The 136,758-nt window shown below is 42.8% G+C and overlaps 19 protein-coding genes and 3 long non-coding RNA genes across 24 annotated transcripts in view; 15 read left to right on the plus strand and 7 right to left on the minus strand.

Moving 5' to 3' along the window:
• Positions 1 to 2,707: 2,707 nt before the first annotated feature.
• LOC4346008 (protein CUP-SHAPED COTYLEDON 3) lies at positions 2,708 to 5,104 on the minus strand. Its single transcript, XM_015793342.3, has 2 exons — positions 4,408 to 5,104; positions 2,708 to 3,556 (listed from the first exon to the last, which is right to left on the minus strand). Exons 1-2 carry the CDS (start codon positions 4,927 to 4,929, stop codon positions 3,035 to 3,037), a joined length of 1,044 nt encoding a protein of 347 aa, XP_015648828.1. The 5' UTR covers positions 4,930 to 5,104; the 3' UTR covers positions 2,708 to 3,034.
• Positions 5,105 to 17,520: 12,416 nt separating this feature from the next.
• Positions 17,521 to 18,505, minus strand: LOC4346009 (uncharacterized). Its single transcript, XM_026027353.2, has one exon. It carries the CDS (start codon positions 18,379 to 18,381, stop codon positions 17,860 to 17,862), a length of 522 nt encoding a protein of 173 aa, XP_025883138.1. The 5' UTR covers positions 18,382 to 18,505; the 3' UTR covers positions 17,521 to 17,859.
• A 2,723-nt stretch (positions 18,506 to 21,228) lies between these two features.
• On the plus strand, positions 21,229 to 25,337 carry LOC9267215 (uncharacterized). 2 transcript variants are annotated; one of them, XR_001547908.3, is made up of 6 exons: positions 21,229 to 21,893; positions 21,987 to 22,068; positions 22,170 to 22,221; positions 23,114 to 23,158; positions 24,012 to 24,174; positions 24,835 to 25,337. It is a non-coding gene; the product is annotated as an uncharacterized lncRNA (long non-coding RNA). The 2 variants fall into 2 exon arrangements; XR_010734566.1 differs by having other exon boundaries at positions 24,919 to 25,337.
• A 574-nt stretch (positions 25,338 to 25,911) lies between these two features.
• On the minus strand, positions 25,912 to 26,563 carry LOC107278459 (uncharacterized). Its single transcript, XM_015794150.3, has one exon. It carries the CDS (start codon positions 26,430 to 26,432, stop codon positions 26,061 to 26,063), a length of 372 nt encoding a protein of 123 aa, XP_015649636.1. The 5' UTR covers positions 26,433 to 26,563; the 3' UTR covers positions 25,912 to 26,060.
• Positions 26,564 to 28,831: 2,268 nt separating this feature from the next.
• Positions 28,832 to 32,623, minus strand: LOC4346010 (plant intracellular Ras-group-related LRR protein 4-like). Its single transcript, NM_001422629.1, has 4 exons — positions 31,073 to 32,623; positions 29,870 to 30,783; positions 29,631 to 29,785; positions 28,832 to 29,212 (listed from the first exon to the last, which is right to left on the minus strand). Exons 1-3 carry the CDS (start codon positions 31,746 to 31,748, stop codon positions 29,645 to 29,647), a joined length of 1,731 nt encoding a protein of 576 aa, NP_001409558.1. The 5' UTR covers positions 31,749 to 32,623; the 3' UTR covers positions 28,832 to 29,212; positions 29,631 to 29,644.
• Positions 32,624 to 36,517: 3,894 nt separating this feature from the next.
• Positions 36,518 to 38,431, minus strand: LOC4346011 (uncharacterized). The gene is made up of 2 exons (XM_015793369.3): positions 38,145 to 38,431; positions 36,518 to 37,016 (listed from the first exon to the last, which is right to left on the minus strand). The coding sequence occupies exons 1-2, from the start codon at positions 38,322 to 38,324 to the stop codon at positions 36,843 to 36,845; spliced, it is 354 nt and encodes a 117-aa protein (XP_015648855.1). The 5' UTR covers positions 38,325 to 38,431; the 3' UTR covers positions 36,518 to 36,842.
• A 1,113-nt stretch (positions 38,432 to 39,544) lies between these two features.
• LOC4346012 (uncharacterized) lies at positions 39,545 to 43,482 on the minus strand. Its single transcript, XM_015795224.3, has 5 exons — positions 43,016 to 43,482; positions 41,795 to 42,247; positions 40,968 to 41,105; positions 40,220 to 40,459; positions 39,545 to 39,973 (listed from the first exon to the last, which is right to left on the minus strand). The coding sequence occupies exons 1-5, from the start codon at positions 43,442 to 43,444 to the stop codon at positions 39,860 to 39,862; spliced, it is 1,374 nt and encodes a 457-aa protein (XP_015650710.1). The 5' UTR covers positions 43,445 to 43,482; the 3' UTR covers positions 39,545 to 39,859.
• Positions 43,483 to 46,404: 2,922 nt separating this feature from the next.
• On the plus strand, positions 46,405 to 49,069 carry LOC107277027 (uncharacterized). Its single transcript, XM_015793281.3, has 2 exons — positions 46,405 to 46,949; positions 48,476 to 49,069. Exons 1-2 carry the CDS (start codon positions 46,495 to 46,497, stop codon positions 48,786 to 48,788), a joined length of 768 nt encoding a protein of 255 aa, XP_015648767.1. The 5' UTR covers positions 46,405 to 46,494; the 3' UTR covers positions 48,789 to 49,069.
• A 1,215-nt stretch (positions 49,070 to 50,284) lies between these two features.
• On the plus strand, positions 50,285 to 51,874 carry LOC107277274 (heavy metal-associated isoprenylated plant protein 28). Its single transcript, XM_015794149.3, has 3 exons — positions 50,285 to 50,426; positions 51,009 to 51,081; positions 51,370 to 51,874. The coding sequence occupies exons 1-3, from the start codon at positions 50,421 to 50,423 to the stop codon at positions 51,564 to 51,566; spliced, it is 276 nt and encodes a 91-aa protein (XP_015649635.1). The 5' UTR covers positions 50,285 to 50,420; the 3' UTR covers positions 51,567 to 51,874.
• A 479-nt stretch (positions 51,875 to 52,353) lies between these two features.
• LOC4346013 (geranylgeranyl transferase type-2 subunit beta 1) lies at positions 52,354 to 55,798 on the plus strand. The gene is made up of 9 exons (XM_015792927.3): positions 52,354 to 52,566; positions 52,641 to 52,794; positions 52,946 to 53,062; positions 53,939 to 54,005; positions 54,099 to 54,247; positions 54,725 to 54,858; positions 54,950 to 55,048; positions 55,178 to 55,253; positions 55,362 to 55,798. The coding sequence occupies exons 1-9, from the start codon at positions 52,504 to 52,506 to the stop codon at positions 55,460 to 55,462; spliced, it is 960 nt and encodes a 319-aa protein (XP_015648413.1). The 5' UTR covers positions 52,354 to 52,503; the 3' UTR covers positions 55,463 to 55,798.
• Positions 55,799 to 56,156: 358 nt separating this feature from the next.
• LOC4346014 (AT-hook motif nuclear-localized protein 10) lies at positions 56,157 to 60,200 on the minus strand. The gene is made up of 6 exons (XM_015795189.3): positions 59,999 to 60,200; positions 58,863 to 59,456; positions 58,307 to 58,359; positions 57,417 to 57,548; positions 57,027 to 57,188; positions 56,157 to 56,700 (listed from the first exon to the last, which is right to left on the minus strand). Exons 2-6 carry the CDS (start codon positions 59,338 to 59,340, stop codon positions 56,461 to 56,463), a joined length of 1,065 nt encoding a protein of 354 aa, XP_015650675.1. The 5' UTR covers positions 59,341 to 59,456; positions 59,999 to 60,200; the 3' UTR covers positions 56,157 to 56,460.
• A 575-nt stretch (positions 60,201 to 60,775) lies between these two features.
• Positions 60,776 to 62,857, plus strand: LOC136351292 (uncharacterized). Its single transcript, XR_010734272.1, has 3 exons — positions 60,776 to 61,034; positions 61,226 to 61,367; positions 62,577 to 62,857. It is a non-coding gene; the product is annotated as an uncharacterized lncRNA (long non-coding RNA).
• A 4,482-nt stretch (positions 62,858 to 67,339) lies between these two features.
• On the plus strand, positions 67,340 to 69,951 carry LOC4346015 (psbP domain-containing protein 3, chloroplastic). The gene is made up of 9 exons (NM_001422630.1): positions 67,340 to 67,524; positions 67,634 to 67,731; positions 67,842 to 67,907; positions 68,314 to 68,394; positions 68,523 to 68,605; positions 68,765 to 68,840; positions 68,976 to 69,094; positions 69,377 to 69,427; positions 69,534 to 69,951. Exons 1-9 carry the CDS (start codon positions 67,397 to 67,399, stop codon positions 69,558 to 69,560), a joined length of 729 nt encoding a protein of 242 aa, NP_001409559.1. The 5' UTR covers positions 67,340 to 67,396; the 3' UTR covers positions 69,561 to 69,951.
• Positions 69,952 to 71,042: 1,091 nt separating this feature from the next.
• LOC4346016 (cyclin-dependent kinase B2-1-like) lies at positions 71,043 to 72,985 on the plus strand. Its single transcript, NM_001422631.1, has 6 exons — positions 71,043 to 71,502; positions 71,652 to 71,825; positions 71,938 to 72,031; positions 72,121 to 72,190; positions 72,297 to 72,435; positions 72,598 to 72,985. Exons 1-6 carry the CDS (start codon positions 71,092 to 71,094, stop codon positions 72,688 to 72,690), a joined length of 981 nt encoding a protein of 326 aa, NP_001409560.1. The 5' UTR covers positions 71,043 to 71,091; the 3' UTR covers positions 72,691 to 72,985.
• Positions 72,986 to 77,809: 4,824 nt separating this feature from the next.
• Positions 77,810 to 82,658, plus strand: LOC4346017 (3-hydroxy-3-methylglutaryl-coenzyme A reductase 3-like). Its single transcript, NM_001422632.1, has 4 exons — positions 77,810 to 78,847; positions 79,499 to 79,680; positions 80,598 to 80,944; positions 81,728 to 82,658. Exons 1-4 carry the CDS (start codon positions 77,934 to 77,936, stop codon positions 81,968 to 81,970), a joined length of 1,686 nt encoding a protein of 561 aa, NP_001409561.1. The 5' UTR covers positions 77,810 to 77,933; the 3' UTR covers positions 81,971 to 82,658.
• Positions 82,659 to 85,556: 2,898 nt separating this feature from the next.
• Positions 85,557 to 87,446, plus strand: LOC4346018 (uncharacterized). Its single transcript, XM_015793285.3, has 3 exons — positions 85,557 to 85,816; positions 86,818 to 86,892; positions 86,995 to 87,446. The coding sequence occupies exons 1-3, from the start codon at positions 85,643 to 85,645 to the stop codon at positions 87,046 to 87,048; spliced, it is 303 nt and encodes a 100-aa protein (XP_015648771.1). The 5' UTR covers positions 85,557 to 85,642; the 3' UTR covers positions 87,049 to 87,446.
• An 812-nt stretch (positions 87,447 to 88,258) lies between these two features.
• Positions 88,259 to 91,968, plus strand: LOC107278396 (serine/threonine-protein phosphatase 7). 2 transcript variants are annotated; one of them, XR_010734595.1, is made up of 5 exons: positions 88,259 to 88,792; positions 89,285 to 89,788; positions 91,068 to 91,203; positions 91,399 to 91,506; positions 91,642 to 91,968. XR_010734595.1 is itself a non-coding variant. In XM_015795410.3 (5 exons), the coding sequence occupies exons 1-5, from the start codon at positions 88,355 to 88,357 to the stop codon at positions 91,729 to 91,731; spliced, it is 1,287 nt and encodes a 428-aa protein (XP_015650896.1). In that variant the 5' UTR covers positions 88,259 to 88,354; the 3' UTR covers positions 91,732 to 91,968. The 2 variants fall into 2 exon arrangements, 1 of the variants encoding a protein (XP_015650896.1); XM_015795410.3 differs by having other exon boundaries at positions 91,057 to 91,203.
• Positions 91,969 to 95,702: 3,734 nt separating this feature from the next.
• On the plus strand, positions 95,703 to 101,220 carry LOC4346021 (uncharacterized). The gene is made up of 4 exons (XM_015795313.3): positions 95,703 to 95,902; positions 96,383 to 96,781; positions 99,598 to 100,015; positions 100,753 to 101,220. The coding sequence occupies exons 1-4, from the start codon at positions 95,740 to 95,742 to the stop codon at positions 100,940 to 100,942; spliced, it is 1,170 nt and encodes a 389-aa protein (XP_015650799.1). The 5' UTR covers positions 95,703 to 95,739; the 3' UTR covers positions 100,943 to 101,220.
• A 900-nt stretch (positions 101,221 to 102,120) lies between these two features.
• Positions 102,121 to 102,546, plus strand: LOC9268681 (calvin cycle protein CP12-3, chloroplastic). The gene has a single exon (XM_015793530.3). The coding sequence runs from the start codon at positions 102,121 to 102,123 to the stop codon at positions 102,544 to 102,546; it is 426 nt and encodes a 141-aa protein (XP_015649016.1).
• Positions 102,547 to 112,458: 9,912 nt separating this feature from the next.
• Positions 112,459 to 119,276, plus strand: LOC4346022 (uncharacterized). The gene is made up of 9 exons (XM_015794553.3): positions 112,459 to 112,650; positions 112,748 to 115,201; positions 115,291 to 115,577; positions 115,658 to 115,816; positions 115,961 to 116,140; positions 116,223 to 116,417; positions 117,459 to 117,557; positions 117,908 to 118,537; positions 118,650 to 119,276. Exons 2-9 carry the CDS (start codon positions 112,771 to 112,773, stop codon positions 118,989 to 118,991), a joined length of 4,323 nt encoding a protein of 1,440 aa, XP_015650039.1. The 5' UTR covers positions 112,459 to 112,650; positions 112,748 to 112,770; the 3' UTR covers positions 118,992 to 119,276.
• Positions 119,277 to 119,618: 342 nt separating this feature from the next.
• On the plus strand, positions 119,619 to 120,802 carry LOC136351366 (uncharacterized). The gene is made up of 3 exons (XR_010734417.1): positions 119,619 to 119,763; positions 119,850 to 119,975; positions 120,247 to 120,802. It is a non-coding gene; the product is annotated as an uncharacterized lncRNA (long non-coding RNA).
• Positions 120,803 to 133,162: 12,360 nt separating this feature from the next.
• LOC4346023 (squamosa promoter-binding-like protein 15) overlaps positions 133,163 to 136,758 on the plus strand; it is a 5,541-nt gene continuing 1,945 nt past the window's right edge. Inside the window, exons 1-9 of the mRNA NM_001422634.1 lie at positions 133,163 to 133,439; positions 133,553 to 134,316; positions 134,527 to 134,720; positions 134,807 to 135,702; positions 135,816 to 135,890; positions 135,982 to 136,089; positions 136,180 to 136,297; positions 136,407 to 136,542; positions 136,628 to 136,758. The exon at positions 136,628 to 136,758 is cut by the window's right edge and continues 14 nt beyond it. Coding sequence (NP_001409563.1) covers positions 133,619 to 134,316; positions 134,527 to 134,720; positions 134,807 to 135,702; positions 135,816 to 135,890; positions 135,982 to 136,089; positions 136,180 to 136,297; positions 136,407 to 136,542; positions 136,628 to 136,758 — 2,356 coding nt within the window. The 5' untranslated portion in view covers positions 133,163 to 133,439; positions 133,553 to 133,618. The remainder of the gene's footprint in view (positions 133,440 to 133,552; positions 134,317 to 134,526; positions 134,721 to 134,806; positions 135,703 to 135,815; positions 135,891 to 135,981; positions 136,090 to 136,179; positions 136,298 to 136,406; positions 136,543 to 136,627) is intronic.

Consider the following 136,758-nt stretch of genomic DNA (forward strand, 5'->3'; position numbering starts at 1 on the left):
CCTCACCGCCAGATCCAAGGGTATCGAGCACAACACCGTGCCTCCTTTCTCAACTCCCTCCTTATCGCCAGATCTCCTCCTCCTTATCTGTTCTTCTCAACAACCAGGTTTGGGGTGTTGAGCTCGCCGTCGGATGCATCCACTAAGTGGGAGTGACGATGGTGGCAGCATGAGGAGGACAACAAGGAGGAGAGGGACAAGGGAGTGCGTGTAGATGGAGAGGTGAAGAGCGAGAGAAATGGACTTAGTGCGTCGGGCTAGTCAAAATTCCTACTCCACACAACCATGTTGTTTCACTATCGGTTCACTAGAAAACCGGTAGTGAAAGTATCATTATCGGTTCACTAGAAAACCGACAATCAAAGTATCACTAACTGTTTATGATGTGAACCATTACCAATTTTATCATTGTTCGTTTTTCTCTCAAACTGATAGCGAAAATTTTGCTATCTTGTTGTGGTTCAAGGTGAACTAGCGGTGAGATTGACTGTGTTGGGGTCGAGTGACAGACCGAATCTGTTGGGGTCTATTTGGTTCGCTACCCTGAGTTTATTACGATTTTTGCTTGATCAAGCATCCTAAGCATGCATATATGTGTTTTGTTTGGTGCCTTGTGCTCGAGCATACATTCTTACTATGCTAGTACTCGTCTTGGTACGAGATGGGACGTGAAGGCCACCGATAAGAGATGGCATCGATGGCGGCCACTATCTTGTCACTTAGCCCAAAGTCTGTCGATGGCTATGGTTGCAACGAACAGGCAATCCCGGCCTGAGCCGACTTCAAGGTGCGCCATGAAGCGGAGGTATCAAACATGTTCAGAGCTTCCACCATCGTTGTCCTTGCGGGTGGTTGAAGCTCAATGTTCTGGATTGACAACTAGTTAGACAACCAATCAATTGAGTTGATCGTGCGGGTTGGGAGGAACACCACGGTGGCTACTGGGATCACATGCAATGTGTGGGTGACATCACCAGCATGCTCATTGTCCTAGTCCTATCCCAATTCTTGCAGGATTGGAGTCGAGTCCACAGAACCTCGCTTTGGGCCTTCGAAGATGAGTTTGTTTGGCGATGGATCGATGGACCATACTTGGCTTAATCCGCATACAGAACCTTCTTCCTTAGCCTCAATTCCTTCCCTTGCACCAAACACCTTTGCCGTGGCAGCGGGCCGACCAAATGTAAGATTTTTCTTTGATTGGATTTGCAACGATGTCGTTGGACAGCCGACCGAATGCTTGATCGAGGAATTGACCACCACTCCATGTGCCTCTTCTGTGTGCAAGAGAAAACGTCAACCAAATTCTCATTGACTGCGTTTTCGCAAGATAAGTCTGGTGCAAGCTGTTAGCCTCGGCTGGACCCAGTAACCTCTCGCCGAGCCACCGATCGATGCTTCAAGGTTAGTAGCAAACCTCGTGGTTTCGCCTAGGCAAGCAACACAAGAAGGGTTTCGACTCTCTTGTCCTCCTGGTTGTCTGCCACTTGTGGAAAGAAAGGAACGCCCGTGTCTTCGACGGTGTTCTGTCACAGGTTATCAATGATGGTGGAGCGGATTGTGCAAGAAGAGCAACAGTGGTTTGAGGCAATGGTAAATCATGTTAGGAGGTTGTTCGTTTTGCTTCTCCCACTTTTCTCTTAATTAGGAGTCACACTCGTTTTAGTATGCTCCTCAGTGTCTAACCGCCTAGACGTGTTACCAATATACTCCCTCCATCCCAAAATGTAAGCATTTTTGTCCAGATTCATAGTCAAAAGTTGCTATATTTTGAGACGGAGGTAGTATGTTATTCTCCTTCTAATATATTGACAAAAGTTTTATGCCTTCGTGAAAAAGAACTCATCTTGGTTCGGAAGTGCAAGAGCCAAGGCTTGACTTTGGTGGCAAAGCTGGATGAGGTAGCTAGCCGGCGAGACCCAGCGGCGCTAGAGCTTTAGTACAGCGGATCTAGTAGACGATGGATCAGAGCGCCGAGAGAAAGCGAGACGATGATGGCTGGCTCTGCAACAAAGCTATAGCATCACGTCGCGTCGCGGCATCCCGTCCCATCGATGGCCCTCTGATTCTGATGAGAAGAACACAACCACGACGTCGTCATGATGCACGCAGCGAACCGCCAAGCAAAGCAAAGCAAAGCAAAGGATTGCGATGAAACACGTTGCAGAAATTGAACTGCAGAGAGAGAACCCCATGCCCATCTCTCCATTACTGTAACCCGTCAACTCTCGCATCTCTGCTTGTTGCAACGCATGTGTGCATGAATCCCTGACCTAAAATCACATCCATCCATCTCCCTCCATCCATCCATACATATATATATATATTTATGATATATCCGTCGTCAATCCATCACTGATCGGATGATACTTTTTAAAAGCTTGTTTCCTTCTTTAGTTCATGTTTACTCTTCAGGCTTTTCAAGCTAGGAGTACTAGCTACGACATGCACATGTGTCTCTACTCTAGTGTAATTCATATATCCATTCATGCATGCAGCTAGATGCGTTATGTGTGCATATATGCTCTCTTCATCAGATCGCATGACAGTGAGAAAAATCCTCACTACTACTGCAATACTGCTAGTAGTACAAACCAGTAGTTTTAATTTGATCATGAGATGAATGATGCATGCTAGTAGCACGTAACAAAAACATCATAGCATTGGGAATTTAGAACTGAATATAATCCATTGTTCACTTATCATAACATCTAACAAAACAGACTAGCTGATTATATATGTAGCCATTACATTGCATGTGAATACATGCACGCATGGATTCACAGACAAAGTAATACTAGTAGTAATTAAGCAAGTAGTTACTAGTAGTAATACTCAACCCAGTGCACCAATGCTTGCAGCTCATGCATGCAAGCTAGGTACACACCTGAGTGCATGAAAATAACCAAATGATGACTAATTAATTAACAACCACTAGTAATTTCAAAGCAGCTAAACAAGTGCTTGTCTAAATACCACACTTGCAAACTAAAGGATATCCAGATCGTAGCCCTAAAGAAACCAACGGCCCAGATCATGCGCCCCTGGGCACTGCAGGTGGGCCCATCTCATAAATGAATCCACTGTGCTGCAGGTAAGCGTCCATCCAGGTAGGTGGCGGTGGCTCCTGTTGACCGGCGTTGACTCCGAGCTGCGCCGGTGGGCCCCCCTTGCCAGTGACAGTACTAGCACAGCTGAAGGAAGGAAAAGCAGCAGCAGCAGCAGCAGCCATGGCGCCATTGCAAGAAATGTGGTTATCGCTGCTGTTTGTGGTGTTTGGCTCATTGGGGAAGACGAAGCCGCCATTGTTGCTGCTGCTGTTCTTGCTGTTCGCATGGCTGTGCTGCAGCAATGGAGGATGGAAGCTTGTGGGGAGATCATGGTGGAAGGGGACGAGGCTAGGGTTTGGGAATGGGACCGGAGGAAGGTCATGGAAGATGCTGCTGGGGTGGTGGTGGCTCACTGGGAGGTAGTAGCTGGCTGGGCTCTTCATCATCATCAGCTTGCTGTACTGATCTCCTACCTTGTGAAAGATCCTGCAGATCACCCATTCCTCCTGCATGATAGTAGTATCAAAAACAACCAATGTCTACATGTCAGTTCAGTTTATGATGAAGTGTTCATAAGATCAAATTAATAGTATTCATTTCTACGGATTGTGATCTTGTTGGACAGAAATATAGCATAGAGTATATTAAGATATATATTTATATATTTAGCTCTGAACTTCTGCAGAGATTTCTTTCTTTGTTTCTTCTTCCTTTTCTTTTGGCCCTATAGATGTGCATAGCATGCATCAGCATGAGGCATGGATTACTAGCTGTATATTGATGCAATGCTGCAACGAATAGTTTATCTATTTGACACATTTTTTACGATCTGCACAAGAAAGATTGGAGACGAGGTATGTCAATGGTTGGAGATATGTAAAGTACAGCCACCCTGAAGGGAACAAAACACAGGAGGGAGGGAATCACACTAGCTTGGATCTTGTGTCAGTGCAAAGGAGATTTTGAGCAGAAATAAACTACTACTCCTACTAGTAGTCTAGTACTCCACACACACTGCTGAGACTGTACTACCACCACTGCAGGATGTACCAATGTATAGCAAGCAGCACACATTACAGTATTTTACACCATTGAATGCACAAAAGTGCATAGAGCATAGTAGTAGCATACCACAGCATCAATCTGTGCATGCATATGTCATCTTATGTGTTCTTGCACGCATGCATGCATGCTACATTGAATGCACCAAATCACCAATATCTACTCTGAACTCTGAAGAACTAGTTGCAGCAGCTATCTTCTTCAGAAGTTCAGAACAGTGACATGAAACTGATTTTTTTTTTCAGAAAGACAAAGATGCAATGGCAATGACAATGGCAATGCAGGTGGGTGTTACCTTGGTGGAGCGGCGAGCGGCGGCGAAGTCGCCGTCGAGGCGGTACTCGTGGAGGACCCACTTGGTCTTCTCGCCGCGCGGGGCGCGGCCCTTGTAGAAGACGAGCGTCTTCTTCATGCCGATGAGCGCGCCGCCGGCGGCGGCGGCGGCGACCACCTCCCTGTCCTTGCCGGTGGCCTTCCAGTAGCCGGCGCCGGTGGCGCGGTTGGTGCGCAGCCCCGTCGGGTACTTGCGGTCGCGGAGGCTGAAGAAGTACCACTCCTTCTCCCCCATCCTCGCCGCCTCCGGCAGCTCCCACGGCTCGCACCGGTTCAGGTCCACCTCCGCGATGTCCACGCCGCCGCAGCACGCGCCGTTGAACACCTTGGCGGCGAGGTAGAAGGTGACGAGCTCCTCGTCGGTGGGGTGGAACCTGAACCCCGGCGGCAGCCCGTGCTCGCCGGCCGCCGCCGCCGCCGCCGCCATCTCCTCCCCCAGCATCTCCCACAGCGCGTCCCCCATGGTGGCCGAGTGATGATGCATCTCTGAATCTGATGTCCCTCTCACACTGTCACACAATCACTGATCAAGAACCCTAGCTCACTCGATCTCTGCACTGCAAGATGCAAGCTAAGATCGATGAAGCGATTAAACCTAGCTGGTGAGAAGCTGAGCTAATGGAAGTGATGTGTTCTTGGCTATGGTGTGGTGTGGTGTTGAGGAAGAAGCCAATGGCGGTCTATATAGCGGAGCACTGAAACCGTAGAAAAGGCCTCTCGTGTTTAGGCCGGCCAAGCAACTACACGGTACACAGTGCAACAGTACACACACTCTTTCTTTCTTTTTCAACCTATCCGGCTATCCCTCTGTCTACTGTATCTTTCTCTCTTTGTACGTTTCTACTGAGGGCCCGTTTAGTTGACAAAAAAAAATTTCACCTACATATCACATCGGATATACGGACACATATTTAAAGTATTAAATATAATCTAATAACAAAATAAATTATAAATTCCGTTAGGAAATTGCGAGATGAATTTATTAAACATAATTAATCCGTCATTAGCAAATGTTTACTGTAGCACCACATTGTCAAATCATGGCGTAATTAGACTTTAAAGATTCGTTTCGCAACTTCCTGGTGAACTGTGTAATTGGTTTTTTTTCTACATTTAATACTCCATGTGTCCACGCATTCGATGTGACAACGCGAAAAATTTTGCTTGGAAACTAAACAGGCCCGGAAGATAAAGATAAAGTTATTAGGGTATGAAAAAAATATTGATAGTTTTAATTATTACAAACTCAAAAATAGATTTACCAGTATATGATATTTTTTGTACAAAATATATCATTTAATAGTTTAAAGAACATGCTAACGAAAATCAAGATAAAATTTGTATATCAGAAAAAAAAGAACCTGAAAATGGTGAGATTAAAGGATGGTGACAGGCAAGATGTCACCTTGAAACTTGAATGGCCCGAAAGAGGCCGGAAACCTGATGGAGCTTAAGGAGAACCTGAATTCAAGCTTGCAAAGATGTGCACAGTACAGTGCACTGCTACTATTCACAAGCTGATGCATGTAAAGCCCCAGCTAAAGCTTGCAGACTGCAAGGAAAAAAAAAAGCACTATACAGTATATATACACACAAGAACATGTACACATCAATTAATTAAGTTGGTTTTTCCCCCACTATCTAGTTAAGTATACATTGGAATGTAGATAGTGTTTTCAGAGAAATTATGCAGAAGAAGGATTTTGGAACAGATCGAGCTACCAGAAACCATTTTTTCCCTGCATGCATGCATGCTCGATTGCCGGCTGGTTCCTGCTTTTCTCAAATGCAGCACTTCGTGGCTTCGTGCGATTGTCAGCAATGTCCCGACACAGCTGCATAAACAATCAAACACTTGCACAGTGCGTGCGTGTAAGTACGACGTCCGTTTTTCTTTTATCACCACATGCAATTCTTTTAGTACTCTCGTGCATCTACCATTGTCAATCCCAGCGATCAATCAACCCTAGCAAAAAAACACACATAGGGTTAAGTTTTTACTGTGTTTTTTATATGAAGAATAGAAAGTTTATTTGTTCTTACTCCAAGCAGAAACGAACAGTAGTACTACTGTGGAAGAAATAAGAGAGATCTAGGCCTGTTTGGGGAGCTTTAGATTATGAGAAGCAGCTGTTTGATAGCCAGCTTCTGAGAATCTGAAAAAGCTCTAAAACCCAGCTTCTCTAGCTTCTGGCTTCTTAGTTCATTTTTCAGAATCTGTAACTACAGATTCTCAGAAGCTGTGGACTGTTTAGGCAGCTTTTAGCAGAAGTAGTTTTTGAGAAAAGCTGCAGCTGGAACAAGCTCCCCCAAACAGGACCCTAGTGAGGGAGTGTGTGTCTTTGTGCACTTGTTTGGTTGTGCATTTATTTTGACTACCAGAGGAAGGTAGCAGGGCCTGCAATGGCAGCATTGGGGTTTGGAATGGAGTTTGCACGAGTTGGGCAGTGAAATTCACTCGTCGTCGTACCTGGACCCCAGAGCCCCAGTACTTGTTTTTCCACTTTGATCAGCTACCTTAACTTGCCACAATTGCCCTTGCAGGGTTGTCATTTCTACTACCCATGCCTCGGTCCTAAAATACAATGGCTTTTGAAGATACTAAATTAAATCGATTGAGATGAGAAAATAATAAAGAGGTAAATTAAATAAGAAATGCTTGTTGATCAACTTGTTACTCTAGCCCAACAAGAACTACACCCACCATAGTTCCCTCGCCTCGCATGTCAGTTTCGTCGAGGTGGTAGGAGAGTAGGTGGATGCGGACAACCCATCTGTTACCATGGCCATGAACCAAAGGCTGGAGCCCAGAGCGGGGAGAAGCCAATACCAATGTCGAGTGTAGAGTGGAAATTGAGGAAGCAATGAAGTAACATGATATTTGCACCATTTTACAGTCCTTCAAGGGGAGAAATCTAGGTGTTGACAACACGCCATCGCCAGGTGACAGCGAATCGACACAATGTGAAGATCGACGACCATCACCTCTTTGAGGCCCCTTGATGGCGGGCAGCCTCCAATCCACTTGACGGTTATCGTTTTTAACCTTGTTGACAGCCAAATCCGCACCACTACCCTTCCTCCTCGCCGTCCTAGTTTGATGACCAACGCCTACCGCTTCAACTTGAGCACCTACACCATGCTGCCATCGTCATCTCCAAGCAAAGCCAATGGGCTAGGGATGTGCCACCGTCGCCACATCCAAGTAGCGCTATGTATATTGTTGTTTCTTCATACTAATTGTTGTTCCCGATGGTTAATTATGGATATGATGTGTTTGTTGTGATCATACACTTGAGTTTGGCTAATTGTCTTACTAATGGTTTGCTGGTGTTGTTTTCTTGTTATTAGCTTGTGGATACTATCGGGCGTGGGGACATATCAGGTGCCCAACACCCGTTACAAGGGGACGGGAAAACCAGCCACCATGTGCTGGGATGGGGATGGGGATGGTCGATTTCTTCTGGTGTGGCCTATGCGGATGGGTATATGTGAAGGCAAGAGATGAGAGAGGTGACGTAACTATATTAGCAATTGATCGAATGGATACTATACAAACAAATATGTCTAGATTTATATATATAATTTGATTTATTTTATAACAGAATGAGTACTTTAAAACAAGTTTCATTCGGTTCAAAAGTTGCAGTAGTATCAACAATATATGCATGTGTAACACAACGGTAAATAGGATGTGAGCATCAACTGCTATACTAGCTAGTGGCAGTCTACTGCAAAGGTGGCGTCCCCGAGGAGGGAGAGAAGGAGAAAAGGTTGGGTGAAAAGGAGGGAGAGAAGAAAAGGTGATCGATCAGGTCGATGTGATCACAATTCTTTGGCTCCATCGATCCAAGCTACTGCTACTCCAGCTATCCATCGATGGAAACGATAATCCCGATAAGATAACGGCGACAACGCACATCGATTAGGGCTAGGGTTTGTTGAGAAAAACAAATGGTATCCTCCTCCTAGCTAGGGTAAATAATTAATTTGCTTAGGCTGCACCAATGATTGCCATATGAATGCTTGATCACAAACTCATCAGCTATATCTACTGCTCCCCTACGAGGAAACTCGGCTTTTGTTGAGATAAAAAAAAAAGGGGGAAAACTCAGCTTCTGGTTTAATGACTGGCCATCTACTACTCCATGCTAATCAAAACAACCTCTTTGATTTGTGTTTAATTTGATACTCTTGATTGGAATATACTCGGTACATTTCAAAATAAATCAACCTAAAATATGACATGATATTCTATCCAGATTCGTTCCGCTTTCTTCGTTACTTGTATCCCAATTCTTCTCGTCCCGCTCTCTTCGTGTTAAGGCATCCACAATATGACGTGACACCCTAAATAAACCAACCTAAAATATCATGCTAAATATGACGTGATATTCTATCTAAGGTATATTATCACGTCATACTATGGAAGCCCTAACACAAAGAAAGCGAAATGAGAAGAATTGGGATACAAGTAACTAATGGGGTGTTTGGACGTGACTAAAACTAGTTTTATAGTCCATGTCACATCGGATGTTTGACACTAATTAGAACTATTAAACGTAAACTAATGACAAAACCCATTCTATAACCCTGGACTAATTCGCGAGAAGAATCTATTGAGCTTAATTAATACATGATTAGGCTATATGATGCTACAGTAAACATTATCTAATTATAGATTAATTATGTTTAAAAAATTTATCTCGCGAATTAGCTCTCATTTATGTAATTAGTTTTGTAAGTAGCCTATGTTCAATACTCCAAATTAGTGCCAAACATCCGATGTGGCACGGACTAAAGTTTAGTTCTGGATCCAAACACCACCTAAGTAGTCTTGACACCGTTTGACAGTTAACGGGCAACGTTTGTACTACTACAGTATAGAACACGAAGAAATCCGTGGGACAGATCACAGATGGGTGAGCAAAGGCAAACGCGCGTACGTAGGTGCAGTGAAAATCTGGCTGGCAGCACTGTTGCATGCCACTGTACATTCTCACACTCCTCCTATACACATTTCGATCCTGATCCACGGCCGCGCAGCGCAGCGCAGCGCGGCGAGACAACGATCGAGTTTGTTGCGCCCGCGCGGCCGCGCGCGACGAGGTGCGCAGCGCAGGGCTTCATTAATGGGGCGCAGGAGCCAAAGCTAGCCCAGGGTGAAGCCGAAGCCGAAGCTGCTGGTGCTAGCCGGCCATGGCAGACAGCTTCAGAAATCAGAATCTCAGAGAGAGAGAGAGAGAGAGAGAGAGAGGGAGGGAGGCACGGCCACGTGCGAGAGCGGCGGGACGGAGGTGACGAGTCGGGCCGGGGGGGGGGGGGGGGGGTGGCGCTCGTGCGCATCCACACGCGATCGTCCAATCTACTCTACCGGATGAGCAGCAGCAGCAGCTTTCTTCTCACCTGCGCCCATGCCACGCATGCGTACCATACCTCTGTCCATTTCGCATCCAAATTTTCATGAAAATTGCTATGCATGCTACTACTTCCGTTCTAAAATATAGTAATTTTTAGTTATAAATCTAGATACACAGATGTCTAGATTCATAGCTAAAAGTTGTTATATTTTAAGACGGAGGGAGTATTACTTAACTATCTGTCGCAAAGTATAAAAGCCTAGCTAATACTGGATAGGATACATCCTAATATAAACACTAGTATGAATAAACTATCTGTCCAGATTCATAGTAATAGAATGTGTCCCATCCAGTACTAGACTTACGTACGATTGAATTTGATCAACGGCCGTAAACGGTTGCGGTGCATATATATGGACATGCTTTGTTTTGATTGATATGTGGTTACATGTCTCTAGTTGTAAATGAGTTGTACATAGCTGGTACCGGTTCCAAACCTCTTATATATGTCGGTTTTCTAAACCGGCACCAATATAACATAACTAATAAGAATAGTCGTTGTTGTCAGATTTAGAATCAGCACCAATAATACTTTTATTCTATTTTTATTCTGCCAAAAAACTCATTAAAAAACATTTTATAGGTGTTGGTTTTAAGTAAAACCGGCACCAACAAAACCGATGTCTGTGTGGTGTTCTGTACTCTCTCTCTCTCTCTCTCTAGCTATAGGACGGCAAGGAAAAAAAAATTCAGGTGTGTGCTATTATTATATGCATCGATGAAACTGAAGCTACAGTTGTGTCCCATTCGTCGTGGTACGTGGGACTGGGAGTACGCTGCACGGGCGCCTGGCCCCGGCCGCCCAACGCAGTCCATCTGAAACAAGTCACCGACGATCGATATATTTGCTCCTCTCGAATCTCGATCGATGGCCATCTGACAAATGTCACGAATTGAAGCTTCAATCTTTCTTTTCTCCATGCACGCACACGTACTACTCTCGACACTATTGCCATCGATCGTGAGATCTATCGGAACTCAATAGAAATACAAAGAGATGGATCGACGTATCTTCGGAATTAAGAATCTTGACGACTATTCTGAACTTCCAAAAGATCGATTCTCTTAGCTTCAGTAGTAATATTATTGATGCTATTGCGTCCAAGATTTTACCTTCCATAATAAACAGTTAATAATAGTATTATATTTCTCCCAGATTGCTGCATGGAATTGCGAGCGAATTGGAACAGCTAGTGCAGCCTGCAAACTGCAAAGGATGGGCGAACAGCTCAATCAATGCACACGAGAGGCAACAAGCGAAGAACAGCCAGATGCTGCATGCTGCAGAGCTACTAGTAGCTTTATTTGCTTTGCACCTGCACTCACGTTCTGGCGCATTTAAAGGGCAACGTCGTCGCAAGCAGAGGCTTTGGAATCGGCGACAGCAGCAGATGCAGATCGAGAGCTTGGTGGTGCCCGGCCATGGCGGCCAGGTAGGATGGATGGATGCTGGATGTGCAAGGGGAGGAGATCGAGGGAGACCTGGTGGTTGTCCAGCTGCTTGGCTCTCTGCAGGTTTCAGAGACTGCAAGTTTCTGCTTGCATGCATGCATTCATCAGGCAAAACATGCATTCATCTTCTTTTTCCTCTCTTTTTAGTTTCCTGCTAATTGCCATTTGTTCCACACCATTTGTTCTGCACTGCAGGCGCTTCTAGAAGATGAAAAGTTCAGCTTCTCTGGGCCCAACACATTGTACATTGTAGGAAGAGTGTACTACTATATTTTATTTCAAGCTTGAAATTTGTTTTTTTTTTGAATTAATCACCAGGGGGAGAGATCTCCCACCTGAAATATATTGAAAAAAAAAGGAAGAAGGGGTACAACCAGAAGCATTACAGCATTAGTCATAGCGAATAGAAGAAGAAAGAAGACTTTTCCAGTTGGTCACAACCGGCCTATCTTCTCTACTGAGGTGCTCAGCCCACAAAGTAGCGTCCTCAATACATTTAGCCACTAACCTTGTCCGGGAGTTAGGGAGCCCCCGGAAAACAACGTCGTGTCTATGGTTCCAAAGTCCCCAGAAACAAAGTAAGAAAAAAACTTGGAAGTGCTTGACAGGCAAGTGGCAGGGAGCAACGAGGTCAGCAAGATCTTGAACATTCGAAACAACAGATGTACGCAAGGCTCTCCAGAATTCCTGAGCGAATTGGCATTGGAGAAAGAGATGAGTTGCAGTTTCGTCAGCACAGTTGCAGACGATGCACCCGGCTGTTGGAACAATGTTCTTCTTGTGCAGATTAGCCTTGGTAGGGAGCCGATCCTTAGCTAGAAGCCAGGCGAAGAATTGTACTCTCGGCGGAGCTCGATTGTCCCAGATGAAGCGCCAGTTCTTGCACAGAGGTAGGCCCATATGAGTAGAAGAATAGATAAACTTTGTGCGAAGGATCCCGGGAGCATCACGCGACGGACATAGATCAGTAGAGTTACTGAGGTAGAAGTTTTGTAGCATCTCTCTCAATCTCGCTAATTGAGTTTCAGCAGTGGATGACAGCCTGGGGGCGAACTGATCTTCAATTGGCTTCGAGAGGAACACCGCAACTGTTGCTTCCCTGTTGAGAGCATGAGAGAACAGGGGAGCAAATCGATCTTTGAAAGTACTCGAACCATACCAACAGTCATGCCAGAACGAAGTGCGTGTGCCATCCCCAACTTGAACGCGCGTTAGGCGCTGGAGAATCGGTAGGAGAGTGGATAGGGAGTCCCAGTGGGGACCCAATTGATTGTCACAAAAGAGAGCAGAGCCAGAATGTTCTTGCCAGATCCACCGTCCCCAAGAGGAGTCTGTCGAATGAAGATGATGAAGTCTTTTTACAAGCAAGGCACAGTTTTGATCATGCATGTTTTTAATCCCTAGACCTCCCACTTCTCTGGCAGTGCACACTTTATCCCAAGCAACAAGGCAGCTAGAGCCACTACAAGAATCATCTCCAGACCAAAGGAAAGCCCTCCGTTTTTTATCAAAAGCTTCAATTGTTCCTTTGGGAAGCAGAAGCGCCGACATTGCATAGACCGGGAGGCTATCAAGAACCGCGTTGATAAGCACAATTCTCTCTGAATAGTTGAGGAGTTTGGCTTGCCAAGAGGAGAGGTAGAAATCAGCTTTAGCTATCATGGGCCGGAGTCCAGAGATCAGCAATGTGGAGTTTGCTATGAGAGAGAGGTAGTCCGAGGTAGGAGAGGGGGAAACTACCAGTCTTGCATTGTAGGATGTTGGCAAGGGCGGTTGTTACCTCATCCGGCACATGCATCGTGACGAGGGTGCTTTTAGAGAAGTTGATATGCAAACCGGTGGCTGCTGCAAAGTGATTTAGACAGGTTTTAAGCGCCGCCAAATCTTGCTCAGTCGCTCTGCAGATGATGATTGTGTCGTCCGCATATTGGAGGGTTGCACAAGGTTGATCCGGATATATAGGATGTTTAATTTCGCCCGAATGTCGGATGAGTTTCTGTAGCACATCAGCGACAAGGATGAACAGATATGGCGACATTGGGTCACCCTGTCGAACTCCTCTTTTGCAGTTGATCCAGTTCCCAGGAACGCCATTGATCATAATTGCTGACTTAGAAGTTTGTAGCAGTCTATTCGTCCAAGATCTCCAGAGGAATGGGAATCCGCGAGCTTGAAGGATTCTGTCCAAGCTATCCCATGCAACTGAATCAAAAGCTTTCGTGAAATCCAACTTTATGACTGCAGCTGCGCATTTTCGTTTGAAACAACATTGCAGAAGCTCACTTGCATAAATGAAGTTCTCCGAGATGCTTCTCCCTCTTAAGGAAACCTGACTGATCCAAGTCGATGAGGGGTGGGAGTTGCCTTTGCATTCTATTCGCCATGACTTTGGCTATTATTTTAACAGAGCAATTTTGGAGGGAGATTGGCCGGTAACCGTCAGGAGTATTTGTTTTGCCCGGTTTTGGGATAAGAACGATGAATGCCCTGTTTATTCTTTCCATGTCCGCAGTTTCGTCATAAAAGCTCTGTAATAGATGAAGAATATCTGGTTTGATCATTGCCCACGCTGCTTGGAAGAAACCTGGTCCAAATCCATCAGGACCAGGGGCACTGTTCTTATCCATATGTTTGATAGCCTGGAAGATCTCTTGTTCAGAGAAAGGTTGAACTAATTCATCAGCATTCGCCATTGCACATCCATGGTAAATAGTATGCAGGTCAAAAGACCATGAAGTCTCAGTGGACGCACCCAAGATGCTATTGTAATAACTGAACATGGTGGTGGCCTTATCAGAGTGTTCAGAGACTTCCATGTCTGTTAATTTGATAGAGCGAATAAAAGTTCTTCGATGGTTCTGAGTAGCATGAGCCTTGAAGAAATGCGTGTTGTCAATACCCAATCTAATTTTCTTTACCTTCCCCCTTTGCTTCCAATACGATGCTTGCATGAGTTTGTACTGAGTGAATTTGTCTTGGACCATTTGCCGCAGCAGACGTTCAGGAGCTGAGAGCTCTCTTAGTTCCTCAAGGAAATCAAACAAATCAATCACGAACTTGCAATCATTGTCGAGAAATCTGCAGGAAGTTCTATTTTTAGTCCAGTTCTTGATCTGTGATCTGGCTTGTTTGAGTTTCCCAGCTAAGTTTGCAGCCCCGTCCGTTGAAATTTGGTCTGCAGACCAACTTGCAAGCGCTGTGGGAAGAAATTGATTGTCTAGAAGATTGGAGTTTTCAAACCGAAAGACCGAAGGCCGAGGAACTCGAGTGGCCGCGGTAATGACCAGAGGAACGTGATCAGAAGTAGTCCTAGTAATGGAATTTAGATGAGAGCTAGGGAAAACGCGGTCCCAGAGCTTGAAATTTGTGACTGCTATTTCATGGGAATACTTGTAATAATGAATAGTTGAGTGCATGGCTTATGCAGAGGATGGAATTGATATATTCCTTTATCTAAAAGTACATTGTAGGAAGAGTGGCTATACAAAGGAAAATATGCAGTGATACATAACATTCTGAAGCTAAGGTTAACGTAGTAAATATCAAAAGGACTAATAATATATATATGCACTTCAGATTCTTTACCTGATGGGAATTCTGAAGCTATCCCTTTTCCATGAGATTTAATTTGGCTGACCACACTATAATGTTGCAGAATCTCTGTTGTGGGCATTCTGATGATAATGGGCTTGGACACTAAAATGTGAAGCCCAAACAGTAACCGGCCCTGCCCTATTTTCGATTCTTCTAGACAGCACAAAGCCCTTTATTGAAAAAAGTACACGGAAGGTCCCTTAACTTGTCATCGGGATATAAAAACGTCCTCAAACCGCAAAACCATATACTACGAGTCCCTTATCTATACAAAACTGGTCACAATAGGTCCCTCGGTTGTTTTGATCCCGGTTTAGTCCTACGTGTCTGCTGAGTCAGCGTGGGACCCACGTGGACCCCACATGTCAGGATGCCACCAACACCTTTCTCTTTCCCCTCTTCTCTCTCACACTTCTCTGCACACTTGCACAGGCTAGCGACGGGAGGGGAGGAGGTCGGTGGGGCACGGTCCCACGCCGCCGGCCGCCGCTTGCTCCGCGAAGTGGGCCGCGACGGCCGCGCCGTCTCCGCCCAGTTCGCCACCGCTGGCGCGGACCTGTCCTCTGGCGCCGCGGCGGCGTCGGCGGCGGGGAGGCGGGTGCACGTGAGGAGGCCGGTGGGCGAGGCGGGACCGCCACCGCTGCAAGCAAACCGATTAGTTATCATGTTGAAGTGTTGAACACCCAGAAGCGAGGTTCTCAGGCTCAGCATTGATCCTGTTGTTCAATGGAGGAAGCCAACATTGGCGAGGACGAGCATAGCTTAGCTTAATTAACTAAAGATATATAGCTCGAGCTAGCTAGCCTATATATACACATGGCATTGGCTGGCTCTTGCATCTCCACACACACATTCAATTCACATATAAGAACTAAGCTAGCTAAGCTAAGCGAGATTATCACAGCAGCTAGCTGCTAGCTGAATTAGTATATATGGGATTCACGGTGACGAGGACGAGCAGGTCGCTGGTGCCTGGTGGCGCCGTCGTCGCCGACGCCGGCGGAGACGCTGCCGCTGTCGGTGATCGACCGAGTGGCGGGGCTGCGCCACCTGGTGCGGTCGCTGCACGTGTTCGAGGCCGGCGGCGGCGGTGGCGAGCCGGCGAGGGTGGTGAGGGAGGCGCTGGGGAAGGCGCTTGTGGAGTACCACCCGTTCGCCGGGAGATTCGTGGAGGTGGTGGGGGTCAACGGCGGCGGCGAGGTGGCGGTGGTCGGACGGTGGCTTGCCGGCTGCAATGATGTGGTGCCTTGCCCCACCGGCCTCCTGCAAGTGTGCAGAGAATGAGAGAAGGGTGAGAGAGAAGGGAGAGGAGGGGAAAGAGAAAGGTGTTCACGTGGCATCCAGACATGTGGGGTCTACGTGGGTCCCACGCTAACTCAGCAGCCACGTAGAACTAAACTGGGATCAAAACCACCAAGAGATCTATTATGACCGGTTTTATATAATTAAGGGACCCGCGGCATCTGGTTTTGTGGTTCGAGGATGTTTTTTATCCCGATGATAAGTTGAGGGACCTTTTGTGTACTTTTTCCCCCTTTTTTTCCATAGCTCAAGTTACCAGTTCAGCCCATTTTTCACTACCATAATGGGCCTAACTAGGCCCATATTGAAGCATCTGACCACTCGCCACTCATCTCATAACAAGAAAAATTCAGAGGACCAGAGTTTCAGACACCTGTTTTCTTTTGCTTTTTTTTTTCCCGATTACACGGCAGAGTGCAGACGCAGTCGCGCACACACTACTACAAGCGCAACACTACACTCAACGTCCACGAATGCACTCCCTAACACACGCTCAAAAGAGACGAAAACCAGCAACACATCCTTGAGCACAATAAATTCCTGTCGAAAGCCCACTTACATATACATAATATATTCATAAACACCAAGATTTTAACACTGGTGATTGAAGTCATGCACCCACAACTTGACTAACACACCGCTAGTGCTTCCCCCATACACCAGTGTTTCATTTCCTGTTATTAGCAGATATATCATTCCTAGTTGAGAAAAAAAATTACTCTGTTCATTGCAATTTCTGCAGTAAGAAAATAAGGTGATATGTAAAACTGCCATAACATGCACTGTTGAGTAGAACAAAGTTTTCTGAAAAAAAAAAACAATGACAAGCCATCACAGATCTCAGCTTCTGCTTTGCTGGGGTAACACTTCTACCACTAGTAGTAGCAGAGTAGAGTAGAGAGTACAGTAGAGAGCAAGCTTGGATTCCCATCGCAACAACCTCCACATGCCGGTGGCCATGTCTGCGTCGCGTAAACCTCATGGTAGCTTCACCTCATCATTCCATTGGCCCCAAGATCCATTTCTTTTTTTTTTCTGAAGAAAAAAAAAACAAACAAACCTCAGTTGGGCGCCCAGTTGCTATCCCTGATGACTCGAGAAATCAATTCGTACGAACCGGAAACAGCTCGATCAGGGAGAAGATGAGATGAGAAGAAGAATTTGGGGGCAGGATGACAGTGAGCAGTAGCAGTAGTAGCTCAGCTGTAGCTGCCATGGTCACACAGCTGGAGAGGAAAGAGACCCGGAAACAGAAGCAGAGACAGATCTGAATCTTTTTGTTTTTGTTTTCTGAAACAATCTGAATCTGATGACAAGAAACCCTTTCTTAATTCTCCACTGATGATCATCTGTTCGTTCGTCTGATTACAAGACATTTACATTTCCAAGAATCAAAGAGAGAAAGAGAAAGAGACAGCAGCGGCAAGAACGCAAAAATGGAGGAATTAATGATATACACTACAGCTTTAAGTTCATGATCCGATCTTGATTTGCTTGGCCATTTGCGACATGTTCATCATCAGTTCATCACACACAAATATATATGTACTATATATATGTATATATATACCTGACCACCATCACCAGATCGGCTGCTTATTGAGGGAGCTGTACGTTAGCTTCGGTTTTTCGCCGGCGAGATCGGATCAGGGCTCCGGCCTGGCGGCGGCGGCGGCGTCGCCATTGTCGAAGTTGTGGGCGTAGCTGACGGAGTCGTAGCGGAAGTCGTGGGCGGAGAGCGGGAGGCCGTCGCGGCCGAGGAGGCGGCGCGCGCCGGCGCGGAGCCTGTAGAAGACGTGGCGCCACGTGCCGCGGCAGTGGCAGCCGAGGGCGGCGGCCTCGTCGTCGTTCATCTCGAGGTCGCGCGCGAACGCCGGCCTCCGGTTCATCACCCACCCGAGACCCCACCCCCACCACCGCCGCACCGCGCCCGCCTGCGCCGCCAGCGCCTTCACCGACGGCATCGACGTCGCCCGCCTGAACGCGCCCCCGGCCCCCGCCGACGACATCAGCGGCTGGATGCGCACCGAGAACGACGACATCCGCCGCCGCAGCCCGATGAGGTGGTCGCCGCCTCTGCCCTTGCCGGTGGCGTTCGTCACGGGGAGGTTCTCCCGCTCCGCGCTCCGCCGCGGCTTGATCGTCTCGAGGATCGCGTCGGTCGCCATTGCGGTCGAGAGGTGGAGATCTCGGGGGGGTTTTCTTGGCGTTTGGTTGGGTTGGGTTGGTAGCGAGAGGAAGGAGAAGGGGGTTAATTCTTGGGGATTTCTTGGATTTCTTTTGCAGCGGCAAAGGGAGGGAATATTTGTGCATGGCAGGGGTCTGGTGGGACCCACCTGCAGGTAGGCTGCACGCCTACTGGCTGTTACACCAAACTATGTGTGTGTTAGTGTGTACCCCTTTCAGTTTCAGCTACTCAGACACTCAGTTACTGTACCACTGGACATATTTAGGGTATGTTTAGTTCGCGAAAAGAAAATTTTTGGGTGCCTCATCGGATATTTGACAGGATGTCGGAAGGGGTTTCGGACACGAATAAAAAAATTAATTGCATAACTCGCCTGAAAACCGCAAGATGAGTTTATTAAGCCTAATTAATTCGTCATTAGCATACGTAGGTTACTGTAGCACTTATAACTAATCATGGACTAATTAGGCTCAAAAGATCCGTCTCGCGATTTTCATGCAAACTGTGCAATTTTAATCTATATTTCATGCTCCATGCATATGTCTAAAAATTCGATGTGACGTTTTTGAGCATTTTTTTAAAAAACTAAACAAGGCCATAGATTAGGATTTACTCTCTTCATTAAAAAACATAAGAAACTTTTATAAGATGTTTTGGAGCGGAGGGAGTAAAGTAGAAGATAGAATAGTAATTCTACATCTACACCAAAATCGAGTATTAATGGCAACATGATGGTAGACTACTGGTGGTTGGATTATGGATGGATATTTATAGATTACTAGTTATAGGATCTTGTATTGACATTGTAGTATGGCTTTTTATTCCAGTATGGTAAAAGTATTTGGGGAGAGTGGGTTAATTGGTTTTATATCACGATCGATTTTTTTAATATTGGTTTTTATAGGAGGGAAGCGGTTTTTAGAAGAGAGTGAGAGAGGAGAGAAAGAGAATAACTCTTTCTTTTAAGTAGTAGATATATTAAGGATACACGCAACACCATAATCTCATATTCATGCAAGTTCTTATTATACACATACCGAGGGTTGAAGGGAAAATAGTAGTATTCTATTGATACTTGTTTAAATGATGGTATTTTAGTGAATCTACTCTTTTACGATGGTGGATATGCGTGTAATTTTTATCAGTATGCTGCGTGTAGGTAGCAAGGAGTAAGTTGCATGCACGTCCGAGTCTATAGCATCAGCTGATGCATTCTAGTGATATGCTACATGCCTATGAGAGCTTGAGATTTTGATTATAGCTGGTCAAAATCTAAAAAAGTTAAGTTTTTCAACATATTGTTTTTAAGTTTATTTTCTAAATTATATAACTACATACTTTATAAAATAGTTGTTTAAATGATGCTAGAGAAGTTGTAGCTGTTACGGGCTCATCTTTTCGCTTATACATATATTTATAAGTCAAAATTTGAATTTTTCACCTTAAATTTTAGAGTTTTTTCATCGTAGTTTATTTTTCAGCATTTGCTTTTAGATTGCTAAGAATATGTATGTAAAAAATTTTATTCACAAATTATTTCTTATTTGTAAATATGTTGTTTGCTGAATAAGTTCTCGGTTGATATGCTTGCGCTACAATATAATTGCCTTCTACGAGTATAGTTCTATGCAAGAACGCACGCCGCTCACGCGATTGATCTGGTGTTTGGTGAGGCAGAATGCCGTGCACGTGCGTACATGGCCACTACCATCCAGGCCTAAACTATACAATACTTGTTAACAACTACTCATGTTATCACTTAGCTATTTGTTAATCCAGATATCTCTACTTACTCGATCAGACATTATTAATCTCTAGAGTGATGCTGGTTAGGTACTAGCTTGGTAGTGTGCAGCGTGTGTATGAATAGCATACTCCAGTTTGCTCTGCTAATTGCCCTGACCTAAGGTCTGTTTTTTGACGCATGATTATTTCCCAAAATGTTGCATAAACTGAACTAGTTTCAGTGAATATCATGTAAAATTATTATGAAGTTCTTCGATGGTGAAACCTGTAGGCTATAATCAGAAAGTCAATGCTAGTAAACTGGAAAAAAAAACTTGTCAAAACTAACTTTTAAATTAAGTTTTAAAATTTAAATTTTGGTTACGGCTGATAAGCTAACAAGTAGACGATATAGTTCCGTGACCGTTAAAGTAATTAATATATGTTAATATATATAAATTACTAGTACTATCTTAACTATTTTAAAACCATAATCATTCTTCTCTCTCCATGAAAAAAACCCCTTCTCTCTTTCTCTCCAAAAACTGAATAATATTTCTATCTCTCCATCACGATCCATTTGAAACGTTCTCCCTCCGTCTAAAATACAATAACTTCTGTCTACGTATCCGAACCTAGTGTATATCTAGATTTTTAGTCAGAAGATTTTTTTTTAACGGATGATGGGCATGTACTACAGTACCCAATAAAAATGCAGGTGAGAGGACTGGGCTTTCATTTGGACCAGCAGCAGTCGTTAATTATAATTAGGGCAAGAGTGTCGGTCCATTCCACTCCGATCGAGGCATCGAGGTAAGAGAACTTTTACTGTACAATATACTACCAAATATACTACCAGTATATACTGTCAGCGTATATACTATATCATAAACGTGCTAGATTCGCCGCGAGCTCAGCCGATCCACGCCATCGAATTTTGCCGAAAACCCCTCGTCGTTTCGGTATTTCGGATTAGGTTCAGCTGATCAGAGCCGTTCTTTCCCACGCGTGTACGAGATCTAGCCGTTCATTCCCTATGTACGGCCTTGCCTGGTCGTGGAATCGGTGGGCGGTGCGCTCCCCACGCCGCCTCCTCGATCCCCTCTCTCCCCCGTCTCCCCGATCCCCTTTCTCTCTCCCTTCTCCGGCGCCGCTTTCCTCGCCGCCATCCCCTTCCGGTGCGCCGCTCCCCCTCCCCTGCATCCCGAACTCCACCTCCACCGCCCTGCCGCCTCCTCGGCGAAGGAGCACAGACCCTAGCGACCTTCCAATTCGTCGCCGCCGCCCGACCCGCCGCGTCTCCACGCCGACATCGAGGTAAGAGCTCCCCCCTTCTTCGGCGAGACGTGTCTTCTATGATTCTCCCCCCATTGTCGTCGCCGATTGGCCGGCGATGGATTACTGGCTCGGCTTCTTCCGGGGCGCTGGGGACAACATCTTCGACGCCATCGCCGTCGCGGCGTCCGACCACCCCGCCGCGCTCAGGTCGAGGCGGGACGCCTTCGCCCAGCGCCTCTACATGGTGTACCGTCGGCGGTGCCTCCCACGGGGGGCACCGCCACCGAGGCGCCGCTGCCGCAGCTGCTCCACCCCGAGGGCGCCGCCAGCATACCTAGCATCTGTAGCTCCGACCGCGCCGATGTCATCGCCGACGACGGCGGCGTCCCTTGCCGCGAGGACCCCGTCGCCGCTGAGACCGAGCGCATCAAGGACGTCCTCCTCAACGACCAAGAAAGGCAGTCGCTGCCGCTGCCGGACACCTTGACAGTGAGGCGACCGCTGCCGCATCCATTGATCCATTCGTCCATGCCAAACCAGCTCATGTGTTGACTAGGTGTTCATGCTGATTCGTCTTGCAAGTTACTGAGTTTGGGAAAGTGGTGAGCAGCTACCAGAAGCACAACTCCAAGCAGATTCGTCACCTTGTTCAATTGCTCATCGAGTATGGCCATGTGTTCCATCTACTATTGGATTGTTTATATTCAAATCAAATTTGTTTTCTTAGCCAGTTGCATTACTTGACATGTTTGTTGTGAATCGCAGAGGTTGGAAGTGCATACTCGATGAGTGGATGAGCAGCTTGACGCCATTGTAGGTAGGAAGCAAGCAAGAACACTTAATCGTTTCAACTTTCAACCTCTGTATCATGATTTAGTAGAGAATTAAGCATTCTCCAATGATATGATCTACAGATCATACTCCTCAGTCCATGCATCCCTTCGGCTTGGAGCAGCCGCACATGCACTAATTGAATTGTTATTATTTCCAATAGAGAGCAATCTTCTATTGGGCATAACTTCTTGCTTGCGTTCCTGCATGAGTGAAGCTAAAATGAACTCTTGCATTGATGCAAATATTATCTTTAGCTGACCTTCATTTTCCATCAGTTTTGAATGCAATCTTTAGCTGACCTTTCATGTTCCATCAGTTTCCAGTTGTGTTATCGTGCTATGTCAACCATTTCCATCTATTTATTTCTTCTTTTCGGACATACAAGTATGAAGCATTTTCTGTGTAAACATAGTCATATTTCGTACATACGTCTTACTGAAATGTGAATGTACTAGATTATATGTGAAATTATAGGTTATGGTGGTTGACAACAACCAAAGAATTGGTTGTTGCCCTTACATCCTAATGAAATAACAAGCTACCAAAGTTACAGTATGTTTGAGGTTGGTAAGTCCAAACAACTAACAGTATTGATCTTTCGAAAGGATAGCTACACAACTATCTAGATAGTCTGAACATGGAATGGAATTGTTTCAGTGCAGGATGCCAGCAATGATGTGGCTGTAGACTAGTGATGTACTATCTGTTTAGACGGATATGCTTAGTTCAATGGTGGCATTTTGTTTTTATTTTTTTATTTTTGGGTTGACCTCCAGTCACCGATGAGCTGTGGTAGATTCAATTTAATCGCCATGACTTGTTTCCTTATCTTTTCTCTTTTAAGAACTTTAATCTTACACATTCTTGTGGTGCAGTGCATTGGATGGAATTGTTACTTTGTGGCAAGTGCAACCAAAAGGGTAGGCCTCATATTACTCTGATTTCTTATCATACTGTATTTTAAGTTGCTATTGACTAATTTTGCTGCGAATAGGAGCTCTAGGCAATGTTTTTACTCCATGGTTATATTGACATGAGGCCTGAAAGTTCATTCATGTGATTGGTATTGGAAATGTGGACTTAATCTTTGTCTATGAAGCACATATTGTGAAAGCATTCTTAAAACCCCGCCTTAGCACTTATGTATTCTTTTTATGTCGCAAAAAAGCCAAGTTAATTGGTCAATCCTTTCACTTTTCCTTTTTTTCATTGCCTCGTGAACCACATATTGTGAAAGCATAATTAAAAACCCATCTTAGCACCTATGTATTTTTGTTACCTCACAAAAGCCAAGTTAATTGGTAAATCCTCTCACTTTACCTTTTTTGCATTGCTTCGCCTGATGCAACTTCACAATGCTGAGATATTAAACCCAACAACTTACGCAACATAAGTGGCTGTAAAAGAATATGCCAACGCTTTCTACCAAGTGACATTTTTAACACTGATACGACCAAATCCCCCAAACAGCTCTTCCAAATGTGTCAATGAACAGTTGGCTTATGAATCTAAATAAATTGTAATCCCTAACTTAAACATAGTATGGCGTATGGACATTGAAGTCATGACTTCATACACTACTGTTGACACTAAATGACTTCTTTCTTCCTGAATCTCATAGGACATTTAACAAAAAATATCTTATGTGAAAATATAAAAATAGTAATTCATGTAGCCGTAAGAAACTATAAAGTGTACAATCTTACCACAACCGCATCTTTTTGTCCATTGATTTTAAGCATGATTTTACAATCACATATATTTTACTTGCAGACCAGCCATCTCCTTGCTTAGCACAACAAATTGCTTTTCTCCTAAGCATAGGTGGCCTGAAGATGTAGCTTGGCATCCAGGTGGTGAATTAATTTTTGCTATGTACAGTGCTGATAACGGCGACTCTCAAGTTTCAGTGATGAATCGTAGCATATCAGGACAAGTAAGAACTCTGCTAGAAGTAGCACACTTCTTCACATCCATTGCAAGGTTTTCTCCATGTGTCGAGAATGCTCATTAGTTGTTATAATCCAATTAAATTGGTTCCATCAATAGTATAGTTGCATGAAGTACTATCAGCTTAGCTTAACTTGACTGTGCAAATTGATCAAGAAAATATAACGACACCTGAATGTTTTTTCCTGGTGACATTCTATCTGCAAATTTAATTCTAGATATCTAATCATCTTAAATATGGCTACCACATGATAGAAACAAGAGATGTAGTCTTTTAAGTTATTCATGTAATCATGCTCAGAGCTTCACCTCTTAGCATGTAACTTATTGCCAGCTAATTTGTACTGTTTTTTGTGCTTGATCCTATCACGATTGACTGCTGATACTGTCTTAATTGAATTAACAGCCACATCACAGTAAATCTTTCTAAATGATCACACAAAAGTCATAAATTATTTAACTTTCTTGTGCTATTTTCCCCTGGGAAAGGATGCATCAAGGGCTACTGTAATGTGTTCATTTCATTTGAAATGCTGAGGAATCCATCCTAATTTTTTTTATGGTACCATTTTCTTAACAGTAACATATGACTGTCTGTATTGGATCATTACTAAAAGGTGTTTCTTTAACTAATCCTCTGAAACAGAAGAAAGTTAGTTTTCTACCAGTGAAGCCTCATAGCAACGAAATTATTAACAACATTAATTTCATGCTTTGTGACTGGTGGAAGTGACCATGCTGTCAACAAAAAGATGATTCATGGAACCACACGAAAGTGCACAAGGATTTGCATTCTTCTGCTGTCATGGGTGTTGCTGGATTACAGCAAAAAAAATGCAATATTATCAGTTGGCAGTGACAAGAGGATTATACCATTTGATCTGGCAGCTGGAAGGGCAGGGTCCAAGATTGTATTACAAATCCATTCGATTTCAACTTGTTATGATTGTAGTCTTATAAGATTGTTTTCCTTCTTTGTCCCATACCTACTCTGCTAAAAAAAGAAGGCTAGCATGACGGTCGCATCCTAATAGTCGACGGCTTAGTTTTCTGTAGAGGACGCGGCAAAACGCATCTGGCCATCTGATGTGGCTAATGGCTCGCTATTCATAACCTAAATAAACGATTCTCTGATCTTGCGTTTGCCTATTTCCTGTGAGTTGGTGGCCGCGCGCTACGTAGCGCGCATAATCATTATAGTAAAACTAATGGCGCACCGACACTGGGAGACGTCAACCTTCACAGCACACAGTATACACAAATAAAGAAACACAGGGGAACATGCAGTTGAACAGTTTCAGTAAGCACAACTGTTTGGATGCCACGACGACTAGTTCACCGACAGATGCAGAATGCAACAGATGAAGGGAATTAATTTAATTACTACTACTCCTCCGGTAAACGAGCGTCATCTTACTTAATTACATTCATAATACGGTTACTAATCTACAGCAAAATGGTGCTTAGTATAAGCAAGGCGGTTGACAAAGCTCATGGGTCCCTTGATGGGCCGCGGCCCACATTGCCCCTATTTATGTGGGCCGTTCCCCCTCTTGCTTTAGTTAGGAGAAGAACCTAAAAAAGTTGGGCAACTAGACTAATCAGCATTAACTACATGAAGATTCAGAGTGACAGTACAAAGTTAATCTAGATTTGAGACGTGGGATTTTGTAATCTTAATCAGATTATTCATGCTGCATTTGCCTTTGCCAATTTAGAAAAGGGGAAAAAAAGGAGCAGATGGATGCATCCAAAATTCAATTCGAAACCAGTGAACCACCCCAGATAGCATTCAGAGCTAATCAGGAATTAACCGATTCTGCAAGCTGGGATCGATGAAATTTACAATCCGAGGATGAATATAATGAAAAATCATCTCGAATTCGAGCTCGATTTACCATTCGCGCCGGCGAACCGGGCGGCGCCGGCGCAGCCCTCCTCCGCCTTCCACACCCCGTCGTCGAAGTTGCGGGCGTAGCTCGCCGGATCATACGACCCCGCCGCCGACGAGATCCTCCTCGCCGGCGCGGCCACCGCCACGCCCCTCCCGACGCAGAGCCCCGCCCACGTCAGCCTCCTCGCGCCGCCACAGCCGACGCCGACGCACCGCCTCCTCGCCGCGCGCTGCAGCCGCGCCGCCACCCCCGCCGCCGCCCGCCGCAGCAGCGCCACCCACGCCCGGGCGGCGCCTCCGCCACGACGGCTCGCCGGCGAAAGCTTCCGGTACGCCACGACGACCCCCATCGCCGCCGCGGCGCGATCTCGCCGGCCGCGCGAGGCGTCGTGATGCCGTGAAGTAGACCCTACTACAAGTCTACAACTGCTCGCTGTAACGGGCGCCCTTGTGCGCGCGTGACCAGGGGCAGTTTCGGTATTTCAAGCCGATCCGTTGGTGGATTGGATCGCAAAAGTTCGCAACCGCGCGATGGTGTTGGGCCGGCCGGGTGGGAGATGGGCCCATTTGCAGATCCTTTTCTGTGGTGTCCAGCTGCGCGCTGGGGCCCACCGGCCGCTCCGGTGCACTGACCCCTGTACGATTATTGCATCTTCCAAATGAGTTATTTCTACATATCAAAAAAAGAAACTGGATTTTTAAATGATTTATTATTTCTATTGTTTTGTTTTTTTGGGGCAAAATGAGTTGTTGCTATCTGTAGAGAGAAAAAGAAAGAAGACGAGGAGGAAGCTAGTCACTGCTTCTAAAGTTGATATCTATAGTTCAAACTTTATCCTAAAGTAAGTTGATATGTGCATTACTGCATGAGTTTCAGAGAAATTAGTTCAATTGCTACAAAATCCCAGTGAAATTCCATTTGCTCCAAAGGAGTCTGATCATATAAAACTATGCAAGTTAATGGTACTAAAATAATCAAGCCACTACTCAGATTCAGATCAGGCAATAATTCTCAAACCTCTGATTAGAACCTCTCTACTACACAGATGCATGCTACTCCTAGCTATTGTCTGTTGGAGTTGATGAATCTAGCTGGTTTTATTAGGATGAACAGGGATAAGAGATCTTGCTTGTATTATAAGTTTGGCACCGCACAATGAGAGGGCCCCAATGCCAGCCAAAGCACAATGGGAAGCATGGGGATTGGAATTGAGCTGGGGACAGCCTGAACTCTGAATCTCCGATTGTCTGAACCTGATTATGCGTAGAGAAAGGAGAAGACAGAGAAGCAATGATGCCCCTGAATTATGCATAACTTCCCATCTCTTTTTCATTGAAACAGAGCTTTCATTGATCACTGGACAGTAGCTGGTGTTTCCTTCAGAGAAAGCAGGATCAGGTGACCAGTTTGCCGGTTGCATGTTCAGATAGAAACGTCTCACTGCTAGCCAATGTGACAAATTCTTGCTTGGATGTAACATAGATCAAACTGACTATGACTAACCATGTCACATGTACTAGCATATATTGTGATCTTGTTTCATCCACAAAAAAATGTTTGTATAAATTTGGTAATACACCTATTCATTTAAGCCACATCTAAAAAAAATCAGTGCTAAATAGACACAATGATATGTGTTGAGGAGTGACCCTCTCTAGCGGGAGGACGTGAGACCCTCCTTTGTGAGTTCGGCCAGAGGATTAAGCACGATGATCAAGAGTGTAATCTCGCCGGGGTTAAGCTTGCAAGGTGGATGGCGATCGAGGTGAAGACGAGAGATTATCCAGGTTCGGGCCGCTGGACCGCGTAACACCCTACTCCTGTGTGTGGATTTATCTTCGAATTGTTACAAGGAATCCAAAACCTAAGAGAGTCAACTAGGGCTTGGCTAGCTTTCTCCTAGAATTCGAACTCCCAAGAGTCGTCCCCTTGCTCGCCGGGCAATGTCCTCCTTTTATAGTTCAAGGGGATACCACATGCACCGTCTCTACGCTCCCCTCTTTGGAGAGGGGCCCACATGGGCCTGGATTGAACAGCTGCCCATGCCTTGGGCCGAAGGCGAAGTACACGCCTGTCCTCAAGTGGTCCCCAGCGAAGTCCTTCACCTGACATGGGGGACATCCCCTGTCATTCCCTCATAAATTCTTGGAGACTTCGTGGGTTCATGCGCGTGGGGCGCACCGACCCGCATGTCGATCCCCTGCTGCTGACGGGACAGCGCATACCTGCCCCCACGCCACCTAACACAGGGTAGGGCGTGGGTGCGCTGCCGCCTGTCCCATCCCTCTGTCACCGGTCGCAGACCGGTCAATGCTGCCTGGCGCACGTCATTCGTCGGGCGGCGCACGATCAGCCACGCTGCATTAAATGCAATGGGGGCGGTTGGGGTGCCGCCCATAAATGCGCTTGGCAGCGCCCCCGTCTCTGCCCACTTGATTCCTCACGTGGCTGCCACGTGGCGGTCGAGTGAGAGCCTCGGGGCAACGCAGCCCCTCGGGTCCGAGGGGTACGACAGGATACCCCGAGCCCCCTGGGGAGACACGGGCGCCCCTTGGCTATTCGTTATCCGCGCGTCCGTGGGGGGTTCGGGCCGCGCGGCCACGTGGCTGGGGGGAAAGGACTCCTTCCCCTCAGCATAGGTACCCTCGGTCCCATATCACCAACAATATGTTTTTTCCTTGTTTCAGAAAGTCCAATTAAATTGCAATTGGCATAGAGTAATATTGTTGGCAAAGAAGTATGAAAAGAGGCACATGAAATCTTTTTCCTTTCTACAGTATCTCTTTATTAAAGGAGAACACACGCTTGCATAGTTGCATTGCTCAATTAGCCACAGGAGTCTTTGAATTCTCCATTCTGCCTTTCAATAAAGACAATACACCATTTCTACAAGAAAAAATCATATAGAAACGAAACAACATAAGCAAAGTGCCGTGCTTTCTAATTGCACCCGCCAAGATGGTACACTCAAATACAAGTTGCAAAAACCAAAATCCAGAATGCACATAACAGTAAGAATTCAAAAAGAGTACGCGCTAACAGAGCTAAACCACCATATTCTGAAGGCTGACTGTACTGAAGAAGCCCCAAGTCATGAGCAGAAGGTTAAGCTATGCGACATCTTGTATCCTGAAGAAGAATTTAACAGATACAGTTGAATATATTGATCTCCAAAAGAATCAATCAGCAAATCAAAACAGGAAAGGACAGCAATCTTGATTATGGTTGTATTAACACTTTTCTTATGGATAGCCTGGATAGGTTGCAGATAGGCCTATGGGATTCAACAGTATAGTATAACCTTCTGTTCACCTAGCCAGAATCATAAGAAATTACACAGCTTGCTGATTCTTTGGTCTAAGGTTATTCAAAGCTGAAATATCATAGTAGAAAGGAGAGCAAATAAGCCTGATTTGATCTAAGCATATCTCTGTTCTACAACAGAAACCTGCTGCCCCATCACCAAAGAGCAGGCTCTGGGCAAATCATATAACCGGTACTGATGACAGTAAGCAACTGAAGAGGAGAACAATTGTTCACTGCTCACCTAGCCTCCATATATCATGTTGCATTGTCTATCCGGTCATGCTTTCTTTTGTTAGGCCTGGAGAAAAAGCAAAAGTGGACCCAGGTCTTCTTTGGCTTCATTGGCTCTGACTTTGTAGTTCTCTTGGAAGCATCAGACATGTATTGAACGACAGCCTACACAACATAAAAAAAGAAGTCACTAAACTACATAAAGAATGATGACCAATATATAACTCAAGGAAAATTAGTGAGAAATACCTGAGCTCCCTTTAAAGCTATATCCCTTGGTGGCACTTGTAAAGGGTTCTCTTCTGCACGGAGCACACGGAGATGCTTTAGGTTTCCAAAAGAATCCGGAAGAACCCTAATCTGATTGTTGCTCATATCCAACTCTTCCAGCATCTCAAGGTTGCCAATAGAGCGAGGCAGATATTGTAGGTCAGCAAAATTGTTCCCAACGTTCAGTTTAATGAGAGAGGTAGCAAAGCAGAAGTTCTCAGGGATTGACTCGAGCTCGTTGAAGCTCACATCGACCTCCTTCAGTTTAGTGAGAGAGGCCATTGTAGTTGGAAGGCTCCTGAGATTGTTATATCTCACGGAGAGGATCTCTAGAGGCTCTAGCTTTCCAACCGCCTCAGGAAGAGCCTTTAGGTGATTATAACCTGCCTGCAGTTCAACCAGTGAAACACAGTGACCAATGGTGTAAGGCAACTCATCAAGGTCGTTTGTCTCGACAATTAGCTTCTTCAGTCGTGTAAGGCTTCCTATTGAATCAGGGAGTGACGAAAGCCCGTTGGAACCCACATCAAGCTCCTCAAGATTTAACAGCCTGCCAATGCTAGAAGGCAATGACGAGAGCTGATTACCTCTCATGTTGAGGTAAATCAAGCTGCGGAGATCCCCAATTGATTCAGGGAGCTGACTGATTCGATTAGCATGAATATCAAGCTTGGCCAAAGAAAAGAGCTTCCCGATTGCGTCTGGCAAAGCCAGCAGCCGGTTTTCCGAAATATCAAGGGTAACTAGCCCAGTGAGCTTTCCAATTGAATCAGGTAGCCACTCAATCTGCGCCATGAGTTTGCCTTGAAGGTTAAGATCCCGAGCACCTTTCTTCGCAGATACCTCAATCATGCTAGCTAGCTTAATAAGGCTCAATTTCTCATTATCATCCCCTACAATTCCAATCATCAACCAATGAATCAGTCCATACACAAACAATTCCAACTCTAATATTTAACATGTTCAATTAATTATCCAATTAACAAACATTGTCTAGTTTGATAGCTAAGAAACATTCAATTTTGTAGGCATAGAGTGTATAAACAATCGCCGCACATGCTTCCAACGTATGACTTTTCACTCATAAAACATCTAATAATTCCCAAGAAAGTACACCAAACCAATTCATTTCACCACAATTCTGGCAAACAGAAGCAATTCAAAAGCAGAAAGTGCTCTCACCATAATTGCCATCCGCTCGTACCGCGACGGAATTCGCTTCGACGGGTCCTCGCGGCAGATGGGAATTCGTCGCCGCAGCTCCACCATCCCACATTGCTGCCTTCGCCTTCCTGACATAGCTGTCGTCCATGGAGACGCGCCCCGTGCTCGTGCTCGTCCCCGCCACCCTGCTCGCCGTGAACCCATTGGTGCCCGACGAGGCGTGGCGCTCGGCGTTGCCCACGGCGGACGACGACGACGAGCCGGCGGCAGCGGTGCTGGTGGTGGTGGTGGCGGCAGCGGGTGCGGCGATGCGCGGCGCGGCGCGGGTGGAGGTGGAGGGGAGGCACTGGGAGGCGCGCTGGATGAGGTCGTCGAAGAGGGTGTGGAGCGCCTCGAGCTCGAGGAGGCGCGCGGCGTCGCGCTTCTGCTCGCGGCACTGGAACCCGGCGAGCGCGCGGTGCATCTCCTGGGCGACGCAGAGGAGCTCGTCGGGCACGGCGGGGGACCTGCGCAGCCGCGCCACGGCGTCGGCGCGCGCCCGCTCCTCCCGGTCGGCCGCCGCCGCCAGCGCCTCCGCCGCCTCCACCTCCTCCACCGCCGGCCGCGCCGGCAGCGACCGGTGCAGCCGCATCACCTCCCCGACCAACCCATCCACCGTGTCGAACACCCCGGCCTCCACCCCCACGGCGCCCATTTCCTCAACTCAGCAAAGCGGAATCCGATCTCCTTCCTCACCGCGGCGACGAACACCCGCAAGGGGATCTCCCTCTCCCCCTCTTTATGCTCGAATCCGCCTCTCGCCGCTGCTCTTTCTCGCCATCGCCAACTGCTCGTCACGTGTCGCCCGTGGTCACCTCGGATGCCTTGAGGATAAGAACCACAGGTGTGTGACGCAGATCAAAGCTTTTGGACCCCAGAAAAAAGAAGAAGAAGAAGAAGAAGAAAGCGAGCAACAACTTTTTCTGCAACACCAGTAACTCTAGATCGATCCAAGAACGAAAGAATTGCCTCCCCAAATGCGAATCTACCAACCTCAAGAACTCACTCACAAACACTCCCCCAACCAAGAATCACCAAAAAAGGAGAACAAAACACACACAAATGACAAGATCCTGTCGAATTGGAGCAAAATTTGCCCCTCTCTCTCTCTCTCTCTCTCTCTCTCTCTCTCTCTCTCTCTCTTTCTCCGAGCTTTGTGCCGTGGGTTGTTCTTGCTGTTCTTGGGATGGGGAAATTGGAAAAAAAAAAAGAAAAACCAGAAGCACAAAGCTCCAATCTTCTTCCACGTTAGAACAACGCAACGGATAGGAATGGAGGATGCAGCAGCAGCTTGCCTTGGGATGAGAGAGAGAGAGAGAGATGGAAGGATGGATGGACAGTGCTGTCCTGTCCTATCTCATCATCTCCTTATTATACCACTCGGTTTGGTTGTTTTGGTTGGTTGATTGATTCATTTTTTGGTTGCTGGTTTTCTTGGGAGAAAGATTGGTGAGCAGAAATGTAAAAAGTGACCAGCTTTTTTCTTTTGATCCCTCCTTGAACCGGAAGGAGGTGTGTAGGGTAGATTTGGTTGGTGGTATCTGTGTGGGTTTCAGATGCTAAAACATTGTTCAAATCCTACGTTAACCATGTTGATGTTCCTATATCCTACATTAACATTGTTCAGGAGTGTGTGCATGACGTTTTCAACCACAGTAGTACAGTGCCCAACAGGTTAGTAGTACTGAATATCTCCAAATTTGTGTTGAGTATTTACGTTGTCGACGAATTCAGGCACGGTAAAAAGAAACTCGAGAGGAGCACGAGCGTCGTAGAATAGTAATCCTTGAAAGAGAAATCTAAGATCAAGACAATAAAAAAAAAAGCCTTTTCTGCATATTTACGGTGACATGTTTTGATAGTGCAGTGACAAATGGTCTGTGGTTACAACTCTAAGGTCTCGTGTTTAATCCTTAACACGCATACAATTTCTTCTTAGAAAATATATTGATTTTATTTTTTAAAAGAACAGATATAGCGGCTTAGATTAAAATGTATCCATTTAAATTGCACCTTTAATTATTAGTAGTATTGATTTCTAATCATATTATAATTTTGGGTTAAAAAAGGGCCGGTTACAACTTAACTACGAATTTTAAAACTAAAGTAATAATGTAGTACTAAATTAAGAGTCCAAAATAGATACGGTTTTATATGTATTAATTCCGAATTACGAAAGTAATATATTGATATTCTCAACTGTTTGTTTTATTTAACACAGGCTCTTAATACGGTATACAATTATGATTATACGATCCATCTGATTAATAGGTAGCAGATCTTTTTTATTAATGCGAAAAATTTCTTGGAGCATCCAATTGATATATAGATATATAGATACATTGAGACGATTTACCTCTCTATCTTATTTACTTCATTTATTGGTGACGTTCTTCATCCATGGGAACGTGTTATCCTCATAATAAATCGAGAATTGGGGAATAATCCCTCGGAAACCCCACATTCTCTACGTAAGCTTCACCAAAAGAAAGCCACGTTATAGGCCTTTTTGACAAAGTTTCGGATCATGGATTTAAAGTTTGTGTATTAAATTATAATAGTTTAGAATTTGCAATTCATCTAAAATAAGATCAAAATGATTCATCGAATAACGAGAGACCTTATCTTTTTCTCCTTGTACTCCGTCTAAAAACTCAATTCTAACTACAAACCTGAATAAGTGTTTATTAATTCTAACTATGAATCTAAAATAAGTGTTTGTTTAGACTTATAGGATGCCATCGTTTGACATGTTGGTGGAATAAGCCAAACAACATATTTGCAAACGAAAAGTAATTTGTGAATAAAACTTTTATATATGTGTTCTTAGTGATCTAAAAGCAAAGGCTAAAAAATAAAATTCGATAAGAAACCTCAAAATCAACTTTAAATTTAACGTTGAAAATTCAAATTTTGGCTGATAAGCATATGAATATGCCAAACGATGGGGAACATAGATAGGATTTGAATTATTTTAGGACAAAGGTTGGCATGGCTGGGGATACTGAGCTTGTTGCCACCTTGGCCACCACAACATATTTTTTTGGAGGTTAAGCGGTTGCACTTGCACACATGCTGCTGCGTGCTGGCCCTGCCTACGGATAACGCCATCCTGCCAGCCACTTCTGAGCTTTGTGCAGCTGGGGCTATAGATCAACTTGTTGCACGAGCTCATGGCCTCCCTTGGGGCTGTCACTGGCATGTGGGGCCAGCTAGGCGCATGGCCCACATGGCAGTCTCTCTGTTCCGAGCTGAAGCATTGGGCTTAGCCGATCGGTGAATGATAGATGGTGAGATGCAGTTTGCAGATGAACAGATGCTTCTCTTTGGCGATCCTAGCTGGTCCCTGTTTCTCTCTCTCTTTTATCTTTTCTTTTGTTCCCCTTGGTAGTACTGAGCAGCACATGCAGGGAGATGAGAGGAGAGGAGATGAGATCTCTAGGCTGTATTCTGAAGAAACAGCCTAGGTTGCATAGTGTCTCCACTCTCTTAACAGGTGTCAAAATGGCTGACTAGATTTGCTTGATGTAGATCCCAATATACTCTCTCCGTTTTAAAAATGTTTGACACCGTTGACTTTCTAGTACGTGTTTGACCATTCATCCTATTCAAAAAATTTAAATAACTATTTATTATTTTCATATCATTTGATTCATTGTTAAATATACTTTCATGTACACATATAGTTTTACATATTTCACAAACTTTTATGAATAAGACGAACGGTTAAACATGTGTTAAAAAGTCAACGGTGTTAAACATTTTGAAATGGAGGGAGCATGTGCTGTGCTGCAGCTGCAGGAGACTGACACGATCTGTAGACAGGTTGCTATCGTTGGGAGTATGTGCAATACTCCCAATAAGTTCATTTTTAGTCTTCCCATTTGTTTTAAAATATTTTTTTAAATAATTATTGTATCTAAGTTTGTAATAATAAAGAGTAAATGCATTGCTAGTACTAGTAGATAAAAGGAGAAATAATTGTATTAGGATTTGATATAGTAGGGGTATTCTAGTTTTTTATTTTTTTTTCTATTGGTATGTGTGAAATAAGTAAAAAATAAAGTTATTTTGGGACAAGAGGAATCCTGCATTTACAGCTTATTCGTCTATCAACGGCAACCAAAATATGAATTTAAAATCTTAGGTGGTGTTCTTTTCTCCTGAAAATGAAGATGAAGATTAAGTTTTTTACGCAAAAATAATGTGGTATTAACGTATGATTGATTGAGTTTTAATTAAAATAAACTTAAAGAATAGATTAATATAATATTTTAGAGCAACTTTCATATAGAAAGTTTTCACACGAAACGCATCGTTTAGCATTTGAAAAGCGTGCTACGAAAATCTTAATTTTTATCCAACTCTTGTTAGAGAAAAGAACGGGACCAAGGTTGATTTTGATGGGTTTCTTTACATTGGCCTCTACTCCTAAGTTGCTAAAATAGACATAAAAGTTTTATCCACAAATTATTTTTAACCGTTAAAAACCATTAATGCTTATAATCAGCTGTACTCCCTCCGTTCAAAAAAATTAACATACCCCTCTTAGGACTATGAATCTGGACTACTCTTTGTCTAGATTCATTGTTCTAGAAGGGGTCCTAGGGAGATTTTTTTTTTGGACTCGGACTACTTTTTGTCCAGATTTATTGTCCTAGGAGGAGGGGGTCCTAGGTTAAGTTTTTTTTAAGGACGGAGGAAGTACGTGGCATTTTTTTAATGTGCTTCAACCATATTTTTTCTTGATGTTTCTATCTTGGAGAGGTTGAAAACTTGGAAGTACTGCTACCGCCCAGTTCAGCAGTTTAATTCTGCAGAAATTGCAGGTGAACGGATTGGCAGGGAATACGGTTGAGGAGAGCAAATCACGCTCTTTAATGAACATCTGCTGGACAACCTCTGGCTTTTCCGGTAACGGTCGTTGTCAGGTTCAGGTGGGTACTCATCACACATGTCTGAAGTACTGGCCACTAGGAGGTGAAGTTAGGTCTTCATTTTGACACTCAACTTGGCGTGCGTTTTTACGCCAAAATTATAACTTTGGTTGAAATAAAAACGATGTGATGGAAAAGTTAGAAGTTTGTGTGTTGAAAAAATTTTGATGTGATGGAAAAGTTGAAACTTTGAAGAAAAATTTTGAAACTAAACTCGGCCTTCGAAACTTACCTTCTGAACCCAACAGCTAACACAGAGTTTATACAATTTTGAGAACTTCCTTTTCTGAACCCAATAGCTAACCGGAAAAAATGGTCAAGGCCGTGATTAGTTTCAAAGTTTTTCTTCAAACTTCCAACTTTTCCATCACATCAAAACTTTTCTACACACACAAACTTCCAACTTTTTCGTCACATCGTTCCAATTTCAAATAAACTTCCAATTTTAGTGTGAATTAAACACAGCCCAAGACAGAAGAGGTGTCTCTGATACTGAAGAAGTTGCCATGAAGCCATTTGTGGCATAAGCTAGATCTAATATAAGTCCATGTTACTACATGCCAAGACACGCAAATGGCAGGCTCAGATCACCTTTGATGCTCAATGATTCGATTAAGAGGAATCAGATGGCTGCAGAGACTACACTGCCTGGTAGCTACCTTACACCATAAAAAGAGAGGAGTATCTTTCCTCATTTTTGGACACTGCAGGATTTCATGAAGCACCCAAGCTTGAATCACATCTAAGGCTAAAAAATGCTACTATTGGTGTACCATCCACGATTATTCTTGTCAACTTCTGTAGCCCATATCTCACTTCTTTGCCTTGGAGAAGCGAAGGCACCTGTATTTCTCACCACTGACTGTGATTTCCAGGGCCCCGTCTTGGTTATCCTGGCTTGAAGCAGTTCCCATGAGGACACTCTTTTCTTTCTCCAAGTTCTCCCTTTCAATTTTCAGCCTTGCTTCTTGTCGCGCAATTTCTGCCTGCAAAAGACCAAGTATGTAATGCCATATTCAGTAGTGTCACCATGCAAAAAACAGCAGTCGAAGCAAAACATCAGGACTGAAAAATGGATCACTCAATTATGTATGGACACTCTCTAGGCACTCGACTAGTAGATCTTTAGTTGAATAATTAACTTTGTTAGTCTGCGAGTGACCAAAACTATGTGCAGATTCACAAGCAAATTATATTGTACAACTGTTAGGGGTGCATGGACTATGAAAATGTTTACAGAATCAGGACCGCTTGTAGTCCACATCTACCCCTTTCAAATCATGTTACTCTCTCTTCCAGATGCGCTATTAGTCTGCTAGTATTGGCATTCCGAGTCATTTGTTTCCTCGGAAGATTCTATCCTCTCCCAAAAGAAACCACATCAATCAAATAGCTATATAGTTCCTAAGACAATGTGCCAATTTTTTTCTCTGCTGGAAACATCAATATCAGGTCATAACTTTAAATAATAAAAAGGCCACAGAAATTCTAATTCTGTGTATGAGCCACACCATACAACTAAAAAGGCATGGACATTCCTGCTTATGAACTCAAAGGAGACTAGAACGATACGTTCTTTTCTGCTCGCTTGATGACTACTAGATGAAACAGTGCTCCTTAAATAGTATTAATCATATTAATACTATGATTAATATGCTTCCTACTTATTAGGCATTTCTTGCATCCTTATCTCCGCTTTTCGCTTTTGGATGGTCGTCTATATTCTCTACGTAAACTCAAGGAGGCCAGCTTTATTCCTTTTGCTGCCCTAGTGACTACAGTGCAAGGTAAGGAATAATCTCTTACAATGTACTTGTTCATCCTAGCAAGGAACTGAAGGGCATTGACAATTTTTTTGACACAGTGACACCAATTCATCAAAGAAACAACCAACTTTGGTATCAACTACTATCATCTTCATCTCAATCACATTTCAAGCCATAATTGTAAGGAACTAACAAGAACAATTAAAGCAACAACATACAATTGGGGAAAAAATACCTTGCAACTGCATCAAGATAGAACACTATGAACAGATAATGCAGGGAATAACTGGAACCAAAAAAGGAGAAAAAGAATTGAGCCGAGAGTCATCGATTGGGGGATTGGTTTACCTCGCGGCGGGATAGCTCGGCCTTCCACGCGGCCTCCCGCTCGGCGACCTCGCGCTCGCGCTCCTCGATGTAGCTCTGCATCTCCCGCTCCTTCATGATGCGGTCCTGGATGTCCGCGTCCAGCGCCTCCTTCAGCTCCTTCACGAACCTGTCCACCACCGCCTTTATCCTCACCGACATCTCTCTCCCCACCACCGCCGGCACCGCCTCGCCCTCGCCGGTCACTGTCGCCGGCGGCCTCCACCGACCATGGCTAGGCTAGGGCTTCTTGGCCTTTGCTCTGTTTCGGCGTTGGCGTGGATGAGATGGTGGAGAAGGGGAGGTAGGCTGTCTCAGACTCTCCAATTCTCAGCCCAGTGGGCCTTTTTCCTTTTCTACGTCCCCTATTTGAGTATTTGCATGGCACATTGTCCAGGAAACTGTTTTGATCTCTCGAGTAGATGTCCTTCTTAATTATTTGTTTGAAACCATTTAGACGGTTTTTCAAAATTTAATGACACTCATACAACATATATATCACTCCACAAAATTTTTGGTTCGGACTTAATCCACGCATTGAGATATATAAAAAGAAGATAAATTCGAAGTATGAATAGTAGCGTACGGTTCACACATAAATTTGGGAAATTGCTATGCACACGTATGAATTTGATCAACGGTTGTAAACGGATGCAGTGCATCTGAACATGTTCTCCTTTGATTGATCTATGGTTGCATGTCTCTAGTTGTACATAAGTTGTACAACTGAATCGTACGTATAGCAATACTCATAAATTTGTCTTGATCGAATCTGAACTTGAATTTGATGAACTAATAGATGTCACTATACACTACATTATTAAATTTTGGTAGAATTTTTCGTAACTATTTGTATTGAATTTGAAAGGAAAAGATACACGTGGGGACATCCTCTTGAGAGAGTAAGAATCCGTTCCCTCCCGTCTTGTCCTTTCTGTTTCTCATCTCCTTTTGTTGCCTTCTTCTTTGTACTTTTGTTCTTCATCTTTTTGACCGGATTAGCTCTTTCTTTCTTGCACTCCTCTTTCACTGAAACCTAGTGGTGTGGTTCAGCATCAGTTGCAAAGAGAAGAAATGCTGCTAAATGCTGGTGTGAAAAGAGTGATGTGTGCTACCATGTTGTCCGTTGCTGCGTAGTGACATGAATATGTAAGACTGCAATTCTGTATCCATCCACCGGCGTATGGACAGGAAATTTTCAGCTGCCATTTTCATGAGCAGAGCTTTGTCGCAGTCACCAGTTTACAAAGCCGACGCGATCCGATCGGTTTTCGTGGTTTTTCGACGTTCCGACGCGGCTCCAAATTAATTTTCGGTTGGAATTTCAGCGAGTTCCATGCGAATTTCAACACATTCCACAGGAGCAAAAGCAACTCCAGGCATAAACAAGTGCATTCTGACACAGCATGCATTGCATTGCGTGGGTTTACTTTTCTTATTCTTTTTACAGCAGTGAGCCAATGATGCATCAAGCAGCACCAGCAGTTGCGAAAAGCATACAGGTTAACTGCAAATGCAGGATCAATTTATTCTAAAATCTAAACAGGTTTCAATGAAAATTTACAACGATCGTGTTCGAAGTTTCGATTCCACCCTAGGAGCAGTAAGAAAACACAGTTGATTTGCCGAAACATGTTTCTGTGCTCCATCTGATTGCAAGAATTATGGCAGTATCAGGTTTTGCCTAAACATTTTCTTCATAGCTCTGCCCTGGATTCGTAGTCGACATTGCTGTCCTTAAGAGTGGCCAATGTCCTGATGATAGACTCGTATATCCCAATCCCTTTGAGGTACTCATCTTTGCTCAGAAACTGCAACATAATAAGTTATAGAGTCAACAATGTTGGTATTGGTATTTTTCTTGTTATCGTTGTGATTTCAATTGTGGAGTTGCCATTTGCCCACTAGATATCCATGTTTGTAAACATGATATTGTAAAGGGCAAAAGATAAATATCACTCTGTTAACAAACAATATCCATCCATCTTTCAGCTCGAGAATTTCACGGGATAGAGATATGGTATAAGAAATACAAAATGAAGATAAGTGATTCTAACCTCATTGTGATCATGGAGCAATATCGGTGTGTTTGTCATTGGAGAAAAACCAAATGCTGGTATCCCAAGCACCCGAAAGTAACGAGCATCAGTAGAGGCCGGGAATATTTCCGGCTTACCAAGTTTGCCACCGGCTCTCTTCACAGCCTCTTCAAATAGAGCCCACCATACATTTGAGCTATCAGCAGGGGTGACGGCTGGCTTGCCAAAGTTGTCAAGTACAGAGGTCTTTTGTTTGAACTGTCAAACAGACATCCAGAATATATATGATTATAGGCTTATCTAAGATACACTAAATTAAGAGCATGCCGTACATTTAGCAGATTGCATCATTAAAAAGAATAACAAATAAAGACTGCATGATGATAGGCTCCATTGTTTGGTCATCACAATGTAATGCTTGAACTTTAATTCACCCAAGCAAAGACACCCAAGTCGAAATCGTTAAAATAGTACACTGTCAAAAGAACAACAGTCCAATGAATTCTATGAAACAAAAACTGCATGAATGATCTTATTGTTTTACAATTATTCTGAAAAGTGTGTTGCCTAAATCCTTTGCTAATTGCAAGTCCATAAAAAATCAAATTAATATATGGATTTAAGTCCCAAAAAAGAATGTAAAGTGAAATATATTTCAGGTAGCATATCCCATTTATTCCCCAATGACAACAAACAAGAAGTAACAAACATCACACGTTTAAGCATGCATTAGTTCCAAATCTTAGGCCTACCAAGAACATCATACCTCAAATGTCAAGTTGCGTGAAGAAGGTGCCCATTCTTCAGCAAGACGCTTCTCTAGAGCCTCAGTATGAACACTAGGAGGGAGTCGGATGTCTAGACCTATCTCTGCTTCAGATGGTTGTAGATTCATGACAAAACCCTGAAAAAGAGAAGTCAAGGAAAACTCATCAACTACAACCACTAAAACCCATAACATAAGCTAATAATTATAATGGATGAATCATACATAAAAGCATAAAATGGAAATGAACAATTCTACAACTCCAAGAATGGCTGGATACAAAAGTCTAAGATTCAGAAGACGAGTGTGACTACAAACTCAATTTGTATTTCTGTTTTTACAGTCCTTATAGAACTGATACTGACTCAACCAACTAGCAACGAAACAAGGTAGTTGGATTAGATTAATGCTGGTGCAAAATTAAAAGAGCAGCTAGTCACAAGCATGTTGAACTCTTTTTTTAGCAGGTGGATTATTATTCCTTTATTGTATTTTTCTCATCTATAGGAGAGACAGAACCTGCAATACACAATAGATTCTTAATATCAATAACAAAAAAAAACAATACAAACAACAGTAGAAAATATACAATCAGTAGTCAAGAAAAATACCAAATAAACAATTTATGGAATATGCCGTCTGGAAATGAGAGGTCATGAATATGATAGGATACATCACACTAGGAAGTGAGGACGAGGTCAGTTATTCAAGATATTGATGTTTTGGACTGTTAATGGTGTATGGTAAAATATCAGGTTACACCTCACTTCCTAAAGGTAAAAACTACAACTTAGCGCATGAGTGGAAGGAAAAATGGAACAACTAACCGTTGGTGTCGGTGTGCCAGCCTTCAAGTATGCAAAATTCACTGATACAACATCCCCTTCAGCCTTTGCTCCGGACTTGACCAAATCAAACTGTGATGTTCTGAACCTCCTAATTGCTTCCACACTCTTCATCAAATTCTCCATTGCGCTACCATCATACAGCTTTGCACCATGCCCTGGGGCTCCTTTAGCTTTAATAGTAAGCCACCAAGGACTACGCTCCCCATAGAACACGCGGTACTCCTCCCCAGGTGATGCAAGCCCTTCATCGAGAACCAAACCTACATTCATGTCTTTGAACTCCTTTGATGCAACAAATGCTTCTATACCCTCATGCCCACCAATTTCTTCATCTGGAACAAATGTAAGATAGATATTCCGATCTGGGATAAAGCCTGCACTACGAAGACGGCGGATGGCTTCAAGGTACTGCATCCCCACGCACTTCATGTCCTGCAATAACCACCGAAAACATTAAAAGATATCTTAGATAAAATAAATAACCATGCCTTGTAGCAGCTTTCTGCACAGTCTAAGAGCTGGAATGAGAAATTTCACAGCAAAAATGCTCCGAATGTTACCTAATAGGATCATGCATGTCAAACCACTCAATCATTTCGATCAACTGAATGAAGCAAAATGGATTAATGGAATACAAGACAAAAACAACTAAATTTTAAGATGCTTTATTTTCTGAAAAATACCTGTCGGGAAAGTCCACATGGATATGCATATAGAACCATAAGTAGTGGCTTTCAGACACCATATTGAAGGTTGTATCTTTAGTAAACTAGGTTCACAAAGTTGTATGCCCTTCACACTTCCACTTTAACTGGAGGTTACTAGGACACACGGAGTATGGATATCAAGAACTTTAAACCGAAACTAGTGACTACAGCACCTATAAGAAATTCGAGCAACAAAAATCATCTGTGGGAAAAATCACTGGCAAAAGAATCACCTCTTGCTGATGACAGGCCAAGAATAACACACACCTACAGATGCATAGTTTGCTGTCTTTCGCAGGATACTGATGTATGGGGATAATTCCAGCCAAATAGCCCTAACTTAAATACGGATCAAACGAACTTATTGATGGAAAAACTAAAATCGCATAGCTCAAATGATTACAAGGAACATGCTGACAACATAGCTAGAGTTCACCAAACAACCAAAAATAGAGATTTTAAGCAATCTTGGAGACAAGAAATCGAATCTTGCCTGGGAGCCACGCGCGTAGATGCGGCCGGATGCCTCGTCGAGGGCGGCGGAGAAGGGCGGGTGGTCCCACTTGTGCGGCTCCGACGGCACGACGTCGGTGTGGGAGTTGAGGAGCAGCGAAGGGAGCGACGGGCGCCGCCCGGGCCACCGGAGCAGCAGCAGGGGCTTGCCGGCGACGAGCTCGAGCGTGCGCGCCTCGAGCCCCGCGGCGCCGGCCTGCCCCCGGAGGAACGCCACCGCCGCGGCGTAGTCCGGCGCCGGCTGCGCCGTGTCGATGCGGAGGTACTCCCGGAACCGGGAGACCACCGCCTCCTCCGCGTCCGACGACGAGACGGCTGGCACGGGGAGGACGAGGAGGAGACCGAGGAGAAGGCTGGCGGCGGCGGCGGCCATGGGAGACGCCTGCGTCGAGCTCTTCTTGCTCGCCATTGCGAGCAGGTGAGATGAGAAGCGAGAGCCGTGGGCTCGTGGCGGCGGCCGCGGAGGGAGGGGCTTTGCAGCTCGTGGCGGGGCCCGAGAGGCCGATGCCCATACAATTGTTTTTCTTTTTTTCTCTTTTCTTTAGGAGGACACTCCAAATCAAACATCCGATTGCTTAAAATCGAATGGTCCTGTGTTCCGGATGATCACCGGTGAAACATTGAGTTCTACGTAGTGGAAAAATCGGTCACTAAAACATTTAAAATTTTTTGGAACATAGTAGAAACACGTTGAAACATTGAGTGTTAATGGATTGAGGGCCCATCGTTTGGCTTTTTTCGTCGGCTTATTAGATAATAAAGATGAATTTGTAGGTAAAACTTTTATGTATGTGTACTCGGTGACTTAAAAGCCAATGCTGAAAAAAAACTACGTTGAAAATATCTCAAAATCAATGTTAAAATTAAGTTTGAAATTTCAAATTTGGTTTTTTTTCTTTGACTGAATAGGCCATCCGATGAGAGCCTGAAATATTTGTTATAGTTTCATCGGAATATAATCACGTGATATCTTTTTTTAATTTAATTATAATGAATACAACAGTGTGATTGGATCATAAATTGGATAAGTAGTTTAGGAAAAATATTCGTTTTGAAGATCGATAAATGCATGCATAGAGAATATTGTTCGTAGGTGCACTTAGTTGCGTGATTTTTGTGAGACACGTTGAAACATATCACTATCGTGTATGAAAAATTAAGTTTTAACGGTTTAAAACACATGTTTTTTTATCAAAATATAATCATATGATATCTTGTTATAAAGATTTAATTACAACTAATATAACAATGTGATCGGGTCATAGAACAGATAAGTGGTTTAGGAGGAAAAAAATATTTAAATAAAGAAAAAAAAAGAAGAAACTAGTAGCTACTCCCTCTATGCCACAAAGGCTCCATTTTTCAGTTTTTGATACAACGTCTACTCTTCATCTTATTTAAAAATATTTTATTATTGTGTGTGGCTAAATTTTTTAAATTTGTTCATAATTTTTTAAATAAAACGGATGATCAAGCGTTTTCAAAAATAAAATATTAGTGGGACGAAGGGAATAGCTGTGTAGTCTACTGCGTCAGGGGCTCAGGACGTCTGGTTTTTATCCTGTGCCGATCGCAAGTATTCTCTTTTTCTTTTTCACTTTTGAAGATTTGGTATGATTGTACACTTCCCAGATGATTAAAACTGCAGTCCTGAGTTCAAGCCAATGATTTTTTCGTGCGAAATTCAAGTGAAAAAACTGAATTTGATTTTAAAGATCGAAGCATGAACGTGACCCTGACCCATGTCCATTGCTTGTCGACACGATAATCTGCAAGCCAAAACATGTACCAAAAGAGCTCGAGACCTGGCCGCCTTTGCCCGTCCTCTCGGGATTCGGCGCCGCCACGCCACGCACGCTGATGCCGCGGCCACTGCACACCGCGCCCGGTCTCGTCCCGTCTCACCAGCAGCGGCATCACGCGCACTCGGCGAGACGCGGGGCCGCCCACGGCGGCGACAACCGCAGCGCGAGCCGCAAGCGCAGGCCAAAGAAACGCACGCGCGCGCGCGGTAGGCAGCGGCAGCGGCAACGCGCCGTGCGCGCGCGCGTGCGTGCGGCGTTGCGGGAGGAGGCGTCAGCGGCTGCCTGCTCGGGCGGCGTCGCATCGCATGCCAGCGTCGCAGTTGGTTGATGCGATGCTCACGCACGCCCACGCCAACGCCAACGCCACCGCCACCGAGTTGGCCGCTCTTGCGTCGACGCCGCGGCTACGGCCACGCGAGCGCCGCCGACTTCCTACTTCCCGGGCCCGTTTCACTGACAGGTGGGGCATCTCATTAAAAGGATGGTTTTAAAGAATTTGTGGCCAAGATAGGAGGTTTTGGGATATCCTAATATCCTATACATGGTTTGTTTTTAAGGTGATTTATTATGGTAGATTTGAATATCTACAAGATATTGTTATTAAGGTGATTCTAAATATGTACCAGATTTGCTTTAAGACAGTTATTGTAGGAGATAATATTGGAGTTATGAAAAATTTGGATACATATGAATTCCACACGGTTGCTAACGTGGTATTTATCTTGGTGGCTTACATATCACTACTCTGTATGCCAATGTCTATTTTATTCACAAAAGGACACTAGCATAAATTTATTGAATTTATTTTTCCACACAATATTTATTGAATTATTGCTTTTATGTATAACGATGACGTTTTCATATCAATGAATGCATGCAGAAGATATATTTCATTAAACATCTAGCTCATACAGGGGTCTGTTCCACCGTGCGTCACCGTGGAACGGCTTCTCTCTGATGATGATCGAGAATCGTATATTGACTAGATACGCACCGTTTGTTTCGTAGGACGGCAACATACGACACATTGAATTGCATTGTTTGGATAAGAAAAATCTTCCTAATTCAATATAACCACACAAAGCGACTACTTCACGCGACTCTATTTTATACGCAAAACTTAACGGTTGCTACTTATGGCGGCTAGACAACGTGCATTGAATTTCTATATTCACACAAGGAAACTCTTTCCGTTTTAGCATGTCGGCGTAAAGCGTACATAGCTCATTGAATTCACATCTCAAACTCGACCACTATTATCCACTATTGCGCGGGAATTCACAATTCAAACTTACCACTTTGTATACAAATAAATAGTCGTAGCCCCACATGTCAGTGTCACCATTAGAGAAAGTTTTACACCTCCTCTTCCAATTTCCGGGTGCAGAGAGCGTTTATCACGGCCCTGAACCCTCCAAAAATATTTGCCGAGCAGAGAGAATCCCAATGCATCTCCCTATCTCATCTCTCACGACGCCCACCTTTCGCTGCTCCCTCTCCTAATTTAATTTTTTTCCCCCAAAATCTTCTCTTTTTAATTTTTTTTGATTCAAATAATCTCAAGAGAAGTCTTCATCGCGAACATAAATAAAACGCGAGGTGTGGGTGACGCGTCCATCCACCGAGATAAACCCCAAGAGAAACCTCTCCTCCCATGGCGGCGATGGGCGGCGGCGCGGGAGGAGGAGGAAGGGGGCCACGGGACATGAGGCTGACGATGCAGGAGGCTGCCAAGAAGCTGTCCCTGTGGGACTCGGCCACGTTCCGCCCAATCCTCACCCACGTCGAGCTCGAGCCCATCCTCGCCGCCGCCGGGTTCGTCGCGCTGCCCACGCCGCCGCCGCCGACGACGACGCAGGGCGGCGGCGCGGCGGGCGCGGGGCAGCCGGTGGCGTGGAGGGAGTACGCGTTCGTCGGGGTCGCGGCGGCGGGGCGGCGGCGGCGGAGCGGCAATGCGGCGGTGGCGGCCGGCGTGGGGTGGCTCGGCCCGCGGCCGCGGCTGCCGTGCCCGCGCGTCGACGCGCTCCACCTCCGCACGTACCAGGCGTTCCTCGGCGCCGTCGAGTTCTACCTCGGCGCCCTCCGCGTGGCCAGCCTCTTCCACGTCAGGTCAATCCCCTCCTCCTCCCCCCGCCATGGCCGGATTCTTCTCCTCTTTTTTTTGTTTCTTTCTTGTTTTTTTCTACCAACTTTTTAGCCTGTTGCTGTTGCACGCTTGTTGCATCGTCCACGCAGACATTGTCATCTCAATCCCATCCAATTCAACTCAAAATACAAAAGGAAACTAATATTATATGAACTTTTTTATGAAATTTTCTTCGTCGAGAATTTAAAAAGAAACTAATATTATATGAATCTTCTTTATGTAATTTTCTCTCCGTTGAGAATTTAAAAATAAACTAATATTATATGAACCTTTTTGATGAAATTTTCTCCGTTGAGAATTTCCTGCTGTAATGAATCGGATGGAATGTTTAGCGTGTGATTAGTGATATTGATATTAGGATGGGAAAGGTTGATTAGGTGAACGCTAATCTCGTGTTAGGTGTGTCTCTGACGCTTTTTGGTGTGGTTTCGCTAGAAAATCGATTGGTGTATACATCGTGATCGCTTTCTTGAACTTCAGCTATTATTAGCGTGTGATTTTTTTTGTGTGATTTTGATGACGGCTTTGGTTTGTCACATCGAAGCTGATCCTGCTATTAATCTCGCTAGTGTGGATAATTAATTATCCAGGATATGATGATAGATACTGCTGCATAAAAAGGCTGAGAAGCTAACTCGTTTTTCAGATGAAGGAAACGTTAATTCATGCTTTGGTTAAAGCCTTGTAGCCTTTTTAATTTGGTGCCTTGTGTTATTGAAAAAGTCGTGATAAATTTCTGTTCGTCATGCGAAAGAGAGAGATATCATGAGCAAGTACAAGTACAGCTGGTAAAAAATCGTTCCAAAAATCTTCACTTGCAAAAAAATATTCGGAAAAAAAGGTAAAAGAGGGAGATATCATAACCAAGTACAAGTACAGCTGGTAAAAAATCGTTCCAAAAATCTTCGCTTGCAAAAAATATTCGGAAAAAAAAAGGTAAAGAAGGCATTAGATGTGGTGAGGTAGTTGGGCTTTTTTCTTGAGAGGCCCAGCCACATTCAACGATAAAAAGGCCAGCCCAAATACTGACTAGCCTAAACATCGGGTCCAATCATAATGAGCAACTGATTGTTAGTGTTAGGATGAAAACGGTTAGAAACGATATCATTTTTTTATTTTTTTTAAATGATTGAAAAATTTTATACTTACTAATTTGTTTATTTAGTTTCAACTTCAATGCGACGCTGATAGAAATTAGAAAAACTAAATTTTAGAAACGGTAATAGTCGGTAAAGATATCATTCTTAGATTAGTTTTGCAAAAAGGAAACGATACGATCGGGAAATTTCCATACTGTTTTCACCCCTTGATTGATTGTACCTGTAATTGTTAGATCAAATCCTTGAAAACCAATTCAGTGAACTTTTGACACGATTTATGATTCGTCTTTGGAGATAAGAAACGATTTGATATTGATGAATCCCTCCATTTAATTGATTTCTTGATCCTTCTTTCCTTCTTCTTCTCTTCTTGATCATCGTGAAATCAGGTGCATGCCGGTGACGACGGCGCAGGACAGGGTGTTCGACAAGGTGTTCCGGGTGATGCGAAGCCACGGCGTGGAGGACGACGGCCTCATCGTCTACCGCGACGGCACCCTCGACGACGCCACCTACGCCGTCTGCAGCGAGCACAGCCCGGTGCAGGACGTCGGCTACCACGTCATCCCGGGGAACACCTGCGTCGAGCTCGGCTACCTCAAGTCCGGCAGGATCGCCGGCAACTGCGACGAGGAGACCTGCTGCAGAGGCGGCGCCGCCGCCGCCGACATCGCTCGTGCCAGGAAGCTAGAGCCGCAGTAGCTGCGCCAGCTGCTTTAATTTGATGCAGAGATCAGGAAGGTGCTTAGTCAGTGATGACTTTGGTTAATCAGTGAGCTAGACTTCAGGTGATATTGTGGTGGTGGTAGCAGTTGATTTATTCGTGATTTCTCGAGGTTTTGCATGTACAATCGATCTGTTGCATGTGGTGGATGCATGGGCAGTAAGTTTTGCCAGGATAAGTTGGAGTAAATGTTTGTAGCTGGAATTTTGGATTAATAATGCCAGAAATTAATATAGAAAGATAGTTTATATATCATAAATATTGAGTTTTCCTTTCGTCCTCTCTTATAGGTTTTACAAGATATATACGCTGGTAGTGTGATACTACCAGTAGAGATCGCCATAACACCATTCGCTTGTTCATATTGTTAATCGGGTCTCATGATTAACATTACAAATAAATGTCTATATACCTGGTAAATACTCCCTCCGTTTCATATTGTAAGACTTTCTAGCATTTTTTATATTTATATAGATGTTCTCTAGATTCATTAACATCTATATAAATATGGACAATGCTAAAAAGTTTTACATTATGAAACGAAGAAAGTACCTCCTTAGAACAAAATATACACAATTGTAATTACTGTAGGTGGCAATCATCACAAGACTTTTTTTTTTTCATTCATTATTGAGTTAGGATCCATCAGTAGTTGTTTGCTGTCTCTAGAATCAACTGCGAGAAAAAGAAACATGTAGAATAATGCATGTGAGATGGATACGTGGTGAAGCCAAGCCAAGAATACCAAACTTGCACCATGGTCCATTTGCTGTCTTAGCTCCATGATGCTCTTTTCTTCTTCTCCTCATGCATTTCGTCTTTAACCTTTTGCGCTTTTGCTCTTTTTGTAACCATTTGGTCCTGTAGATCTCCAGACATTCCAAACTGTATTCCTTGCCTCCTCACACAGCTCCTACCCGGCCCCACCAGTCAGATACTCAGAGTAGTAGTAGGAGTACACCTCCAAAAGCAAGCTTGGACTCGTCAATGGAGGTACGTCCATGTCACCATGGACAATGCAGGATCCTCTACGACCAATCGCAGCAGTAGCTCAGCAACTTTGTCTGAAGACTGAAGTGTATTCTTGTAGCATATGACACTGAAACTCTGAAGAAAGAGAGAGAGAGATGCATGTGTGGCAGCATGTCTCCTGCATGCAGTCGATCGAGTCTCTGAAATCAACCTCTCATTGCGTGCCCATGAGCTAGCCATGCATTCGCCATTGAGAAGTGAGCTTGAGGACGAAGAAGAAGAAGTAAACTACTCTACGGTTCACTCATCTCCATGTAGACCTAGATCACCTTTGGAAAAGTAGAGAGAGATCGCCACCATTTCATAGGTAGGCCATAGATTAGCTCCAAGCACCAGGAATCTCTTGAAACACCGTCTTTAACCTTTCCCATTCATCACATCCTGCCGGTGCCTCTTTTGTGCCTTTGTTGCTACGCCTTATAGCTTCTTCTCGTGGGTCTTTCTCTCTTCTGCTATAAGAGCCCTGCGCCGTCCTCATCATCATTCTCCCTCTAATTCGATCTTCTTCTTCTTCTTCTTCCTCCGCACCGTCGCGCCGATCGAGGAACCGACAATTGTGTAAGATCGATTGTTCATCCATGGAGGTTAGTTTTTGCTTGTTGAAAATCCATCCATGCATGGTCTGAATGTGTGTTATTTGTTTGAGAATGCTTTAATGTTTAGTTGATAATTCAGTCAGGTTCATAGCCTTATCATAGCTAGCTAGGTACGGTTGTTGTCTCTCTTGAGAATGATGCATGCCATCATATAGTGAGCTTCTGCTTGTCGATCTGCATGATGAAATGATATGAAATCTCGTGTGCATCTGCATGTACCTTTTAATCATCATCTGTCCTTGTACTGTACATTGCAGAAATCAGAAACATTTCAGACAGAAAAGTAGAATAGCAGCATGTAGAACTGTACATTGCACTCAAATGATCAGAACCATATTTAATCTGTTACTGTATCTATCCTACCCCATCTTACAGTAACAATACACAGTATACACATGAAAAAGACAACTACAACTTCTCTGATCTGTTTCAATAATATCTCCTACATGCAAAAATAAATAAAAAAAGAATGTGAATTAATACTTGGATATTACTGCCTCTTGCATGATCAATGGATGTGATGCAAACTTAATTATACTGATGATTAATTAGTTTTTGCCATGCGTGCAGAGCACCGAGCTGAAAGTGGAGATGGTGGCACTGCATGAGAAGAGGGTACGAAAATGCCTGTCCAAAGTGAAAGGTAAAAAAACCAGAAGAGAAAAAAAAAACTAAAGACCAGCATCCAGCAGCCAGATGTAGCTAGCTAGCAAGGCTAGCCCCCCCAGAAACCTCATCTTTGTCTCTGCATTTCGCTGTAGCCATGTCGCAGATCTCTTCCTCTCTCTTTCTCCCTTTCTTTCTTTCCCAAAGCCATGAATGAATGAATGAATAAATATGAATGGTCTTAACCTAGCTCGATCATTGCCTGTGGCTGCAATGATGGGAATGTCTGAACTCTGAAGAATGCATGTCTGAACAATGTGTGCAGGGGTGGAGAGGGTGGAGGTGGAGGGGAGCCTGCAGAAGGTGGTGGTGACCGGGTACGCGAACCGGAGCAAGATCCTCAAGGCGCTCAGGAGGGTGGGGCTCAGGGCGGAGCCATGGTCGCCGAGGAACGAGCTGCTCAGCGCCTACGCCGCCGGCAGCCTCATGGCGGCCAACAACTACTACCACACCTTCTTCTGAGCTACTGATATCCAAAGCCACCGGCGGCGAGTCGGCGACTGAACCTAGCTTGCCTGACTGTGCTGGGATAATGCTGCGTAGTTTACCTTAGATATGTGGTGATCTCCACTTCGATCTTCTTCCATTGGTGTACATGATCTCGATCGCAGTTGCTAGCTTTTTGTTTTTCTCCTTTGGTTTGGGGAGGTGAAATGGTGAGGCATGCAGATGTAAAATGTTCTGCAGGCAAAAAGATTTGTTAAGTTTGTGGCATCAAGGGAAACAAATTAATGCTTCATCTATAAAAAAAACAACCAAATGCTTGATTTGATTTGTTGTTAAGAACCTGAAAAACACGTGAGACTTTAAATGCACCGAATTTTAGCCATCTACTCCATCTGATTATTTTTAATGTATGATGTTGTTGAATTTTAGACATAATTTTGATTGTTTAAATCATTCTTTTTCAAATTTAGAAATATAGGAGTATTAGTCATGTTCAAAGTATCTTTAATGATAAAACAAACCAGAACAAAATGAATGATAATTATGTAAGAAAAATATAATACAAATAATCAAACGTAAACCAAAAGGTTAAAAATTTCATACATTAAGAAGAAACGGAAGAGTCAGAAAGTTAGAATGATGATCAGATTAATTTTGCATAGAGTTTATTAAACTATAGAGAAAAAAATAATTTTCTATTAATTGGGAAAAAATATTCTCATATGTTCCAAACAAGGTGCTCTCCTTATCAAGCAGTTGGGCCTCGGGCGCAGATAGCACGGAAAAGTTGAGGCCCATTTCCGGCCCATCTTATCCCACCATTTCGCTTACTTTTCCGCGGCCCAACCAATCACCCACCGGCCGCCGCCGCCGTCGTTCGCGACACCGCTCTCCTCGCCGTCGCCGCCTCCGCCGCCGCCCTCGCGAAGCTTCTGGTCCAACCGGCGCAGCCATGGGGGATGGAGGGGAGCTGGCGGCGGAGAAGCACGTCCGCTACATCGTCACCGTGGAGAAGGTAGGCCGCCTCTCGCTCTGCTCGATGCAGCGGCTGATTCTGATTGGATGGTCTTCGCTGCTGCTGTGATGCAGAGGAAGGACTCGTTCGAGTCGCTGGTGATGGAGCACATCCGGCTCAACGGCGCGTACTGGGGCCTCACCACGCTCGACCTCCTCCACAAGCTCCGCGCCGTGGAAGCCGACGAGGTCATCGAGTGGATCATGTCCTGCTACCACCCGGAATCCGGTACCACGAGAAGGAGGGGGTGGAATTGATTGATTGATTGATTGATTGATTGATTGTTGTTGGTGGTGGTGGTCTTTGGATCCTTGAGAGGAGATGTGTGTTCTTGACTTGATCTGTGCGTTTGGTTCATCTTCGGATTTGGGTGTTGCAGGTGGATTCGGGGGAAACGTTGGGCATGACGCGCATGTCCTCTACACGCTCAGCGCCGTGCAGGTCCTGTGCCTCTTTGATCGGCTTGACGCTCTCGATGTCGATAAGGTTGCTGATTGTATCCTTCACTACTAGATCTTGAGTGAGGTTCATCATGCTTGTGCAAACATTAGGTTATCAATGTCCAAATGAATCTAGTCAATCCTGCAACTTTACTTTGAGGCTGACTGTTTTGCATGAATTCGCAAGTTTGGATAGTACGAAAGGTGTAGCTTAAGGATGCTATGCATTCAGTTTTCTTAATAATGGGAAAATTCATCCCTCATTCAGTGACAATAGATTTTGCTTAAGAGAAGTGTACGCTCGCGTCACAGAAGTATTTATTGTCCTCTAGATCCTCACTAACCAGTAAGTACAGGATAGCAAGTTTGTAGACTGCACTAGTACTAACGTGCTGCAGTATGTGTGAATATTCTACTTAGAGGATAATAGATGATATGGCACGATTAAATTGGATTGTGTTAACTCGCTTTACTGCCTGAACCAAGATCCATGAGACTGATCCAAAAAACGAAATCAGAATGCGAAAGACCAAGATATCGTGATGTAAGCGGAAATATATCTCCTTGCATCATGCTTTTGTGGTTTTGCCTATAAATCTGTCACTAAGTTATCAATCTATTTTTGTTTCTCATAAGAAACAGTGTATTTCAGCTGCTAACCTGTTGATCCTGAAATCAGCTTACTGTCAGACTTGATGAGAGTATCAGCTATACTTCAAAGTAAAATACAGTGTATAGCCTAGTTCCCTCTGTCTTGGATATTTCATTCCTGCATCGACTTACTTGTTCCCTTACCACATACAATGAATTGTGGCATGTTATCCAATATGAAATTGAGGATTGCACAGTCCTGTAGTTTGTTATGTAAATTGGACTACTGCATCCTCAGCTTGAGATCTGGTTCCCTTTTTTTCCTATTTAAATCATGTCAGACATTGCTGGGCTTCAAAATGAAGATGGATCATTTTCTGGTGATATTTGGGGTGAAGTGGACACTAGGTAAAATCCTTTTGATATCCCATCTCTGTGCTCTGAACTTTCAACACAACTTTTGTATGATCTACTAATGCAAGCCTAACCTATTGTTTGTAGATTCTCATACATTGCAATATGCACCCTCTCTTTGCTGCATCGGCTGGAAAAAATTAATGTGCAAAAAGCTGTTGATTATATTGTAAGCTGTAAGAACTTGGATGGTGGATTTGGAGCTATGCCAGGAGGTGAATCACACGCTGGGCAGAGTATGTCTTTTCTTGTTTGCTATATGTCCTGTTTTTTATGGTACCTAAGTAGAACTAGAAGTTAATTGATGCTTTAGGATGATTATATAATATCAAGAAAGATCATCTATATTCCCACCAATATTATAAAAGAACAGCAAGAATGGTATTGCTAATTCTGGAATGCACGGTCTATGAAATATTTCTGGGTTTCAGTTAGCACTAAAATTAAGTTATCACAAATGTATATTACTATAAGCAGTTCGTTCAGAAAAATATGAAGTTTACTGTTATAACTTGTTAACTTGCTAATCCTATATTTTTTTTGTGAAATTTCAATTGACATGCCATAACATTGTCTTAAATTTAGTTATTCCTATAATGATCTGAAATTTGCATTTCCTGACAAGGTTGCCCTAAACCCATTTTATTTTATGAGTGCTATCACTTCATAGTTGTCAGACAACCTGAATGTCATGGATATATATTTTCATGCAGTATTTTGTTGTGTTGGCGCTCTCGCAATCACTGGCTCGTTGCATCACATTGATAGAGATCTCCTTGGATGGTGGCTTTGTGAGCGTCAGTGCAAAGAGGGAGGGCTCAATGGACGGCCTGAGAAACTTGCTGATGTGAGATTGACTGCCCGTTTTTCAGAGTGTGCCTGTCTTTATTCCTCATTATATCATGGCACTATAGATTTGACTGAACTGCTACCTCTAGGTGTGCTACTCCTGGTGGGTGCTCTCAAGCTTGATAATGATTGATAGAGTGCACTGGATTGACAAGGACAAACTTGCAAAATTCATACTAAATTGCCAGGTAAATGCTTGAAATCTTGCATCTGATTTTTGTGTAACCATGTGTCCATTAATCAAATAAAAATATCTGTCTCCTGTTCCCAGTCTTTCCATTTACATTTTTTAAATATATAATCTTGTTCATTGGTAGGACAAGGAAAATGGTGGAATTTCAGATAGACCAGATAATGCGGTAGATATCTACCACACATACTTTGGAGTTGCAGGTGTTTATATTTCTAACCGCAGTTCTTATCATAGCGATATATTATAGTGCGTGAATAAATTGAAACTATAGTCCCTTAGCGGATTCAGTTGGCCCTTTTTGCAAGCAGGGCTTTCACTGATGGAGTACCCTGGAGTGAAACCCATGGACCCTGCCTACGCGCTGCCGCTGGATGTTGTCAACCGGATTTTCTTGAGAAAAGAACATTAGCATCTGCACGCTCCACAGATCATGCTGTGTAACATGGACAGGAACACGTGGTTTACTTGAAAAATCTGAAAATCATCCCCATGGAAGAACGAATGCAGCATCAAATTCAAGTGGTAACTAGAATATGTTGTCAGGATATCGCGACCAAGCTTTCTTGAGAGTTGAGAGTCAACACCGACTTCACACTCAACAGCATGCTTGTACTAACTGAAGTTGTACTGTTCTACGCAACGGCAAGCAATATTTTTTTTGTTTATTAATTTTGAGACCGCGCGGTAAACAATTCTCTTGTAGTTGTATATTTCAATAAAATGTTTTTGCTGGAGCATTACCCAATTGATGTACTAATCCGGATTAATTAACCCCTTTTTTAAGAAAAAAAAATCAAGCACAGGTTTCATTTTGCTAGTTGATGAGATTCTTGAGATGCTTCCGGTCCGGGCATTGCATTGATTGCACAAATAGCAAATTAGATCATTGAGCTATGTGCTTTGTTGAAACCGAAATATACTGTCAATAGGTAAATGTTAACGTTTGGTGCCACTCAGAAGCGACTTCTACATGATAATCTCGATGCAGCTGCCTCTTGCTAATTGTGCAATTCATTCTAGGCAAGCCTTTTTCTATTTCTTTTTTTTTCATCCATTGAAATGCATGAACCCATGAGAAAATTTGATGTAACTAGAGGCCATAATAATAACAATAATCTTTGATAACATTGCATATAGGACATTAGGATAACATGATCATATGTCTCTCAAGATACCACTACCTACCTAATACATAATAAATCCAGGGTGAAACCTACACGACAGCTACACTTACCAGCTACAAATTCTCCCCTAATTAAACTTCAGATTTACACTACATCATAGGAGCTAGTTAGAGAAAACGTGTGGCAACGGTTGCTACTACTTTCTGGCAGAAGATGCAGTTCATCGACAAAGTCTATCAGAGATTCAGAGTCCAGGTTTGGTGAAGGATGAAAAGGTCTCATTTCATTTCCATGGCATGCTAGACAAGAATGGCGGCTGGCTGTTGCTGCTGGGAGGAGCAATGCCTGGATGCAATGGGCTTCCAGCTCCACCTGAGGATTCACTCAATGTGCCTCTTGAAGGTGGGCTGTTGGGTCCCATCCCGGCCGTCGGCACGGCTTTCGATGGCGCGGATGCGGGTTCTGAATGAGCATGCTGCTTTGGCTCCTTTTTCCCTTCAGAATTGAAGCTTCCAACCACAATCTACAGATTGTAGGAGTAATAGTGATAATCAGAATATTAGTCTAGTAAAATTCAGTTAAGCAAACAACGAAGGAGCAAATCATGGTTGGAGCATATCATTATGTGCTTTTTTTAAAAAAAAAAATTGAGGTAAAAGCTGCAGTGATGTAAAACTACTTGCAGGACAGTGAATCTAGTTCAGGGAAAAAAAACATTTTTGATAACTGGGAGAAGATGGGGGAAAATGCAGCTGATTTCAAGAATATCAAGCAGATGTTGTACAGCAAGATATACATACAGAATCCAATAAATAAGGTTGGGGGCCATTGCAGGGGATAAAACCATACCTGGACTGGAGTAGCTGCTATGAGAAGTCCGGCAACACCGCCTCCCAACAGACGACCATCAGGACCAGCCAGTGAAACACTGAGTCCCCCAGTTCGACTACGCTGGCCTCCATGGTCGGTTAGAAGGAAAGAGCCAGACAGCGATAGTATCTCGAATCGGCCCTGTTGTGAGAAATCAAGGAGGTATCACAATCAACATTCGTGATCAGCATATTGTACATTGCTAATAAACAGCATATCTGCAACTTGGCTGTAAATTTATGCGCCTTATGCATAATTTTTCATCTAAAATCACATGAATGGTGATAGCACCAGCTAACAGTATGGTATCTGTTTGCAGAGAGGATTGCCTTTATACCGTGTTAATTTCTACTGGATAATAGTACAAACCTCATATGTTACTGTTCCACCTGAAGTAGCAGTTTGGCGAAGTGTTACATTTGATATGGCACCATTTGCTGAAAGAACACAAACCGCACGATTTCCATGCTGAGCAAACGACATAATCTTTGCAGACACATCCTGAAAGAAGGGATCATGATTTTTTTTTTCATTAGTTCTGTATAAACCTTGTCAACATATTTTACTCACCAAGACAAAATGGCACTGTAGCATCACTATTCGCTAAGTTATCCATAGAATGAAAGAATTTACTCAGAGCAAAAACAGCATCATAAGGAACCATAAAAAAAAACATGGATTATGTTCAAACTATAATATTTCTAAAGAAGCACATCAAAACATAACCAAGATTACATCGATTTGATTTTCAGACAGGACTTTGTGTCCAATGAAATAGGTAATGGTAAATGGTAATTTGATATAGTTTATCTAAGACGATGAAGATTGAATAAGATTCAAAGGCCCGAAATGTGAGGATGATAAAACTAAAAATACAGGATTGAACATAATCTCAATGTACCAAAGTAGTCAATACATGATTTTGTGCCAAAGTACCCTACACTCACATTATCACAATGTGATGCTTAACATCAATTTATTGCAGATTTGCAGTATCTTTCCTACTAAAAACAATCATTGACACTACCCTTAGCACAAAATCGTTACAAGCTTGAGCTTCCAAAATATTAGAACCAAACTTCAGAGAGAAAAACAGAAACACCACCATCAAAGTGAAACTGGAAATTCCAAAGGTAAATTAGGGGCATGCAAACAGAGCCCAGAAAAGAAAATCTGAATACTTTTATGCAAATAAAAAAAAATCTGAATACACATTCCAAGAGCAACCAAAAGACCAAGTGTAAGATAGCATACTATACCTCTCCAGCTAGAACTGTAATAACGTGTGGTGTAAATCCAACTCCCGCCGATCCTACAAGAGAACTCCAAATTAGGATTAATTATGCGAAAGATAGAAACTTCAACAAAGATGAAGTCAACACACATCGATTTCACATTAATAGGTCAAAAGGATGGATACAATACAACTTTAGAATAGAATAAAGCAGATGCTCAATAATTTGACAGAAAAACAACTCCACATTAAACTGCGTCGACTAGACATAAACACTAGAATCACTCAATGAATGGAAGATAAACTTGTCAAAAGAATATTTTAGTTTGGCCCTATGAACTAGTAGTACATTCTTCAAACTATGCAGTGGATCTAAACTCTAAGCGGTGCCAATATGCCACATTGAGCCCTGTTTGTAAACAAGTATATTCTCAATGATTTCTAGAACAATTATTCGCAAAGCAAAAAAAGTCATTTTCCCCCTCAATTTCTTATCAACAAAAACCTACTCGACCATAGCAAGGTGCAAAACCTAATTAACTTTGAGCATATGGAGATGTTAATGGGGATGGAGATTTTACCGACGGCGTCGATGCGCGGCTTGTTGGTAGAACCCTTGGGCCGGCCACGCTTCTTCACCCCGTCCGGCCACCCCGACGACAAGAAGCTCGCCGGCGGCTTCGGCTGCGTCGGCGAGAACGGCCCTGGGACGCCCTGCGCCACCGGCGTCGACGCGGCGGCCGTCGGCGAGGTCACCAACCCCAGCGACATGGACCCGTCGGGGCCGTACTTCCTCGGCCGCCCGCGCTTCTTCTTGGCCACGGGCTCCCCGCCGGAGTCCGCCAGCGCCGCCGCGCCATTGCCACCGGCGGCGCCACCCGGCTGGTAACCCGGCGGCGCCGAGACCGCGGCGCTCACCGGGGCGAACACCGGGGTGCCGTCCGAGGTGTACGCCATGCGCACGCTCTGCGGCGGCGCCGCGGCCGCCGCCGGCGGGCTCTTCGGCATGCCGAACAGATCCCTCCCCGCCATTAGCCCTTGCTCCGACCTCACCTCCATGGCCAAGAACACGTTTCTTGTATCACCAAAAACTCTAACACAAAGCCGCGGAAATTCGTATCCACCGATGAGAGCTCACGAGCACGTGAGGAGATTAGGGCTAGGGATTTGGGAACCTGCAAAATCCCATAAAACCCTAGCTGCTCAGAGCTGAAAGAGAGAAGAGAAAGAGATCTTCCTCGCAAGAAACCCAGAGATTTTTACAGAAGAAAGAGCGAGGTAGAAGAGAAGAAGGAAACGAAATGGAAAACAAAACACAAATAAAAGAAAAATTATCCGAAGGAAGAAGATGAAATTGGAGATGGGAAATGGTGAAAAGCTCAAGAAAGGGGGATGGAGTTAAAAAAAAACTAGGCTTTTGGCTTAGGATTTATCAAAAACGGAGCACCGGAATTGCAGATCTCATTCTTTTCGCCGGATTTTGCAGGCGACAAAACGCAATAAATTGCCACAGTTTCAGACCTAACAGTTGCAGAGAGAGAGAGAGAAAAAAAATCTCAAGAGGGAAAAAAATTATTTCCACAAAATGAAAAGAAAACAAAGAAGCACACTTTCACACTCCTCCAAAAAATATGAAGCTCAGGAGCAGGAAAACATGTCACAAACTCACTCCAGTAGAACACACATGAGAAAGAACAGGTTCAGAGATTTTGGTTACCTACTAGCCTCTCACAAATTCTTGCTTATATCTCAACTATCCTTCATCAATATATATCTCCTTTTTTTCCCCCTATTTTTTTCCAACCTCTCCTACTCCTGACTTCACATGCACTCTTTCTTTTCCCTAATTAACAAAAATAAAGATGGTTTTTTTTTTCAAGGAAAGAGAAGAAAAAACAGGCAGCTGGTAAGTAAAGCACGCCGAAATTGCCTTGGGGGAGAAAAATATATAATTGCTGTAGCAGATAAGAAGAAGGAGATGGATCATGGATGCAGATTGCAGGGGGGTCTACCTCATTTGACCCCAGCACCCCAGCACTTGTGATATTTGCTTTCAGATCCCCCCCTTTCTCAGCTTTTGGCCTTACTTGCCTCTGCTCTTCTTTTTTTGTTTTTTGGTTAATTTTTTTCTCTCACTGTGGTTCCCACTGGTGGCCACTGTGCCCATTGGCCTAAACCACAGCTATTGTCCCAGTAATCACCACCCCCAACAAGATGAACAACTGGCAAGCATTACCACCCCATGATAATAGCACGTTTTTGTTTGACCAGATTGGCCAAAAAAAAAGGGGTCTGAATATTCCGCTTTGAAAATTGATGGTAGGGAGCTTTTTGTCCATTACATTTCCGATTTATAAGCAAGGAAGTTGTTATACACGGTTATAATAACGGATGGAGTGCTATTTATATACAACTAATAATTTTAGTATTTTCAAACAGAATTTTTCAGACTATAAAAATAGTTAACATCTCTTATAAATATGTAATTAGGCACTTAGCCCATTTTCAAGAAACCTATTCCAAGGCCGAGCATGACAATGTATTTGAACATTGCAACTTTTTTTTAAGGACGTTGGTATGACCCCTCCCTCTCCCTTACTAACCATATCCAAGTCCTTGGGTGGGCGGCGGTGGTATTCTTAACGTTGCTACCTTCTTGGTGGCGTCATTTCGGAGATTCGGCTGGTTTGTTATAGGTTCGGCGATAAATTGGTTATGCTTAGCAGCGGCTAGCCGGTCGGCTATGGTGCTAGGTATCTTTCTAAATGTTATGGTAGTGTTGACACGTAGTGTGATATGTTTTTTTCCTGTTATATTCTTCTCAAGCTATAGTCCTGTAAAGCTTTATTTAAAAATGTTTCTGTGAAACCAGTCTCAAAATCATGTGATTTTCCAAATGGAATATGCCTGATTTCCTGTTCCTATTGATGATTAATGCTTATAGGAGTGAATCTTTATATAACGGAATAGTCCTTGAAACATTGATGAGAGCCAATAATATGTGTGGTCCAATCACCAAAGCGAAGGTCAGGGTCAATGGGTCAAAGTTGGGAGGTTCTGAAAGATGCATATCCTAATACAAAGAGGTTAGTTAAGCTTCGCTAAATATCAAAATTAATTGCATACGGCAAAGTACAGTCCGTGGCTGCAAATGCAAAGAGTGAATGCTTCTGCTGAAATTTACTTCGGCTGCCTCTCCATAATAACCCTGTTCTTGATTCTTCCATCATAATTATTTTTTTTATCCACGGTGTTCTACGTTAATTTTCAATTGTTTGGACATTTTGAACTGTAAAAGTTAGTGTCAGTAGCAGAGATTGAGTGAATAGCAAGGTTTGCTAGCTAACTAATCGAATAAAGTAATCTTCGCTCAAGACAATTAATTTTTTTTCTTTATCTAACTTGTAAACCATGTGCAGTCAGCAGAATCCTCTTCTTTCTCCTGCTTGTTTCCTCCTTAACTTTCGGCCATTAGCATGTGCTTTTTGTATTATCTTGTTAATTATCTGGCATGCTTGTACTAGTAACTTGTGATGCCGTCGACTACGGAAATAAGGCCATTTGACCAATGTTTGGTTTGAAATCCATCGATGGGTTCAAGAAAAATGGTGGTTAAGACCAAGTTTGATAGCTCTCTCCACTTAGAATAATTTGAGAATAAACCCAAAGAAACTACAAAAGTGATGTGTACACTGTTTTGGGTTTTCACAGTTTGCATGCCACCAGCTCTTGAATCTTTGTTCAATTTTATATTATCTTCAAGAAATGGTTTATACAGATTTAAATAAAATGGAATCACCAAGAATATACTTACCATTTCTCGGCCCAAAAAGCATAACGAAAACCGTTATGTCTGACAAAAACTGGATATACTCAAACCTATATATGCGTGTTTGCAACATCAGTTTCCTCTGAATAATTTCTCACTCTGCTCTTCAAAGCAAACTTTTCCACAATGTCTGAAACATTACAGCCGAGTTCAGTTCCAAACTTTTTCTTTAAATTTTTAACTTTTTCATCACATCAAAATTTTCTTACACATAAACTTCCAACTTTTTCGTCACATTGTTCTAATTTCAACCAAACTTTCAATTTTAACGTGAACTAAACACACACTACACCTGTTCAGATAGTAAAATGGAAACTCAACTCAGCGACATGCAAACCATATTAAAACGGTTCAAAACAGAAGTGCAAAAGCATATGAGCACATTGAGAATTCAGACCCTGGAATAATTATGTAATTACAGATTTCGCCTGCACTTAATTTCTTCTCTTTTCTGCATAATTAACAGCATGAGGAAACACAAACAGATGGAGAAGAAGGGAAAAAAAAACAGGGACACGTCGGCCAGAGAACATGCGTCCTGCTTTGCTCCTGATGCTGCGTATAAACAGGTGTATTGATGAAAATGATTTGTTAATCGCAAGCCTCCAAATTGTCTGATGGATACGACCATTTATTAGTTTTATGCATATCCACTTGCCCCTGACTTTTTCAGCGTGACACTATTCTACTCGAGCTTTGTCGATCGAAGCTTATCCTGAAATGTGACAAAAATTCAGAGAAGTTTTTTTTTCATTTCTGGATGCATCCAATTGAGAAGAAAAAGAAAACCAGTGTGCGAAATACTTTAGCCTGTTAGGCAGAATAAGGTACCAAGAAAATTTTTTATATGGATGGACAGAACAATTATGAATAGATTTTTTTTTTTAGAAACCAGACTAGTTTCAGTATGAGAAGTCCAAATTGGAGGTATTTAAATTCTGAAAATTGTACAGATATTCAAACAAGTCAGAAATTCGGCGACGGCGTAATACTAAAAAGTATAAAAAAGATAGTAATATGCCTTTTGACTCTACCTATTCCCGCTCATTATTGTCAAATAAACACATCTTTTTGGTGGAGACAACTGCATACTCATTTTTCCATTGAGATGTGGAAGTGTAAGAAAAAAAAATGAACATATCTAGTAAGCAATTAACAACAGAAAACAAATCGAAATTTCCAAACAATCATAAGTGGTTGTTGAACAAACAGAAAGAAAAAAGGTCTTGTCATGTCAAAAAAAACAATTGGGAGAAAAACAAAAGCAACACTATTGCTAGAAAAAGAAAAGGGGAGGTAAAAAAAATGGGGGAAAAGGAAGAAGAAAACAGTTCTCCCCCATGTGACCTCTCTAAAATCGATCGAATCCTCTTCAGCTTTCATGAAACAGTCACCCTAATATCGTAGGGTTTGGACCCCCTTGCATGACCTAACAATCAATTTTTGGCCACTAGAGGTTAATTGCATTGCAGTGGCCTTTGGCCACATTGTCACCTAACAGGTCAAGATCCTGAAGATATACACGGGCCATTTTCTCTGAATTCTGCAACCAGTTGGTTGCTGGTTCAGAAAGACGCCCCAACCGTTTCCCCTCTCGGTTTGGATCTTCACTGCACAATGCCCACTGTGACGAGCCTGCAATTATACACATTTATACTGGTATGGTGCAAAGCAGCTCTTTTTTCCTATCTGATTCATCGGCTACTTTTCTTGTTTATTTGCTGGCTTATCAGCCACACAGAATTTTAATTTTAAAACCTAATTTCAAAACTGATTTTGAGGTTTAATATTGGTTTTTAAATTTCCAAGAGTCAGATATAAAAATTTTACCTATAAATTAGTTGTGTTGCTTCGAATTATTAGAGGAGGTAAAAATACAGCTACAAGAGTGAATAAGTTCTTTTCTAAGGGCTGGTTTAGTTCCCAACTTTTTCTTCAAACTTTTAACTTTTTCATCACATCAAAACTTTTCTACACACAAACTTTCAACTTTTCCATCACATCGTTCCAATTTCAATCAAACTCACAATTTTGGCATGAACTAAACACACCCTAAAGACAACACTCTGTTTATGAAATGTTGAAATAGCTCAGTTCGAGAAAGGGGATGGAGAAGAGAAATAAACTATTGATCGAGGAATGGAGAAGGTGTGGGCCCGCTTACTAATACGGTTCCATTCCGCATGGAAAGACCAATCAAATCAAACTTTTCTTGGAAAAAACAGTGGCATTATCTCAGTGGCTTTACAGTTTGAGTGAATGCAGCTGTACTGTGGCGTACCGCCAAGTGTAGGGCCTCGTACAATGAATGCCACAAGTTTGCAAAGGTAAATTGCCGCGGGCGCGGGGGGGGGGGGGGGGGGGGGGGGATGCAGATGCAAGACTAGATTCTTCAGTGTTCAGTCTGCACTTGTGCATGTCTCGGAATTCAGAAAAATGAATTGCCTGCCTCTCTGCCTGAGAAAGGAAACGGCATGCATTTACGGATGCATTCAAGTGTATTCATGGAGAATTAGGGATAGCTCACTAGTAACTACTCCTATGAATTCTTTCAGAAAATTCACTCCTATGAATTTTTACTGGCCGGTGCCTAGCGGCTACCTGAATGTATGACTGATTCGAGTAGGCGAAAACGAAATGGCGCGGTGACATCACGAGCTATCTGTAAGACAAAGTAAACATTATGTCAGTTAAAACCACTCCTTAAACAACCATGTAAGATCGGTTAACCCAATTTTAATAGTTAAGCATGGCTCAATGACCAGTTTTACAATCGAAGGACGCTAATCATATACTGTATGAGGGAAGCACAATAGACTTTATCCGCCACTTACTGTCTCAGCTAATTTATATGGGCCTCACCTACGCTACACTACCGCTCCGGCCCAATCAATATGAGCCCAACGTAGCCCATTAGTACCTTCCGGACCAAACAGGACACACGTTGGTGAAAAGTAACAAGTCTACTTTTGACGCCCTGCATAAAACCGGGGCCCTGATCTCTTGCTCCCGATTAAATAATCACTAAAAAAACGGGTATAATATATCCCCATCTTAAAAAATCGGTGCAAATTAATTCTTAACGATTTAGAAAGCTGTCTTCGAAAGCAAGTTTTTTTTTCAAGGGAGTATCTAAAAATTTGTTGCAAGTTTTTTTTAGGGGGAGGTACAAAATTGTCGTGACGCGTCCCATGCATCAACAAAATATTATCAATGTCACCAAAATAAATCATCCTACAGGAGGACGAGAAGGGGTTATCTTCAAAATTTTCACGGTGCATCCTTCCCACCTTGTGCCACGTTACATAGCTCACCATACACGACAATTTATATGCCCCGTCCTACGATAGTTCGGGAGCAATATAGTTTACAAAACTTTGAAATGGGGATTTATTTTTTAAATATCTATCTATCTATCTATCTATTATATTATTAAGACAACTCGAAAAGAAGGCACCACATTCGCTGTGGAGGTTAGAAATTTCCACATTAATCGAAGAAAAAGAAAAAAATCTACACCGCTAGATCATGACACGCTTATAGTTTAACTGTTGAGATTGATCGGAATAGTATAAGTAAGAAAGAGTACATGACAAATCCTACTCAAACTATGTAAAAAAAAATACTATACAGCAAAATAAAAATTTTGTTCGGACTGTGATGGCCCAACCGGACAGAGGGCTGACAACGTTACTTTTGTCCCTGAAGAAACTTACCCAAAAAAAAAAAAAGGAAAATCAATCTGTTTCCTTGGCACTTACCGCATACAACAAAAAAGAGACCTGCCAGCTAACAATCAAACTCACTCAGCCAACCAATGCCTCCTTTCCTTGCGCAGCAGCGCGTGATTTAGTCAGCCACGCGCCCACGCGCACGCACACGATGTCATTGAAAGGCAAGTTTAGTATGATCAAAATTTTGTTAAGTAAGAAGTTTAATTGTTTTGTTGGTTGTAGATTGAAAGATAAAAATATATTCCTATTTTTTCTTGCATTTGGAGATAATTTTGTGGTTAAAAAATACTATAAATATCAAATATTACATAATGAGGTATAGAAATTATCAAGACATCAAGATCAAGGTCAGTATTTGGCAGCCTGCAATGTTCGATCATCAATTCTCCACCATATTCTATCTAAGAATTAATTCACATTTGCAGGGCTAAAAAAACCACATTTAATCAAAAGAAAACAAACATATTACCAAGGCACGGCAAATAAGGCGGCATTCAACGACGGCTTGCAGGAATTTTTAAAAAACTATAAAAAAAATCATATCAATAATACGGATCTTACCGGTGTAGTGAGATGACAAAGAAGAGAAGCAATGGGCAGGTGAGCGTGCGCAAACAAATGAGATAGGAGGCAGTTGCCACAGGAGGGCATGCCGAGGGTGGTAAAGTAAATAAAAAAATAATTATAAGAGTTCAAGTAGAATTACAATTTATAAATGAAAGAAATATCACAATAAGAAATATTTATTTTTGAAAAAAATAGTCCATACAGACCACAACATGACAAATTATAATAAAAAAACAAGAGAATAGACCCATAAAAAATTAGAGTGGTGTAGGTAGATGGGACATCTAAAAACTATAAACAAAACCTTAAATAGAATATCAATGATAATTAAGAGGAGGGACAACGAGCCGGTCGTTAAGCAGCACGATCTCGACGATTGGAGGGATTTCTAGAAAGTAAAAAAAAACTCTCAATTATAATCATGTTCGATTTTCAAATCTCAACGATAATAAAAATGGGAAGCAATGGACGGGCCAAAGAGGAGTATAGTGGCGGCGTTTAGCGAGACTTATAAAAATTATAAAAATGAAACCCAACAATACAATGAACTCTAAAACCACAAGGTCAAATTTGTAGAGGTTCCAGGAAGGATGAATGAAAGCATTGGTAGATCGAGCAAGTAAATAAAGCGATGATAAAGAAATAATGCGTAGTGATTAGCATGACTATTAAAAGCACCGGGATGATAAAGTCGGTTTCTAACATATAGTTATTTAACAAATTTTAAGTAAAATCATATGTAAAAAATAGATAATTTTGTATGGGTGCTAGCCCGCGCAATTGCGCGGGCCACCTAGCTAGTTTTTTTAAAAATGTAAATATAAAAAATTCGACCACCACGCATCGCCTGCTCTGCCGCGGCGACGCGAGCCACAAAGCCGTCGACCACCGCAACAACAAAATATCCTCCTCCCGACGCAAACCGGTTGCAAGGCAGGCAGCAGCGACCAGACGAAGCAGAGAGAGCGCCCGCGCCGCGCCGGCCATGGCTGCCGCCGTGACCACCACCACCACCGCCACAACCACCCATCTCTGCCGTGGCCTCTCCTCCTCCTCCGCCGCCGCCGCCAAGCCGCGGCGAGCGACGACGCTCAGATGCGGCGCCGCTGCTCGGTACGCATCCTTGACACACGCATATTTCCAGTTCGTCCGCGCCGCGCAGATTGATTGGTGATTAAACTGGTTGGCTACCTGCCGTTGTGGAATTGTGGTTGTCGATCAGGGTGGAAGGGCTGGGGCGGAGGGAGGCGTTGCTCGGCGTGCTCCTCTCCACGGCGACGGCGGCGTCCGCGCCCGTCGCCGCCGTGGCCGCGACCGCCGGTAATGCGACACCTATCACAAGCCACTGCAATCTTATCCAACGTTTTCTTGTTTGGCCTCTGCTGGTTGATTCCGTGCTTATCCTGTGGAGCTTTTTGTGTGTTGCCAAGAGTTGCAGGAGGGGTTCCGCACGTACGAGGATGAGGCCAACAAGTTCAGCATCGCCATTCCACAAGGTGATTTAGCTTAGGGCGCGTTCTGAATGAATAGCTAATTGAGCTTAGTTACTTCTCCTTTTCTTTTGTTTGCACGCTTTTCAAACGGTTAACGCCGTGAAAAATTTCTATGTAGAATGTGCTTTAAAAGATGCAGATCTCTACCCCAATGTCTTGTGTTCAATCCCCGACACGCTAACAATTTCTTTTTAAAATAATGTTTTGAGGGATGTATTTTCCTTCAAATATAGTTTTTAAGGTGCTTTAAAAAATGAAACAGATATGTTAATATATTTTTCGTTTTACGTGCATCTAATCAGCTAGAATTGTACTAGAAAAGAACACGCCCTTTGTTATTCTTGAGCTCACAGAACTGGGAGGCGAGCAGAGCTGAGCAGCTAGATAGTTCTCTTCCTTGTTGGTGCAGACTGGCTGATCGGCGCCGGCGAGGTCAGCGGCTTCAAGTCCGTCACGGCGTTCTACCCTGACCAAGTCGCCGACTCCAATGGTATGCAGATGCACACGAATCCACCGTCGCGTCGCGTCGTGCTGCGTCTCCAAGATTGAAATCTTTTGTTTTTTCTCCTCTGGGAATTCACGAGCTTTTTCTGCATCTTGATGTCTGCCTCTGATCAGTCAGCGTAGCCATCACCGGAATCGGCCCCGATTTCACCAGCCTCAAGTCGTTCGGCGACGTCGACGCCTTCGCAGAGACCCTGGTACGCATCCACTCCCACTTCTTGCCGGTTTGGCTATCCCAAAACTGTAATGTACATAGCAAAATTCAGACACAGCAACATGCTTCCAAAATTCAGACATAAGAATAGCAGCAGTAGTAGCTCGCACTGTCTCACTTGGTGCTGTGGCTGCAAGAGCAGGTGAACGGCCTGGACAGGAGCTGGAAACGGCCGCCGGGGGTCGCCGCGAAGCTCATCAACTCCAGGGCAGCCAACGGTGAGCACAATGACATCATATGACACAATGTTTGCACTTTGCAGCATTTGTGTGTGCCTTGCTGCCTGCATACTGATGATCAATGATCGATCCTGACATACATGGGGTTTGCTTACTGCTGATCTGCGTGTGCAGGGTTTTACTACATCGAGTACACGCTGCAGAACCCCGGCGAGCAGCGCCGGCACATTGTCTCGGCCATCGGGATGGCGTTCAACGGCTGGTACAACCGGCTCTACACGGTGACAGGCCAGGTGAGCAACAACAATGCACTATCAGGTTTCAACTGATCATTGGGCCTGTTTAGGGAGCTTAAGATTCTGAAAATCTGAAAAAACTAGGAAACACAGCTTCTGGCTTCTACTTCATTTTTTGGATTCTAACTTCTTAGAATCTGAACCAAAAACTGTACTGTTTGGGAGAAGCTGCAACAGTTAGAAACTCCCCCCAAACATGCCAATTGTGTGATCAACGAACATTGATTTTAGTAGCAAAGATTTTCTTCTCATATGCTGAACTTGGTGGGTGTCTCGCAGTACATCGATGAGGACGGGGATGTAGACAAGTACAGGGCTCAGATAGAGAAGGTGAGATCTTGGACTGAACATCTGGAACCAGCAGATATCTTGCTCATCTTGCAATTCTTTTGCCTGTCGTTTGCTGGATGGATCACTGAAGGTTTTTCATTTGCAGTGTGTTCAGTCATTCAGGTTCACATGAAAGAGGAGCATCCTACACAACATCCAACAAGGCGAGGACGAAAAACATTTTGTAAACCAACGTATTTCGTTATAATTGTAAATCAATCAGTATATTCATGTCATCAGTTCAACCAACTAAATGTACACCAATTGTTCCGAGATTTTGACGATGCGGCCTTGCCGAGGCCAACATGAGCTAATTATGTTGTGGCAAGTCATAAGCATTGTTTTCTATGCATTTTTAAGGGAGAAAAAACAGGTGTATTTGTTAGATTTCAGGCGGCCAAAATTTTGTAAAATTTCAATCACCCAAAGTTGCACATTGCTATATTTTAGTTCATTTTAACATCCCAGTTTAAATATGTTTGTATGTAATTTTGTTTTTTTAATGAAGTTCATGTTTATGGATAGTAGTTTCTTGCTAAACATTTTATCTGAGAAAAAGTACATTGTTTAAATAAGTAATAGTGGAGTAATAAAAACTATTGGAAAGAGAATTCATGGATAAGAAAAGGGACTGGAATTTTTTAAATTACAGACACCTAGAATATAGACATTCCCAAAAAATAATCACTATGCATCAGCATCACTATACATGACTTGGGTCTAGTGATGGAAGTGGATAGTTCCACTACCTACATAAAAACCCACTACTAGTTTATTACTTTTCACATGATAGTATAAAATTTAAAGAAAAAATAAACAGAAGTGGAATAAGCGAAAAACCCCGCTTACCCGCCCCATTTACATCCCTACTTGGATCCTGCATGTCAGTAAGATATCAGAATTATATGTTTTAGAATTATATGTTTTTTTGGAAGGTGGAAATCGGATTATTAGACGCAACATACCAAGTGGCGTATACTTGGCTTCACTCTTTCCATCAGAGCAAGCGTAAAAGATCACGTATTCACGTCACATGGAGTAACTGAGCGAATTTTTTTCATTTTTAAATTTTTGTTTTTTAATATTTACATAAATATTATACCGGCGAAAATATTTACAAAAGTAGACCCTGCTGCCCTTCTCCTTCTCGAGAAGAGCGGCAGGGTGATGTCAGGGACAGAAATAAACTCCAAAAATGCATTTTTGGCTGGGCGAAAATTGCACTTACCCCCTTGCTGCCCTCTACAAAGGTTGCAAGGGACCTCAGTGCAAAATACGCACACCTTGCCGTCCTCCACTTGGACGGCATGGGCTATTTCTGTAAATATTTTGGATGGTATAATATTTCTGTAAATATTAAAAAATAAAAATTTAAAAATGAAAAAATTCTATCTGGGCTCCCTTCTCTCATCTCACACGGCCCACCACACAATCCCGGCCCACATATTTCCTGGGCCCATTTCCGTGTGAATGGAGACGGCCCATTGGCGCGCACATGCGGAAAAGCGTACACACGATTCGAAATTTGAAATCTCAAAAAGCGCCCGTTAGAGCGCGTCCCCTCCAACGGCTATCCCCAATACAAAAGATCACTCGAATCCCCCCCAAATCGACCAAACCCTAAATCCACGCGCATTCCACACCACCCAACCAGCGAGAGAGAGATGGCGGCGCTCCACCACCAGGCGGCGGCGGCGCCGGTGACGACGACGACGGACGGGGGCGAGCTGCGGGCGATGGACCTGTACGAGAAGCTGGAGAAGGTCGGGGAGGGGACGTACGGGAAGGTGTACAAGGCGCGGGAGAAGGCGACGGGGCGGATCGTGGCGCTGAAGAAGACGCGGCTGCCGGAGGACGACGAGGGCGTGCCGCCGACGGCGCTCAGGGAGGTGTCGCTGCTGCGGATGCTGTCGCAGGACTCGCACGTGGTGCGCCTGCTGGACCTCAAGCAGGGGCAGAACAAGGAGGGCCAGACCATCCTCTACCTCGTCTTCGAGTACATGGACACCGACCTCAAGAAGTTCATCCGCGCCCACCGCCAGAATCTCCAGAAGATCCCCGTGCCCACCGTCAAGGTATCCATCCGGCTACGACCGCTTCAGATCTGGATCAGGGGTTCTTCTTCTTGTTTTTTTTTCCCGTGCACGCGGGGTGTTTGTGTGAATGCCTCGTCCGTGTTTGTCTGGTTCGATGGGGGTGATTGATGGGGGATGCGCTTGTGCAGATCCTGATGTACCAGCTCTGCAAGGGCGTTGCTTTCTGCCATGGCCGCGGTGTGCTGCACCGTGACCTCAAGCCGCATAACCTGCTCATGGACCGCAAGACCATGGCGCTCAAGATCGCCGACCTCGGGCTCAGCCGCTCGTTCACTGTCCCTCTCAAGAAGTACACCCACGAGGTCCGGTTCCTACATCCTACTACTAGCAGTCTCTAATCTGCTTGGTGATCTGTTTCGCATGCGTGATTTCTGTTCTTGGATCTCACTGTGATGAATGGATTATTTTTCGCAGATCCTGACGCTGTGGTACAGGGCTCCCGAGGTTCTTCTTGGCGCGGCACACTACTCCACTCCGGTTGACATCTGGTCTGTGGGCTGCATTTTTGGTACGGTGAACTGATATTTTGGCCACTGTAAATTATCATTTCTTCAGGATTCATGCCTTGACATTGTTGATATATCTTGTGCATTGCAGCTGAGTTGGCCACTAACCAACCTCTTTTCGCTGGAGATTCCGAGGTTCAGCAGCTTCTGCACATTTTCAAGTACTGTGCCTGTTTCCTCATCAATTGTTCTTTGTGCTCGCTGGCATACTTGAGGGGTATAATCGTGTATTCATGGTGGTGATTTATCTTGATTGTTTGGTTCCAGGTTGCTGGGCACCCCAAATGAGCAAGTTTGGCCAGGAGTGAGCAAGCTACCTAACTGGCACGAGTACCCCCAGTGGAATCCCTCGAAAGTGTCTGATCTTGTCCATGGTCTCGACGCTGATGCTCTTGATCTTCTTGAGGTTTGTACTATGCTGCTTTTGCTCGTTGCTATACTTGATTATTTTCTTCTACTTCAAAATCGATGTACAATGTTAGGTGTAAACTGTATCATGAACGTAAAATGGAAGAAAGGTGTTATCAATTGAATTGAATCCTGACATGGTTCTTGTTTTCGATTGCAGAAAATGCTGCAGTACGAGCCGTCGAAGCGGATCTCTGCGAAGAAGGCCATGGAGCATCCCTACTTCAACGACGTGAACAAGGAGCTCTACTGAAGGTCGATTGATGATGTTCACCACCAAGGAAAAAAAAACGTTGTGCGTCTTCGTGACTAGCCTGCCCTGAAGCATTGCTTTTGCTTCTAGGGGGAAAAGTACTGTTTGTGTCTGTTTCCTGGATGCTGCTTAGTGTGCTTAAGAATTCACTTGTTTGTGATGGTAATGAGTAATGACTTAAGAATTCGACAAAATCTGTGTGTTTATATGTTTCATAAGTCGATCAGTTTTCTTGTTTGGTTTTGTTTGTTGTCGTTAATTCGTCAAGTCAGTCAGCCAGTTGTGTGCGAAGAAACGGTTGGTTTGTGAACTTTCTACCGCTTACTGACCGTTACCGAAGAAGACTCAACAGTGAAAACCGCAGGCCCATTAAACCATGGATCAGCCTGGAAACAATTTGTACCATCTACCCTTCTCCATGACACTCCATCTCCTGCATCCAGGGGCGGAGTTGGCATCAAAATAAGGGTGATGCACTACTATTGAAAATCTAGAAAATTTCAATGCAAAACAGTATATTCTAGTGTTTTTAGTGACAAATTATGAGTTTAGGAGGGTTCCTGTGCACCACCTAAACACAACGCCTGCATCTGGGATTATGCCATCGTCAAAGAGGGATTCGTTAACTGGGTTTCGTCAAAATACCTCAAACTTACAAGTCGATCTTATCTAAAGCATGTTTGCTGGTGTACACATTTTGCCACAAATCAATTGTACAGCCATCCTTCTGTTAGTTGCGTATGAGGATATATGGTCTGATATTTGCTTCCCTTTTTTAAGTGTGAAGGTATCACTTGATGATCTTCGGGGAAAAAAATGGAAATGCTAGCTTCGGGTGACTGAAATCCTCCTCTATTTCAGTCACCTGCTTCTGGCTGTTGGATTTCAATCTAACAATGGAGGAGTCATCTTTAAGCTCCAACCAAAGGCAAAAAACCTCGGACACTATGGTTGTGTTTAGTTCCTTTCAAAGTTAAAAGTTTGGGTTGAAATTGGAAGTTTGTGTTTAGTTGACTAAAAAGTTGTGTGTGTATGACAGATTGATGTGATGGAAAAAGTTGAAGTTTGAATCTAAACACAACCCATGGGAGGTAAGAAGAAATGAGGGAGGGAGGTGGTGGAAGTCTAGAAGACCATAACTTATTGACAACAACGTCTTCTCCATCGGATCGGGCTACAACAAGAGATACTAGGACTGTAGGACACATCACACACGTCCCCCGTGTACAGAGTGTTGCATGGGAAGCATTTTTTCCCCATGCAGATGCTGGAGTGCAGGTCGACAAACGCTGTAAAGCATGAGATGTTTATCGCTTCTTTTTTTTTTCCATTTCTCCTACTATTCTCTCCATTAAAAAAAACTCAACATATTACAACGAATCTGGTTAAAAGATTGTCCACATTCGTTGTACTGGGAGAGATTACATCCTCTTCTAGACTCAGTTTTTTTAGCAGAGGGAGTAGTTCAGTGCATGTCTTTTGCTACATATTAGAAAAATATATTACAACATCGGCTAAAAGAAATAAAATTATATTTGGCATGAAATTTGTTACCAATCCTTTTTTTAAATAGGAATTTTCACCTTGATTTTATTTTTATCTTATATGTGGCTAGTCATTTAGATTTAATTTTAACACTGAAAAGTCCTATAAACTACTTTTGCAAAATTTACGATGAAAGTAGGTGGGATGGTTCACTTTCACCAACCCACCACCACTATATCAGCTCAGGATGGGCCTTGATCAAATGCACACACGGCTACAGTCTCGCCGTGTGTTGGCCGCGTTTGGACCGTGAACGGCGCCTACTACCAATCTACCATGCCGTAAGTTTTTCTTTCAAAATAGACTAAATATTTTTTAAAATACGAAGTGAAACAGTGCCGGCCTCGTTTCACTCGTGTCCTGACCGCGTCGATCTCAACGCTGTCTGGACGATCTGACGACGCATGGTGAGCCATTCCGATCAACAGTAGATTAACCAGACTGCGTCGAGCGAGTGTGCATGCCGGTGCCACACGCGTGCATCGACAGCAGCTACTACCACGCATGCGGTACACGTACACTGAACTACTGACCAACATGTATGATTTATCCTGTACTCTAGGGCATATTTAGATCCATTTGAAATGGCAAACGATAAATAACAAAGGTTTTAGTGGTAAAAGTTCTGGCATTGCAAAAGTACTAGTTGGTGTTTAGATGCATCCTAAACTTTTGTCATTCTAGCACTTTTTGGTGGAGAGTGGTCCCAAAACATTTTTTGTCACAATTTGCTACTATGGACTAGCAAATGACAAATGACAAATTGTCAACTTTTGCTACTAGTGTTTAGACCCAAGATAGCAAAAAGTGCTCTAAAATAGTAAAACTTTTGCTATTTTAGAGGATGTAAACATGCCCCTAGTATCATTTGAAATTCAAGGCACTTTTAACATTGAACGTTCTACTAAAATGGTTACTGTAGTATTTGTTAGGAGATACTTTGATATATCATTATTTTAATACATCCTCTTGCAATGAAGAGGAGAAGATTTAGAAAAAAGATAATTTACCCTTGGCCACCTTAAAAGATTTAAATTTGAACATATATTGCTTACCATAAAAAATATTCTGTGAAATTCAAAACTTGTCCGGAATGGCAAAAATAATGTTAATCTTATATAAAGAAACTTTCTAAATTCTACGAATGTTCGGTTATTTGTTTTCCAATTTTGCAAACTTTATTTTGGCATTTCGTATTTATGTAATTTGGAACAAGTTTTGAATTATGCAAGATGTGTTTAAAATTAGCTAAATATTGTTCAAAATTAAATTATGCAAAGTTTTATATCTCTATTGGTCGGATGCAGATTAAGAACCAAAATGCTTATAAGCAAGGCTTGTTCACTTTGTTGATAAAATTCCATACTAACATTTGACGATGCTAAAATTGGCCATTTTTTTGCAACGTTGGCTTACCAAAATTTGGTAATGGTCATATGAAAAGAAACTTACCAAAATATTGATCACTAAAAAATAATTAGGTTAAATATGGTAGCAAAGTGAACAAGTCATTATCATCTAAGATTCATGGAGAAACATGAACCAAATAGCGGGTGGAAGAATTTATAACAAAAATTAGACGGTTGAGCATATAACCTTTGCATGATTGTAGACCCGACCTCACCTTTGCATATTCGCAGACCGTGGTGGTGAGCGGAATGGATTATGCGTTCTGTAAATAGACGAAGAAGTATCTTGAGCGGTACTTTTAGCCTTGTCAATTTGTAAAGTTCACAATCTCTATTTATAGATCCGCACCCGCCTTTATCGAGTTAGATATGAAATTATCCATCTTTGCAACTGGTATTAAGGTGGTCGATCTTTTAGCTCCTTATCGGCGTGGAGGAAAACTCAGACTATTTGGGGGAGTTGGATTAGGTAAAACAGTACTCATATGGGTTGGGAAAGTCTTTAGTCCATTGGCAGCAGAACAAAAGCGAGCGTAGACTCTTGTTTTGTATTTAGCCTCCTTCCTAATGTATGTACCGAAGCAGTCCCTTTGACCATTCCAACGCTTGTTCGGCCTTTCTTTCTAGAACAGGGAGGGGGCATTGATCCGATCGATTTCTGTATCGATCATGATATACGTAATAACTCGGACATCTATTTCAAATGCCAAATAAAACGCGTCCCAAGCAGAAATATCACAAGTACCGCCGTGACCTGGACCGTCGCAAGGAAAACTATATCCAAAATCTTTTTTATCCGGCATTAATTTGGAACCGAGTGCATCTAAAGTATCCTTTACTAAAATCAATGTAGTTGTATGCAAACCTAAAGCAATAGCATGATGAACCAAGAAATCTCCAGGTCCTACCGGTGGAAAGGGGAGAAAGAAAATATGTGCGAAGAAAGCGAGAGGGTTCGACGACTTAGCCGAGCGTTAGCGAAGCGTCATTCTCATAGCGAGGTGCTTCGAGTTAGCAAAGCGTTGTAGTAGCGTCAGAGACTACATAGTTTTGGTTCGTTGGAAAGGCTCGCAGCGAGGCGTAAATTTCTAAATAGGTAAGGTATCCTAGGGTGTATCACCGGTACCCAAGTAACTAGTTGATAGTAGATGCCCGTAATTCTGGCAGTTGTACTTCTAGCACTGCTGTCACCATATCATCTTTCTTCTTCATGCAAGTTGTCCCCAAATAGTACCCCCGGCGGCTACACAACTCTCTCAGCTCATTCAAAGTCTTCCATTCGCTCTCACTCTTCGGACTTTTTAGTGCCATAGGTTTTCCTAATGGGAGTGAGGTATGTCTTGTGATAGGTATCATATTTCTTAAACTGTAACACCTATTAGTGCTTGGCGTACTTAGAGCAAGTTTAATAGTATAGACAACTACTAGCTCCAAAACATTTATAATCAATTTAGTCAATTCTTACCATAATTACCTATAAGAGCAGTTACAATACCAGACTACTCTCTCCGTCCTATTTTAAGTGCAGCCATGATTTTCCGTGCACAACTTTAATCGTCCGTTTTACTTGAATTTTTTTTGAAAAAAATGAAAAAGTAAGTCACGTATAAAGTACTATTCATATTTTATCATCCCATAACAATAAAAATGCAAATTATAAAAAAAATTCAAATAAGACGGACGATTAAAGTTGGGCATGAAAACTTATGGTTGCACTTAAAATGGGACAGAGGAAGTATAAGCCAGTTATAACGCAATGTGTGTATGACAGATAGGACCATGTACATATACTACACTATTAATATCTGGTCTCACGTATCATAAACACATTACATCTTGAAATCCGTGCTGCAGCTTGCTATAAATCTGTAGTTCGCTGCTCTTCTTTTTCCTTCTTTTTCTTCTTAGATGTGTTTATAGCTGACTGCTATTGGACCTGCTCTTAGATGAAGATAGTCAGCTACACAGAAAAAAAATGCTTATATTGGTAGACGGAGGCGATAATCCTTGTCATACGGTGATTGATCGTAAGGAAATTTCCACTTTGCCAAACAAGACCTTTTAAGTGGGCCCGGGAAGCGGCGGTAATCGCACCGGGAATGGGCCGGGGCCCGCTCGGCTAATCCGCTTATTAAAAGGGCCCATCTTACCCCGGCCCCCAATACTCCCCCGTGGCCGCCCGCGCCTCGAGGCCCCGACACACCCGCTCCCCCACCACCTCGCGCTCGCGGCGGCCACCGGCGCGGCGGCGGCGGCGGCGTGCCTTGCCTTGCCTAGCTCGCTGGTGCCATGGAGGTGCGCCGCAGGGCGCCGCTGCCGCCGCCGCCCGGGAGGGTGCAGGCGGGCGACGCGCTGCCGCTGCCGATCCGGCACACGAACCTGATATTCTCGGCGCTGTTCGCGGCGTCGCTGGCGTACCTGATGCGGCGGTGGCGGGAGAAGATCCGGTCGTCGACGCCGCTCCACGTGGTGGGGCTCGCCGAGATGCTCGCCATCTTCGGCCTCGTCGCCTCGCTCATCTACCTCCTCAGCTTCTTCGGCATCGCCTTCGTGCAGTCCATCGTCTCCTCCAGCGACGACGAGGAGGAGGACTTCCTTGTCGGGCCCGCCCGTGGCTCCTCCGCGGCGGCGGCCGTCGCGCCGCCGCCGCCGCCTTCTTCTCCGGCGCAGTGCTCGCTGCTGGGTAGCCCCCACGACGATGCCGCGCGGGAGAGAATGCCGGAGGAGGACGAGGAGATCGTGTCGTCGGTCGTTGCCGGGAAGGTCCCCTCCTACGTGCTGGAGACCAAGCTCGGGGATTGCCGCCGCGCAGCCGGAATCCGGCGCGAGGCGGTCCGGCGGATCACCGGGAGGCAGATCGAGGGGCTCCCGCTCGACGGATTCGACTACGCCTCGATCCTCGGGCAGTGCTGCGAGCTCCCAGTGGGGTACGTGCAGCTCCCCGTCGGCATCGCCGGGCCGCTCCTGCTCGACGGCCAGCGGTTCTACGTCCCCATGGCCACCACCGAGGGGTGCCTCGTCGCCAGCACGAACCGCGGCTGCAAGGCCATCGCCGAGTCCGGCGGCGCCGTCAGCGTCGTCCTCCGCGACGGGATGACGCGCGCCCCCGTCGCCCGCCTCCCCACCGCTCGCCGCGCCGCCGAGCTCAAGGCCTTCTTGGAGGATTCTGTCAACTTCAATACCCTCTCCATGGTCTTCAATAGGTACAACATTCACCCATAAACCATACTCCCTCCGTCCCAAATAAAAACCATCAATTGTTCATATTCATAGCCAGATGTTTTTTTTTGTTTTTTTGAGATGAATGGTGTAGATGGCAATGTGCTTTTTGATTAATAGCTGACTGCTGCATAAGTCTCATTCGTCCTATTCAACTGACTTTTGTGAATTAGTACGGCAAATGGTACAGGATTAATGCTCCTCTCCTTTTCCGAATTAGTACGGCAAATGGCACAGGATTAATGCTCTTCTCGTGGTACCATACTTCGCTATGTCACTAGTTAGCATCAGTTAATTACTGGAGTACTAGCCAAAGAAAATGATCGTCCAACTCATATTTACTCTTAGGTTGTGTTTGGATAATGGGAAATGAGGGGTGGGATTAGGATTGGGAAATGAATGAAGGGTTAGGATTAAACGGATGAGGGAGAATGAATGGTTAAGATTTAAAGAGGGGTGGGAAATCATTTCCCTTAGACATTTGCCAAACACTGCCTTAGTTGTTGTATACTAGCCAACCGAATTCTTATGTACTATGTCGCAAGTTACAGGTATGGCGCAATTATTTTGCAAAAGAACTCTTATGAACTATGACATGATGAGTGAATTGTACTCAAAATTTCAAATTTGAGCAGGTCCAGTAGATTCGCGAGGCTGCAAGGGGTACAATGTGCCATGGCTGGGAGGAACCTGTACATGAGATTCAGCTGCTGCACGGGGGATGCCATGGGGATGAATATGGTCTCCAAGGGCGTGCAGAATGTGCTGGATTACCTCCAAGATGACTTCCCTGACATGGATGTTATTAGCATCTCAGGTAAGCAGCTTTGCTCCTCTGCCTCTTTTGCACAAATAATCCACACCAGATTCTGCTGGTCATCTGGCTATAATTTTGTACTGAACTTAATACTTGTACGAAAAAAAAACGCTATCATAGTTGAAAGAGAACCATGGCAAGAATGTTCGAATAACAATAAGACTGAACAACCTTTTGGCAATATACAAGTAAGAAGTACCTTGAAGATGACATCAAAATGCTGAAATATGCGCATGTTCTCTGCAACTAAGCCCTTTAAAACCAGACGGTTAGTGAGCCAACTCGGCATGATGTAGAATGATCAATTACATTACGGCACACTTGTTCAAATGACAGGATTTAGAAAGTGACAGGACTTTGAAAGCTTGCTTTATTGGTAAAAAGGCACATTCTTTTACGCGCTTGGTCTGATGACTTCAATTAATATACACATTAGCTGGAACTTTTTCTGAACTTCATGCACACTTGAATGTTCAGGAGATAGTTTGCTCAAGAAAAACCAAAAGAGATGACATTTGATGCAGGCACGTAACTGCATCCTTTTGTTTTTAGAATGCTAACAGCTCCAGTGTATTGTGCATATCTTATTTGGCTGTACTAGTATATAACTGACTTCACTAACTTAACAGAGAGCATATAACTCAACAATATGAACCTGATTAGTAAAACCAAGTGTGCCTGTCAAATATCCGAATACAACCCAATGTTCAATATCTTCTAATAAATATATTTATTGTTGGACCGGCTGAATTTATTGAGGTTGAGAAAGGGCTACAGGGTACAGACATGATCAACAACAGGGTTGTTGGTCTGAACTCTAGGCTGCACAGCATCAGGCTACTCTAAACCAGGCTGAAAATTTCTACCACATTTTCATGATTCATGTTCTTCCATTAATCTTAAGCTTATGAAACCAGGTAACTTTTGCTCTGACAAGAAGCCAGCTGCTGTGAATTGGATCGAAGGGCGCGGTAAATCTGTGGTTTGTGAGGCAGTAATCAAGGAGGATGTAGTCAAAAAGGTGCTGAAGACCAATGTGCAATCGTTGGTAGAGCTCAACGTGATCAAGAATCTTGCTGGTTCAGCTGTTGCTGGGGCTCTTGGGGGTTTCAATGCCCATGCTAGCAATATTGTAACTGCAATCTTCATAGCCACTGGGCAGGATCCTGCCCAGAATGTGGAAAGCTCTCACTGCATCACAATGTTGGAAGCTGTAAATGATGGCAGAGACCTTCACATCTCCGTTACTATGCCATCAATTGAGGTATGCATACAATATCATTTTTTATAGTTAAGCGTTAGCATATCCAGGTTTTGTGCTGATAACACACTTTACCTAAAATATGTTGGCCCCTACTTTGGTTTTTATTTGGCAAGAAATGCTCTGCACGTTTCTTATGGTCCCCAATGTGTGCTAATGCTTAGCTTGCACATCCTTTGCCATGAATTGTTGACCGTTTTCGTTTAGCAAAACTCTGTCCATAATCAATGTTGGTATCATGCAAAATTGATTTACTGCCATCTCAACCTGCTTGTCCATGGTGTCCAGTACTGCACCCCCTGTTACCACTTGACTCTGATGAAATGTGTTGAAACCAAATTATATAGGCTCAAATGTCCTTACCTGACCTCCACGTTATCGTAGCTCTACAGGGTACAGACTGCGATATTTCCTATTGTTCTACATTCGCTATACACGGTCGGCATTCTGGCTACGGTTACACTTCTCCGTCAGCTCAATCAGCTGTTTTTATCAGAGAAATCTTTTCCATGTCTTCTCAACGAAAAGGAATCTTTCTTGCTTGATTTTCCTAGCAACCCGCTGGCTCAAGCAGGTTTTGAACGTAACTCTAGTCGCTTATTGTGATGTTGTGCCTTGTCAGGATGAGGTGGGATCGCGTATTCTATCCTTCTTCATGTTTGTTGTTTGTTTCTGAGAGCATATACCGACAGTGTGCTGCCTAAGATACTTGCATAATGACACTTAAAGCATGCATATCAGGTACAAAAATGATTAACATGTTGCATTTCTTTTTGAAAAATGCAGGTGGGCACAGTTGGGGGAGGGACTCAGCTGGCGTCACAGGCTGCTTGCTTGGACCTGCTCGGCGTGAAAGGCGCGAACAGGGAATCCCCGGGATCAAACGCGAGGCTCCTGGCCACCGTGGTGGCAGGTGGTGTCCTTGCCGGGGAGCTGTCCCTCCTATCTGCACTCGCCGCAGGCCAGCTTGTCAAGAGCCACATGAAATACAACAGGTCCAGCAAAGACATGTCCAAGGTGATTTCCTAGTCCTAGTAGTTCGAGGTTTGGATCGTTGCATTGGAAAGAAAGAAAGAAAAAATGGATAGATTCAGAATGAAGTGAATTTCATGTCCTGTGAAATGGGTGGCTTTCTTAAGAGGTCAAGGGCTCATCAAACAAAAGTGAAGGACAGTGAAGTTTACGGTGACATCGTCATGGCTGCTGATGCTGATACAAACAGTTCTTGTTCCGAGGTTTGTGCTACTTATTTCTTGATGTTTGGTGGTATTGGCCGGTCTGCTGCTGAGTCATGAAACCGGTCGTTCTCCGGCGTGCTGTCATCGACCCCATTTTACAACTGGGAGGCTAACTTTGGTCTTGGTGTTCATAAACAATAATGTTGATAAAATAGGCCATGGTTGGTAGGTACTGGACTACTGGTGGACGACGGGCCTCCCTCGTTGCTTCACGAAGCTGTCCACTTTCCAGCTTTGCTTTAGTAATTACTTTCGCTTTGTTTTAATCCTTTTTTGAGTAGTTTTTCTCCATTATTTCCTCGTCGGTCAGAACTCAGAACCCTGTCGAAGCTTAGTGATGTGGTAATTTTGTAAAAAAAGATGTGTTGCTAAGTGGCTCCTCTCCATTGTGTATGAAACTCTCTCTGTTTCTTTCCTTTTTGTACCGATTCTCTGGCCAATTCCGGGATCTGAATGAATGGTCGAGACGTTGAAGTGTCACACTCTTACGCGCCTCTATCATCATCTCCCTCACTAGCATGTCTGGTTTTCCTTTAATAATAGAAATTGTTTATATCCTCGACAGTCGACAATTCGACATGTTTAACTCGGTGAACATTTCACATTTGGCATGTCTAAGGATTGAGCGTTGCTCAGTTGGTGTGCTCATAGTGAGAGGTAGTGCGCGAGCGTCTAGTCACAAGTCACTTGCAAGGCATTAACACGTGTCGAGAAATACGTATGCATATGTGTGTAGTGGTATGTGCACACGCATCCCTGTCCCTTCAGGAAACATTTAGCATATCTAATTGGATGAACATTTGGCATGACGTGGAGAAACCGATCCTCATGGGCCATGGTCCTCGGGCTCACCTCAGCTCTAGTGATCTAGGCCTAATTTATACTCTCTGCGTAAAAAAAAAAAACTCCCTCCGTCTCATAATAGATGATATTTTTGACTTTTTATTTGCAACGTTTGACTATTCGTTTTATTTGAAAAATTAGTGCAAATATAAAAAAAGATAAGTCATATGTAAAATACTTTTAATAATAAAGCAAATGACAAACAAAATAAATAATAATTCCAAAATTTTTTGAATAAGACGAATGATCAAACATTGACAAACAAAAACTCAAAAAGATAAGTAATATGGGAAGGAGTTAGTAGTCTAGGATGTGATCTATCCTATGACAATAAAGTTAGGACAAGCATTGTGTTAGGATAGGTTATAGCTTTTATTTGGATGGAGGGTGTATATGACGCCGTTGATTTTTTAAGATATGTTTAACCATTCATCTTATTGAAAAAATATGTAATTATTATTTATTTTATTGTGACTTGATTTATCATCAAATGTTCTTAAAGCGTGACTTAAATATTTTTATATTTACACAAAATTTTTAAAATAAGATAAATAATTAAATATTGGTTAAAAAGTTAATCGTGTCAAGTACTCCACTAGTTTGGTTTAGCTCCAGCGATCAGCAGCCGATCCGGTGCTTGTTCTCGGCAGCGAGCGAGGCAGAAACATCACCATCACGGGGACGCGCCCGGCGTGGCTGTTTGTGTTGTTAGTCTAATGGAGATTCTCTGCGCGGAAGCAACCGTGCAGGCAGGCAGGCAGGCACGGGGCGATGCACGGGCGGGGGCGGTGAGACGTGTGGGGCATGTGACCGCACGTTGGCCGGCCGGCCGGCGGCAAATGGCAAGCGGCATGGCATGGCACATGGCCAGTGGAGTCAGTGTGGAGGCCGCGGGGGCGCAGGGGGCGTGGCGTTTGCAGGGAAATCTCGCGAGATCCGGTGACCGCCCCCACGTACGCCGGCGGGGGCCGCGCGCGGGCTTTCTTGCGGTGGAGGTGCCTCCCGTACTGCACGCACGCGTTGATGCCGTCCACTCGTTTCGCCCCCCACTGCGGGGCGCGGGCTGTAGTGCTGTACGACCGTATCCGTCGTCGCTGCAGCGCAGATCTCGAGGTCGAGGAGGATCGCCCAACTCGTGGCCGGTGAGACGAGTGGTCCGTCGCTGCGGCGCAGCCCGTGGGGTCATCGGCGATCGACGCTGGCTGCCAGCAATACACACCCCACAGGTCATCCCAAGGCTCACCTCTCTCGTTTTCTACGCGCATGTATTTCAAACGGTTAAATTATATGTTTTTTAAAAAAATATACGAAAGTTATTTTAAAAAATAATATTAATTATTTTTTGAAAAAAGTGTAAATACTTAGTTAATTATGCAATAATACATGCTTTGTTTGCATGCCACCCCTCCTCCCGAACGCAACCTAAGTCTATCTGTTGTCCCTTATCTTTCTTTTGAGTTTGATTGATACTACCCTTAAACCATGATACCAGAAATATTCAATCTACATATAGTAAAACCATCCAAATCAAGTTCCATAACAGTGTGAATGGTTGTTGTGGCTAACCTGGCATCCTAATCAACAAATAGAAAATTAAAAGAACATATGGGACCACATGTAAATGAAGTTTCACTTCTCCTAACATATCCCTTCTCTTCCCTCATCTCTCCACCTCTTCCATCTCTTCCCAGGAGCTAGCCCGCGGGGAGAGGGGCGGCGGTCGACGAGCCTGTCCGCGAGAGATGGCAACTACAGTGGGAGGTTGGCAATGAGGAGGCTTCAGTGGCCCACAGTGACGAAGAAGAAGAAGAGGAGGCAAGGGAGTCGACGAGCTCGAGCTTGCTAGCCATCCGCGGGAAGGCTACGGCGATAGTAGGCGACCGAAGTGGATGGGGTCACGGCGTAGGAAAAGGATGGAAGAAGGGGGTTTGATGGTCCTCTAAAGTTGTAGTAACTCGATATGAAGGATCGAGGCGGGGGCTCGATGCCCCTTTTGAAGCGGTCAGTGCTCAACGGCGAGACATGAGCTCCAACCCTATGGTGGCTATTGACGTCTTCCCCCCAACGGGTTGGTGAGCCATTTGCCACCACCGCTGAGTCCTTGTCGTCTTCAAGACAAATAGCAAGAACCAAAGGAGAGGGGTAGAGAATGAAGTAAGGATGATATGTTTCGCTGACACATGGGTCCTACACATTTTCTTATTTTCCTTTTTGCCAACTAGGATGCTATGTCTGTAAAACCAGCCATCCATACTGCCATGGAAACTAATTTAACCCGGTTTTGTAAGTTAGGCGTCACGATTTCTAGTAGTATTGTAGTTTAGGGATACGATTTAAACCCGACGGAGAGACGAGGAATGGAAATGGACTTATTCAAAGGCCCGTAAAATATACTACTAATATGGGCTCATGGGCTGGTTGCTTCCAATCTCTTTCGGTAGCCATAACACTGGGCCGCACCCTATGGGCCGATTCATGGGCCGACACGGAAGAGATCTCGTACTGCGTTAGGACGAGCCGCGGGTTCCTTTCTTGCGGACCAATTCCGACTGCCGACGAGCGAGAGAGGCGGCGTCGTCGTCGTCGGCGACGAGTGGCGGAGCGAGAGAGGAGGAGGGAGATGGCGCCGGCGGGGAGGGGGTGGAGCCGGACGGTGGGGAACACGAGGTCGTTCGTGGGGAACGCGCTGGGCGGGCTCCGCGGGTGGAGTAACCTCGCGTCGTGGGCCGTCGCCGGAACCCTCGCCTACTACCTTTGGGTCAGGCCGGCGCGCCAGCTCCAGAAGGAGCAGGAGGTCAGCTCCCCCCCCCCCCACTTCCCTTCCCCATATCCCTAGCCCTGTGTTTCGCGCGTAGCTCGAGCTCGCATCGATTGGTGCTTTGGATTCGTGATTTGGGGGTTTGTGTGTGCTGCTGCTCACATCTGCACATTGCTCCTGTCCATGCCCCTGTTCGATCGAATCCGGCAACTGGGTAAATCATGCGTGTGTGCTTATGGATTTTCGGCATGGCGAGATTCTGGTTAACAAGCGTTGTGCAGTATTTTCTCTAGCTAATTGTTGTGGGATCGCTCACTTTACCGGCTAATGTGCAGCTATTAGTGTGTATATGTTCTTGCTCTGAGCATCCGTAGCAGCTGATCCTCATTCACGATAATTGTATTAGTTACTGTTGTTGCTTTTATTATACCCATAGTGTGAAACTAATGGTGTTAATAGCTGATTAAAAAAAATTTCAGAGATTACATAGTCATATTTTGACTTTGGAACATGAGAGATACAATGGATTTTCTTGGAGAAATATTGCAGAAAGTACTAGCTAGACACAAACAAGCACTAAACCCGAACATAAATGTTGTAATAGCTCATGTGGGTTCATCTTGTCTAGTAGAACATGTTCAGTTCGGTGATAGGAGTCTATCTTCGGCTTTTTTTAGAGTAAAATAGTACTATCCATCGAACTATCTAAAGTTGTGTTCTGAAGCATCGGTTAACTGCTAACAGTTTTGTACTAAGACAACATGGTTTGTCAAAGCAACAAACTCAGAGAACGGATGCTCTTGTCTTTTCTCTAACAAAAAGAATAACTGGGCAGCTATATTTCTCTTATCGATGATATCTCACGGTCATAATCTGGCTGCCTTTCATTTCACTGAATATGTTACTGGTGGAACATTGCCTGAATGTTTCACTGCTGTTCCCTTGTTTGTTGTTCCTTCTCTCTTCCCAAGTTTCTGTTTTTGTTAAATCTGGTTATGTTCTCCCATTGGCTCGAAAAATGATGTGTTTCCCCGCAGGAGAGAGCTGCGCTGGCTGCTGCTTCGGATCCTTACCGTTATGTTGAGAAACGAAAGCCAATTCCTGACCCCCAGGTAGCCTCGCCGCATCTACTCTCGATCTGAGACAGCAACAAATTGTTCCACAACAGGTCATTTGAACTATTTCCTTATGCTAATACTTTGTGTAATGACCAGGATACTGGCCTAATTTATGGGAAGAAGAAGGATCCTACAAAATCTGACAACTAGCACATCTGAGAATATATTGTACCAAAACGCCCCACTCCATACAAGTTTTCGGGGCAACATGACAAGGAGGATGATCTTACTGCAGTTCTGATGCTGCAAGATGAAACATTTCATAAATTCGTTGCTTCTACATGCAACCAAACCAGAACTGGACAGTGTTGAGTTCACTAGTGTGTATTTGGATGCAGTTTGCCTAAACTGGCTGGACAAGAGGAATGTAAATGCGTTCAGAATAGGGTCATCTTTGTATGGTTTTGCTAGCCATAGATGTTTACATGTTTAAGAAACAGCAACGCACACAGACACGCACAGTCGTCGGTGGGTTGTGCACTTGTGCTATAGTACTACTATACATCTGCCTTTTTCTGTTTGCAATAAATCTTTCAGAACTTCTGCTACTGTCAACCGATAAATATTTATGTGAAAGTAAGAAGTGTTCCAACTATTGTCAGTTTGAATACGTCTAATCTGGATATCTTAACCATTGAAAATATAGCGTAATTGGCAGATTCAACAACCTTTTCGTTTAAAAAAAGCATTGGCATTTGGAAGATTCAGCAGCAAACATTGAGAACCGTTGAAACTTTGATGTCTCAAACCAAATGGCAGGTCTCCCTTTTGGCCTTTTCTCCTCTCTTTAGCTCACGCGGCCACGCTACCCTTTGCTTTTCCTTTTTCCTTTTTCGTACCAATTTTTCCATAGACTGTTTGAATGAAATAAAAGAAAGAGAAACAAACATGTCAAAAAACCATAAATCTATAAACAAAAACAACCGTAAAAATCCAATTCAGATACATTGTATCTAAATATAAGTACTCTGTAACTGGATGTAACTGCAAGTTACTCCATCCATTCCAGGATACAAGACGTGATTTTAGTCAAAGTTAAATTATTTTAAATTTAACTAAGTTTATAGATAAATAAAATAATATTTATAATACTAAATTAGTTTCGTCAAATCAATAATTGAATATATTTTCATAATAAATTTGTCTTGGGTTGAAAATGTTACTACTTTTTTCTATAAACTTGATCAAACTTAACGCAAAGTCAAAACGTCTTGTAACCTGAAATGGAGAGAGTAGATTAAAAAACACGAATCTTGATTTTTTTTTGACGCAAGGATTCTGCTAACAAAAACTCGAAAGATACAAAAACTCAAAAAGCTATCGCAAATAAAATAGCAAATCCGTTCTTTTCTTCTGTTTCGTTCGCTTTGGCCGCCGCGTCAGCTTCGAACCCCACTGCAAGCAAACAGCGTCTCCCCCCCTTCCCGATCCGACGGCGGCGACGGCGATCCATGCCATGTCGCAGCCGGACGCCGCCGCCGACGACCCCTCCCCCTCCCCGTCCCCCAACCCGCCGCCGCCGCCCGTCGCGTGGCCGGAGGACGGCGCGCTGACGCGGGAGTGGGTGGCGGGGCTCACGGCGACGCTGGACTGGTGCTCCCGCAGCCTCCCCGCGGACCGGCTCCCCGACGTGCTCCCCGCGGCGCTCGTCCAGCGGCTCGTCCTCGCGGCCTCCGTCATCCTGCACCGGGAGCCCAACCTCGTGCGGGTGGACCCGCGGCCCGACCAGGCCGTCGTCGTGGTCGGGGACGTCCACGGCCAGCTCCACGACGTCATCTTCCTGCTCCGGGACGCCGGGTTCCCCTCCGACGACCGCGTCTTCGTCTTCAATGGGGATTACGTCGACCGCGGCGCCTGGGGACTCGAGACCTTCCTCCTCCTCCTGGCTTGGAAGGTGGATCCTTCATCCTGATTCTACTCCATTATGTTAAGCAGATTGCTTTAAAGGCATCATTCCCTCGTTATGTTTAATTGATTAAATAGATGGAAATCCACTGCCATAGATATTAGTTATGCTTTGTACTGATATTATAGCTTCAATTTTTTTTTCAAATAGGATGAACTTTTGGTTCAATTGAACTTGACATTTGACCAGTATATGTTTTGTTCTCTCTAGATGGGTTTCCAGATTTATCTTAAGAGTAAATTCTGAGCTCCAATTCCTAAAATGAAATTCAACAATATTACCACAATTCCGAACACCCTGTAGCTGTAAATGTAATACATACATATATGAAAGGTTGAAATTTTTTAGCACACTAGCATGCATAGCCATCTTCACAAGAGCAAAGAAGCATATGGTTAATTGTTTTAAACTAACCATCTTCAGAAATCAGGGGATTTAAACTATCAGCTAATGGTCATAAACTTGCTTTGTATCTGTTAGGTTTTGCTTCCGAATTCTGTGTTCCTTCTGCGGGGAAATCATGAATCCAAGTACTGTACATCAGTATATGGTTTTGAACAAGAGGTAAATTTTAAATACAAAGGTCAAGGTCCTCAAGTTTATCGGAAGTTCTTAAGATGTTTTGAAGACCTTCCTCTAGCAACAATAATAGCAGGGTGCGTCTACACTGCTCATGGAGGGATTTTCCGTGGGACGATTGTAATGCCATCAAAAAGAACAAAAAAGGGAAAGAAGGGGAATAAATACAAAGCAAATTCCTCTGTTGATCCAACTTTGATGAAGCTCGGATCCTTGGATGAGTTATTGAAAGCAAGGAGAACTGTTCTCGACCCTCCATGGGAGGGCTCAAATTTGATTCCTGGTGATGTTCTTTGGTCTGATCCTTCTTTGGAGATGGGTCTTTCCTCAAATAAAGAAAGAGGCATTGGCTTGCTTTGGGGTCCAGATATCACTCAACAGTTTCTATATACAAATAATTTAAAGGTTTGTTGTCACTCATTTATTATCTCTTTTATCATTAGAACTATCTGGTGAACTGAATTTTTGTTGTTAAGTTATTAAGTATTGCTATGCTTTTATGGTCCTTTAATGTTTGCATCTTATAATACAATTTGAATAGTTCATGGTTCTTTTCCAGTGTCACATTTCCATACCTTTTATATCTGCCGTACATTATCTATTCAGTATTGAATATGTTTGATATACAACAATTACACCATACTACATCTCGTCAGATTGAAAAGATTAGAGAAGCAGGGCAGTTGTGCAAAAACATCGCCATATGTAAGGTGTCATGCTATTCCCAAGTGTGGACATATATGGTTTCTGGTTTGGATCCTTTTTGTATTTATCATGGAACCAATCTAATTAACCCAAAGGGTTGTTGTATCCATAGTGATTGTTTTGTCAATTTGAAATACATGATGTGAATGTAGGCAATACCAACAAATTAAAATTAGTACTACCCAAAAAATCTATGCAGTGATGCTTTTAGTAATATATATTCTGTTACACTTAGTGTTAATCTCTGAATGCATCAGATCTAATGGGCACTTATGTTTGTTGGCCAAGGGCATGTTCATTGCATATTGTGGTACACACAATGAGCATCACTCTTATGCAGGATATGCAGGACAGATACCATGCACAACTGCACAAGTGCACCTCCTGCAATCTAAAACTTGTTTTTCCTAAAAGTCCTAAGAAATCTGTTTTCCGTAATGATTTTTTTTTCTAAAACATGGCATCTGAACAACACTTTTGCATAATAATTTGGGTTAAATTGAACCTGTATGGATCATGGCTTATTACTCCCTTTTGATATTGCATACTGTCTTGCTGCATTTCTTGGATTGTTGCACACTCAACAATGTCTAGCTCTAGGTGTTCTTTGGCTGGTTAGTTGAATATGGTAGAACTACTTCTATAAGTTCGAGCATGAATCTAACATAGCAATTTTCTTCCTTTAAAAAATGGACAAAAGAACACATATGTTGCAATTCATGAATGCAGTTGCTGAAGAGCTAGATGGTTCTAAACTTCTAATTATTTGTGTGTTTGTGTTAACTTAGAATGATTACTGATATATATATCCTCCCAACTTGATCAATTGGCATATTTGTATGGAAAATGGCTAGCACATTGAGCATGTCCCTTTAACATTTTTACTAGGGAGTAGGCACCCATTCACCGTCATACAACTATGTCCATTTTAAATTCATATTCTTACTTCCTCTTTTATTTGAACAAAGTTAATCATCAGGTCACATGAGGGTCCAGATGCAAGAGATAAACGACATGATCTTTTAGGAATGGACAATGGATATACAATTGACCATCATGTGGAATGTGGAAAGTTAATAACTCTTTTCAGTGCTCCAGATTATCCACAGTTCCAAGTAATTCTCTGTCACATGATTTTCCGTTCACCTTGAAAATAATCTTTTATTATTGAAACATTATACTGTATATGAATTCCACAAGTGAAAATCTACTCAACTTTTTTTTGGGGCATTCCATGCTAAACGATTTGATTTTATGATTGGTTGATCATATCTATTGTTTCTCATATTTGATATTGTCTATTGGTACAGGCTTCAGAGGACCGGTACAACAATTGTGGAGCATATATTGTCCTCAATCCTCCAGATTTTTCCACCCCTGTTTTCCATAGCTTTGAAGCTGTAAAACCTCGACCTAAGGTATGCGCTGTACATTGTATTCCTATCATTTGATATTTTATCATTGAGTAATCCTTGATTCTATTAAGTAGCTGTATGGTGTGATTTACCTACCCAAAAAAAGAATCTTGTTAGAACAATATTTTTTGGGTGCAGGCAAATCCCTACTATGATTTTGAAGATGTAATAGACTCAGATGAAGAGTTAAATTTAGGCGCTATGGACGATGGCTCGGCGAGCAGTTGATCACATCTTTTGTCTTGTATCACTGTGTAACTGTATTTAGCATCCCGAACAGGGAAACGCCAACAAGTTTTTGTTGCAACCGAAACTGATATTGCAGGCTTTAAAACAAAATTCGTGTCATGTACTCATGTCTGCCAAGTTTTTGTCTGTTGGCTTCTTTTGGGCTAATCTCCCTATGCACATCATTTGTACCTCCAAAAAGAAAAATTATGTCAAGTAAGAGGCCTTGTGTTTGCAGTTCTGAGCTCTTGATGCACGAACTCATCAAGAGGATTTCGACATGGATCGCCATTAGCCCATGATTCTTGTGCATTGTGAATAAGAAATTTGGGACATGCGTTTCTCGTTGCCAGACTTTATTTTCTTTCGGCAAAGATGCATTGTTTTATGTTTTTTTTTTGATGAATGGCCATGTTGATTTCGAACTTCCAAAATTGCGAAATGCATTCTCTTCAAAATATTCAAATTTCGCCCGTTGAAAGTTTATCCATAGTCCTTTTTTTTTTAAAAAAAAAAGAGAGAAAAAAAATTAAAGGTATCTGATGATGACTTGATGAGGCAGCTTTGTAAACTCCGATCTCCTTGGCCCAATGATGATGTGTACACTTTCTAGATTAGTCCTCCCTATCCTTGATAATTACGCATGGCTCACTTCTCAGCATTACCCGTGGCGTCGCCGTCTCTCACCTCCCTCTTCTCCGCGGCCGCCGCCGCCGGAGTCCGCACGCTCGGATCGCCCGCGTCCGTACGGCTGTGCTCACACCGGCAGCGGAGGCGGCGGTTGGTGGTGGCGTTCGTGAGGTGGAGGTACAAGGGGACGGCGAGGAAGGAGGCGGCGCTGTCGGAGCTGATCGAGCGGAAGGTGGCGGAGGCGACGTAGGCGTGCGCCGGGGAAGCCGCCGGGGAGGCGGGGTGCCGGGTGGCGTGGGACGAGGTGGAGGAGGTGAGCCAGGCGAAGGCCGGCCTCCGCCGCCGCATCGCCCAGGGCGCCGACGACCCCCTCGAGCCCTTCTGCTCCCACAACCCCCTCGCCGACGACTGCGCCGTCGTCTACGACGACGATGACGACGAATGATCCGATCCGATCCGTGGTCCGGCCATCCCCATCCATGATCCATCCGCCACCAGCAGTTCTGATTTCTGAACGCGCTTGTACTTGGTAGCAGGAGTGTACTAGCTTTGTGAGAAATGGGGAATTTTAGAGACTTTGATTAAGGCGCTGTTTAGTGTTTAGTTCCAACAAAAAAAAATTCACTCTGTCACATCAAATGGTCTGACACATGAAGTATTAAATATAAAAAATAAAATAATTACACAGATTGCATTTGAATTACGAGACGAATCTTTTAAGTCTAATTGCGCTATAATTTGATAATATAATGTTACAGTAAAATATTTGCTAATGATAGATTAATTAGGCTTAATAAATTCATCTCGCAGTTTCTCGGGGGAATTTGTAATTTGTTTTGGTAGTCTATTTGTTTTGGTATTAGACTATGTTTAATACTTTAAATGTGTTGTCCGTATATCCAATATGATAACCAAACCCAAAAATTTTTCTTTAACTAAACAAGGCCTAATTCCATGTCATTTCAGGTTTGAGCTACACAATTACTCGAAATCATCTTACCTCTGGGATTGCGTTTGAAGTTTTGAACCTCCACCAATCGAAATTGTTAGTCCGATCCGAATGCCACCAAGTTGAGCATTTCTAGTTGTCCTCTAAAAAAAGAAGGCATTGGATCTATTAAATTTTTACCGATATATCGATGGTAAACTTTGTTTAGAAATTAGAATGCATGAATTTTACCAAAATTCTATACTCCCCTCTGTTCCTAAATACATACAAGCATTTCTAGCTTGTTTACGAAGTTTAAAATTAAGAAAATAAAATCCCTTTTAGTTATCTCTGTTTTCAAATTTTAAATTACTTGGATTTCCCTCGTAAACACCTAATTGGTTGAAAATGTTTGGACTGTATTAGAATCAGTGTCTTAGACATGTTTGTATTCGTAAGAGAATTTTGAATATAAAAGTAATTGTATTCGGGAACAGATGAAGTAGTTGAATTTTAACCTAGGCTGTGTTCGACAGCAGTAGATCGAGACTCCCTCGTTCTTCACATATTCCAAATTGCTAAACGGATCATTTGTTATATAAAAATATATAGAAAGAATTGTTATAAAAATCATATTAATCCATTGTTCGAATTTAAAATAATTACTCCATCCGTCCCAAATTATAATACCTATATTTTTTACACGGCCTTCAATAATATATTTTAACCGTTAATTTATTCAATATTATGTTCCCAACAAATATGAAATTAGCATCACATGAAAGTTCTTTAAAATATAAATCTAGTGATGTATAGAAAGTCATTAATTTATATATATGGTTAGTATGATTATTAGTCAAAATTTACCAAGTTTATTTTCCTTAAAAAGAGAGCGTCCTATAATTTAGAACGAAATTTAGAACGGAGGGAGTAATACCTAACTATTACGTGCTAATGGCTTACATTGTTTTGTGTATTCTCTCCCCTCAATCACACTCTCAATTACCCATCATAGGTACCGGAATAGTTTGCTTTTTCTTTTTATTAAATTCCAAGGCATCTAGAATGGCGGTACATACAAACGTTGTAAAATGGATGACCACAAATTTTACTTTTTAGAACATCCCAAGAGCTCATCCAAATTCCATAATCTATATTCACATCTAATAGGATATAACACCTCACAGGTGAAATATGGCGGGGATGGCGGGGGCAGCGCGGATTGCGAGCATCGCTGGTTGCGAGGATGGCGGGGCACTTCGGCGACCTCGCTGCCAGATCCGCCGCCTCTTCGCGCTCTACTCCGGTGATCTCCACCTTCAAATCCGGTATGCACCTCCTCTCTATAGTTACTTAGTTACTCTCTGGCGGTATGCAGTCAAGATGGTGGCGCGAGTTCGATTGAGAGGTGGGTAGTCGGAGGATGGCGTGAGGAGAGAGAACCATTATATTTGGCTTGGGAAGGGCTTGGTTTGGAGGACCTCCAAAGATAGCGTGTGTGATGGAGACTCTGCTGAAGCGTAGTTTATTCACCTCCATGCGCCAAAAACGGGATGGAGGACTGGATAGAGGAGCTGCTGGCCATAGAATGCTCTTAAGGCCGGCGTCTCAGGCACGCTGCAAATTTTGCAAAAAAAAAAGACCTCCGCTTCGCGTGTAATCGAATACCGTCCCTCGCGAATAGTACTTGTGAGGTGTTATTTTACATGGAAGCCCTTATAAAAATGGATATTTCATGCGAAGGAGGGAAAAATCACGTGTTAGGACCGCGCTGTAAAATAGAAAGCCGAGAGTCTTTTTCGCAAGAATACGCGCACCAACCCCCCAACCCTAGCCGCCGCCCGCTTCCTCTCCTCCATCTCCCGAGAGATTTGATAATTTAACACTCCTTTAAATGGGTTTTGATTATTTGACATCCTAGCCCATTTTCATTCACTCAGATGGTCCCACATGTCATCCTCACAAGTGTCAATTCAAGCAATTGGATAACAAAAAAAAAGTGTCAAATTATCAAAATTTTCCCATCTCCCTCTCGCGCCGCCGTCGCCCCTCCCTCAGCCATCCTCCTCCTCCACCGCCGGTCCACTCACCCCTAACCCTAGCCGCTGCCGCCCGCCTCCCCTCCCCCTCTCCCATCCTCCTCCTTCGCCGCCTCCATCGGTCACCGCCGCCCCGCCCCGTCGCGAGCGACCTTCCTTTCATCTTCTCCCTCCGAAAATTTTGATAATTTGATATTTTTTTCGTTGTCTAATTACTTTAATTGACACTCATGATAATGACATATAGGACCATATGAGTGTTAAACTGTCTAAATTATCAAATCTCTCATTCCTTCCTCCTCCTCGTGTCCAATTGACGACCCGGCCCAGCTTCATCTGGTAAGTGGTAACCCTAAACCCCCTTCCTCTCTTCCGGCGCCTGGGCGCTCTTCCCCCCTCTTCCCCGCCGCAATGAGGCGCTTGGTGACGCACCTCCACCGCCTCTCCCACCGCGCCATCCCTTCCCCGCCTCCATCTCGACCCCCAACCACCACTAGCCTCCCCTTCCTCCTCTCCCGCCGCCTCCTCTCCGACGACGCCGCGCCTCCGCCCGCCGCCGACGTCCCAAACAAAGGTACCTTCTCTCGTCTCCAACCATCTGCTCGGCGAAATGCCAATGAGCTGTTAACAACATTCCCTTGCTTGCACCTGTCGGAATTGGTCCCCCTGTTGATGATGAGATCGGAGTCTGCACCTGCTCGGTTTAATGCCTCCCTGCTGGATGCTTCCTCGCTTCCTAAGCAAAGATAGTCTTGTTGGGAGTCTAGCGTGGCTTGCCCCTTCCGGCTGCTTGAAGTCTGTTTTTAGCCACCGTAGTTTCTCTAAGCTTCAGTTTTTTTTCATTTGCTTTTTCTCCCTTCCCATAGCCTAAACGGGTCTGGCTGATTGCGTCGTGTAATCTTCTAATATATTGACGTGCAATCTTTTTGCATGTTCGCAAAAAAAAAAGAGCAAAGATAGTCTCGCGTGGTTCTTCATCTTCCTATGCCGTAATATTAATTGTGGCACGGAAATGGCCTGTTTGATTTGTCCATGACGATAACTCTGACTGCAGAGCTGAAGCGGCGGTTGGAAACTTACTATGGGGTGGACGATGAGGCAGAACTACCATCTGTCACAGAGGCTGTTCTTGAGCGGAAGCTTGCGGATGTGCACAGCGAGACGGACGATGAACTTATCGAGGAGCTGCGCAGCAAACCACTCCCTGAGGTTCGTGACAGGGATTTTGAGTCCGACTTTGAGGAGATGCACGATACTGATGAGGAGCTGGACAACTTGTACAACGCCAGACAGTATGTGGAGAAAAAGATCAAGAGTGACGAGTTCTTTAATATGGATGACGACAAGTGGAATAAGATGATCAAGAAGGCTGTGGATAATGGCCACCTCGGTAATATGAACGAATGTGAGAATATTTTGGAGGACATGCTCCACTGGGACAAACTATTACCTGGTCAGTCATATCTGTCTCCCACCCTCACTCTTTTCTCTTGTGAATAGGTGTGAAGTAAAACTTTTCTCCAAACACAATTCTTTATTTGCTCCACTAAAAGTAGCTAGGACACTTGGTTTGATACTGTGACTGTTAGTTTATTTATTTTTGGTTTACCTTGTCATCTGTATCAACTCATTGTGGTTGAAATATTTCCTTAATTTAGGGAGAATTTAGATTAACTTATTGGATTATAACTGTTTAATGGTATTCTTGTAAATATACCTCTGGTTATTAATCTAATCACAGGAGCCTCTCCTGCTGTTTTTTCGTCGAAAAAAAAACTGTTTAATGGTATTCAAAGTAAGTTTTAAGGTTGGTTGTCACAAATCAGTGAAATTACAATGCCCAGGTAGTCATGGCAACTTGGGATGGTATTTTATACTACGGTAGATTATGGTCTACAATCTGGGAAATATCCAATTTCCTCTCATCTTTCTACTATATGTTATGCTGTGGAGGGTTGGATGCAAGCTCTTGTTTGCTGGGATGTCGTATTCCTTTCTACCTGGTTATTCATGGCCAGCAAGTTTGGGTTCTTGTGCTGTGATGGGATGTTTTAGTTCAAGAAATGGGTTAGTCCTAAGAAGAAATCATTCCTTTCCTTTGGATGGAATAGTGAAATATTTATGACCAGAAGGGCAGTATGAGTAATGGCTATCCATTACAAATTATGTTGTCTAGCCATGTTTTCCATGGTTGTCTTGTTCTTTTTACTCTAAACATACCTAAAGTGTCCTTTAAAGTGGATTTGTCATGCCAAAAAGCTTGGTTTTTTGCCACCAAACGTTTGGCCATTCCACTTCCAAATGTTCTACATACCAATACTGAAATTTTCAACGCTACCAACTCACTGCTCATGCTTTTGTTCAGTTTGTGCAATGGACTTAGCTGGTGTGTTACTACCTCATCTCTAGTGAGTACAAAGGTAGTAGAAAAAAGTGGATTAGGACCATCCCTACAGAATTACAGGATCATCCCATAAAATATCCTAGGATGGGGTGATCCATTACACCCCTTAGATCAATTGGTTAGCAAGTGATTGACTTTACATATAGACCACTCTTTATGCAAGTAGCACATGCTAGTGTATTCAGTCTAGTGGATTGTTCAGGATAGAAGCTATGAGCATAAGCACCCATTCTGAACCTATCTAAAGTGTGTATGTTGAACCGTAGCGTGTCTAGCTTTTACATCAATTCTCAACTATATCTGACTGGCTTCCTCTTAGTACCAGCACATGATTACCTGCAACAATATAGATATAAAGGCCTTGTGAGTTACGAGTTCCCTTCATTTCTAGGAATGAACATAGCTGCCCAGTTGGTTTTAGCACTTTTTTCTTGAACAAAAATGCAAGCATATGTTCATTCCTGCGCCATTATTGGAGCTGTCATCAGAAGCTTTCAAGGACTCCATGACTTGGTGTGTATACTGTAGAGTTGGACCTCTTTAGACTCACGGTGCATATCCAAGAGTGGGGTTTTCTGGGCATTTTCAGCTTACAAAGATACTGACTAGAATGCCATCTCATTAGAAAAGGTGGGTTTGAGATGGGAATCTGTAGATTGCAAAACCTGTAGAATATTGCTGCAGTCCTATGCTAGGGGGCAAAACTCAACCTCTTGGTTGAAGTCATAATGAAAACCCAAGAAATTGTTGCGTCCCTGGGATTTCTATTTTTTAAAAAACTTTTGCTGAATCAGTTACCTGGACATTGGCCTTCTCTATGGACCACTTTTCCTGTTTAAGCAACAGAAGTCTCCATACTAGGTGAATCTTTTTGTTTACATGTACTATGTATCGGCCATTCCTTATTCCTGCATGTGATTATGTGAAAAGACCATGCAACATTTATACATAAAGTTAATGATACTTAGGACATGTTTGGTGACTGTTATCTGCATGAGAAAAAGTAATGCCTGAAGGTAGCCTGACAGTGGTGAAGCCAGGATTTAGGCATGAGGGGGGCCAACTTGATAAGTGATCATGATTAAAAAAAGAGTAAAAAATATACGTGAATTTGAAGGTTCCCCAAATGTAATATATCATATCAACATAAAAAGACAGAAGTTCAAAAGAGACTGCATATATTTATTTATTTTAATTTAGCCTTTTGAGCAGTTAGATCATAAGCAGTGATAAAATCATTCGATCTAAAAGTCTAGACAAACAGAAAAAGACACAAAAGCTAGATTATGGCAAAATGAGTGACAACTATCTATCTTTTCCAACTATTAACTACTACTATTTAGCTAGATTATGCAAAATGAGTGCCAGGTCTCCCGCCGCCCCCCTGGATTCACAGTGTGGTTTCGATATCTTGAATCGTTTGCGGCATTGGTTGATAATATGCCTAAGTTGTACTCCACCCCAGCACAATAAATAGAGGGAAAAAAATGTTGATCTTGCCACAAACACCCAACTACATGGCCAATTTGTAGGCGGTTATTGCGACCAATTTGTCCCACTTATTCGTGCCATCCAGGCTGTGGTAGAACATCTAAGTTAAACATAACACGTTATCTAAGCAGCCCTGTGGAACCAGTCTTGTGTTTAACTAAACAGTACTGATTGTTCAAGGAACTAGGAGGTTTCAAACTTGGCTCTTGCATATGGACCTGTTGTTCTACTCTTCAATTCATGCATGGTTCAGTAATCTTATTGTAATGTTGTATTACTAATAACTGTTGTATAGCTAGGGGCCTTTGTTCCTTTTTCCCTGCACTTCTTTTATCATATTTTATTGTATTTTTTAAACACTATATTTTGTCCAGATGAAATTAAAAAGAAGGTGGAGGCCAAATTTAATGAGTTGGGGGACATGTGTGAGAAGGGAGAGCTTGAACCTGAGCAGGCTTATGAATTATTCAAAGAGTTTGAGGATAAGATGGTTTCAGAGTGCACAGAACTAATGGAAGCTGAGAACCCAACTGACGTGGATGAATTTTCTAAAATGGAAAATAAGAGTGTTAAGTTGGACGATCCACCTGGTGAGGGACCTGTTCTAAGGTGGGAGTCACGTATTGTCTTTGCTCCTGGAGGTGATGCATGGCATCCCAAAAACAGGAAAGTTAAACTCAGTGTGACTGTCAAAGAGCTGGGACTTTCACGACATGCCTTCCGACGTTTACGTGAGGTTGTTGGGAATAGGTACAATTCTGGAAAAGATGAACTCACAATAACTAGTGAAAGGTATGATAGATTTCCTGCTTGCAGCTTTTGTATATTATGCTAATTTAATTGTGCGGTATATCACATACAGCAATGTTGTTGACAAATTGAGCTATATCCCGAGTCAAGGTGTTGAACTATACATAATGTCAGGACGGAGTTTACAAATTTACTTTCTGTTATCAAATGCAAAACAGGCAAATAGAGGAGTATAAATTCTCGTAAATTGTATAGTTCTATTTCCTTTTTTTGTTGAAAATATTCTAGTTCTGGAACCTTATGTTTCCTGGTTGCTGGGTAGATACATGGATTTGTGTTTGTTATACATGCATGCCCATATTACACAGGAGAAATATGGGGAATTCGGCAGACTTTGCATCTGCTGTATATTTGGTAGTTAGGTTTCTTTAAAGTTGCCAACTTAATTATTCAAGCTTCTTATTGAGTTGTGCTTGTTGCTTGGGAAATGTCCGAAGGTATGTTGGGTTCTGATAGAATCTTACTATGCTGTAGTGTTTTTTAGTATTATAGTAATAATAGCATTCTTTCTTGAGATGCCTTTTGTCTCAATGATCTAAGCAAAGGTGGTGAACCACTATTACTGGCAGGATGTGTGATTTTATTGTGTCATGTATTTGTTTGGCTTTTATACATATTGATGACATTGAGCCGTTTTGTTCTTCAGAGTGCTATGATCTTACCATCAGCATATAGTGGCACTGTAGAAATTGTTGATAAGTATTTGATTAATACCGCAGGTTTGAGCATCGGGAAGAGAACAGGAAAGATTGCTTGAGGACATTGTATGCTGTAGTAGAAGATGCAAACAAGGCCAATAAGTTGGCTGATGATGCTAGAAATGCATATGTTAAAAACAGACTTAAGGCCAATGCTCAATTCATGGAAAGGTTGAAGGTGAAGACACAGAAATTGAGGGTAGCTGCATAAGGGGCTCCTGGAGCTACACGCTCTGGAACAATTCCTCTTTCATGATATCAGTACGGTCATTTTGCAACAAAGGATGCGGCAGTGAGACGTAGAACGGGAGCAAAAATGTTTTGTTGTAATTTACATGTGTTGCCTTGTTTGGACGGCCTGTTAGGTTTATCTTTAGCTGAAGCTACACTTTTTGAATTTACCGTGACCGAGCAGGCCTGTTTACATGATCGCATAGTGAACTGGCTGTATCCTGATCTTCTCTACAAATAACAAATTGCTTCTGAAAACTCAGTCCGTTATCCTTGGCGAAATTCATTTTAGCAGCTATGTTCTTAAATGCGAGACCTATAATTTCATCCGTTCGCACAACAGATCAGGGTTTATATTACCGGTTGACCACTAAATTTTAAGCCCCATCGGTATCACGGTTTTGTCTGTTGGCTTCTTTTGGGCTAATCTCCCTATGCACATCATTTGTAGCTAAAAAAAAAAAAGATTATGTCAAGTAAGAGGCCTTGTGTTTGCAGTTCTGAGCTCTTGATGCACGAACTCATGAAGAGGATTGTGCCAATTACATGGCTTCTTATGAGGCTGCAAGAATTGTTGGTTTCGACATGGATCACCATCAGCCCATAATACTTGTGCATTGTGAAGAAGAAATATGAGACATGCTTTTCTCATTCTAAGACTTTATTTTCTTTCGGCAAAGATGGATTTTTTTAATGCTCTTTTTTATGAATTGCCATGTTGATTTCGAACTACCAAAATTACGAAATGCATTCTCTTCAAAATATTCAAATTTCGCCCCTTGAAAGTTTATCCATAGTCCTAGGGCCTGTTCACTTTGATGCCATTTTTAACCTTATCAAATTTTGGTAAAGTTGCCAAAAAAGGGCTACATTTAGTTTGCTGCCAAATTTTGGTAACTATATAAGAAATACTGCCAAAATTTTAGTAAGTTACCAAAATTTTAGCATACTTGCTAAAATTTCGGTAATGCTAAAATTTGATAAAGTTTTTTTTTATCAAAGTGAACATGCCTCTATTTTTAAAAACTTTATCGATTCTCTCGTGATGAGGCAGCTTTGTAAACTCCGACCTCCTTGGCACAACGATGAGGTGTACATTTTCTAGATTAGTCCTCCCTATCCTTGATAATTACGCACGCTCACTTCTCACCATTAACCATGGCGTCGCCTTCTCTCTCCTCCCTCTTCTCCGCGGCGGCTCCCCTGGCCGGCGGCGGCGGCGGCGCCGGAGTACGCACGCTCGGATCGCCCGCGTCCGTCCGGCCGATCTCACACCGGCAGCGGAGGCGGCGGCTGGTAATAGCGTCCGTGAAGTGGAGGTACAAGGGGACGGCGAGGAAGGAGGCGGCGCTGTCGGAGCTGATCGAGCGGAAGGTGGCGGAGGCAACGGAGGCGTGCGCCGGGGAAGCCGCCGGGGATGCGGGGTGCCGGGTGGCGTGGGACGAGGTGGAGGAGGTGAGCCAGGCGAAGGCCGACCTCCGCCGCCGCATCGCCCAGGGCGCCGACGACCCCCTCGAGCCCTTCTGCTCCCACAATCCCCTCGCCGACGACTGTGCCGTCGTCTACGACGACGACGACGAATGATCCGCTCCCATCCGTACGTGATCCGGCCATCCCATCCATGATCCATCCGCCACCATCAGTTCTGATTTCTCAACTGCAGACGACTCGAATTTGAATTTGAATTTGATTTATCGGAGACGCGTTTGTACTTGATAGTAGTAGGAGTGTACTGTACTAGCTTGTCAGAAATGAGAAAATTTAGAGATTTTGATTAATTCCATGTCATTTCAGGTTTGCGCTACACAATTACTCGAATCTCGCTCGAAATCATCTTACATCTGGGATCGCATTTGAAGTTTTGAACCCACACAAATCGAATCGAATTTGTTAACCCGAATGCCACCACGTTGAGCATTTCTAGTTGTCCTCCTTTGAAAAAAAGAGAGATATTTAGGGCCCTTGAAATCAGAGGATTTATATAGTAATTTCGTAAAATTCAAATCCTATAGAAAATTTTTCTATTTAGCCATTTGATTCAAAGAATTGAATCTTTCCAAATCCTATGAAATTCCTATAGAATAACATATTACATGTGAATCTTAGAGGAAATTTAGCAAGAGCTTAAGGGTCCCTTTGAATCAAAGGATTTATGTAGGAATTTCATAGGATTCAAATCCTATAGGAAATTATCCTATTTGGCCCTTTGATTCAAAGGATTGAAGCTTTCTAAATCTTATGAAATTCCTATGGAATGGTACATTACATGTGAATTTTGAAGGAAAATTAGCGAGAGCTCCAACCTCTTGGAAAATTTCCTTTGAGTTTATCTCTCTCATCCGATTTCTGCGTTTTTCCTACGCTTCAATCAAACGACCATTACTGTGTTTTTTTTGTGTTTTGCAATCCTCTGTTTTACATTTCAAATCCTGTCAGAATCCTGTGTTTTTCCTATTCCTCCGTTTTTTCTACCCTGCGATTCAAAGGGGCCCAAACCTCTTGGAAAATTTCCTTTGAATCTCTCTCATCCGATTTTAGTGTTTTTCCTGTGTTCTAATCAAACGACCATTCCTGTATTTTGCAATCCTCTGTTTTACACTTCAATTCATGCCAGAATCATATGTTTTTACTATATAAATGGTAAACCATGTTTAGAAGTTAGAATGCATGAATTTTACCAAAACTCTATACTCCCTCTTTTCCTAAATACACACAAGCATTTCTAGCTTCTTTTACAAAGTTTAAAATTAAGAAAATAAAACCTTTTAGTTAACTCTTTTTCCAAATTTTAAATTACTAGGATTTCCCTTGTAAACACATAATTGGATGAAAATGTTTGAACTTGCCTGTATTAGAATCAGTGTCTCAAACATGTTTATATTCTTGTATAAATTTTGGGATCACCTATACACTTGTCAATAAATTTTCTTTAAAAATTTGACAAATATAATTATAGTACAATTATAAAGTAATTATATTGTAACTTGCATGTAACTACAATGTACGTGTATATAGATTTCAAAAATCTCTCTGTAACATGCTATTTCGATGAAACAGATGTCCTGAGAACGAATCCTCACATCACACATGTGTGCGTGGCATGATTTTTTTCCTTCCTCACTTGTACAAATCTTGAAACAAATATAGCAGTTCGAAAGTTACATACAAGTTACATGCAAGTTACAGTATAATTACACTGCGATTATTACATATGTTAAATTTTTAGAAGAAAATTTGTTGGCAAATATATTGCAAAACTGTAAATTTTTTCCGCTCTATCAATATCAACTCCACACTGTTTGATGCAAGTCATTAAAAAAATATTCCTATATAAATTTTGAATATAAAAATATTTATATTCAGGAACAGATGAAGTAGTTGAATCAACTTAGACTGTGTTCGGCGGCGTTGATTAAGAGAAAAAAAACTTACTCGTTCTTCGCGCACACGTTTTCCCAGCTACTAAATGAATCTTTTAAAAAAATCTATAGAAAAATTATTTTAAAAAATTATATTAATCTATTTTTTAAATTATAAATAATTAATAGTCAATTAATCAATGGCTTACCTTGTTTTGTGTATTTTTTTTCTCGTCTCAAACACACCCTTAATGACGCATCATAGCTACCTGAATAGTAATTCTTTTTATAAATTCCAAAGCATCTAGAATGGCCAGTACATACAAACGTTGTAAAATGGATGACCACAAATACACTCTTAACATACGGTCAGTTCTGCTGACTGCACTTCACTCCAGACAGTACAACGTCAGGCCACGAAATCGTGGATCCGTTCCACCTCTTCTCCCGGTGGCCGGCCGGCGTCCCATCGCGACACACCCGTTTTCTCCCCCTCTTTTCACGCGAAATCACGGCAAACGTCTCGTACATCTCACACAGCCCGTGCCGGAATCACGCGCCGGGCCGGGGAGGAGGGGAGGGCGACGAAAGCGAGCTTTTGCTGTTTTTTTTCTCCGTCGGCTGGGCTGGCTGGTGGATTTGGAGAAATTTTTATCGATCGCCAGTTTGTCCTCCTCCACCCAAGTCAACAATGGCAACATGAGCGTTATCTCACCAGCCATTACGCATTTACGCAACCCAACGGGGGGGATGGCAACGTACTATGTGTACGTCCCTTTCCGTTCCAAATCTGTTCGAGTTTCAGTCGTGACCTTTGGCCCTCAAGCAGCAATGCTAGCTGTAACACTTGCAGAAAACTGCATTATATAGTAGTGCTAACTGAACGAGTTGCCTGCAGCCAGGTGACAACTGGCTGGCTGGCCGGCCCTCACATACACTTTGGTGCTCACACAAGCATATGCCAAATTGCCAATGCCGAACCAGGGCTTATTTGCTTTAGGTCCTGTTTAGGGGCTGTTTAGGTCCCAACTAAAAATGTTTGACGATGTCACATTGAACATTTGAACACCTATATGAAGTATTAAATATAGGCTAATAAAATAACTAATTGTATAAAATGCAACTAATTTGTGAGACGAATTTTTTAAACCTAATTGCTTCATGATTTGATAATATGGTGCTACATTAAACATTTGCTAATGACAGATTAATTAAGGTTAATAAATTCGTCTCGCGGTTTACTCACAGATTTTGTAATTAGTTTTTTTATTAGTGCCCGAACACCCCTATGCGACACCCTATATAATACCCGATGTGACACGCCAAAACTTTACACCCCTTAGTTACAGGGGTGAAAAGTTTTGGCATATCACATCGGATATACGGATAAACATTTGAAGTATTAAACGTAGTCTAATAACAAAACAAATTACAGATACCGTATGTAAACTACGAGACGGATTTATTAAGCCTAATTAATCCGTTATTGGCAAATATTTACTGTAGCACCACATTGTCAAATCACGGCGCAATTAGGCTTAAAAGATTCGTCTCGCAATTTACACGTAATCTGTGTAATTAGTTTTTTTTGTCAATATTCAATACTCCATGCATGTATCCAAACATTCGATGTGACAGGGTAAAAAGTTTTTGCGTGGGTACTAATCAGGGCCTTAGTTCTCGTTCTTTTCTAATTAAGATATATATCATACTAGTCTGTCCAAAAAAAAGATAAACTCTAGCTATGAATCTGGACACGCATATGTCCAGGTTTGTAGATAGGATTAGGTTTTTTTTGGATGGAGGGGGTATACCAGTTTCTGTTTTAGCATACCTTTTAAATGGGATAATTGCTTATTTGATACTGTTCTAAAGCCTAACTACTAATTTGACCACAATTTTTCAACGTGTGTGTGTTGAAGTGACAAAAATACCCCTGAGTACACAACATCATATCCCTAAATTTATTCTTATCCATTCATCTCTCCGGGGGAGCGGCGTCGCGTTGACAACAACGACGCACTGGAAGTAGCAGCGGGAGCTTGCTAGCGCGCAGGGAGGAAGGCGGAGGCCAGCGCGTGGGCGAAGGGAGGAAGGGGGGCCCTGTGAGGCGTGGGAGCTCACCGGCATGCGGAGGCCAAATGGCCGCCGCCGGCGGTGCATGCAAGGAGGGAGGCGGAGTCTAGCGCACGGAGGATGGCAGTGGCGGTGACCAGCGAGCGGAGGATGGCGTGCGGCGAAGGGAGGGATGGGAGCCCTATGCTGTGCAGGAGCTCGCCGGCACGCGGAGGACGGGCGGCGGCGCGGGAGCTCGTCGGCTCTAGGAGGACGGGCGGCGGCGCAGGAGCTCACCAACGCGTGGAGCCCGGGTGGCGGTGGCGTGTACGCTCGGGGAGGGAGCGATGACCGACACACGAACGGTGGGTGGCGAGCGACAGCTAGCGCCGGAGATCTCGTTGGCGCGGGGAAGGAGGCGGAGGCGCCGGCACGTAGACGGCGGGCGAAGGCGCGAGCGTGGGGAGGACGGAGCTCACCGGCTCGCGGAATGCGGGCGAAGGCGCGGGCACGGGGAGGATGGAACTCGCCGACTCGTGGAGGGCGGGCGGAGGTGCGGGCGCAGGGATGGCGGAGCTTGCCGGCTCGCGGAGGCCAGGCGGCGGCCACGCATGTGCTCAGGGAGGGAGCGACCATTAGCTTGCCTTTATAGAACAGGGTTAGATCTGATCTTCGTTTTTAAAAAGAAGGGTCAAATGAGCAAACTTAAAAATTAGTTACACTCCAAAACAGGGTCAAATGCGTAATTGCCTCCTTTTAAATTGTTAAGATATCAAAATGATATATTTTGTGCGAAAACTTTCTGTATAAAAGTTGCTTTAAGATATCAGATAAATCCAATTTTTATATTTAAAATAATTAAAACTCAATTAATCATGCGCTAATGGTTTGCTTGTTTTACATGTCCAATGACCCTTTGGTAGTTCAGTGGTAAATGCGGTACCAGCCCTACAAAATCTATTGTTTGGTAGAGATTATGAAAATCTATTGTTTGGTAACCAGTTTCTAAGAATCTGGAGAAGTTGAGTTTTCCAGTTTCTTGCTATAGTTTATTTTTTAGATTCTACAACTATATATTCTCAAAATCCAAGTGATAATCTAAACTGTTTAGAAAAATTGCAGCTGCTAGAACCTCCTTCAAACGGACTCTAATTTGGCTAGACCAAAGCGTTGCGCGTGTTTCAACGATCAGGCCGTATTTGCATCCAAAGCGTACAGTACTACTAGTGGTACGAGTACTAGTACTGGGGGGGCGTCGGCCGTCCGGGCTCCCCCCACATGGCGCGCGTGCCGATCTCGCTCGCAGGGGGGCGTTTGCGCTCGCGGGAAGCAAAAGCAAGCGCGACGCGAGGCGAGGCGAGGCGAGGCGTTGCCGTTCATTGATCGAAACCGAAACCGGGGGATGATTGCGCTAGCGCCGTAGTACGTTGCGCGCGGCCGCGCGGGGCGGGGGTGTGGTGGTGAAACACGGCGAAAGCGACCGAAAGGGTGGACCACAGGTTCTCGTCATCCCCCTCCGCTCGCCCGCCCGCCTGCGCGATCCGTGTATCTTTTGCCGGCCACCAACGACGACCACGCAACAAACTGCACCATCTCACATCTCTTCTTCACAGAATTTTCTTTATTGTTTTTACAAAAACAGCGTAAATGTTCAGAACACGTCCTCCCTCCGTGTCATATTATTATAAGTCACTTTACTTTTTTTCCTAATTAAACTTTATTAAGTTGGATCAAATTTATAGAGAAATTTAGTAATATATATATAATATTAAATTAGTTTTATTAAATTTAACATTTAATATTTTTTTGATAATATGATTGCTAAAAATACTATTATATTTTACTATAAACTTAATTAAACTTAGAAAAAATAACTAGAAAAAAATGAAACGACTTATAATAATATAAAACAGAGGAAATACTACACACTAATCCCTCTAGACAGACGCGTACACTTTACTCCTATTAACATGTTTAAAAAAACACCTATAATAAATTTATCACATGAATAATTAACCGTAAATAAATGTGAGTCCCCGTCTAAAGTTTAAAGACTTGAACTTGAAAAAGGCAAGTTTAAAAAACTAATCAATTGACGTACTACGTTCATTCCGCATCTCTTTGCAGACTGTGTGCTAGCTACAAGCTTAGCTGCACTCCTGAATATGTATATATCCTGATGATTAAAGCTATTTTTTGTTAGGTTCGGTTCCTCTGCTTTGGAAGATTGCTTCACCATCGGGCCCGGCCAGTGTGTGCATTTTTTTTTCTTCATCATCTTTGCGAGGAAATGATGCGCGTAATTAATTACGAATTAACGGTTGTGGGTTCTAGATCTGCGGCATTTGCATCTACCTGTGCTCCCACTCACGGATCACTCTGGCATGCCGATGGGCTGGGCCCACCGTGTCTCCTCTTTGACAGATTTGTGTCGCATTACTGACGATCGATGATGCCTGATCCCCTCCTCTGTCATTGCATCTATGATCCAGTACCCAAACAAAATTTTTCACCCTATCACATCTGATTAGATATATCATAGAGTATTAAATATAGAAAAAAACCAATTACATAGTTCGACAGGAAATGCGAGACGAATCTTTTAAGCCTGACTGCGTCATGATTTGACAGATGCTCCAATAAACATTTACTAATGACAGATTAATTAGGCTTAATAATTTCGTCTCGCAGTTTTCTGGCGGAATCTATAATTTGTTTTGTTATTAGACTACGTTTAATACTTGAAATGTGTTTCCGTATATCCGATGTGATATATATGGGTAAAATTTTTTGCCAACTAAACAGACCCTAAGTGAAATCATCAGAGAGGAGAGTTTCTCCACCTAAATTTTCCATTGATATATATATGAGTAAGAGATAGTTCTACAAAGCTCTAGCACAAAGCGCGAAAGATACATTTAGGAGATAGGGAGGGAGAAGACTTGTTTCCAAGTCGTTACAACATGTCTCTCAGAGATTTTCATCACTGCATCGATCAGCAGTGATGAATGCCAACGATTTCTTATCATTTTGATCGATCGATCGATCACTTTTGCTTGTCGTTGTTTGTGTGGGATGACAACATTAGCCGTTCGAAGATTGCCATCGTGTGAGGTTTTTAGTTGAGGCTTACAAGCGATTAAGCTTTTTACAGATTACGTGATAGGAGTCAACAATGATGTTACAGCAGAGATAGGCACATGTATATACAGGGGGTGAAAACCAGTTCCACAAGCTAAACACGCCTGTGAATGGTGTCGTGATATGATGATATGTCATTTTCTATCTCTCACTTGTGTGATTGGAAAGGGATAACACGCAATAAATCTTTACCTAGGATATAATTGAATCTCTACATATATATTATGATAGAAAAAGAAGTTAAAACTAAGAAAAATAAATCTGATCTACCAATTAATCAATACTCATATTGCTTTGTGTGAGTAGTACTATTTGCATAATGAATACAAATGGAAGTTCACTTGAACTCATATTGTTTTCTGGAATTGCTAGATTATAGTGCAATTTTTTTCGTTTAATTTCAATCATTTTTATCCTTATATAATTGTCTCTCTTCTATATGTAAGTATACTTCTATCTCTCCTATATCCTCTTTTATATAGATAATAAATTACTTTTAGTCCTAATTATTTTATATATAGTATATTAGAAAAATCATAATGCAAGTATTAAAATCTAAATATAATTACAATGTAAAATTCAAAATTTATAGTGTAGTTACAATATACAAGTATAAGTGCAAAAATATAGTGCCAAATATTGCTATTTCACTTATTTTGGGGGGTAAAGGATGTTATTTTTATCAGGAGTTCCATGTAGTTCCAAAACAGACAATAGTTATCTAGAAGGTGAACGGATATTCGCATCTACTCCTCAATACACATTTGATGGAGACGGTGACGTACAACCAAACAACTGGCAGGTATACTTCACCATTTTACATGAACTGATGATTTAAGTTTATTTGTACATCGATCAAAAGGTATTGTACAATTTTGTGCAGTTCATCTGTCGTTCCTTTTTCACGTGCAAGAAGAATTACATGGTTTTGTCGGAAAAAAAATACTACTACGCAAGTAGACGTGTTGTGATGGTAAGTGTAACATCTGCAACCAGATATATGATTTTCAAGTATTAGCAATATTTTAGTTTTAGAACTCTTTAATAGTCCCTATCATGGTTGGGCCCGCTAGCTTCTTGAACCATTTCCTCTACATCACAGTGATATCTCTAAAATGGCCTTGGTGACAGCTGACAGATAGGCTTGGCCTACACTTGATCTAAACACCAAGCACACTGGCCAGCACTATATTTATTGAATTCTCAATGTGAGTTTTTTTCCCAATGAAAGAGGGTATATTAATTACCGATGAATAGTAGTACTCTACAAACTAAGGGCATGTTTAGGTCTCTGACAAGTTTTTTCATCCTGTCACATCAAATGTTTGAAAACATATATGAAGTATTAATATATAGACAAAAAGAAAAACTAATTATATAGATTGCGTGTAAATTGTAAGACGAATCTTTTAAGCCTAATTGCGTCATGATTTGGTGATGTGGTGCTACAGTAAACATTTGCTAATGACGGATTAATTAAGCTTAATAAATTCGTCTCACAGTTTACTGACGGATTCTGTAATTTGTTTTGTTATTAGACTATGTTTAATACTTCAAATGTGCATATTCTATCCTGACTATTGCCTTATCATCTGCAAACAGCCGAAAAAAATATTAACGAACTGCCCATTATATACTCAGCAAATTTAAAGGGCTCAAATTTTGAACAGTTGGATCCGGCCATCTAGACCTGTTGAATAGTACTCCCTCCATCTATTTTATTTTTGATAGTCATATTTCCAAATCTGGAAAAGGTATTTTTGATTGGCATATTTCAATCCAACCACCTATCCTTTTAATGATTTTCTATGATTTAATACATGACTCTCTATTCTTTTACACAAGATTAACTACATGAGCATCGAGAAATATAAAAACTCATTAGTAACCAATAAATGACTATTAAAAGTAGATGGAGTGAGTAAATAATGACTTACAATAGAACATATTGATCACGCCAAAACTCATTAATAACCAATAAATGACTTAAATTCGAAATTACGATATAAATGTTTTTTTAAAATAAGAGGGTAAAATAGTAGTTATGTAGTAATTTATAAGTTACATCGTAACATTACAGTATAAATTACAATATTATAATGCAGCATTACAATTTAATTGCAACCCCTTCTCTCATTCACCTCTGTCATCTTTATAGTCCATACACGGGAGGAGAGAAATGCCAGAAAGTTGCACTAATCGACGTATAAACTTGGATGCAAACGGTGGGACAAGAAAAATATGAATCTAGAGATATAACACAAGGGTGAAAATTCCGATGAATTTTGGTGGAAAAACATGTAGGTGCATGCATAGCAAAGCCGGTTAATTTTAAATAACCCACTCAACCCTTGCTTGGGGAAAGTGTGGGAAATAATTTGATGCCACTTTTAATTTACTTTCCCATTTTAATGTATTAAAAACCAACTATAGTGGCACCAAACATATTTTCGCGCCCAATTGTCGTTTCCGCACGTACATCCTGCATGGCAAAGGTTATCAAGACACACGTGTGTTAACATGACTTGCGCACCTCTTAGCGCCAAGTGCTTAAAACACACCAATAAGATAAAACCAAAAATACACATAGGCACAACGTCATCGCCAACAAAAACTTTAGTCCAAAAGAGAAAACAACAACGTATTTTATTTGGTCCATCTATCATATAACAACAACACAATGACACAACACTGGATAAAAAGGACTAACAAACCTTCTTATTATCGTTACAATGTCACAATATATATCACTATCATTTATCAACCTTGTTATTATTACAATTAAACAATTAACCAAACAAACTAGTAGTGAGAAGCAAAATAAAAATAAAAATAAAATAAAGATAAACCCACCAACGTGGAGGAGGCGTAGGCAGATAGGAGTAGAGAGGGAGGGAGGAAGGACGATAGATAAAAGGCGAACAAGACGAGTCCGCACTCCACCCCCCGCGGCACACACCAGATTGAGAGAGAGAAAAAAAGGCCGAGACAGATCCAATCCAAGCGCCGATCTCCGCCGCGGTTTAACACTCTCGCCTCTCTCCTCCTCCTGATCGCGTCGTCCTCGTCTCCGGCGAGGCGTCGGCGGCGAGCTGCTCCCCGATCCGCCTCTTCCTGCCGTCTCCGTGAACCGGTAAGCCGCCGCATGTGCCGATCTCATCGTCATCATCTCGTGGGTGGGGGGGGGGGGTTGGGGGGTTTTGATCTGATGATTGTGTTTTCGCGTGTAGGATCGGGACGCAGTTGGGGGGCAATGGCGGCGGAGGCGGCGGCGAGTAGCGGCGGCGGGGTGGAGGTGCGGGAGGCGGAATTGGCGGTGGAGGAGGCACCGGCCGCGACCTCGGAGGGGCGCGTGGGCGAGGCGGTGAGCGACCCATTCGTGGTTGCGGGCGGCGATCTCTCTGGGGAGGCCTCGAATCTGGAGGCCAAGCCAGATCCGGCTGTCCTCGGGGAGGGCGGGGAGGCGGTGGAGTCCAATGCAGCACCGGGTTGTGCCGAGACTGTTCATGAGGAGGATGGTGTAGATGGTGGATGTGAGGCTGGGGCGGTGGAGGAGGAGGATGCTCCCATGGCGATCGGGCATGTGCTCACCGAGGCTCCCGTGGCGAACGGGCATGTGCACTCTGAGGCGGCGCCTGCTACTGAGACAGCTGAGATCGCTGGATCGGTTGAGGATGGGATGAATGGTAGGATAGCGGATGAGCATGATCATCCTGATACGAGTATTGCGGAATCCAAGGGTTGTGTGGTAGAGGAGTCCAAGGGTTGTGTGGTAGAGGAGGTTAACGGTAAAGAGGCTGCCCCTGAGATCGCTGATAGTTCTGTATTGGTAGAAGAAGGCGTGGATGGCTGGGAGCTGGAGGGGGTGGATGATAGGATAGCTGGTGAGCATGATCACACCTATACGAGTACCGTAGAATCCGAAGTTCATGATGACAGTTTGATTAAACAAGTGGATGCGGATGCAACTGGGTTGATGGAGCAGGAGGCCATCAGTAGTGAACAGGATGGTTCAGATGTTCCAATAGAAAATGGGCACACTCATGTAGGCGTAAGTGCTGATTGTGGTGAAGGTGCAAAGTCTGATGTTCAAGTTGATCAAAGCAACGTTGAAGAAGCTAATGCCAATTCTGCGAAACCAGTGGAGGAGGTAGCTGCTCTAATTCAGGATGGTTTAGGTGGTCCCGTGTCCAATGGGCATGGTCACGTAGATGCAAGTGGTCATGGTTATGTGACTGGTGCGGATTTAGATGTTAAGGGCAGCAATAGCAAAGGGGAAGACACTGAAACATTTGAGGAGCTGGTTACAGCTACTGTAGATTATGACCGGTCAGATATTGCTATGGCTAATGGACATGATCAAGTGGAGAGGAGTTTTGATTCTGGTGAAGTTGAGACCAAGTCTGAGGTATGTGATAGCAAGGAAAAATCCGGAGAATGTGCTACTGATGCCATGGAACTTGTCAAGCAGGAAGCAACCACTGGAGAACAGGGCACAGAAGCTGTATCTGTGGTCAATGGATGTGATCATCCAAACACAAATGCTGATTCTGATGAAGCTCCTATGCAGATTTTGGTTACCTCCAAGGAAAGTGGCATAGTACAAAGTGTTGTGGAGGTCGTGGAAAGTGTGCATCTTGAAGGAACCCTTAAGATTGATCAACAAATAGAGGGGGATCAAAAGGTAGCTAACAAGAAGGTCACTGAAGAAGAGATCCTTACTAATGGGTATGAGCAGGGGGATGCAAAGGTGGCTAACAAGGAGGTTCCTGAAGAAGAGATCCTTACTAATGGGCATGAGCATGTGGAAGAGAGTGCCGGAATTACTTCAGTGTTGGAACCTTTGGTTGGCGATGGACAGCAGGATTTCATAGCTGTTAATCTGTTGGAGAATAGAGCTGATGACAACAGGGAAGACGCCTTGGAAGACGCATTTACGTCTGGGATAGATGAGGCTGCCATTACGTCTGGGGTAGATGAGGCTGCCATGGAAGCAGATGCTTCGACTGTAGAGAAAAATGATGACACTGCCATTGACGGTACTGAGACAAAAGAAAAACATGAGAAGACAAACGATGATATTCTACAAGGTCTTGATTTGTCCAAGGATAACGTTGAGTGTGGTGTCAATGGGGATGAGGTCAGCACTTTTCAACCCGTAGAATCGATATCGTGTTCAACTGTTGAAATTGAGAGAGAGGAGATCAGTGATCAACAACAAACATCTGCTTCCTTACAAGACGCTGAGCAGGCGCTCTCAGCTACAAATGGCAATCATCTATCTGATAAAAGTGAACTGAAGCAAGAGTCTGATATGGAGGACATTGATGGTGCTAATCTTTGTGCTGATCCTGGAGTGGTTCCTGCTTTACATGGTGAGACAACATCCTCAGATTTGGCTGATAATGATGGGGCTGAAGTTGAAAATTCAACTCCTGCTTGTGATTTGGGAGCTTCAAGTGGTGCACCCACAGGAGATAATGATTCTAAAGAAAACTCTGCTGCTGCTGTTGCTCAAGTTGAAGAAGATGTCCCTTCGCAAGATGATGCTCAAGTTGAAGAAGATGTCCCTTCGCAAGATGATGACAATTGCCCTGCTGATGGGGCACCTGGTGAGATTTGCTCTGAAAATGCAAATGCATTCACTACATCTTCTTGTGTGGCTGAAACGGAATATGTGCAAGGTATGTACTGATTATTTTATTCATTTATTTCCTAAGTTATTAAGTTGTACAATTAAATTAACTATACTTTAAATTTTGTATGGTGACAGATATAGCATCTACAACTGTTGACATAATTCATGATAAGCACAATGATGATGATGAAAACATAAACACAGATATAACTGGAAACCATAGTGAGCCGAAATTAGAAACCAATGTCGATAATGAAGACAGAGGAGATATACAAGTTATTAAACCATATCCGGTTTATCTGATGAAAGTTCCAAGATTTATGAGTGAATCTCATTGGGAAAAGATACAAGATGCCCAAATTTGTCTGGATGAGTTGACACAAAAGCGAGATGCAATTAATGTTCTGAGGCAAAAGAAGAAGGTAGAAATGACTTGACTTTCTTTCTCTTCTTCATTTTACAACATGCTTCCTGTTTTAGAATTTATTTATTGTGTTTATAGGCTTTGTGTGATGACTACCGAGAGAAACTGGAAGCTGCACGTCAAGAAGAAAGAGGAGCTAGAACTGCACATGGTGATAAAAGAAATGATTTAAATAGTGTGCAATCAATGATCGGAAGGATGAACAGAGCAAATTCAATTCAAGAAATTGATGACATGGTTAGTCATCTGCATACATTCCTTCAATTTCACCAACATTTTTTTCTATATATATATAATTATGGTGTAGTTTTTCTTTTGTGCATCTTTTAGCAATTTGTATTCTGGCTAGTGACCAGTGATTATTCATTTTTTATGATTTAGATTGCAATGAAGGAAAAGATCATAGCACATGAATCTATTTCTTTGAAAGAAGAGAAACGTCTTCTTCAAGATATCAAAGAACTAAAAGCTCAAAAGAAGCAGCTGTCTTCCAATATGGGCTCAAAAGCAGAAATGGGTGAAGCATTCGAACAGAAAGAGCATATTCATGAGCAGCAAAAGGTATTATATGAGACACTCTATTTTTACTACTACTCATTTTCATTATTTTTGACACTAGTACTTTATTTTTTTTCTCATTTAGATTCTGAAGAAGGACTCTGATGTACTTCTGACTAATTTGAAGTCCCTGGAGGATAAAACAAGATTTATTAAGAAAGCTTTTGATGATGAAAGAGATGCTCTTAGAAAATTAACTGAAGAACACCAAGCTGCTCATGAAGTACGTCAAAAGGCCTATGATGAGTGGTTTGAGCTGAAAAAGGAACCGGGCAGGAAGGTACGAACCTCAATCAAGTGCCTATGTCTATTGCTTGTATTACCATTCCTTTTGCAATTTTATCATATGGATTGGAGAAACATTTGAGAAAGTTTAGATTGCATCTTAACCAAATCTTCATTGAAATAGCTACAACTCGAGTACACCTTGATGCTTCACAGTCCACAATTGGTGTGTTACTTTGGTAGTCTGTTAAGACAATCACAATAACTAGTCAAATGATGTACTGAATCTTGACACATATTATTACACACTGAAACAGATCCCCTTCAGTCAATAGAAGGCAGGGGTACTCTGGTTCCTCACATGTCACCTTAAAAGTTGTAGGCTTGTAGCTATAGAAATTCATCCCATGGTTATATACTTGTACCTTCCAAAAATGTGAAATGATAATAAACTTGAGTGTTGACATATGGAGGAATTGTTCTGAAATTTATTGATCTATCAAATTAACCATTATCTTTTTGTCTGTGTAATTTACATGTGCCATCCCCTATCCTGCATTATGTTATTATATAAATGGATAAATACACTGTACTAATGTTTTACAGAACACAGTGTTTACCAGCTGACGCCACCTAAATGTTCAGTTTGAAATTCCAGTCCTTTGCTTGTTGCAGCACTAGACAGAGTAAAACTGTCTTTAATTATGTGTTAAATACAGAAATTGATCATCAAGAGTCCTCTAATGTACTGAAGCAAAAGAAATGTTTGACGTAGATTTACATCGTCTTTTTCTGGGGAGAATGGTGGTTGGTATCATGTGATAGGAAACAAATATTGCCCATTTAGATAAGAAAAAAACATGCTTTATACATTCTCCTGTAAGGCAATTTTTCACACTTACAGAAACACATCGGCACTCCATGACGTATTATATTGACTGCATCATGATACCTGTGCATCATACATTTTCCACTGTTCAGAATATTTTTGGGAATACCACGACTGATGTGTCAACATGTGGTGCATTTTCACCTAAAAGGAATCGAAGCTCTTCTATGAAGCTGAGTAGCTTTCTTCTTATTTTTTGTTTTGCAGAACAAGTTCTTTTTCATGTACAGGAAGGATAGTAGAGCTGCAAAAGAGTATGTAGACAATGGTGACATGAAAGGACTTGTGTTATTTTGCAACAATCAGGTAAGACAGTTGTTTCAGTTTTCTTTCGCTTGATTTACTTTTTCTTCGTCCATTTTGTTGTGATCCAGCGCATCAGGAACAATATTTTAGGAACTCAGCCTAAATGCATGAGGTTGCATCAAATTCACATCCATTTCTGTTTCATTGATTAGTCAATTCCAAACTTTACTTTGTTTGGCAATTTGACATACATCAACTTCAATGTCTAACGAGAGATAGATGTCTCTCAAGAAATGGCTACTGATATAATGTTCTATAATCCTAGTATACAATCAGCAGTTCAGCACCAACATTTTGGGGGCCCTTGTTTGACCAGTATTTGCCAATTTTTCTCATACTGTCACCTTCAGGTAGAAAGTTTCATGGTGTTGTGGAACAAGGATGATGATTTTCGCAGGCAGTATGTTGAATCAAACAAGAATAGCACGCTGCGAAGACTAGGGACCTCAGATGGAAGAAAACTTGGCCCTGATGAGGTTCCTCCAGAAATTCCAAGATATTCCAACAGAATGCAGAGCAATCCACCTCTCCTGCCTGTTCCAAGCACACATGCGTCCGCTTCAGCTTCAGAAGCAACACCCGCAAAGCCTGCTTCACCAGTAACAGTTGTAGAAGAGAAAACATTTCCAGTTTTGCAAAGTTCCCAGAGCAGCAAGCCTTCTAAGCCTAAAGTTGTTGGTAACTCTTCCAGTAAAGACACACCTGGAGCTCCAATTCCTGAAAGAGAAGATGTAGAAAAATCTGAAAAGGAAAAGAAGCGTAGGACGGAACAGGAGTTGGAGTTGTCACGGCAGGCGGCAGAGTTGGCTATCAGGGAGGAGGAATTAAGACAGGAGAAAGCTGCAGCTGAAAAGGAACGTCTCCGATTGGAGCAAAAGGCAAAAGCTAAGGAAGCTGAAGAGAGGAAGAGGCGGAAAGCAGAAAAGGCCCTGGAAAGAGCTGAATTCAGAGCAAAGAAGGAAGCGGAACTAATGGAAAAGGTATGCAATTCGATTTACTACCATGGACATAATTTTCAATCCTTTTGTATACTCCATGCTTTCCATTTGAGCTATCAAATTTCTTAACATTTTTTTGTTTAATCACTTGCAGAGGAGAGCAAAAAGGGATAGAACAAGAGGATCAACATCTGCAGACTCCGGAAGTGGTAGTGGTGAGGCCAATGCGGAAGCTACAGTGACTAATGATGCTGATTCTAGCACCATAGAGAACAGTCGAGGAGTAGATCTTTCTCAACATAGAGCTCTGAAGAAGAGGCCCCCTACACTTAAGCAGCTGAATAAGATGGAGCCGATGCCATTGCCACTGCGTAACAAGGGCAGAAGGAAGATGCGTCAATACATTATGGTGGCTGTGGCTGCAGTGATCTCGGTGCTTGCTTTGGTTGTGGCAAGCAAATATGTACCCTCCAATTTTAGGGCATCATCGTCCTAAATATGGGTAAACATGATGACCGCTCTTTTTGCAATTAATCGATGGGTTGGGGGGGGGGGGGTATATTGACAGATAGCAGAGGGTAATTCGTTTGAGTAATACCCGGTTCTTAGTATAGGCGCTGCTTGCTTGATTGGATTGTTGGTGTCAGCATAAGTATTTATTCTCCTATATAGATTTCATACCGGAAGAACATCGTGTTTACCTACAGTATGGGATGTTTGGTGGAATATTCGTTATTATTATAGTACAAGTACAATAATGGTAAAAGAAAGATTTTACAGATGTGTTTTACCGTGTGTAATTATCGTTTATTCCTGCATCTCCATTCTGGGGAGAAATATGGTTCGGTCATGATGCCTTTGCTGCCGAGTTCTGCCTGGTTCCCTTGAACGTCTGTGGGTCTCGTAATGAAGAACCCCATGACATCCCAGGTTTTGGTTTTTTCTTCAGGAATGTATGCATTAGTTCTGTCATATGCTGTTCAATGACCTTCAGAAATGCACCTCCATTGATGACGAGAGGCCAGCAGAGTGCCGGTGGGGCACAAAATACGAAGGCCATGAATAGGCTCCGTTTTTCTCCTTCTAGATTAGTTTGGACTCAATTATATTTTCCTTACATTTTCATGTTCTATTTGATCCAATTTTCGTTGCTGACATATCATGGATACTACTCATATCTCATACTAGTGTGTCTCTTGCTTCCTTCAGTTCTTTCTGTGCCAGCTCTGGATATCTGGATGCTTGTGTTCCATGTGCGCTTGCTGCAGGTATCAAAATATTGTGCCCTCCATATCTGCAGTTAGATCAAGCGTTTATTATTCATTTTAGATAATGGATTATTACTGCTTTTCAGATGATATTCTGGCTGATGTAGCGTCCTCTTGATTTATATTGCACAATCTTTTTAAGATGTAGCTTTGGGAGACTGGGAGCAAAATCCAAACGAATTAAGGCTGCAATCTTTTTAAGCAACTTGTCGGTATGGATTTGTAGAGTGTGAGAGATTCTTTAATTATATACATACTACTCTTGATTAGTATATAAATATACTACTATGACTCGCGTGATCTACATTAGCACCAACTAATGTTGATTCGCCAATTGAACTATCATCACAATATACGTGATAGTGAGGTCCATATGACACGAGCCATATAGACACCTGTCACACAGCTACTCGCCAAATGCGTTTTCTATTTGGTTGGATGCTCCCTGCTCTAATTTTCTTTTTTCTTTCTGGATACATTTAGCAGGTTGGACAACGGTCATCGGCTGACCGATTCCGGGAGCATGTGAGGGGGTACTACTATCCCAAGCAGCAGCAGCAGCAGGCATGGGCATATGCATCTCGCAACATGCCCTCCATTTTGCCCAGAAAATGTGACCTTTTGATGCTTACACCTCCTCCTCCCTGTCTAAGCTCTAGCTCCATGTTACATTTGAGAGCGAGAGGTTATAAGAGAGATTGCTGCTGCTGCTCCATGTAATGGATTATGGATTATGGATGGACTCCAGCCTTGCCTATCAGAGGGATTTGGCCCGATCCCCACCAGCTCAGACCTAACATGCTGCTTGCTAGTTGCTACTACTTACTACTACACCTCGAGTACGGCTGATTTGTTGGCTGAAAGCCTCAGGCAGGTGGCCTCCCGTGTACGACAACAAATTGAAGTTGTAGTATAAGGGCCTACTTGGAAGTCATTTTCTGAGATAATCAGGTAAAGATACATTGAAATTATAGGAGATGTTTCTTTTCCACTGAAGATGAATATAGAATTAGAATAAAATAAGAAAGTCATTAGCGCATTGATTAACCGAGTTTTAATTATTACAAACTTTTTAAAATATTGATTTATCTTATATTTTAAAGCAACTTTTATATAAAAAATTTTCTTACGAAATATAATGTACCGTTTAGCAGTTTGAAAAATGTGATAACCAAAATCAAGATAAATTGTGTATCTTAATAAAAAAAAGAGCAGGGCTAAGATTACACACACATACATATACACGTTTGTAATCTTTGCGGTTAAGAAGGCAAAATAACCTAACCAATTCTAAAAGGCAAAATTTAGAAATACCATCAGAAAGATACTTGAGTTGCAAAATATCATTGTATGTAAGAATACTGACATGTATTTATTCCAACTCCATGATATTTATGTTGGTATCAAGCAAATTGGCTCGTTCTAAAATTAAGTCCTAAAATTACAAATTGCTATGGCTTCAAACAGTCGGACCCTAAAGAGGGTATCATGTAGTATGCCATTGGGTTGTAAATTGTTGTGTATCTTTCATCTTTTAGGGGGGTCACGATCATATTACTGTTCACAACTTAGATTGAAGGAGAAGTCATTAGTCCAACATGCAGGAACATTAAACATCTAACATGATATTATAATAATCCACCCCAACACCAAATGAGCCTTAATCAATTGGACAAGGATGCCCAATTGCCAACAGACCAGTTCTGATTGGAGCAACTTTGTCCTCTACTCGCACATGTTCTTGGAGAGTTTCCCACATGTTTTTGGAGAGTTGCTATGCATAGGGCATGAAATTTGTTACACCTAGGCTCTGGACCCTTTGGTGGAAGCAATTTTCAGACTCTGATGTTTCACCTTTAGGTCTTTTTCGTCCTTAGAGTTGTGTAGTATGTTCTCTGCCTGCCATCCACACTTGGGAGTGGATGCTACCATCGAGTCGAGAACTTCGAATTCTATGGACCAATGTCCAACCGCATCTAATAACCTATTGCCCATTGGCCAACTTCCACATCTTTAGGTCCTTTACATGCACATGGATGTGGCTTGTCCAGCAAATATGTGCATATAATATGTTAAATCGTAGATTTACCTTGTCTTGACTACTTTCCAGTGGAATAATATATATATCATGTAAAAAATGTTAGGATATGTATCACGAAGTCCATGTCAAGACACTTGGAGCAATATTTCTTCGAGGATACCCAATCACAAACATGCATATTCTTTTTTCCCATGATGAAATAGGATATAAGAATACGCATGCTTTCCGACTCATGAAAGCTATAGTTTTTGAAAAAAGAAACTCTATACATACAAATTTCTTTAAAAACTGTTTTAATTAATATTTTTTTTAAAAAAATCATAATAGTCAATTTATTTGTTTGCACTCTCGAATCATTCATCTATTTAGCATTTCATTTCATTACATAAAAAACATAGATAGAATGACAAGTTCGTCGAAAGAGTTCTTAATTCTAGCCTATGACCATTTCTAAAGGGGGTAGTGTTTAAAAAACTACCGTAAGTTTTTTAATAAAAACTTTCAGATGTAACTATATTATAATTGCATTGTAACTACACTGTAACTATGATATAACTTATATAAAACTTGTATTTAACTATTATTTGGTTAGCTAGTACCAAGATCTTACGAATGACATATGTGAAAAATTCTTTTTAGTATTTTTTTCTCTTCATACACAAATCTCGACGGGATTCGATGATCACAAATCTGAAAGTTTTGAGGGTAGAAAACTTGCAGAAGATTTCTAGCAATTCCGTTTTTAAATTGGTTCTAGATGGAAGAACGGAGGTGAAAACAAAAGCAAAGTACGGCTGTGTTTAGATCTAAAGTTTGGATCCAAACTTCAGTACTTTTCCATCATATCAACATATCATACACACATAACTTTTCAATCACATCATCTCTAATTTCAACCAAAATCTAAATTTTACGCTGAACTAAACACAGCCTACAGTTTTTGGTTCACCAGAGTTAATTTGGGACCAAATCTACTCTCCTTCCGGCTTCCGGCGTCTATATGTTGGACTCCTTCCGAGCCGCAATAGTGCTTATCCATTCACTGTTTCAGGATGTTTGACGTCCCACAAAAAAAATATCTTTTTTTTTGTCAAGTCACCGAATTCCCAGGGTCCCACCCACAACCCGCAACGTCAACGTTCAAAGTGCTTGTGCTTGCCTAGCTGTGTTTCGCTAGAAGTAGAACGTACGACACCCCAATGGTGGTTTGTGGAAAAAAAAAGAACAAGCAATCAAAAAAATAATTAAGATACATTTTTATTAAAAATATTACTCCATTATTCTCAAAATAATTAACATTGTTTTTTCCTCATCTTGTTCGTGTCCTAAAATAAGTTCCGTTTTGAACAAGTATATGCACTTGAGTTTGTAAAAGTAAAGAAATGATGACAATTGCATTGGAAGTAGAAAAATTAAGAGTATAAATGTAACTATACTATAGATGTAATTACATTTCTACTTTTTCTACATTACCAAAAAAATGAGGACAATTATATTTGAAATGGCATCCATCTGAACAACCCCGTAATTATAGTATTATAAATCAAATGTAATTACATATGTAATTTTGGAACTTACATAATTATAAATAATTATAAATGTACTAAAATTACATTTGTAGCAATACATACTGACTTTTTTTTATAAAAGAATATGGCGATACATTCGTAGCAAATCCAAATAAAAAAAACTCGAAAGTGTTAATTTTGGGTGCCCCCAAAGTCAACAAACAAACTATGGAACTCGTCTCTAGGAGAAGGTATATGCACAGTTGCACAGATGTGTCCTCTACGACGCCGAGTGAAGAAATATCCATCACACTAGTAGCACCACTAGTACGTGCATGCATGTGGCTGGTCCGGGCAAAAACAATACGAAAACGGTTCGCGTCGCGTGCATGATTGCGCGTACTCGCCTTGCCCACCCCCGCGCGCGCGGCCACGCGAAACCCGCGTGGGCTTCGGCGCGCGCGCGCGCCGCGATCCAGGCCGAGACGTGCCATTCCGTGTCACGAGACGAGCACAGGCACAAGCTAAGCTAGCGGACTGCGGACGCGCGCGTATCCGCTTGCGACGCCAACGCCCGCGCGAGCAAGCAAAGCGCACAGAGGGAAGAGACCCAAAGCGTAAGCGAGGCAGCGCCCGCTCGCTCGCTAGCTCACGCGCCCAACCTTGCACCGTTGCACGTCGTCACGCGCGGCACGGCGCCGCAGCGGGAGCACGCGGGTCGCGATGCCGATTGCTGAGCTATACAGTAGTACGTAGTACTAGCACTAGTGTACACATACACGTCGTACGCGTACGCCAAATTGCAGAGTTAGTTACAAGCAGACAGCGACACACGTAGCAGGACCATACTAGTATATCTATACGCTTTCTTCGATTCTCATCGGTTTTTTGTTTCTCCGATTTTACTGCCGGTCGCTGTAATTCTGTAGTAGTACAACAAAGCTTATAGTTGAGATGATATTAGAACTATATATGTATCATTAATGGTACTAATAGGCTGGTGATATTTCAAGGAAAAAGAACGTACGGCGAGACGGCGCTGTCGACATGTCGTACAGCCGGATGGAAAGTTGAGGCCACCACTGGCTGGCGCACGGTCGGCGATGTGACCGCCGGGGCGAATCCACCATGCACCATGGATGTGTGTTGATCCGATCCGTTTCAAGATGCACTTGTCAGCACAGTGATTAGAGCGAGTTTAATAGTATAGCTAACTATTAGCTCCAAATTATCTATAGGTAATGTAATAGCCAATTCATACAATATCTTGGAGTCCATACTACAGCTGGCTATAAATCTGTAGCCCGTTGTTTTTCTCTCTCTCCCTTTATCTCTTTGATTATAGTTGGCTTATAGCGTGCTATTGTACTTGCTCTTAGAGATGTGTAATTTTGATCTTAAAATTCCATGTTCAATTTTTATCATGCTTACAATTTATATTTTAAGAATGTTTGGAGCGACATCTCTCCCTCCAAATCTCGTCTTTTTATCTGTTCCGTTTCAGCCTTTCAGGATCGAGTCGAGGACGCATGGTGGGCTGCATGGCATGGCGCGCGCAGAGGATCGGCCGAGGTAGACGACGGGGACAGCGTCCTCGAATAGGATCGGATCGGATGCGGACCAGATTCATAACTAACCCAGCTTTCGGAACAAACCATCGACGATCCTGGTTGACAAACGTGACTGTAACTTTCATCGTGCTTAAGTACTGTCTTAATAACACACCGGTACAAAGAACCATTCTGTAAATTAGATTGGCTATTAAAAGTTTGGTTCAATTTAGTAACCAAGCGGTGTAAATGTGCAATCATGGTCATCGTTTCCTTTATATAGTAATTACTACGGTTCAAACATCATAGACGTTTAGGTGGTATTCTTTTCTTCTTCTGAAGATGAAGATTAATTTTTTTACATAAAACGATGTGATATTAACGTATGATTAATTGAGTGTTAATTATTACAAACTTGAAAAATAGATTAATATGATATTTTGGAGCAACTTTCATATATAAAGTTTTCACACGAAACGTATCGTTCAGCAGTTTGAAAAACGTGCCACGAAATCTTAATCTTCATCCAACTCTTGTTGGAGAAAAGAACAAGACCGAAGGTCACCATTATTAGGGACTGTTTAGATCCTACCCCAAAATTTTATACTCTGTCACATCGAACGTTTGAACACATGCATGAAGTATTAAATATAGGCTAAAAATAACTAATTGCACAGATTGTGACTACTTTGCGAGACGAATCTTGCAAGCCATAATTGCTCCATGATTTGATAATGTGGTACTACAGTAAATATGTGCTAATGACGGATTAATTAGGCTTAATAAATTCATCTCGCGGTTTACTGACGGATATTGTAATTAATTTTTTATTAGTGCCCGAACACCCCATGTGACATCCTATATAATATCCGATGTGACACGCCAAAACTTTATATCCCCGGATCTAAGCACCCCCTAAACCTTCGAGACATTGAGATCGTCGAATCGGCGCATATTTTGAGATTGATAAAATCACTATAAATGCATCAATGTCAATGGATACAACGTTATACCACTAAAAAAGCTAATTAGTCATAAATATCAGTATCCGTGCAAAATTTATGACATGAACCTGAACAAACAAGATCCATTATAAAAGAATTTAAAGTTACGGTCATTTTACGGTTATCTATGTTAAAGTCCAGCTGAGGGATAGAGCAAGTAAAACATAAACAAGTCTATGGTTTAAAATTGGGCACTTAATTTTAGGACAACAACATCCTTATACTAAAAAAAAATGAACCACGTAGTCAATCGCTAGGAAACATCCGCACGAGTAAATTGTCCAGGTCATGAGGTAGGTTAATTTGTGGCACTACCGATTCAAAGCCACGCACACGCAGGAGAAAAAAAAAGGCTACCACACGTCCACACTGAACGTACAGACAGGCTACTAGTCATGGAAATTCTACCCCAGATAGAACTCGACAATAAGAAAAAAAAAAAGCTGTTACGCTGATCTCTCCCGTGTATGGAGTACGTACGTAGCATCAGAATCTATCGCCTCTGGAGCCACACCTATAGCTGATGACACACGAGGGGAAGGCGTTGAGGATGGGGTTGTTTAGTTAGGTGTTACGTGTGCACCGATCACTTTCCTAACTTGATCCGTTGCTACTATACTAATCTACTATACGATGTGCGTGTATTATATCTGTAATTAGTGTGTAGTTATATATAGGCTGCGTTAGTTAGCCTATATTCCTAGGAACAATGCGCACGAACTATGTTCCTAGGAACAGTACGCATGAAAAATAGAACGGTCCATTAGCACGTAATTTTAAAAGAATGATCAATATGATTTTATTAAACAACTTTTATATATAAACTTTTTTTAAAAAAAAATATATCGTTTAACAGTTTAGAAAGCGTGCGAGCAGAAAACGAGATGGAGGGAGCTGGTAACCAACACGAACGAAAGAAGCCATAGTCTGGTTATTGTTACTCGATCCCGTGGCCAGCTGCTGGCAACGTTGAAGAGTAGCGATTTGACGTTAGCCGTACCGCGAGGAGGAGGAGAGGAGATCGGGAGGAAATGGGCCGCGCGCGCGGCGGCGTCGGCGTCGACGTTTTCCGTTTCACGTGGGGAGAGATAACCGGGCGGACGGGTGGGGATCCGCGATGGAGGGGTAAGAGCTAAGCACGACGCGCGCGTGATGAGTGACAAAGGCGCGCGACGGCGACAGGCCGATGGACACATATTTACCAATTTGGTACATTTTAGACGTGGTAATTAAGGGTATTTTTAGATTGTAGCCTAAATAGATCTTACCAGATTTTAGCAATACCAAAATTTTGATAGTACTTTTTTTAATGTATTTACAAGAGTTTGGTAAAAAAAAAACTAAATGGATGTACATATTAGAAACTTTACTAAAATTTAGTAAGGTTTATTTTGGCTACAATCTAAACATGCCCTAATTATTTATTATCTACATGTATATGTTATTAACATATGAGAGTCCACATGTCATTGACATATAAGAGATAAAATAGTTAAACGATAAATCTATAAGAGATGCAAACAGTTAAATGTCACGTGGATCAATAGCGAGCCTCGCGCGTGTATGCTGGCTGGCCGGTATGACCGCGATTGAGATCAGAAGGGAGAGGTTGGTGAAATATTGGTTACCATGCGTTGCGTCTGTTTGTTCCAAAAGATCAACAATGATAAAAAGGTAGCACATGAGATCTAAAAGATGGATGTATTCAAAGACAATGAATTAGACAGATTCAGGACATCCCAATGAGAGGCAATACTCTATTGTTGTTTGGGCAATCCGCCATGTGCTATTTTGATCTGACAATATGATTGTAGTTGGGGTTTATCTCACTATTATTCCTATATGCTTTTGGAGGGCTCTCTGCCCACCTTATATAGGTTAGGAGATAGGGTTATAAAGAGAGGAAACCTAGCCGAACATGGTATCGTTTTCCTAATATATTATATGGTAGTAACCGGTCGAGACTATAGATCTTGCCATATAACATAAGACAACATTGTGGCCGAGTCCTACTCTATTACATAATATATGGATTAAACCCACTTCCTATCTCTAGTTGAATTTGGAGGTCGTGTTGGTATCAGATACCCATATTCTCCACAGTTCCGTTGCACGTCCGCTTACACATGTATCACTAGGATGCACCTGCAGTTATGCGTGGGACAACGCTAGTTGAAATAGGCACGAAAATTACTAGTTTCTAGAAGTGACAATTCCGTGTTTTGTTAAGTTTTGTTCTCATTTCTCAAATACACGGTCATATACACAAATTAGCCAAATATAGGTAAGCTTGATAAAATCAGCATGTATTTCTCATTGTCAACCACCATGTATACGTTGCCTATCATAAAAAAAATAGTTGTAAATTCGAACATCATATCAAAAACTCGAACCTAGATGAACAGGTTACACCACCAGCAACCTAATCATAGTTTAAGTTCACCCATAACACGTACAGTTTGTTTGTGCAATTTGGATATTCCACATTCCAAAATGCAGTTTTACAAATGGAAATCAAGAAAATGTGTACCATACTAAAGCGTTCCATCCATATTGTCATGTTCTCCTCATCTTTCAAAATTAAGTTTTCCTTATTTCCCCTGAATTAGCGACAATTCTAATCTGATGTCCAAATACCGGCAACATAACACGATTACATTATTTGCTTGGCCTCTCATGTGTATCTTTATCCGCTGAAACATAAATGAAATCTTATGATTAGCCTTTTGTCTTTACTATACTATTCACTTTCATATCACACTATAGTACAAATCGATCAGCTAAACGAACTTGGATTCCAATACAATGCTTCACCTTTGACCTTATGAATCCCCATAACTACCCATGTACGTACTGCTGCAAAATACTAGGAGGAATTCGTTAGCTATCACCTTGCCCAGCTACTGCCTGCGGTTTGCACCCACAGAAACTGACGTGAGAAAGAAAATAGAGGGTACGGACCATGTCCAGCACTGTACTTTTCTAATCCCCGGTCTCCAAAACCCTCTATCATTGCAGTATAATAATACAAATGATAATTATAACCATGTACGCGCGGTACGATCTTTTGTTTATTGCGCCATGAAGAGCTAGGTGCACAATGGTATTGCACACAAAACAAATCCACATGCTACAAGGACAAAGTCTAAGAAATATATGAAGGATCCAACTGTTTTGACTTGTTAATTAAATTCTATACAAAATAATATCACAAAACAACAACATAAGTTAGGATGTGTTAAAGACTAAGAATTTTATTGGAGCTCATGTTTGAATTTTTTTTGTTCTTTCATAAATATGCACAAAGCTTCATGTATGTATAATTTCTTTATTAGTGCAATCCTATGAGGCTACAATCCAGACACCACGATCCATGACTATATTTGTCGTGGTCTTTTTGGAGGCATCGCACTAGAGGTCCCATTTGTGTGGTGTTCCTGCCGAACTGGCTTCAATGGTTACGGCGGTAGCAAGATACAGACGAATGACTAATTTACAGCTCAAAATTAATCGGCATAATGATCGGTCTCTGATTTCACAAATTATATTTTCTAGTTTGAGGAAGACAATAACTATATATATTTTTATATAACTTGCAAGTTGTTGGGTAAACAACGATTTTGTAGATTCCCATTAACTATAGATGGAGGTTTAGCAATTTGGTAGCTACTCCCTCCGTCCCATAATATAAGGGATTTTGAATTTTTGCTTGTACTATTTGACCACTCGTCTTATTCAAAAAATTTGTGCAAATATAAAAAAAGAAAAGTTGTGCTTAAAATACTTTGGATAATAAAGTAAGTCACAAAAAAAAATAATTCCAATTTTTTTTGAATAAGACGAGTGTTCAAACAATAGAAGCAAAAAATCAAAATCCCTTATATTATGGGACGGGTGGAGTATATATTTAGGCTATTATTGTAAGTAGTTTTCTTATTTTTAATCAAACTGTGATTATGTAATTCATAGTTATTGGACCAACAAACTCTGTAATAATAGGTTATACTTTTTGGAAACAAAGATCAAAATAAATTTTATTGTCTAAAAAAATTATGTTTTATTGTGGTTCTCCATTTCTCATCCAAAACAACACATGTCAGTTTCCTGTCTGAGTACAGAAAAGAAAATATTGCGTTCAAAACAAGAAATGCAACAATTATCAATGTATTTAAAGGGTGCTTTTGCCGGTAACCTAAATCACACTCTTCACAACCAGTCCTCAATCTACAATCTTTTCGGAAGATCAATCCCTCAATCTACAGTAACGTTGAATGATCAGTCTTTTAACCTACAGCAAGTTCTACACTCTGCATCGATCGTGTCACGATCGAAAAATCTGTCACATCGTTAGCGAGACATTTTTTCCACAGTGCTCTCCATTAGCAAAGCAAGATGCGATCGATGCACCTACAATTTATAAAAGCAGAGGACTGTCCTGCCCAAGAAAAAGAAAACATGGACGAAGCTGTCCTAAACGTACTTGTATACTCTGCTGATTGATACCCAATTTTTTTTTTCTTCTAGACAATGGTGTGTGTTTGCATCAATTGCTGGTGATTAGTCACATGGACATTGTAAACGTGCACATGGAACCATGAGTGAACCCAAGGCCCAGGCTTAACGATGGACCAGTACTGTTGATAGTTTGCATTACTACGTACGATCCTTGTCCGTGATTTTCATTTTGAAGTATAATTTGCCAGGCTATTTTCATTTATATTTTTGCCAAGGTTCTAGAAAAAAAACAATGATTGTAGAACTAAAAATCCCATCGGTTAGCCTAATAAGCCAAGCAGAAGCCAAAATTTAAATTTACGAACTTGATTTTGAAGTTGATTTAAGATACTTTCAACATAATTTCTTTATAGCATTGAATTTTAAATCGCTACGAACAAATATATAAAACTTTTACCTATAAAATATTTTTTATTCTCTCATAAGCCGTTTTGACTCATTAGAGAATATAGGCAAACGATGAGGTTTACCATGTGATCATCTATTCAGGTTTGGTAGAATGGTACTGTCTCCACTTTATTGAATATTAGTTCAATCCAAATTGAAGTTTCTTTGGCTGTCAATTTTTTGGGAGTTTCGTCATCATACCTCATGCATCAACGAAGATTATTAGTGATCTGATAAATTATCAGGAAATTTATATTCTTCTTTTTATAGCATCCCTGTTAAAACTCGATCGCTTATACTCCATATATCCTCTCGTGTTACTACCGATGATTCGCCTATCTAATCCTAAGCACCTAACCTCGATGAATCACTTCACTCGTCAAATAAAAGGCAAAGGATTAGGCTTTGCCCGCTAGTCCTAATGAGAGGACAGTTCGCCTCTGGATTATTAGATGCACTCATCGTGCTAAGATTTACTTATAACGCTCGTCTTACCATGATATCCATGCTAAGATTCTCGCAAACAAAAATGTAGTACAAGATCGTATTGTAAAGCGCATCTTTCACCTCAATGGCGCGAAAAATTTACATGCAACCTGGCACAAAACTGAATGGTAGAGCTCATAATTAATTAAATATTAGCTATAAAAACTTCTAAAATATATTAACATAATATTTTAAAGTAATTATTTTTACAAAAAGTATGTTTATTTGTTTTAAATGTATGTGTGCGAAAAGGAGAGAGTACAAATAAGAAAAGTGGACAAAGAACACACACGCAAGCTCAACCAGTTAGTTTCTTGTGGTGGGACTAGATCAACCAAGTTCAAGTTATAGACTTAATATGGGGAGCTCACGTTTACGGCTAATTATAATTTCAGTGGTAAGCGACATACCCATCGTCAGTGAGACGTCCGTGGTAACTTCGACATTCTTAAATTATACCAACCAAGTCATTTGGATGTGCTTATATGGGTAGAGTGGTTAATCTATATCGTCACAGTTTTCTAAAGATACTCATGGAGTAGAGTATGCGTTACGGTTTACTTTATCATTTTTTAAAGTAAAAACTACTCTATATTGGTTTACTGAAAACTGGTAAAAACCAACGGCTCTAGGTCCACGCGGTACGGAAACAAGCTAATAATGACCAGCTTCCACAAATCGATAAGACGATAACCAGCCGAAAATTTATTGTCTTTGTAAAGTTTGGTGTACGTGTGTTTATAGCGATGAGTAACAAATTCTGGAGTATATGTGTTTATAGCGATGAGTACGGGTGTACTGTGGTAAATAAATAAAGAAAAAGGCACACCCGCAAGCTGGTCCAGTCCGTAAATAAACCAACCGCACGGCCACTGCTGACGAGACACGCGGTACGTACGGGCGCCGAGCCGCGCAGCGAGCGAAGCCGAATAAATAAGGCGCAAATGGGAAGCGAAAGGAGGCAGGCAGAGAAAGTAAAAAAAAAAAGAAAAAAAACGGTGGCGCGCTGTAGCGGCGTGCGGGTGCGGGATGCATCATGCATGGTGGGATTGGTGGTGGTGTCGTACTACTGCTGTTTCGTTTCGTACCGGAGGAGGGAGAGGGGAGGGAGCCGGGCGTCCAGAGGAAGGAATCCCAAAGGACAGCAAATAATTGAGGCGAGACGCGAGCGTGTGGGCCCCACCCGACGTCGTCCTCTCATCTCCCCGTTTTACCCTTCACACAGATCCCATTACCTGCCTGAGCCTGGCCCAATCCGGTCAAACCTTTTGCCTCACGTAGTATAAAAAAAATAATACTGACCCGTTCATCTCATTTCACGTTAAAATTAAAAGTTTGGTTGAAATTAAAACGATATGATGAAAAAGTTGAAAGTTTATATATAAAAAAATTTTAATGTAATGTAAAAATTAAAAGTTTAAAGAAAAATTTTAAAACTAAACTCGGCCTCGGTTAAACTCGAGGTGTACGAGCAGTAGCAGCGGGTTGCGTCGTGGTGGGGGTGGTATTATAGCAGTAGGGCTGTAGGAGTACGCACAATAATGCATGTGCCGTGAGTCACCGTGCACCATCTCCCCGGTGAGGTGCACCGGGACGAACGAACGAACGAACGAACGCTGGTGCACGCCGCGGTACGAGTACGAGTACGTGTGGTGGTGGCCGCAGCAGCGGCAGCGCCCCCACTCGTGGTGCTGCTGGGTCCTACAGTGATTCGCACCACCACCACCACGCCCCTGCCTCCTCCCGCTAATTACCCGCCGCTGCCACCCCCGACTCCCGTACGTTGCCGCCCCAGGACGCCACTACTGCGTACGCGAACCCAACCTCCTCCCTCCCGTGCGTGCGTGCGTGCGCGTGCGCGAGATTGCTTGGCTTCCCCTTCCCACGCGTCGCGTCTCCTCTCGCGCCGTCTCGGCCTCGACTCGATAGTCGATACCCCCTCTCCTCCTCTCCTCTTCACCTCGGTCTCCGTCTCCTCTTCACACCTTCCTCCACCTTCGTTTCCCCCTCTCCCCTTCCCTCCCCTTCTCTCTTCCCCAGCTCACGCCGACCGCGCGATCCCCCTGGTTGGTTGGTTGCTTCCTTCATCCACTTCTCGCCGCCGATTCTTCCATTTCTCGATTCCGATGAGGTTGACGTGAAGAGGAGTTGAAGAGAGGCTGCGTGAGGTGCCGTGCGTGAAAAGGTAAACGGGGGGGTTGTGCTCGAATCGATTGCTGTGGATGTTGTGTGGAGTTTTTTTTTGGGTTGCTGATGCGGTTTGATTTGATCGGGGTGGTGTGGTGGTGGGGTTTGCAGATCCGGAGAGGGGTGGATCGGGTTTTGGCCGGCGGCGAGTGGCGGCGGCGGCGGCGGTGTTGAGAGATGCAGAGGGAAGTGGGGCCGCAGGTGGCCCCTCCGATGTTCCTACACCAGATCCAGCCGCTGCCTCCCCATGCCACGGCGGCGAAGAAGCGCGGGAACCCGTGGCCGGCCGCCGCGGTGGCGGCGGCGGAGGCTAAGGGAGGAGGGAACTGGAACCCCAGGATGTGGGACTGGGATAGCCGCGCCCTCACCGCCAAGCCGTCCTCCGATGCGCTGCGCGTCAACGCGGGGCTGAGCCACCACCAGCAGCAGCAGCAACAGTCGCCGCCGGCGGCGGCTAAGGCTGCTGAGGCGCTGCGGCAGGGCGGCGGGGGTAGCGGTGGGCTGAACCTTCAGCTCGGCCTGCGGGAGGACGCGGCGACGCCGATGGATGTGAGCCCGGCGGCTACTACCGTGTCTTCTTCGCCTTCTCCGCCTGCGTCGTCGGCGCCGGCGCAGGAGCCAGTTGTTAGGCCGAGCAAGAGGGTTCGGTCTGGATCGCCTGGAAGTGCCAGTGGAGGAGGAGGTGGAGGCGGAGGCGGTGGAAACTCAGGCGGTGGTGGCGGAAGCTACCCGATGTGCCAGGTGGATGACTGCAGGGCGGATCTGACCAACGCCAAGGATTATCACCGGAGACACAAAGTCTGCGAGATCCACGGCAAGACCACGAAGGCGCTGGTTGGCAACCAGATGCAGCGCTTCTGTCAGCAGTGCAGTAGGTAATGATAGCTACAGCTCCTCTCGAAAATTTTCATGGCAAGATTCCTTCTCATGATGCCACGTTTAGGAATTTATGTTTATGGTGTGATCGATTGCTACGGCGTGTGTATTGGGCCAGAGAAACTCTCTATCCAATGGTGGTGCTGATGTTTATGTAGGCTAAGAGCATTTAGTTTCTAATAAATTGGTTCTTCTGGTCAATCATTTAGATTTCACCCGCTCTCTGAGTTTGATGAGGGTAAGAGGAGCTGCAGACGTAGGCTCGCCGGTCACAACAGGCGGCGAAGAAAAACCCAGCCAACAGATGTTGCTTCGCAGCTGCTGCTACCTGGAAACCAGGAAAATGCAGCAAATAGGACACAGGATATTGTAAATCTGATCACGGTTATTGCACGCTTGCAAGGTACGTACATCGACTACTGAACTTGACACACTAAGTTATTACCTTGTGATTTTAACCTGGTTATTTTGTTTTCTTTGTCATGGCAGGCAGTAATGTTGGTAAACTGCCCAGCATCCCTCCGATACCAGATAAAGACAATCTGGTCCAGATTATAAGTAAAATAAACTCTATAAATAACGGGAACTCTGCTTCAAAGTCTCCTCCATCAGAAGCTGTTGATTTGAATGCGTCACATAGCCAACAACAAGATTCTGTTCAAAGGACAACTAATGGATTCGAGAAGCAAACCAATGGATTGGACAAACAAACGAATGGATTTGACAAGCAAGCTGACGGATTCGACAAGCAAGCTGTGCCATCAACCATGGACTTGCTAGCAGTTTTATCAACTGCCCTCGCGACATCAAACCCTGATAGCAATACGTCTCAGTCCCAAGGGAGCAGTGACAGCAGTGGTAATAACAAGAGCAAGAGTCAGTCAACAGAGCCAGCTAATGTTGTAAATTCCCACGAGAAATCTATCCGGGTATTTTCTGCCACTCGCAAGAATGATGCTCTTGAACGGTCACCTGAAATGTACAAGCAACCAGACCAAGAAACCCCGCCATACTTGTCACTACGGCTCTTTGGTAGCACCGAGGAGGATGTTCCTTGTAAGATGGACACTGCAAATAAGTACTTATCTTCCGAGAGTAGCAATCCTCTGGATGAGAGATCTCCATCATCATCTCCGCCTGTAACACATAAGTTTTTCCCCATCCGTTCGGTAGACGAAGATGCTCGTATTGCAGACTACGGGGAAGATATTGCGACAGTTGAGGTTAGCACAAGTCGGGCTTGGCGTGCACCACCACTTGAGCTGTTTAAGGATTCAGAACGGCCAATTGAAAATGGTTCACCACCAAATCCTGCATATCAATCCTGTTATACCTCAACCTCTTGTTCAGATCATTCGCCATCAACTTCAAATTCAGATGGACAGGTAAATTTACATGGAAATTTTACAATTGAATGGACTATTATGTAATTAGCCACTGCCTTTTATTACTTTAGTCATGCATTCAATCTGATCTTGTTTGATTTGCCTCTTTATAGGACCGTACTGGTAGAATCATATTTAAACTATTTGGCAAGGAGCCAAGCACAATCCCTGGGAACCTTCGTGGAGAGGTATGATGAAGATGAGTTTCTAAAATGATAAATTGCAACCCCTGTCCCATCCCATTTCATTTCACTCATGTAATTGATTTTTTTTCTTCAGATTGTAAATTGGCTCAAACACAGCCCCAACGAAATGGAGGGATACATTCGGCCAGGTTGCCTTGTACTATCAATGTATCTTTCAATGCCTGCTATTGCATGGGATGAAGTAAGTTTGTCTCTTCATTAGCTACAAAAAGGTATGCAATATGGTTACAGCGTACATATCTAATGTTGGACCTATGTAATGTCTATGCAGCTTGAAGAAAATCTTCTCCAGCGAGTAAACACATTAGTCCAAGGTTCCGATTTGGACTTCTGGAGAAAAGGAAGGTTTTTAGTTCGAACTGATGCCCAGTTGGTGTCATACAAAGATGGTATAGATAACTACTGTTGTGTTAATTTTGTTATCTGTTCCTGCTCATTTTTTGTTGTTTTGCCAATGATTTCATTTGGTTGTTTACAAAATGGTGTTTCTTGTTTCAGGAGCAACCCGCTTATCAAAATCATGGAGAACATGGAATACCCCAGAGTTGACCTTTGTCTCACCAATTGCTGTTGTTGGTGGGAGAAAGACCTCCCTCATTCTTAAGGGCCGTAATCTGACAATTCCTGGCACCCAGTAAGTTCAGTTGTAAAGCAGTGGTAGTTTGACTAGAATATCGCCACCCAGTCTTTATGACTGACTGTGAACTGATCAAATGCAGAATCCACTGTACCAGTACGGGGAAGTACATATCAAAAGAAGTACTGTGCTCTGCATATCCAGGAACAATATATGACGATTCAGGTGTTGAGACTTTTGACTTACCTGGAGAACCACATCTTATTCTTGGAC

Source organism: Oryza sativa, chromosome 8, assembly GCF_034140825.1.
Source record: "Oryza sativa Japonica Group chromosome 8, ASM3414082v1".
In the NCBI taxonomy this organism is placed as follows: domain Eukaryota; kingdom Viridiplantae; phylum Streptophyta; class Magnoliopsida; order Poales; family Poaceae; genus Oryza; species Oryza sativa.

What these genes read in the sequence shown, in the direction of transcription:
- LOC4346008 (XM_015793342.3), bottom strand. Translation starts at nt 4,929, where the DNA reads ATGCATCATCACTCGGCCACCATGGGGGACGCGCTGTGGGAGATGCTG. An exon ending in CCGCTCGCCGCTCCACCAAG is followed by an intron (nt 3,557 to 4,407) that starts GTAACACCCACC and finishes ACTATCATGCAG; the next exon opens with GAGGAATGGGTGATCTGCAG.
- LOC4346009 (XM_026027353.2), bottom strand. Translation starts at nt 18,381, where the DNA reads ATGGCGACCGACGCGATCCTCGAGACGATCAAGCCGCGGCGGAGCGCG.
- LOC107278459 (XM_015794150.3), bottom strand. Translation starts at nt 26,432, where the DNA reads ATGGGGGTCGTCGTGGCGTACCGGAAGCTTTCGCCGGCGAGCCGTCGT.
- LOC4346010 (NM_001422629.1), bottom strand. Translation starts at nt 31,748, where the DNA reads ATGGGCGCCGTGGGGGTGGAGGCCGGGGTGTTCGACACGGTGGATGGG. An exon ending in ACGAGCGGATGGCAATTATG is followed by an intron (nt 30,784 to 31,072) that starts GTGAGAGCACTT and finishes TTGGAATTGTAG; the next exon opens with GGGATGATAATGAGAAATTG. An exon ending in TAGCTTTAAAGGGAGCTCAG is followed by an intron (nt 29,786 to 29,869) that starts GTATTTCTCACT and finishes TATGTTGTGTAG; the next exon opens with GCTGTCGTTCAATACATGTC.
- LOC4346011 (XM_015793369.3), bottom strand. Translation starts at nt 38,324, where the DNA reads ATGTCGGTGAGGATAAAGGCGGTGGTGGACAGGTTCGTGAAGGAGCTG. An exon ending in CCGAGCTATCCCGCCGCGAG is followed by an intron (nt 37,017 to 38,144) that starts GTAAACCAATCC and finishes GGTCTTTTGCAG; the next exon opens with GCAGAAATTGCGCGACAAGA.
- LOC4346012 (XM_015795224.3), bottom strand. Translation starts at nt 43,444, where the DNA reads ATGGCGAGCAAGAAGAGCTCGACGCAGGCGTCTCCCATGGCCGCCGCC. An exon ending in TCTACGCGCGTGGCTCCCAG is followed by an intron (nt 42,248 to 43,015) that starts GCAAGATTCGAT and finishes TGGTTATTGCAG; the next exon opens with GACATGAAGTGCGTGGGGAT. An exon ending in CACGCAACTTGACATTTGAG is followed by an intron (nt 40,460 to 40,967) that starts GTATGATGTTCT and finishes TCTGTTTGACAG; the next exon opens with TTCAAACAAAAGACCTCTGT.
- LOC107277027 (XM_015793281.3), top strand. Translation starts at nt 46,495, where the DNA reads ATGGCGGCGATGGGCGGCGGCGCGGGAGGAGGAGGAAGGGGGCCACGG. An exon ending in GCCAGCCTCTTCCACGTCAG is followed by an intron (nt 46,950 to 48,475) that starts GTCAATCCCCTC and finishes TCGTGAAATCAG; the next exon opens with GTGCATGCCGGTGACGACGG.
- LOC107277274 (XM_015794149.3), top strand. An exon ending in ATGCCTGTCCAAAGTGAAAG is followed by an intron (nt 51,082 to 51,369) that starts GTAAAAAAACCA and finishes CAATGTGTGCAG; the next exon opens with GGGTGGAGAGGGTGGAGGTG.
- LOC4346013 (XM_015792927.3), top strand. Translation starts at nt 52,504, where the DNA reads ATGGGGGATGGAGGGGAGCTGGCGGCGGAGAAGCACGTCCGCTACATC. An exon ending in TGAATCACACGCTGGGCAGA is followed by an intron (nt 54,248 to 54,724) that starts GTATGTCTTTTC and finishes ATTTTCATGCAG; the next exon opens with TATTTTGTTGTGTTGGCGCT. An exon ending in GGCCTGAGAAACTTGCTGAT is followed by an intron (nt 54,859 to 54,949) that starts GTGAGATTGACT and finishes TGCTACCTCTAG; the next exon opens with GTGTGCTACTCCTGGTGGGT.
- LOC4346014 (XM_015795189.3), bottom strand. Translation starts at nt 59,340, where the DNA reads ATGGAGGTGAGGTCGGAGCAAGGGCTAATGGCGGGGAGGGATCTGTTC. An exon ending in GCCGCGCATCGACGCCGTCG is followed by an intron (nt 58,360 to 58,862) that starts GTAAAATCTCCA and finishes GTTCTCTTGTAG; the next exon opens with GATCGGCGGGAGTTGGATTT. An exon ending in TTACAGTTCTAGCTGGAGAG is followed by an intron (nt 57,549 to 58,306) that starts GTATAGTATGCT and finishes CCCTTCTTTCAG; the next exon opens with GATGTGTCTGCAAAGATTAT.
- LOC4346015 (NM_001422630.1), top strand. Translation starts at nt 67,397, where the DNA reads ATGGCTGCCGCCGTGACCACCACCACCACCGCCACAACCACCCATCTC. An exon ending in AGATGCGGCGCCGCTGCTCG is followed by an intron (nt 67,525 to 67,633) that starts GTACGCATCCTT and finishes GTTGTCGATCAG; the next exon opens with GGTGGAAGGGCTGGGGCGGA. An exon ending in ACAGGGCTCAGATAGAGAAG is followed by an intron (nt 69,428 to 69,533) that starts GTGAGATCTTGG and finishes TTTCATTTGCAG; the next exon opens with TGTGTTCAGTCATTCAGGTT.
- LOC4346016 (NM_001422631.1), top strand. Translation starts at nt 71,092, where the DNA reads ATGGCGGCGCTCCACCACCAGGCGGCGGCGGCGCCGGTGACGACGACG. An exon ending in CAGCTTCTGCACATTTTCAA is followed by an intron (nt 72,191 to 72,296) that starts GTACTGTGCCTG and finishes GTTTGGTTCCAG; the next exon opens with GTTGCTGGGCACCCCAAATG. An exon ending in ATGCTCTTGATCTTCTTGAG is followed by an intron (nt 72,436 to 72,597) that starts GTTTGTACTATG and finishes TTTCGATTGCAG; the next exon opens with AAAATGCTGCAGTACGAGCC.
- LOC4346017 (NM_001422632.1), top strand. Translation starts at nt 77,934, where the DNA reads ATGGAGGTGCGCCGCAGGGCGCCGCTGCCGCCGCCGCCCGGGAGGGTG. An exon ending in GGATGTTATTAGCATCTCAG is followed by an intron (nt 79,681 to 80,597) that starts GTAAGCAGCTTT and finishes TTATGAAACCAG; the next exon opens with GTAACTTTTGCTCTGACAAG. An exon ending in TTACTATGCCATCAATTGAG is followed by an intron (nt 80,945 to 81,727) that starts GTATGCATACAA and finishes TGAAAAATGCAG; the next exon opens with GTGGGCACAGTTGGGGGAGG.
- LOC4346018 (XM_015793285.3), top strand. Translation starts at nt 85,643, where the DNA reads ATGGCGCCGGCGGGGAGGGGGTGGAGCCGGACGGTGGGGAACACGAGG. An exon ending in AGCTCCAGAAGGAGCAGGAG is followed by an intron (nt 85,817 to 86,817) that starts GTCAGCTCCCCC and finishes GTTTCCCCGCAG; the next exon opens with GAGAGAGCTGCGCTGGCTGC. An exon ending in AGCCAATTCCTGACCCCCAG is followed by an intron (nt 86,893 to 86,994) that starts GTAGCCTCGCCG and finishes TGTAATGACCAG; the next exon opens with GATACTGGCCTAATTTATGG.
- LOC107278396 (XM_015795410.3), top strand. Translation starts at nt 88,355, where the DNA reads ATGTCGCAGCCGGACGCCGCCGCCGACGACCCCTCCCCCTCCCCGTCC. An exon ending in TATATACAAATAATTTAAAG is followed by an intron (nt 89,789 to 91,056) that starts GTTTGTTGTCAC and finishes ATTTGAACAAAG; the next exon opens with TTAATCATCAGGTCACATGA. An exon ending in CTGTAAAACCTCGACCTAAG is followed by an intron (nt 91,507 to 91,641) that starts GTATGCGCTGTA and finishes TTTTGGGTGCAG; the next exon opens with GCAAATCCCTACTATGATTT.
- LOC4346021 (XM_015795313.3), top strand. Translation starts at nt 95,740, where the DNA reads ATGAGGCGCTTGGTGACGCACCTCCACCGCCTCTCCCACCGCGCCATC. An exon ending in CGCCGACGTCCCAAACAAAG is followed by an intron (nt 95,903 to 96,382) that starts GTACCTTCTCTC and finishes CTCTGACTGCAG; the next exon opens with AGCTGAAGCGGCGGTTGGAA. An exon ending in CTGGGACAAACTATTACCTG is followed by an intron (nt 96,782 to 99,597) that starts GTCAGTCATATC and finishes TATTTTGTCCAG; the next exon opens with ATGAAATTAAAAAGAAGGTG.
- LOC9268681 (XM_015793530.3), top strand. Translation starts at nt 102,121, where the DNA reads ATGGCGTCGCCTTCTCTCTCCTCCCTCTTCTCCGCGGCGGCTCCCCTG.
- LOC4346022 (XM_015794553.3), top strand. Translation starts at nt 112,771, where the DNA reads ATGGCGGCGGAGGCGGCGGCGAGTAGCGGCGGCGGGGTGGAGGTGCGG. An exon ending in AAAAGGAACCGGGCAGGAAG is followed by an intron (nt 116,418 to 117,458) that starts GTACGAACCTCA and finishes TTTGTTTTGCAG; the next exon opens with AACAAGTTCTTTTTCATGTA. An exon ending in AAGCGGAACTAATGGAAAAG is followed by an intron (nt 118,538 to 118,649) that starts GTATGCAATTCG and finishes AATCACTTGCAG; the next exon opens with AGGAGAGCAAAAAGGGATAG.